Source organism: Eubalaena glacialis, chromosome 2, assembly GCF_028564815.1.
Source record: "Eubalaena glacialis isolate mEubGla1 chromosome 2, mEubGla1.1.hap2.+ XY, whole genome shotgun sequence".
NCBI lineage: Eukaryota > Metazoa > Chordata > Mammalia > Artiodactyla > Balaenidae > Eubalaena > Eubalaena glacialis.
Window position 1 is genome coordinate 110,633,514 of NC_083717.1, and position 143,270 is coordinate 110,776,783.

General features: G+C 46.3%; 4 protein-coding genes across 6 annotated transcripts in view; 2 read left to right on the forward strand and 2 right to left on the reverse strand.

Annotated features, from left to right (window-relative positions):
* Nucleotides 1-4,449: 4,449 nt before the first annotated feature.
* ANKRD63 (ankyrin repeat domain 63) lies at nt 4,450-5,598 on the forward strand. The gene has a single exon (XM_061182254.1). It carries the CDS (start codon nt 4,450-4,452, stop codon nt 5,596-5,598), a length of 1,149 nt encoding a protein of 382 aa, XP_061038237.1.
* Nucleotides 5,599-9,680: 4,082 nt separating this feature from the next.
* On the reverse strand, nt 9,681-34,231 carry PAK6 (p21 (RAC1) activated kinase 6). Of its 2 annotated transcripts, none has more exons than XM_061180523.1 (10): nt 34,093-34,231; nt 33,358-33,473; nt 22,090-22,298; nt 20,587-21,222; nt 14,182-14,679; nt 13,925-14,058; nt 13,432-13,558; nt 13,206-13,331; nt 12,590-12,724; nt 9,681-11,189 (listed from the first exon to the last, which is right to left on the reverse strand). In XM_061180523.1, the coding sequence occupies exons 3-10, from the start codon at nt 22,291-22,293 to the stop codon at nt 11,022-11,024; spliced, it is 2,028 nt and encodes a 675-aa protein (XP_061036506.1). In that variant the 5' UTR covers nt 22,294-22,298; nt 33,358-33,473; nt 34,093-34,231; the 3' UTR covers nt 9,681-11,021. The 2 variants fall into 2 exon arrangements, with proteins under 2 accessions (XP_061036506.1, XP_061036505.1); XM_061180522.1 differs by having other exon boundaries at nt 33,992-34,231.
* Nucleotides 34,232-58,560: 24,329 nt separating this feature from the next.
* Nucleotides 58,561-114,780, reverse strand: BUB1B (BUB1 mitotic checkpoint serine/threonine kinase B). The gene is made up of 23 exons (XM_061182255.1): nt 114,587-114,780; nt 112,125-112,271; nt 105,777-105,836; nt 105,248-105,392; nt 101,087-101,283; nt 93,151-93,320; nt 91,503-91,717; nt 91,239-91,330; nt 89,464-89,693; nt 83,423-83,535; nt 82,776-82,891; nt 82,140-82,189; nt 80,950-81,010; nt 80,710-80,815; nt 77,364-77,638; nt 69,281-69,414; nt 68,844-68,984; nt 68,387-68,487; nt 66,138-66,287; nt 64,374-64,516; nt 61,306-61,477; nt 60,410-60,516; nt 58,561-58,970 (listed from the first exon to the last, which is right to left on the reverse strand). Exons 1-23 carry the CDS (start codon nt 114,619-114,621, stop codon nt 58,739-58,741), a joined length of 3,192 nt encoding a protein of 1,063 aa, XP_061038238.1. The 5' UTR covers nt 114,622-114,780; the 3' UTR covers nt 58,561-58,738.
* Nucleotides 114,781-142,729: 27,949 nt separating this feature from the next.
* The window catches only part of BMF (Bcl2 modifying factor), a 21,113-nt gene continuing 20,572 nt past the window's right edge, over nt 142,730-143,270 (forward strand). The window contains exons 1-2 of one of the 2 annotated variants that reach the window (XM_061180525.1): nt 142,784-142,875; nt 143,258-143,270. The exon at nt 143,258-143,270 is cut by the window's right edge and continues 115 nt beyond it. Coding sequence is in view for 1 of the 2 variants with exons in the window: in XM_061180524.1 (XP_061036507.1) it covers nt 142,740-142,875 (136 nt within the window). In the remaining variant the exon portion in view is untranslated. Of the gene's footprint in view, nt 142,876-143,257 lie in introns of both variants that reach the window. The other variant, XM_061180524.1, reaches the window with a different exon arrangement.

Sequence of the window (143,270 nt, forward strand, 5' to 3'; positions counted from 1 at the left end):
CCATCCCTCTGGGGGCTTGATCTCTGGGATGCTAGCAGTCCCTGGCTGCAGGGTGAGACTAGGGGGCCTGCTCATTCACAGGAGTAAGGCCTGTCATTGGTCAGCCTGCATACACACTGGAGACAGCGGAGGGCGGGACACCTACACCCCAGGGTACACCCCAGGGCAGTGCCCTGTCTTCAGCACTCCAGCTGAGCACTCAGCTGCCCCATCTCCTCCCCAACCCAGGGGTAGAACCTCACAGGGATGAGGATCCAGGCCTAGAGGAACTCACTGACCTGGGCATGGGGCATAAGCCAGAGCCAGTGCCAAATAGGGCCCACTGGGAAGTCCCCAGCTTTGACCAATGACCGCTCAGGGGAAGAAGACTGCCTTCTCTTTGCCCCTCAGTCAGGCTGGGCAGAGTCTCTAGGCCTCCAGTCTGGGGCTGAAAAGCCCAGGAATGGGGAAGGGGATGCAATCCTCCCTCCTGGAGAGGCCTCTGCACAGCAGGCTGGGGGCTTCCCAGGAGGACAGGGCAAATACCCACCTCCCTGCTTTCCATCCTCTGGAAAAAGGGCAGGGTGCCCCTGGGAAAATGCCATAGTCCTTGGGCCCTGGATGTGAATTAATCTCTGGCCTCAGGGGATGTGCAGAGGAAGAACTGATGCCCTCCCTCAGGGCTCTAGAGCAAGGGAAGAGCACCTGGCCTCCATTCCTGCTGCAGATCTGTGGGGCTGGGGCCAGCTTCCCTGTCCACTTGGCATGCCTCAGTTTCACCTTTTGCATAAAAAGAAGGGTCCCTACCCCCTTCCCAATCCCACTGCTGACTCAGACGCCAGAGTCCCCTGCTGACTCACCCCCCCCCCCCACCAGCTCTCTGGATCTCCCAGCCACGTGCCACCAGGCCCAACCCTGCTGAGCTGGTGCAACGTGACAGGGTGAGGGGGCTGGTGACACTTGAGGAAGAAAGAAGGGGGCCTGGGAAGGGGGGCAGCTGCAGACAGAGTGACAGACTGCAGACCTGAGCCGCCTCTGGGAGGAAGCCCTTTTGCCAGCCTGGGGCCTGCAAGGGGGAGGCTCAGCAGGTGGGAGGGGAGGGGAGTGTGGCGTGCCTGCCTGCCCCCTGCCTGCCTCAGCTCCATCGCCTGTCAGCCTTCAGCTCCCTAAGCGACAGCTTCTAATTCCGGCTGTTGGTGCCTCTGTGCTCCGCAGCAGAGTCTCAGCTTTTTTTCATCGTTGCTATTTCTTTTCTGCTCAGAACATGCTGAGCCCACTGGGAAGTCAGAGCAAAGGCTTTAGGGCATGAGACATGGCACTGCCCCCCCCCATCCCACCACAGGCCTGGCTGGGTTGGTAGTACCAGCTGGGGCAATGGAACGGCCGCTCCTTCCAGAGAGTACCCAGCACAGCACACCCTGACGGGCCAGGGTGAGGCCCTGATTCAGCTCCTCTTCTTCCCTGGAACTCTCCATCCACCACAGAGAAAAAGGACAAAAATGAGGCTGAGCTGGCTCAGGGAGGAGGGGCAGGGCTCTTTGGGACCAGTGCCCCTTCTGTGTTCCTGCTGCTTCTCTCCTCCACCTGGGGTTATCACTGCCTGGCTTGTTGGGCTGGCCTGCCACACAGATTCCTGGGATACCCCCTCCCCTAACTCTGGAATCAGAGAAAGAAGAGAAGAAAGCAATTTCTTTCATGCTGCAGAAAAGGGAAATGGAGTCATGAAGAGAAGAAAACCTTTCTTCTGCTACCTGAGTAAACAGGGAGAGCATTCCTGCGTCCTTACTAGGGTTGGCGCGTCTATTCCTACTCCAGGTGATACCCCAGGTGGGGCCCGCAGGTCTGGGGGTGGGATTGGGCTTTCTGCACTCTGAATAACTGTGCAGCTCTTTCCCTGACACTCTCTAGCTTGCTGTTGCTTGCAGCAGGCAGGGTTGGTGTTCTTGGCTTCCTTTTGCAGATGAGAGTATGCAGGCCTGGAGCCACACTGCTAGTAAATGCCTTCAAGCTGGGACTTAACTCTGCTGTCAAATACTGTGCCCTTTCTGTGACACCATGAGAGAAAAGTGGCAGATCCCAGAGTAGGGGGATTAAAAAATGCAAAAAGTAAGAAGGGGGGGCTTCACGGTGTGCACAGGCATACATCACATGCTCTGCCCAGGAGAGAGGGAAGTGGGAGTCCCTGCTTCACGGCTGGCCCCGATGCCATGTGGGCATCCCTGAAGCCTGGGAGCTGGAGAGAGGTGAGAAGCTCAGGGTGCAGAGCCACGTGCCCACTTTGCCACTCCCCCGTCTGGGCCCAAGGACTTTTCCCAGAGGCAAATCCTCTCCTTGCCCATACCTTTCCCCAGGCAGAGCCTGCTGCAAAGCTTCTGGTCACTGCTTTGCCCAGGCTGAGGACACTTTTATTCTTCCCTTAATTTCCTGTCTTTCATATAAAGGGACCCCTTAAAGCAGCCCTCAACACTGTCCCCTAAAGGTGTTTTTCCTTACATGCCCTTGCTTCTTAGCAGCCAGATCCCACACATCCTTGAAGACCATCTCAGAAGCCCTATTCTCAGAAGACCCTAGAGTCCGCCTTTCCCCACAACTCCGTTTTCTCCTCCAGGGACTGTCTCCGTTTTGTATTTAACATACCCCCAGGCGATAAACTCGACTTTTTCTGTCCCGATCTTGTTTTCCCGCTTGAGAGGGGAGGTTTCTTCCATCCAGAACCGAATTTCCGCCTCTGTATTTCCCACGGCTGGGAACACACAATACCTGGCTCACAAAAAGTCTCAGTAAATTCTGTAGTCGATACCTGACTCACTCTTTCTTCACAAATATCCATTCCAACCCTACACACCCTCCCACCCTCTGCAGCTCTTAGGTGCTCTGACTCCCCTCCTCCGAGGCCTGCTCCCCCCGCCCCCCCAGGGCGGAGCAGCGGGCCGGAGGGAGAGGGGATGCGGTGGTTTTCTCACACTCTGTTGACTCGCGCTCTCTTCTTATCTCGGAAGGGCTCAGCTAGTGGTCAAGGTCAGAGCCCTGTGGTCTGGGGGTGGTTTTGTGCTCAAGAGGGAGACGGGGACCCTGGGGGACGTTTGCATGGCCCTCGCTCTTTCCGAGGTGGCGATGGGTCCTGAAACAGCGGGGAGGCGGCGCCGAGGAGTTGCTAACGCGGCTGCAGTACTCCCGGATCTTAAGGCGCCCGCTCCGGTCGCCGCGTCTCCGCACCGCCAGCTTCTCAGCCGCCGGGAGCTGGCAGGCGGGCGCGTTGTCTCGGTTGGAGACGTCCGAGATACGAGAGCGCACTCCCCCACCGCCACCCCCGCGCCGAATCAGTGTGTGCGGGAGGAACAATTGTGTGTGCGTGCGTGATTCGCTACACTTCCAGTGGCGGTTCCCAGCCAGACTGAGGGCCCCCAACCCCGCACAGCGTAGGTACCCCCCCTCCCCCGATTTGGGGAGTGATTTACTCCCCGCCCGCCTTTCGCCACCACCCCCAGCTCGCTTATGGTCCAGTTCTGCCCTCATGGGGTCCCATTTCCTTCCACCCGCACCGATGGGGGCAGCCGTCGTCTTCTCCGACGGGCTCAGGGTCCCGCCAGTTTCTAGGGAGACCCGGGCACCGACTCCGGCGGGGGCGGAGGGTGGGGAGAGAAGACTGTGACTTTGGGATTGGCCCGGTCGGGTGCATGTGGCCCCCTGCGAGCAGCCCCCGCCCCGCCCCCGCTGCCGCAGCCCCAGGGAAGCGCGGAGGAGAAGCTGCTCCCCGACGTCGTGGCCCACCGAGAGGTGGGTGAAGGTCAGGGGCGGTCTCCGCCGCCCCGTCAGTTTCGGCCCTGACGGCTCAGCCCGCTTCCTGAGTAGCCATTGCCATGCAGACCCCCGAGACTGTAAAACCAGGTATCTATGCGGGCGGCGACTCCCGCGCCGCCAAGCCCCCCAAGTAAGGAGCAAGCGCCCTGGCGTGGCCCGGCCCCCGCGAGAGGGGAGGAGGCGGAGGAGCGGCGCCAGCAGATTGAGGAGCGGCGCGCCCCGCCAGGGCTAGAGGCAGGCGCGCACGGCGGGCGCCACCGTCTCAGCAGGGGAGCGGTGCTGCCCCGGGTGCGGGTGAGTGGCGCGGCTCCCAGCCACTACGGACTGAGGGGCGCCGGACACTGGGAAAGCAGCGGGAGAGTCAGGAGGGGCCCGAGCTTCGGCTCCCGTCGTCTTGTGGCGGGCCAGGCGTGGAGCCCGGAGTAGCGAGCAACCTACACCTTCAGGCGGGAAGCCCAGGGAAGGAGCAGCGAGACGCCGGGCGTGCGGCCCAGGAGCGGCGGGGCAGCTGGAGGACAGAGTGGGAACCTCAGGACCCTCGGCCGCAGCCGCCCACGCGCGGAGGGAGCCATACCCGAGCGCCGGCGGGGGCCGGAGCCCGGCGGGGCTCAGGAACAGGGGCGCCCCCGTGCGGAGCTGCCGGGCCGCCTGGGCGCGGCGGCCGAGGCCATGCTCAAGCCCAAGGACCTGTGCCCCCGAGCGGGTACGCGTACCTTCCTGGAGGCCATGCAGGCGGGCAAAGTGCACCTGGCCCGCTTTGTGCTGGATGCGCTGGACCGCAGCATCATCGACTGCCGCGCGGAGCAGGGCCGCACGCCGCTCATGGTGGCCGTGGGCTTGCCAGACCCCGCGCTGCGCGCGCGCTTTGTGCGACTACTGCTGGAGCAGGGTGCAGCAGTGAACCTGCGGGACGAGCGCGGCCGCACGGCGCTCAGCCTGGCGTGCGAGCGCGGCCACCTGGACGCCGTGCAACTGCTGGTGCAGTTCAGCGGCGACCCCGAGGCGGCCGACTCGGCGGGCAATAGCCCGGTGATGTGGGCGGCAGCGTGCGGCCACGGGGCGGTGCTCGAGTTCCTGGTGCGCTCTTTCCGCCGCCTCGGCCTGCGCCTCGACCGCACAAACCGGGCGGGCCTCACGGCGCTGCAACTGGCCGCTGCCCGCGGCCACGGGACCTGTGTTCAGGCCCTCACCGGGCCCTGGGGCCGCGCAGCCGCTGCCGCCGCGGCCCGGGGCTCCAACTCCGACAGCCCCCCTGGCCGTCCGGCTCCCGCGCCCAGCCCGGAGCGCCGAAGACCCAGCCCCCGCCGCCTACCGCGGCCTCTCCTGGCGCGTTTTGCTCGAGCGGCCGGCGGCCATGGTCACGGCGGCGAGGCTGGCTCAGGGGGTAAGGGCTTCGGTCGGCACCGGGCGCAGGGCAGCGAGCGGCCGGAGCTGGGCCGGAGCATGAGCCTGGCGTTGGGTGCCGTGACCGAGGAGGAGGCGGCTCGACTGCGGGCGGGAGCCCTGATGGCCCAACCACACTCGCCCCAGTCTTCAGGGGCTGGGCGGTGGCGTTCGCAGGAGGTGCTGGAGGGAGCGCCCCCAACCTTAGTGCAAGTCCCCGTCGGCCTTAGCCCCCACCCCGAGGGCGCCCCCGGCTCTGGCCGCTTGGGTTTGCGCCGACGCTCCACAGCTCCAGACATCCCCAGCCTGGTCGGGGAGGCACCTGGGCCCGAGAGCGGCCCAGAATTAGAGCCCAACGCTCTGCCCCATTCGGTGCCTGGGCCTCAGCCTTGGCAGGCGGGCACGGAGGCCGTGGTGCTGCACGCTCAGCGGTAAACAGCCTCGAGGCCGAGCCCTGCTCCCCCCACCTTCCCCTCTCTGCTCCACTGGGATTTCTTTTTCCCAGGTCCCTCACTTTCCTGGCAGTTTCCCACCCCCAGATCCTAGAACCTGTCCCCACTGCCAAGGTGAGACCTCCCTCAGCCCTCTCTCTGAAAGACACCCCTATCTTATTTCTTTTTTGTGCTTGTTGGTATTCCCTGCCCGAGTCTCTCACCTTTTCTAAAGGCCTGCCGTTCCTGTCATGGAAGCGAGGAGTAGAAGACTGGATCCATAGGCTACAGCTTTCCAGCTGGACCCCCTTCCCTGGGCGCTAAGGCGCACTCCTGTGTCCTTCAGGCTCCTGCCGGGTTTCCTACCCCTTGCCGCGTTTTCCCACACCCTAGTCAGCCAGGCAGGCAGAAGAGTTGTCCTGTAGAACAAAGGCCTAGCCTCCCTAGCCCCCCCCACTCCCACTCCCCCACCCCCCAACCCCTGCCCCTCTACCCCAGTGATGCTGACAGTAATGCCCCACATGACCTAAGTATCCCTTCCCCTTGTGTTGGAGTGATGGAGAAGGGGAGCCTGGAGATGGGCCTCAGAGCTTTTCTGAACGGGAGGGAAGGAGTCTGGAGGTTAAATTTTTGGGGGGAGAAACTCCTGCCTCAAGACATTGAAAGCATCGTTTGGGGGTGGCAGGAATGCCAGTTGTACCTTGAACCAGCTTCTGGGTAATTCCAGCTCCTGCCTCAGCTGGAGGCTGACCCAAGATTCAACTTCATCGACAATGTGGGGTCATTTCCCCCCCGCCCCGCTCACGTGCCCCCCTCGCCCCCCTTACCCAGCCCAGCTCTGGGCTCTTGAGCCTATTTCCTCGCACTCTCAGAGGCCTGAAATGGAAAGGACTTAGCACTTCCCCCGCCCCACCGCCTCGCAGCTCCCGGTCTTGCACGTGGGTGCTCCCGCAGGGGGGAACGGTTGCGAAGGCTTTGATTAATTGTATTTCTTCCAATCCTCAAAGAACTCGTGTTTTGAGTCTTTGTATGTGAAGCAGAAAGCAGCGGGTCTGATCCGAGGCTTAAGAACCTGACAATGTCTCTTTAAATAGAAGCTCCGCGAGGGGGATAATTGACTGAAGTGTTTGCCACGTTAAACGGCGGCGGCGCGCGGGAGTCTGAAGCCCACACGAGCCGCAGGTCCGGGTTTAAATTATATCAAACTCCTTTGAGAGCTGGAAGAGGGCTGTTAAACGGTTCCTGCTTCTCGCTGGGCCGTTAATGGAGGGCAGGGTGGATGATGGATGCTAGAGCTCGAGACCAAGGACCCCTGCCTCTGCCCCAAAGCGTGGGACGCAGGCCCGGCTCAGCTTCAGTACTGGGCAGATTAGTGAGTCAGAGGCAGCTGCGGAGAGGTGGTTACAGCCCCTTTCCTAGCCTGGCCCTTCGTCCCCATCCCTCCCCGCCCCCGCCCTCATCTTTGTGCCGGCCAAGCGAGAGGGGTCTGGAGGGTCTGGCGAATCGCGTGCCCTAGGATCCTGCGGAAGCGCCAGCACACGAACCTGTGTGCCCAGCCCGTGGGGTGGCGGCGCGTGGGGAGTTTTTTGTGAACCCCGAAGGTTGAGCGTGCAGCCCCTCAGCTGCCGGCCGTGGGGTCTTTTCAAGACGTCGATCTATTCATCTTTGCAGAACGGACGTTTTCTCACCAATAACTCTAGGGGAACTGCCCAGAGCGACAACGACCTGTGATGAGAAATTGGGCCTGGGGTGAGGGATGGGTGATCAGGGGCCGGCCTCGTGTAAGTGTCAGACACCTCCCCAGTGCTTCCACCGCTCCAGGGTCCGCGAGGCCGCGAGGGCCCAGACACTGGACGTGATCTCTGGTGCCCCCTGGTGGCAAAGTTGCGTTCTCGCTGCGCCCAGGCTCGGAGTTCAGCCTTGTGGTTTTATTTGGAGCCACCGCTGTGTACTTCTCCCTCCCTGTGCACTTACCCATGGAATCCTCTTCCTCTTGTGTATTAAATCCGGATACTTGAAGTCATTTCACAGCAGTGAAGTGAGGGACAATGAACAAAAAACTCGCATTTGGAGTAGCAGGAGCCCAGACCCTTTACTTAGGACACCAAGATCTTCCAGGTTAAGGCTCCATATAGAGAGCTCCTGCTGTCTTCTGAGAAACTGGAGCTTCCAACCCATCCCTTACGATTTCTGAACCTTGAGACCTGCTGATTATGCACTGTTTTCTTCTGATGCGATTTGCTTTCATTTCTGGGGTGTTTTGCCCTTCCCCCATTTTTCTCTCCCCAAATATCTGCCTCTCCTCAGTCCCACTGTCTGGGTGGCGGCTGAACTGAAAAGTTCTGAAAAACGCCTGAAAAGCCAGAAGGAGAGGATCTGGGGTGGGACGGGTGGTAATTGGACGCCCCAAGTGCAAACTCCTTTTTTCTGATCCTTGCTTGCTCACTTTTCCAACTGTGTTTAATTTTTATGAAGTTTCATTTTAATGGTGTAAGAATACAAGTATTTTGGCTTCTTCAAAATACCACATTGAAGACGTGGGTCTGGGTTGCACGTTGTGTTGAAGGTGCTGTCATGTTTCAAGTGTTGCTGACATGGGGCTTTCTGGTTGAACGTCACCTTGGGCCCTCTTTATTGGATAAACAACCATGAGGGCTCCTCTCTGGAATTGCCAAGGGTTTGGTGGTTGAAAGTGATGTTTCTAAAAAACCACAGCAGATCTTTCCTGTCTGAACTGAATTGTGTGTTTGACTGCCTTGCTGTTCTTGCAGATTTCTTACCAGGCCCAGCTCTGTGCAGAACTTAGATGTTTCACCACATTTCGCTATCCTGAACTTCCTCTTATTGTCAGCCCCAAGGCATTGAGGCTGGGGTCCCCTCGAGCTCAATCTGATTTAGAAGAGACTTTTCTAAACATTTTGGTTTTCCAATTCTTGTTGCTTTCGTCACTGTGAAGTCACCTGTGCCACTGGAGCTGGTACTCTCGGGTCAAGCTCAGAACCGGTCTGTGTGTGAGGCTAAATGACATACGCACATGCTTTTGGAATGACACTGTGCAGTGGAAGGACTCTTAGAGCTCAAAGAATAGTTAATAAATCCAGTATTATTCAGTTGCAAGAACTGGCCTCTTTTTGCCTTGCCAACCACTCCTGACCGTGGGCTTCGGTTGGGAGGTGGAAGGTTCCGCCTTCCCTCAGCCTCCATCCCTGCCCAGCCCATTGTGGCTGCTTCCTGGAGGTAAGACTCAGGTGCTGCTTCTGGCTGAGCTGGTGGGACAGGGGCCCATAGACCAGGGCAGCTGTCTAGGTGGGGAGCTGTGGGGAGGAGGTCTGCAGGACTCCTTGCTCCTGGGTAGAAGGTTTCAGTGACCCTGACAGAGAGGGGGTAGAATGAGACCTCAGGAAGTAAGTGCTGGAATCAGTGTCAGAGCTAGAAGATTAAAGACCCAGGTTTCTTGGTTTCCAGTTGCGCTCTTTCACAGCTCCTCACGGTCGCCCTCTGTTCTGAGAACCGAAACAGAGACTGCTTTCTCACTGGAAGCAGTTCCAGGCCACTTCCTATGGACAGTTTGAGGAGAGCAGCCTCTGACTTCCCGGTGGCAGGGGGGAAGCAAACGGGGGAAGGGAGATGCTGCTGCAGAAAGTGGTCATCAGCCCTGGTGGCTGCCCCAGAGCCCCTGTGGAGCCAGCAAGCACAGCCCACGGCCCTGGCTTTCCGGGTTGGGTTCTTCTCCCCTGGGAAGGAGCCCTGTCTATTTCTCAGCTCTTTCAGTCCCAAGGGCCTTTCACTTCCTGTTTCTCTTCTTCTCTGCCCTCATTTCAGGCCCACATGCCACCAGGGAGTAGGATTTTCTGCGGATCAGAATGACCGTCGGGGGGCTCACAGCAGGGAGGAGGGAGGGCCACCCTGGACACCCACTACAGCGTGTCCAGTTTGAAGACAGCCTGGCTCCACTCCTAGGGACCACAGGAAGGCCAGAGGTTTTGAACACTCAGTTTAATTTAAAACAGGCACAAGTGCAAACAATTCACAAAAGGGACAATGCTTTTGTTTTTAAAACTCTGACCCTTAAAAAAAGTCCTTGCAATTTTTTTTTTTTTTTTTTTTTTTTGCCCCAAAGCAGGCCACCTAGGGATAGAGGAATCTAAAAATATTATCTAGATAGGGTCCAGACACCTGGAGTTCTTCCCTGGGATTCCCTGTCTCACAACAGCCCTGAAGGTGGGCAGGGGAGGAGGACAAGGAGACAGGTGTCTGAGGAGGCAGCTAGGGGCAGGTTCGCACAAATGGGTGCCCGTTCCAGTGACATGATGGAATCGGGAGCTGGTTCACCTCTCCCAGACCAGGATTTTGAAAAGAACAGGTCCCCCAAGCACACAAAAGAAGAGCGGGTCCCCGAGGACCTGGTTGTTGAGATGAAGCTCACAGGTGCAGCAAGTTTGTTCCCTCACCATTCTGGTCCCTGGCTCTCAGATTCCACAGTACAGGAGAAACTCGGAAACCGGCCAGGCCCCCAGGATGTGTTTGACTCAATACAGACCTCTTCACTGGTCAGGTAGAACCCCGGGACTTAAGAGGTGGGAAACCAGGCCAAGGAAGCAGGTCACCTTCAGAGCAGAGCTTAGTGGGAGAGAAGATGGAGAAGCCTAAGCAAAGACAGCCATGGGTGACCTTCCTCCACACCACACACACACACACACACACACACACACACACATGCGTGCGCGCACACGCATCCTGTAAAGTGAGACCACTTTACCACCAGCTGCCTTCTTCCTCTTTCACCCAGAAAATTCCCCTCCCCCTCCCGGCTTCTGAGCAGGCTGTTCACAGTTGGGCGCGGGCTGTGCAGGGAGTGTGTTGTCAGCACAGGTGGGTCGGGAAGCAGGTGCAGGTGGGACTGTGCCTTCAGGAAGTCAGACACAAGGGAGGGAGATGGAGTCAGGCAATAAACACCTTCCCTGTGGTCCTCTCAGACCCCAGGATTTGGAATTGGAGCTGAGAACAGCAAGCATCCTGATGAAGACAGGCAGTCTGCCTCTTGGGTGACCTGGGATGCTCGTGTACTACTACTTTAAAATAAAAAACCACAGCAGCCTTTTCTGCTGTGTTGGCCACAGTGGCCAGAAGCACTGGTCTCCATGTTTCATAGAAATATCCCTGTGCAAATAACAAAGGGTCATCCTGCAGAAGGGGTCTCCATCATCCCAAAGGCAACTGGGGACTGTTGGGAGGGAAAGTGACTGAGGGGCAGGTCCGGCCTGGCCCAGTGGGCTGAGGGGCAGGAGGGCAGGGTCGGGGCTTCACATTCAATCTTTGGAGAGAATACTGAGAGAATGAGGCAGGCAGCCAGGCCCTGTTGGCAAGTTGGTGGCCCAGTGTCCCCTGCCCGCGGGCACAGGTGGCAGGTGCATTCTGGGGCTGGGCTCAGCAGGTGGAGGCCTGCTTGTGGTAGAGCTGGATCAGGGGCACCAGGCACTCGGGCAGCCCTGTCTGCAGCAGGAAGGGGTGGTCCAGGAGCTCCTGGGCCGTGGCTCTCTCCTGGGGGTCTCGCACCAGCATCCGTTCCAGGAAGTCTCGCAGCACTGGGGAGACCTGTGGAGGCAGGGCAGTGAGAAGAAGCCACAGTTTGCAGCCACTTTGGGGTGACCCAATCTGCCTGGCCCCACTGTCATTTGAAAGTCTTAAATTCTCTTGTTTCTTACTTCCTGGTTCCTTCCAGGCTCAGTACTTTCTGGACTATCAGGTAGGTAAAGAAAGTCAGCATCAGTCCGGGAAAGGTGGCCACTTCACCTATAGGGGGTGCTGGTGAGCAATGGAATTAGGATACCAGGAGAGCTGGGGAGCTGGGCTCCAAATACAGCCCATGCACCACGCTGCTTCTCAGGGCTCTCAGTGTTCAGGCTCTGTGGAAAGGGGCACAGGATTGGTACCCAGTGATCCAGTCCTGGGTCTATCCCTAATCTCCAGCAAGTTGTACTTTTCTCTAGAGCTCAGTTTTCTCATCTGTAAAATGGGCTAATGATAAAATGTCTGCTGCATAGGGCTTTAGTGAAGATAAAAAAAGAGGTCAGGGAGGAAGGAGTGTTTTGAAAAATAGAAAAGGACAAAGTGGGACCTGAAAAAGGAAGATTCCTTTATTTCTCTAAGCCTTAGAGTCTAAGTCAAGGGCTTACCCTGGTTCATTTTGAGTCAATATTTTGGGATAAGGCTGAGTCTTGGGCTGTAACGGAAGGCTGCATCCTCTGGGGAATTAGCCAATTAGAAATATCTGCTAGTCTAGGGGGTCAGGAGTGCGGGTTCCAAGGACCAGCTGTCTCAGAAAGTGTTTCCTGTCTCTCCTCCCATCCAGCAGGGCTACAGAACTATCTTGCATTTAGAGACTGAGTGTCAACCCTCTGGGACATTTCTCACTCTGGCCACCAGATGGCAGTGCCATTCTGCAGCCCTGTGCTGAGTTGGCTACCAGCAGGGGGGGGCCCACAGGTAAGGACTGTGGGTTTGGGTGGATTTGGCAGAAAAGCGTTTTACACACACACACACACACACACACACACATTGGTTTTAAGGGAAAAACTGGCTCAGATGTGGTTAGGATGACATTGCTGGAGGGCAAGCCAATTCTCTGTGATGGACTGGGAACACTGTGCCTTGGTATGCCTCCCCTGACAGATGGGGTAGAGGCGTTACTGCTCAGTTAACTTCTCTAGATTCTTTCCCAGGACATCAGGGACTCCCGCCGGCCTTGCTTTCCCTTCTTTCAGGCTCCCGTCAGTTGTCTGCAGGTGGAAACTTGTTGGAGTGACCATGGGAGTTTGTGACTAGGCTCCACACCAAGGTGTGGGATTTGTGTGGAGAAAGAGGAGCCTTTTCTGGGAGCCCGGGCCCTCTGGTTTCTGTGGGAGGGAGAGGCTGGGCTTGACAGCCCAGACTCTGATCCTTGAAGCCTCAGGAAGAACGGGGCCTGCAGGGTCACACCTTGTGTACCGACTGACCTTGTGAGTGTTCTTCAGCTTGGGTGGGGGGCTGTCCCGGAGCCTCTTCATGGCTTGCACTGGGGAGTCACTGAAGTAGGGTGGCTCTCCATCTACCATCTCAATCACCATGATGCCCAGAGACCAGATATCCACCTGCAGGAGGAGAATGTCCCTGACTCCACTGGCCAGAGTCTGGCCCCTTGGTAGCAACATGCTGCAGCGGGAGGGGAGTAGCTGGTCCCAGGTTTCCTTGGTGAGTCGGCCTCCCTCCTGGTCACCTTCCCTGTGGTCAGTTACTACCTGCGTGAGTGACCACTGACTGCAGGGGCACAGCTGTCAGCCACTCTCTTAGAAAGGCTACCACACATGGGGAAGCCTGGCCATACCCCAACCTACCCTTGAGCTTGGGGGAGAGCATTTTGGGGACCAGTTTGTGGCAGCAAAGTCACAGGCCAGAGAAGACCCAACCAAGAGTGGGAAGGGGGCAGTGGACATTGGGGTAGGGTATTGCCTAAGTGGGAACCCGACAACCGGGGCTATTTTGGGTGGGGGGCTCTGGAGGAGACCACAAGTAGAAGAGCTATGTGTTCCCAAGCCTCTTCTGGGAGGACTGGGTGATGGAGGGAGCGGTTACCTCAGTCGCATACAGACACCTGGAGATCACTTCAGGAGCCATCCAGTAGGGGGTTCCCACCAGGGACTTCCTCTTAGGGACATCTTTGCTGATCTGTGCACAGAATCCAAAGTCCGAGAGTTTCACCTGGGGTTGGGGTGAGAGGGAGAAAGGGGAGTGAGTGGTGAACTAGGAGGAGGAGCCGTGAAGTGGGGTCGTGGGTGTGCCAGGTTGGGAAGGGCCCTACCCTGCCGTCGAGGGTCAGCAGGATGGAGTCGCTCTTGATGTCCCGGTGGATGACACCCTGGGCGTGCAGGTAAGCCAGGGCCTGCAGCACGGCCTCGCACACAGTGGCAATCTGCTCCTCATTCAGCCTGGACGGGGAAGGCAGGGCCACCAGCAGAAGAGCATGTTAGCTTTGGCGGGGCTGCAGGGCAGATGGGCTGGGCAGAGTAGGTGCCCCTGGTAGGGGGCCCCACAGCTCCTGGACGATGTGTGTGGGAGCGCAGTCAGGCCAGAGCCCTGGTGGAAACGGGCCTGGGCCTAGGCTGGAGACCTAGTGTCTTCCCCACTGCCCTGAGACCCCTGGGTCTGTTAACCCGAACAGAAGGGGGTGGGCAGGGTGGCTCAGGACCACGTGACGGGCACCCCAATCATCCGGGCCTGAGGCTGCCTAATATCCCTGCCAGGGCAGTGGCGGGAGCAGCCAGCGCTGGGTCCCAGCCCTCCCAGCTGCCCACCTGACTTGGGAGATGATGTCTGTGAGGGCCCCGCCCTGCAGGAACTCCATAAGCACCCACAGCTCCTCGCCCACCAGGTAGCTCTTGTACATCTCCACCACGTTGAGGTGCTGGTAGTCCCGCATGATCACCACCTGGGGGCAGGAGGGGACGCCTGAGTGCCGGGCACCCTCCCCACTGCCCCTGCTTGCAGACGTCCAGCCTGCCTCCGCCATCACTGCCCGTCCCACATGCCCCGCCACGCCCTCTCCTCCCACCTCATTAAAGAGCAGCTCCCTGCGCTGCTGCTTCCTGAGGTCCATCATCTTGACGGCCACCTGGCGGCCCGAGTGCTTCTCCCGGGCCAGGCAGACGATGCCCGTGGAGCCCTCGCCGATCTTCACGTAGCTGTCCAGCAGTAGCCGGGGGTCACCCTGGTCCACCACCATCCTGAGTGCAGCCTTGAACTGCTCGTGTGTCACAACGCCCGTTTCCTCACCAGCCAGGGCACCCTTGGCTACTGTGGGGTCCTGGGGCAGGTACAGGTTGCTGGTGCTGATCTGGGCATGCCGGGTGCGGGGGGAGCCTGCCGGGGAAGACCGTCCTGGAGGAGGGCCGGCAGCTGGGGCTGTGCGGAGGGACTTCTGGGGGCTGCTGGTATCCGAGGTGGCCAGAGGGCTGAAGGTCCCCACGGGCTGGTCTGAGGGCAAGGACTGGGCCTTGGCCACCAGGCTTGGGGGGCGGTCTTTCTGCAGTGGTCTGGAAGAGGAGTTGGGCTGCAGGGAGAAAGGAAGAAACAGAAAGGGGTTTGGCTGTGGGAGCATTTGGAGTACCCTTCCCAGAGGCAGGGGGTGGCTGCCGTGGCCTCTGGACACGGGCAGGGTTGGGCAGAGCCGGGCTGGGCATCAGACTAACGTGGGAGGTGCCGCAAGCAAAGATTTTCAAATGGAGCTGAAGCCAAACCATAGTCCTGCTTGAGAAGTCAACCCCCAGTGTTCCCAGGTGAGCAGACAAAACAACAGCTCTTTATATCCACACTGTCCTTCCTGCGAAGACAAAGCCGAGTCCCTGGGGTGTCCTGGGCTGGTATTTCTTCCTTGGGTGACTGACAGCCAGACCCCAGGGAGGCCACCAGGAGGCACTCTGGGTCAGAGGCGTCCACCACCGTGGCTACCCTACCCAAGGGCCCATGCGGGCAGAAGAGGCCCTGGGCATAGGGGCGGGGGCTGCAGCGAGGCAGCTGTGACTGACTCCCAGGACAGGACAGGGAAGCCACGGCTGCCGTCTGATAGTCCTGCTTTTTCCTGACAACGGGGAGTCTGCGCGTCTGTGCAGTGAGATTAGGTCCCCGACAGAGGACCACAGAGCCATGTTACCATCTTGGGGGGTCCTCAGGTGTCTCCTGGGCTGGGGATCTGGTGCTAGAGAGATCTGGAATCAGGAGGGTAGGTCCAGCCAAACCCAAGCCTTGGGGCCAGGGGTGAGGGGGTTTCCTCAGGGCTCCCCAGAGCAGCTCCTCCACTAGCCACATGGAACTCCTGGCTGATGACCCCCAAGAAGGAAGAGAAGGCAGGGGGCCTATCTTTCTGGTCTCTGGCAGGGAGGGAGGGAGGGAGGGAAGATGGAACTGAGCAGCAGGCTGGGCCCCCAGTGAGTCCTGCTCAGGCCCAGCCCTCCGAGCAGCCCCCAGCAGGAAAGGGTCCCAACCCTGGGTTTCCCCAAGGAGCTGGCGAAGTGCAGCAGGACCCTTTCCAGGGATTGTGTATGTTTAAAAGGGCCACCTGGAGAGGGCCATATGCGACCTAACGGGGGACACCTGAGGAGCTGCAGAGAGCCCTTCCCGGAACATCTCAGAGCCCATCTCATAGGCGGTTGTCTAGGTGCCCAGAGGGTGCTGGTCCTCATCCTCAAAACTGAATCAGCTTCCAGAGAATCTACTCAAGCACTCAGCTTGGGCTGGGCTGCTTGAATCTGCGCCTTGGGCGCTACCAGGCTCAGCCAGAGCCCTTTCAACCTCTTCAGCACCCCTTCCCCCCTAGACTTCAGGGCCCTCACCCCAGTCCCTGGCCTTGCCTAGGATCGGGCATGTGCACGGCGCCTCTTCTGGCAGAGAGCCATGCTGTGGCAGGCTCTGCCACCCCCAGCCCCGCAGGCCCACTGAGTGTGCTCCAGCCTCTGCCAGGCCATGCCTGGCTCGTGCTCAGCCCTCGAGGTGAAGGAGCCAGGAAAACCTCCCGGGACTGCCGTGACTACTCCATCCCCGCCCGGCAAGCACATCTGTGCAGTAAATGGATTGTCCCCGCCAGCAGCAGCACCCGACCGCACCCCCCTTTCCCTACTCTGTTGTGGTGGAGCAGTGGGAACTCCAGACTGGGGGGTCAGGACCGGGGTTCCAGTCCTGCTCCGCTCTGACTTGTCATGAATCTTAGGCCATTCCCCCTCTCTGAGCCCCAGTCTCTTCTATGAAGGCACAGTGATCTGGGGAGCTGGATAAAATGCAGATTCCCTGGCCTTGGAAATGGCTTCAGTAGGTCCCTAGAGGAGGGACTCTGCATTTTAACAAGGCCCCTGGCTTTTGATGTGAGAGGCACCTTGGACCACAATTTGAGCAGCTCTGTAATTCCATGGCCTTGGGGACCCTGTGGGAGGGCTGGGACTCGGGGTGGAGGGAGCATGGCCACTACCAAGGCTGTGAGGCCACAGCCAGGAGCAGAAGGACCATGAGATGTCACCCGGTAGCAGCCTCCAAGGCTGCCTGGGGCTTCCCTGGTGGCGCAGTGGTTGAGAGTCTGCCTGCCAATGCAGGGGACACGGGTTCGAGCCCTGGTCTGGGAGGATCCCACATGCCGCGGAGCAACTAGGCCCGTGAGCCACAATTACTGAGCCTGCGCGTCTGGAGCCTGTGCTCCGCAACAAGAGAGGCCGCGATGGTGAGAGGCCCGCGCACTGCGATGAAGCGTGGCCCCCGCTCGCCGCAACTGGAGAAAGCCCTCGCACAGAAACGAAGACCCAACACAGCCATAAATAAATAAACAAACCCAAAGTTTAAAAAAAAAATTTATAAAAAAAAAAAAAAAAAAAGGCTGCCTGCTGGCCTGCGAGGCATGGACCTAACACAGAAAATGTGCTCTCTGAGCATCTGTGTGGGGCTGGGCAGAGATTGGGGATCCGAAAAGCTCCTAAAGCTGCTCTTGAGATTGCTCTCACGGCCCTTGACCTCTCTCCATCCTGGATTTCTAAGGAAGGCGGTAAAACAGTTTCCCTCTCCTTCTGGCTTCCCGGCCTCCTGCATGAGCTCTCTGCTCTGAGGATAAGTGGACACGGGGAGGGTGGGGACAAGTCATGCGGAGGGGCTGAGGAGGTGGCTTTGCTCCCCCTCTGCTGTCGAGGCACCTGTGGAGACCCTGCCGCAGGTGCTGGCTGAGCTCAGGGGCCGAGGCTGCAGCAGGTGGATGGAAGCAGCAGACAGATCTGGGGGGGGGGTGGCCAGCACTGACGTGGCCTGGGACATGGGACATAGGACACAGGGGTGGTCGGGCCAGGCTTGGTCTTCACCTCAGCAGGGTCTGGTCCCAAGTGTCCCTTTGTGGGCCTTGCTGCCTGTCTCCACAAGGAGGGAGATTTTACTTAACGTAACCACAAGAAAGGACCAGATGAAACGTGTTAAACCACTCCAAGAAAGGGAAAGGGGGACAAAAGGTGGAATTAATTGTTAGGGGCTCTGGATTAATTCTGGAGTTACTTGTGTGACTGAGGCCTCTTCTTGGGCAGGAAGCCACTAGAAAGAAGAGTTGTACATGGAGTTACAATGATGCCTCATGTTCCCTTCCCAGGCTAAGAAGACAGGGCCAGGCTCTCCAGCTGTGGACTCGGGAGGCTGTTCTGTTAGTGCCGCCCAGGCAGAGGCCATTTCATAATATTTAAGAAATACTAAAGCCATTTTATTGAGGGCTTACCACTTTGACAAGGGCCTTAAATGCATTATCTCATTTAATTCTCATAGCCCTGTGGATTGTTTTATTAGCCCATGGGTAATATTATTATCTACATTGGTAGATGAGGAAACAGGCTCAGAGAGGTTAAGTAACTTGCCTAGAGTCACTAAGCAGTAAGGGACAAGGCCAGACTTCAGCCCTGGTCAGCTTAACCTCTGATCCCTATGCAGTGGTCCTACTGGGGATGCTTGGCATGTAACCGAGTACATGGTACACAGTAGGTGCTTAACCAAGGTTTGCTGATTGTTGAGGTCTTTCTGACATGGCCTTTCTGCCGCTAAGTGGGACCACTTCTAAATCTCCCAAGCTCCTAACTGTCTTACCTCTTTGGCCTCTCTGTCCCCACTTGAGGTCTCCTTTTGCTCTTTAGCCAAAGCGAGTGACTGCAGGCCAAGCTGCCTGGGGCTGAGTACAAGAGCTCTAGGGTCACAGACCCTCCTGCAGCCACGCCTGGCACGCTGTGGCCATTGGTGGCCTGCCCTCCCAGGGCACTAGTGCATGGACTGCTGCTTTAGGAGTTGCTGTGAGTGTCCAGAGCCAACCTCTGGGATGTGCTGAGTGCAGAGGGCTGGCTGCTGGCTTGGTCTGGGTTCCCAGGGCCCAGGCCTTGGGGGAGGAGGAGGAAACTGAATGCTTCCCAACCATAGGGTAATTTGCTGAGAGCAGTGGTTCTCAACTGGGGGTGATTTTTTTTCCCTCAAGGAACATTTGGCAATGTCTGGAGGGATCTGGGGTTGTCCCATCTGAGGGGTGCTACTAGCATCTAGTGCGTAGAGGCCAGAGATGCTTCTAAATATCCTTCAACACCCAGAAGAGCCCCTGCAACAAAGGACTATCTGATCCAAACGTCAATAGTACAGGGTTGAGAAGCCCTGGCCCAGAGCGGTTGTGGGGCAGTCTCGGCCCCGCCTTTCAGAGGCCTGGCTTGAGAACATCCATCTAGAAAGGTGTGCCCAGGGGGCCAAGAAGGAAACTACTCCCCTGGATTTGGAACTGTGGTGTTTCTGAGCCCCGGATGAGCACCACCTGCCTCCTCAGGTGCAGGGGAGACCTCGTACAGCCCACAGCAGTGGCCCACAGCAGGTGCTTTGTGGGTGTGCAGGGATGGGGGGTTGGCCTGCCCCCTGCTGTGGGGTGCTGGCAGGAGCCCAGGACCATGCATACCAGTTTCGACACCCCCTTTCTCCAAATCCCTGAAACCACCCCCCACCCCAGCAGGACTCTTGAAGTGCACTTCCTGGCAGGGTGCACTGTCCTGCTCCCACCTTAGTTTTCTGGGTAATGTCTCCCCAGGGGCACAGCCTTCCAGAGACCCCTCGGCTCACAGGCACTCATGTTTTCTCACGGGCATATCAAGCCACGTCTCATCTGTTCCTCCCTAAAGCCCCCGCCCCACAGGGGATCCCAGCCTACCGTCCTTTGTCCCAGTGGGGACTGGAGGGCACAAAGCCCAGAACCTTCCCTGGGTGCCTTGGGCTGGCAGTGACTTAGATGGGGTTGAGGGTCCAGGCCACCCCTCAACCCCCCACCGCCCCTCCACGATTGGGCTGGACACACTGGCGCCACCCCGGGAGGGGGGACTCCATTACTCATGCCACTGTCGGTGGCGGTTTCTTAGGTGTGACTTACAACCCTTGTGTTGCAGCCTAAGCTCATTTCTGCCCGACCCTCAGGGAGGAGCTAAAAGATGCCTTCATGGAAAAGCCTTCCCTCCCGCCTTCGGCTGACTCATTCGCGACACCAGGGGGTTGTCCCACGCTCTCTGAGTCAGTCTTCTCATCTGCCAAATGGGAAAGGATGTTACTGTCACCACGGACACGATGTCATAGGGCATGTAAGAAGCAAAAATGTTCTCCTCGGCCTGCCAAAAAATGTCACCATTAGGGCTCCCTTCACTGTTTCCTTTTCTACAAGAAAAATATGTGCATTTGAGGCTGTCACACATGCCAAAAGTCAGCTCTCCTGTTGCTCCCAGACCCAGGCAAATTCAATCCTCTAGCTTTTCATATGGCACACAGTATGAGAATAAATAATTACAGGAATGTCAAACAAAGCAAGAACTACTAGAAAAAGGGAAGGAAGGAAGAAAGGAAGAAAGGGAGGAAGGGAGGAAGGGAGGGAAGAATCCTCACTAGAGAAGGGGTAACATAGCCTATGGGAGAAGCAGCACAGAGAGGCTGTGCATGACCTCAGGAGAGCACTGGGACAAGCTGGGGGTCCAGGCAGAAAAAAGATCACAAAAGGGAGCCAGAGAGACCCTGCCCCCCCTCCCCCCCTCCCCGGGCTGGAGCACCTACCTCTGCTGGGGCCTGGGTGGGGTTGCTGGGCACTGGGGGCAAGGAGAGGGTCTGGGCTTGTGGTTAAAGGTGCTGCTTTTTCAGGGGTGCCTGCCTCCCCGTGTGGTCTGCCTAGACACACCCCAGAGGGCAGGAATGTCAGCTGAGGCGTACCAGAAGGCCCCCGGAAAACGACCTGGCTTGCAACATCTGACTCACACGTGCTAAGCCTTTGGAGCACAAGGGCTCAGCTGGTTCAGGGTAGCTGATGATCTGTTTACCTCACGCTTTCCCCAACCCGACCCTGTAAGTGGGGAAGGCCGGGCAGGGCCTGTGTCCCCAGTGGACACTGCCGGGCCAGGCTCCCTGCCCTGTCAAGAGTGGCCCCAGAGGGGGCCGCAGCCTGACCTACCTTGCTCTGTGGTGGAGGGCCTGGCTTGCTGCTGCTTGGAGGGGCGGCGGCAGGAGCAGACAGGAACATGCTTCGGAACAGCCTGCGCTTCAGGCTGCTCTCCGGGGCCTTAGGGCTGGGGCTGCCCTCCCCACCCGGCCTGCCTGCAGCCGAGCCCACCAGGCAGGACTGTGGCCGGGCCTCCTCAGAGCCATGCCCGGCAGTCTTGGGCCCCCACCTGCCCGCGGCCGTGGCGGCCGAGGTGCCGTTTGGGGAGCTCTGCAGGCAGCGCTGCGGGGCACCCTGGAACTCGGTGGGGCCCAGGGACTGTGCCTTGGTGGCCAGCCCACTGGGCAGGACCCGCGGGCTCTGTGGCTCGGGCCGTGGCACGTGCCTGCGCCCTGCTGGTGCGGCCCCATTGCAGCTGAGGTAGAGGCCGTGGGGGTCCCTGCGCTCAGACTGGGGGCTCTGCAAGTACATGTCCGGGTCGGCGGCCCACTGCTCATCCCCTAGCAGCCCCAGGGACTGTGCCCGCCGCCGGCTGGTGGGGCTGCGGCCGCGCAGGGTGTTGGAACTGATGACTGACAACTTCCGGATATCGTTGAGCAGCCCCGAGATGTAGCCGTCCGTAGGCGCCGCGCTGCCCCGCACCACTGTCTGCAGGGGAGGGGGAAGAGCGTGGTGAGCCTCCTGTCATGGCAGGGAGGGGGCGCTGGGCGGGGACCAGGTCAGAGAGCCTCCCCGGGGGGCCTCGGGGAGGAGCACCCATGGACCTCGCTTGCTGTGTCATCCATCTATTCTTAATTTTTCAGCCCCTTCCCAGGGCCCACAGCGGGCCAGGCCTGTGCTGGCGGACGGATACAGGGAGAAGCCTCATTTTCACGGGCCCACAGTCTAGCAGGGCAGACAGGTGAGTAGCCATGGCGTTGAATCCAGCGTGCCTGATGGTGCGGGCAGCTGAGCTTGGGGAGCTGGGGAGACTGCAGGCCCTGCCTGGGGCCCGCTGCCGTTCTCCAGCTCTATCTGTGTGTGGCCTTCCAGGTGACACGCACCAGTCCAGGGCTCTCCTCCACACGTACTGGCTTTGTGGCCTCCAAACCCTGACAGGGCCCTGACCCCAACCCCTATCAGGCTCTTGCATCAACCCCTCCTGACCCACACAACTTAATCCCCTGGGTCTGTGAGAGCCCGCAGCCCCACAGGAGCTGCAGGTCCAAATTTTGCATGGGACATACTTAAAGATTATTTGTTATCTGAAACTCACATTGTATTGGGCATCCTGTATTTTTATTTGCTAAATCTGGCAACCCTACCACCCTGTGGAGAGGGACTCCCCAGGATCCTCCTCCCTGGGTCACCAGGGAGAGAACGAGAGGCTGATTAGCAGGGAATGAAGACATCCTGGCTAATTGATAGCTGGTAATCAGGTGGTTCTTCAGGTGCCTGTGTGGTCTTGCCAGCAGCCCTCTGTGAAGGGGGATGGTCTGAATCCTCCCCCTCCGCCATCCCTGATGCCCGCCTCACCTTCATGGGCTGGAGCTGCACCCGGGTGATGCGTGAAGGGTCCACCACGGGCTTGGGTCGCCGCAGTGTGTCCAGGATGTTCTGCCATTGTGGGGGGAGGCCCACGAACTTGCCTTCTTTGGGGTCGAAGGAGGTGTGGACGCGGTGCTGGAAATTCTGTGGGGCCGAGATCTCAGGGCGTTTCTTTTTCTTCTTGCGGAACATGGTGCCTGCGTGGGGAGGGTCAGACTGAGTTCCAGAGGGGGCATCACAGGAGCCTGGCCCCGGGAAGGACAGGTGGCCGCAGCGGGTGCTGGGGCCCCAGGCTCCCTCCCCCGCTTCAACCCCCTGCACCGGCCCACCTCTCAGGCCTACTCCCTCAGGGAAATGGCTAGCTCCCCGCAGAGCGGTCCCAGAAGCAGCAAAAGCCCCATAAATAAGCCAACACAGACTACAAAGGAGGAAAAGAGGTGTCTGTCTTCTCATCTGCGCCAAGTCCCCTGCTGAGGAGGCAGACCCTGGGGGTGTATTTTTATAAGATCCAAAGCCCATGACAAATAACATTCCACCGTCGAAGAATTAAAAGGGGGGTGGGGAAGAGGGAGGAAAGCTGGCAAACTCATTTTATGAAGTATGATCTTGATTCTTAAACCAGATAAGAATAGTACAAGGAAGCCCCCTGGTGGCGCAGTGGTTAAGAATCTGCCTGCCAATGCAGGGGACACGGGTTCGATCCCTGGCCCGGGAAGATCCCACATGCCGCGGAGCAACTAAGCCTGTGCGCCACAATTACTGAGCCTGTGCTCTAGAGCCCGTGAGCAACAACTACTGAAGCCTGCGCACCTAGAGCCCGTGCTCTGCAACAAGAGAAGCCGCCGCAATGAGAAGCCCGCACACTGCAACAGAGTAGCCCCCGCTCGCTGCAACTAGAGAAAGCCCACGTGCAGCAACGAAGACCCAACGCAGCCAAAAATAAATAAATTTAATAAATTTTAAAAAAAATAGTGAAAGGAAAATTTGAACCAATTTCACTTCTGAACATAAATGAAAATCCTAAACAAAATTAGCAAATTGAATCCAATTGTTCGTTAAAGGGTTTTGTTTGTTTGTTTGTTTGTTTCTTTTATATCACAGTCAACTCGGGTTTGTCCCAGGATGGTTCAAAAACAAAAACTGTTAATGTGACATACAACTTCATAAAAAGTCAAGCTGCTGATTCAGAGACATGTTGCCCCATCAGGGACCAAACTAAAAGGGCCCTCATGGTCCCCAGGTGCTCGGCCCTAATTCTGGAAAGGCCCTGAGCTAAGGGCACTGCTGGGGTGGGTGAGGGCAGCTATCTTAGGGGAAAAGCTCTCCAGGAAGAGAGAGCCCACCTCCCTCTGGGTCCCCTTCTCTCTGGTCTCAGAACTCTGATTGTACAAAACATCACCTGCAGTCAAACCTCCATCCCTCGCCTTGCTGGTTTGGGTTTGCCTTAGGCCCTATTAAGCTCTAACAACAGCTCTGAGTGACACCAGCATGCAGATCTGAGAGAGGGAGACTGGAGACCCAGGAGGCAAAGTGACTCTTCCAAAGTGCTGCTCTGGCCTCACCTTCAGGGAGCCCTGGGCTGGGACCACATGGAAGACAGGGTTGGGGGTACCCACTAGAATGCTACTGTATTTGAAGTGGCTCAGAATAGCTCAGTGCATTTGTGTGGGGCGATGGGTGCTAAGGACGCTCAGTGGGCTCTTGTGTCAGCTGGAAAAGTCACTTCTAGGTTTGTTTCAACAAGACATGTTTGTTTCTTGAATTGAATGCTTGGATCATTCATCTATCTACAGAACTGGATAGATCTGTGCCATGGCACTCTCTTTTTGTTCCTGCTCCGGAGAGAGAATTTTCCCGGTCACTTTCACAGGTTCTGGAGCAGGTCACAGATCTGGGAGGCAGCTGGTGCCACTCGGGAAGGCAGGGGGCTCAAACAGCCAAATCTCTCCACTAGGCATTCACCAAGCATGAATCAATCTGAATCCATGTCATACCTCTTGGAATGGCAGCCACTTGGGACCTTGAGGTTCAGGAAATCTACCAAACATACCCACCAGGCAAAGCCACGTGTGCAGGAGCCCCAAGGACCAAGGACTTTGGAATGAAATATAACTGTTTGAGTTACAGGTGAGTTGCAGGGAGTCTTCCACTAATTTGGGGAGACTTTGAGCGAGCTATCTAAATGATTTGAGCCTCAGCGTTCTTCATCTATAGAATGGGGTTAATAAAAAATAACGCACAGAGTTTAGGGAGTGTTAAGTGAGCAAATTCCCAGGAAAAAGGGGCTGTTTCTCTTGCTATGTTACCTCTCCGTGCATCCTGTCTCTCAGCTCAGGTCCCTGCAGACATCAGAACGTGAGCAGATCCAAGTCTGGGAGTGATGCCCAACTCCTTTCCTCTTGGAGTCACCTGGCAGGGGTCATGCCTGATTTCTCGTTCTGGGGCCCTCGTCACCTCTCCATGACATAGACTCTTCATGGCTTGGTAAAGCTTGACCTCCTCCCTGTAGTCTTTGGCTACAGAAGAGTCTCAGTTCTGCAATTCTGTCCTGACAGACCCTCTATCTCTGGATTAGCTCAGCTGATGGTTTCACTCTCCTCCCCACTCTGTAAACCCTTCTGGAGGTGTAGGGACACAGCCCAGAGTTGCAAAAGAGGTGGCTAATACTTCCCTCTCCCCCCGCCAGAACATCCCTGGCCCCAACTCCCCGGCCGCACCCCAAGGCCCAGCGTTTGCTGCAGGAATGCACGCGGAAAGCATCTTGGTTTTTTTTTTCGGTTTTTTGTTTTTGGCTGCACCGCAGCATGCGGGATCTTAGTTCCCCCGACCAGGGATTGGTGGAACCCTCGCCCCCTGCAGTGGAAGCATGGAATCTTAACCATTGGATTGCCGGGGAAGTTCCTGGAAAGCATCTTTAGCAAATGGTCTACATGACTCTGGGATGCCCCTCCTGAGTCCACCCTAACAGCAATTCCAGAATAAGTTCGTCCCACAGGCAGCAGGAAGGGCCTGAGGAGAAAGGACAGTGCAGAGTCCTAGGATCCAGGGGTTACAGGGGAGGTGGGGGGCTGACAGAAGCAATGAACTGAGCTCAGGCTTTGGGGGAGGGGGAGTAGAGATTTAGAAATCAGAGCCAGCCACTTAGCTAGCGGGAAATCCACACCTAAAGGGAGGCTGCCAGGACTTGCCCAAAACCACGGTGAGGCCAACACTGCCTGGGACAATATGATTGTGTACATAGAAAAATCTACATACAAACTTTTGGGATTAAATGTGAATTTTAGACGTCCCCAAGTCAAGGTCAATATAAAAAAAAAATTGTATTTTTGCATACCAGCAACAAACAAATAGAAAATGAAATTGAAAAAAAGATCCTGTGGTACAATGGGAAATAGACGTTTGGTCTTTGTACACCCCACACCCTGCCCCCCATTCCCGGCACAGAGCTCTTAAAACTCTTGGAATCCCCAGAGTGACAAGAATGTTGGAACTTTCAGCCTCCCCATTCCCACCTCTGGGGAGGGAAGAGGGGCTGGAGATTGAGTTAATCATCAATAACCAATTGTGCCTACTTAATGAAACCTCCATAAAAACCCCTCAGAGACAGGATTCAGGGCTGGTGAATGCCTCAAGGTCCCGAGAGGGTGAGGCGTCTGGGGAAGGCACGGAAGCTCTGCACCCTTCCCCCATACCCTGCCCTATGCGATATGCATCTCCTCCATTTGGCTGTTCCTAAGTTGCATCTTAATGAACTGGTCAAAGTAAAGTGCCTTCCTGACTTCCACCAGCCATCCTAGCAAATTATCAAATGTGAGGAGGGGGTCGTGGGAACCTCAGTTATTAGCCAGCTGGTCAGAGGTACGGGGACCTGGGCCTTGGAACCCGAGTCCAAAGTGGGGGGCAGTGTGTGGGGCTGAGCCTGAGGAGTCTGTGCTAATCCAAGGTAGTTAGTATCAGAATCAGATTGAATTGTTGAACACCCAGTTGGTGTCAGAGAGTTGGAGAGATGATCTCAGGAGGAGAAAAACCCTCTCCTTTGCTGTCCAAAGTGTTATTAGGGAAAAACCCCTCAGACACCCTTTCCCACTTTACATTAAAAATATCAGATACCTAGGAATAAATCTAATCAAAGATGCGCAAGGTCTCTACATTGAAAAATATCAAACATTAAAGATAATAAAGGATGTTCATAGATTGGAAGCCTCAATATTATAAAGATATCCATTATTCCCAAATTAACCTACAGAGTTATTGCAATCTCAATCAAAATCCGAGCATACTTCTTTTGGTAGAAATTGACAAACTGATTCTAAAATGTACAGAGAAACATAAGGAATCAGGAGTAGTCAAAACAATCTTGAAGAACAAAGTTGGAGGGTTACACTACTAGATATCAAGATTTATTACAAAGCAACCACAATTAATATAGTGTGAAATTGGCACAAAGACTGATGAGTAGGCCAGTGGAACAGAAGAGAGAATCCAGAAATAGACCCACTCACATAAGGTCACTTAATTTATGACAAAGGTGACACTGCAATATGGTAGGGAACAGATGATCTTTTCCATAAATGTAGCTGAAGCAATTAGATATCCATATGAAAAAAAAAGGAGTCTGGAAAAATGAATTCATATCATATCCACAAACTAATTGGATCTAAATGTGAAAGGTAAAAATAATAAAGCTGGTGGGAGTGATGGTGTGGGGCAGAAGAGAGGGTAACCCCTAGTCTGGCCATCCCCTGTGCCAGGTCTGGTGTGAGCGACTATGGGGAGCCCGAATTTGATGGGCTCTCCTGGAGCCCCTGACCTGCTGGGGCCCAAACCTATCCACACCCATGGGTGCCGAGGACAAATTAAACTATCAAGGTTTTCTTTGTCCAAAGCAGGCCTAGGTTAGGAGTAGGAAATTCTTTCTAAAGATGTCACCTAGACTAATTTGTAAATGCAGTATGAATATAATGAATATTTGAAGGAAATACAGCAAAATATTCATTGTTGTTGTGTTTGACTGGTGGGGTTCCAGGTGACTTCCTCCTACCCCATCTTTCTACTCTTCTGAATTTTCCTTAAAGATGATGGGCTGCCTTTCTAAAGAAAACAAAATACTTTTAAATAAAGAAAAGAGTGATCCACGAGCACTGAGTTTCCTAAGAGATACTCACCCACTTAAGTATCCGATGTTGCCAGGTCACTGGGTGTCAATCACCTGAGACCCAAGCATCCCCTGCATCTCTCCAGCTCCATGTCCTGGACACACACACGAATGCCCAGACAGGGGCCCTCACTTGCCATTCCTAGGTCTCCATCTTCCACCCAGTTTCCCGCCTTCTGACAAGCCCAAGGACCTCGGGGCTGAGGGAGAGGGGGTGCTGAGTCAGCCGTGAGGTTAAATCAAATCAGGCCATGCCCGCCTTTAAAATTGACATCCGAGAAGCACCACCTCTTTGCATCCACACTCCACTCACCTAGTGGAAGAGCTTTCCCTAAAGAAGGTACTCTGGAGGAGGAAGGAGGATGCTGTTCCCTCAGCGAGCCAGTCCTGCCTTTCCTTCTGCCTAGCCTGACAGAAATGATGTGGGCCTCGGCCACTGAAGTAGAAATGGGCAGAGGCAGGGTGCCAGCTCTGGCTCAGGGTGACCTCCGCTGCCCGAGCCCCTCCCATCTGGTCTGACACCTCACCCCAACGCAGTGGGGGGAGGTGCTGAGGAGTCTTTCTCAGGCTGGGATGCACCTTTGAACATTCCTCTTCTGAGAATGGCCGAGGACATCACCTTCCAGCCAGCAGGCTGGCCCATGACTGGACCAGAGAAGGATGCCCATCACTGGGGAGGGGAGGGGAGGGGAGAGCCCTGCCCCAACCAGCTTTAGAAGGAAGCTCCCCCGGCACAGCTCCTGCTGAGGCTGCTTCCTCCAGCCAGAGCCTGGCAGATGGGGAGCAGGTCAGTTCCTGGCAGAGGCTTCTGGAGGAAATGCTGCCACACCCAGTAAAACTGAGGGTGGAGCTGGTGGGAGAGTTCAGGGAGCCACAGGCCTGGGGTCACTGAGGGGTGAGACTATCATGTCAGAGGAGCAGGAGACTCCAGAGAGAAAGGGAAGTAACTTTTCTTGAGCACCTACTACGTGCTAGGCCCTTTCTAAGCACTAACTAATTTAATCCTCACAACGAGCCTGGGAGGTAGAAGCTATTATTATTATCCACAAATCCAGATGAGGCTCAGGGAGGTTGAATAACTTGCCCAGGGTCACAGAACCAGGAAATGACCGAGTTGGTGTTTAAACCCAGATCTGGTTCCAAAGCCCTGCTCCGTCCACCATGCCCACTCAGAGGGACTCGGGCTGTTGTTAATCTCCTTCCCAGGGGTCTCTGTGAACAGGAAGGGGGCTGGGCAGTCCGTGTAGAAGGGGATGGGCCAGGGCCAGCTCCCTCAACCAAGATTACTAGGTTCTTTCCTGGGCTGATCTGTGAGTCAGAGGCCAAGGGAGACTGGCGCTGTCTTGACTTGCAGGCTGACCCTTACTTTGTTTGCAACCAGGGCTTGTTTGTCTGTTTTTTTTTTGCCCTGCAGTGGTGGTGGTGGGGTGTTCTAAACAGCTTGCCTTGGCAGCTGTGATGTCAGGGCCTGGCACACATGGAAAGAGCCGCAGAAACAGCAGGAGAGTATTTTCTCCAGCACAGGTCCACGTCCCCTCCGTAGGGTCTCAGCCTCAAGTCAGGCAACCAGCAGGCCTGGCTTGAGGAGTGGTGGGCAGAGCTTCGTGGCTGATGTTAGTGTTCCACCGTGCCATGGGGTCTGGGTGGTGAGGGCCCCCAGACCAGGCTCTGTGGCTCAGCTGGTCCAGGGTCTACAACAGGGACAGCAGACAGCTGTGCTGGGTGGGTCACCCCCTCAAACTGCTTTTCCTCTGGGGGAGGAGACAGCCGTCTGCCAGGGCCTGGGGCTCCAGGGCCACCAAGCTGTTGGTTCCCCAACCAGAACCATGGAGAAATGAGTCTGCACGTAAACCTCAAACCAGAGCACAGACTTTCCAACGAGCACTGCCATTTGAGGCAGACCCTTGGGAGTGAAACTGCCTGTTGCAGACGTGCTCCAGGACTTCCAGAAGTCCTCTTGGGAATCAACTTTGGGGCCCATCTTGGGCCAGCATCAAGTGTTTTCCTAACCTGTGGCCCCTGCTTTTCACCAGAAGAGCTGGTGTCCGACGTGGTTGCCTTGCCGCCCGGCTTCCAGTGAGTTTTGGCTGTTCCCACACATCGAATTCCTTTCAAGAAAAGGACACTCAGCCCACTGAAGGGATCCACAAGAACGCACTACAGGCTGGGAAGGTGGTTTCCAGAAAGCGAGTATGAAGGAGTTTGCAGCCACTCTGGGGGGAGCAGGATTTGGTTGGTTGTGTGAGTTCTGGGATGTAAACTGTCTGTTAGGATGAGGCTGGTGGAATTCCCCTCCATTTCCAGACGAGTGGGAAGAGAGAAGGCAGCTGCACCTGGGGCCCTGTTCCCTCTGAGGGCCAGAGAGTGAGAGTGGGGTGCACGCCTAGGCTCCCCTTGAGGGAGGCATGGTCGGCTTGTCAGGGCTGAGTGCGGGCTCAGCGTGGACCTGGGGCGTGGCGTTCCTAAGTTCCGCTTGTGATCCTGGCCCACTCTTCCTCTCTAAGCCTCAGCATTTCCGGGGCCAACAGGGGCATGGACTTATTCACTTCTGCCAGCTTCTCCAGGTACAGTGAGGAAAGAAACAGCATCTGTCCTAGTTGGAGGGGCTGTTTTGGGTATTTTTAGTAATTGTCACTCAGGGAGTGCCTAGTATAAGCACCAGGCTCTGGGCTGAGCATTTCACACACAGAATCCTCGCCACAAGCCGGTGAGGTGGGCCTATTATTGTACCCATTATGCAGATGAGGAAACCCTTGTTCAGAGAGATTAAGTGACTTGCCCAAGTGGAGCAGCAAAGAAGGGGAAGACCCCTGTTTATCTGATCCAGATGTGAACAAGGCTGCAGTTAGCTGTCACCTCCCACCACCCCAGCCTGTCATTCTCAGACCCACGCAAGACGCTCTGTGACATCGAGAGAGAGGTAAGCCCCTGAGTCCTAGAGCACTTACAAAGGTACCCCCACTACTGCCACCATCCAGTCACAGAGGGGCTGACGGAGGACCCTGCCACCTCCAGAGTTGGGCCCTTTCACCCCGAGGTCTGCTGCCCAACCTCTTCATAACGCCCTTCGGGAACTGTCATCCCACACCCTACCGTGAAGAGGAATATGCCTCGAAGGCCTCTGGTTGAGAATATCCTGGACAGAAGCCAGTCTTTCATTGGAGTATTCTCCATCAGCCAGGAAGATCTTTCTCAAATTTTAGTTTCTGGAGTTTGTTTAAATATGAAATTATACTATTCATTCACTTATTTGATAAATTCATTTGTTGTGCATCTGCTCTGCTCCAGGCTCTGGGGACCATGGTGAACAAAACAAAATCCTTGCTCTCGTGCAGTTTAGCTGGCTTTTCCAAATAGATGTTGCCAGACCCCACCCTGACCTGCGCCACCCACCTGTGGGACTTACTGATGGCGTCTGGCCTCCCCTTCGCCCCTGCCCAATTTGCAATCCCTCGGTGGCGTTCAGGAGCTGGTCCACGCCCTGCTCGCCTTGCTCCAACGAATTCAGTGATGGGGGGCTCCTCCCCCTTTCGGAGGCCCCTGCCCTCTGTCTCTCTGTCCCCTCACAGCTCATCCTTCGTGTGGGGCTGAGCTCTGTCCTCCCTCAGCTTCCACCAGGGGTCCAGGCCTGCCATCTGCCCTCTTCACGTGACATGAGAGGTGGCACCCCAGCACTCTTCCTGTCCCCTAGAAATACACCAGGGGAAGGGCCTGAAGAGAATTTCATTTGCTCTTCTGCCCAGTTGTCCCCTGTAGGGTGCATGGGTCCTAGACCCAGGCTGTGGCCCTTACTGCCACTGCCCACAGGCACTAGTTAAGATCTGCCCAGGGCCTCTGTGTGGAAGTCTGGAGCATCCCCGGGATGTAGAGCAGTACCCTGAGGTTCTTCTGACGCACTGGAGTGGCCCAGAGAGAAGCTGAGTGTGCAGGGAAGGGGGCACTGTGCACAGAACACGCCAAAATGTCTGGGCTCCCCACCCTTGTTGTCATTCCCACACTACTGGTCCCAGTGAATCCCCAGGGGAAAGATAATGGGGCTGTTGTTGAAAAGAATATGATAGTAAGTCTCATTCAATCACTTGTGTCAACACTCCAGCTGAATGAGAGGCCGAAGAGCTAAGCTGGCCAGCCAGGGAAGGTCAATGTTGACTCAGGCCTGCCTTTTGGGCCCAGCTCCAGCCTGCAAGTGCTGTGCTGCTGCCGCCGTCCAGCAGCGGCTCAAGCCAGAGCAGCCCTCTGACCTCTGTTCACTGCACTTGGAATCCTAACCGCTTCCCCAGTCCGCAGCACTGGGGTTTCCTGGGCATGGCATAATCTCCAAGGGAGGAGTGAGGACTGGGAGAGCTGCAGGCCAGGCACCTCTTCACTACCCCAGATTTTCAACAGCTTCCACATATAGAGGCTCGAGACCTCATCACAGAGTCCTCAGTGCCTAGCCAGAAAGAATCTCCAGCGTCCCCAAGTCACAGGATTAAGTCCCCTAGTCACAAAAAGATTATGTTTTTACAGCCCTTAACTTTCTGTATCACTATATTGTTCCCCTCCTCACTCCAAGTTCACAATACTGCAGTGACATGGGCCAAACCTGTTTTACTGGGTGCCTCTTAAGAATGGCAAGTGACTGGGGAGAGGAAGGAGGGGCCGAGAAAGGGAACCTACACATACACGTGTATAAAGTGCCTAGCACGTGTCAGACACTGTGCTAGGTGCTTTTCACTAGTGCATTTAATGGTCACGACTCTACGAGGTAGGTTTTATGAGCTTAATTTTACAGGTGAAGAAACTGAGGCTGAGAGAGAAGTAATTGTCTGATATGGTGAGTGTGTAGCTGGGAATCAAATCCAAGCTCCAAGCTCTTGCACCATGCCTAGTGCACCCAGAAAAGTCAAATGACCTGCCCCAGATCACACAACTACTCTGGGCAGAGATAGGACTGGAAGCCTCAAGCCAGAGACTCTCTCTCTGCCCCAGGCTGCGCAGGTGGTAACAGTGTGTCACCTATGGACAGGTGAAGCCGTGTGATGTGTACAGAGCATGCTGCTGTTTCTGCTTCCAAAGCGGGATTCCCTTCCAGAAATGGCCCCTTCTCTGGGGCCACCTTACTACCCACCCTGCACGGACCCTCTGCCATTACTTTATTCCCATTGCTTTGCTCTAATGTCCTCCACAATCTCTTGCCACACAGCCAGACCATTCTCAAAGTTCTCCAAGAGAGGAGGGCTCGGGGAGCTTAACCTTTCCCAAAACTGGAGGCTAGGCAGGTAGCCTCCTGCTGGGGCTGTTCTCCTTTATCAGTTATCATCGTGACTTCTCACAATTGCCCTGTGAGGAAGGCATGATCACCCCCATGTTATAGATAAGGACTTTATAGTTGGGAGAGAAGTAAAGCAACTTGCTTAAGGAATCAAAGGCAAAATGCGAGAATTCGAACCCAGCTCTTTCTGGTTCCAAAGGTGTTCTCTACCACTGTCCTATATATGGCCTGAGGAGAACTCACAGCAGAGCTCGCACCAGAATGGGGCAAGATACAGAAAACGCAGCCTGCACCCTGGGAACTCCTCATGTCTTAGCCCTTGGTGCTCCCAGCAGCATCTCCCTCCCAGGGTGGATGCCACTCACTGGGTGTGGGCAAAGCTGGAGAGATTTTAGCAGGTTGGAGAGCTGGGGAATGAGCGGGTGGCAGGCTGGGATCTGCCCAGCAGCACCTCTGGCTGGGGCTGCCTCCTGGCCTGCTCAGCACGGACGCTGGGCCTGCTTCTGCCCTTCCTGTTTGGGAGCCTCTTTCCCAAACAAGAATTTAAGTGCACTGGCCTTGGTGACATTGCCTCGCCCCTGACCGGCAGCAGACGGGAGGACAGGCGGAGGCTGGGCCAGGAGCCAGGGCGGGGCATTTGAAGCCGTGCGCGCCTCCAGCGGGCCGAGGCGGGTGAAGTAACAAGGCACATCCACTAAGGACTGAGAAATGGCACCTAGTAGGGACCACTGCCTAACAGTACCGAGAACGGGCCAGCCCAGGAGGGCCACCTGCCCGCCCACTGTCCCAGCCTGTCCCTCACGGAGGTCCCGAGAGGGCCCCTGGACACCCTCCCAGGGCTACTCACCTCCGGGCCGCCTTCCCTGCCTCCTCTTTCTCCGGACTCCTCACTCCTCCGTGGGCAGAGCTCTCAGGCACCGAGGAGAGGGAACTGGGGACCTTCGCGGGCCAGTCCTCCGAGGCCTGGGTGGAAACAGGTCAGAAATTCATTGTGACCGATGTAGTAAGTGTCCCCGCGGATTTCGCGACTGGCCGGAATCCAGAGCATTCGGAACCGCCGCCCCCCGCCCCCCCCCCCGCGGCCGCCCGCCTCCCGCTGAGACACCTTCTCAGGTGCAAGCGAGCGGAGGCGGCGGGCTCCCCGCAGGGCGCACGGGGACGAGGGGACAGCGCGCTCAGCGCTTCCGGCCCCTCTGCTCTCCTAGCTCCGACCCAGCGCGGCCACCGGCCCCGCCTCGGCCGCCCGAGTGAGGCGCCCTCTGGGACGAAGCCCCCCGCCAGCCTGGGCGCGAGGGCCGGGCGCCCACGCGGAGCGAGGTCCGCTGCCGGCGCCGCCGAGTCCCCTCGGCCCGCGCCGGCGGCCCCGCACTTCGGGGAATGAACACCCGAGAACCGGGAGCCGCGCGTGCGGGGAGGCCTGTCCCCCGTCCCGGTCCCTACCCGGGCAGGGCTCGCAGCACCCCGGTGGTCGGGGCACCCACCTGCCGAGCGGGAAGCCCCCGGAGCTCTGGGAGAGGCCGCGGGAGCCCGGCCCGCCCTCCGCCGGGAGGCGCCGGGAACGACGAGGGGAGGCCGCGCTTACATGTTTGTGCAGCGCCGGCTTCACCTGCCGCGAGTTTGATTTCGGGGTGTGGCCTCAGGTAGGACGCCGCGAACGCAGAGCCCGGGAAAAGCCGCCGAGGGGCGCAGGGGCCGCGGCCAGTAGCCTCTCTGCCCGAGGGGCGCCCCCTTTCTCAACCCTTTTCCCCCTACCCGCTCGGCTCCGGCTCCCGCCGGCCCTTTGCCTTCCGGTGCTGGCCCCGGCCGCCCGCTGTGACGTACACGTGGCCCCTCGGACCCTGGGCTGCGGCCTAGAGGCCTGACCTGGACTGTCCGCCGAGCGCCTCTGTGTAATTAGCTCCTTAATTTGCACTGCAGACGCACACTCGGGCGGCGCGTCCCACCCGCCCACCCTGCAGAGCCCGGCTGGAATCCTGAAACCTACCACCTTGGCCTGTCCCCTCCCATCGCGCGACAAGGCCCTACGGCTGTCTTGGGGTAGCCCCCTTGTGCAGGCAGGAAAGTGGGATTTAAAGAGATTCCAATTCCCTTGTCAGACCCTGCTCAGTTCTGAGAGCCCTCGGGCCTCAGGATTGTAAGGGACCTCTAGGGAAAGAAAACTTCCAGGAGCCCCGCACCCCCAAACAGAGGATAAGGCACGGTTCCAGAGTCAGCATCTCCTAGCTGTCCCCAGCAGTGTCCTGGCCTAGGATTAGGATGGCTGTCCCAAGTGGCTCACTGTGGGCTGCCCTTTGCCCTGCTGCTTCTGGATTGGAGGGTGGTTTCTCCTGTGTTTATATGTTGTGGAGGAGGGCAGGGGCCATCTGTCTCTTCCCCAAACAAGGAAGTGGGAAGACTTCCAGGTCCCCAGGGAGGGCTGTGTCCACCCGAGTGCTGAGGGGAGTCTGGCATGGAAATTCAGTATATCTAGACCCCAAATGGCTGCCCCGAAGGAGGAAGTGGAGGAATTTTTGTCATTGTTGGGCACCTCAAACTTTAGTTACTGAGGTCACTATTGCCATGTATTGTTTTTATTCACTGATTCTTTAGACATATCAGTGCAATTTATGGATAAAGAATTTGCATTATAGGCTCAATTGCTTATGCACAGTTTACTCTAGGCTCCCACCAAACAGAGCTGAGGTGGCCAGTGGGAATTCACTACCCCAAACAGGCCTGCACCCTGTCTGGCTGCATCCAAAGCCCTGATGTCCTCAGCCTCCCGGGGAAGGCGTGGTGATGCCAGGTGGAGCCGCTGGCTATGGGAAGGAGGTTGTGCTGGGTTGGGTGGTGGGTATAGGAATTGGTTGCTGAGGATTTGAAATGAACCAAGAACCAAAGCTAGAATGAAATGCATTACTTTATTGAACCTAGAATCAACACCCTAAATTATTTTTTACTGACACACATGAATTATTTCCTTTCGATACAAATACCTTATATACCAAAACCACGGCTCCAAGCAGTACTTTTGAACTGTTAAACTACAATAAAGTGTGAACATTAGAATATTATCAGAAATGAACTGGTATTTAATTTGGTTTAGTTCAGGCTTGGGTATCCCAAAAAGGCTACACACCCAGTCCCCTCCTTACCACAAAGGGAGAGATTCTAGGGTACCTTGGGGGGGCCTCTCACCTTTGAGAGCTGCAGTGGTGTTTGGCGCCTTGAGAGAGACAGGACTCCCAAATAAGACTGAGGAGGTAATGAATCCCCCATCACTGAACGTTTTCAAGAAGCAGATAACTATCAGTCAGATATGCTAGAGAAAAGGTTCCCATAGTGGATACCAGACTAGACTAGGGGGCCTCTTGGGCGCATCACAACCCCCCATTTCTGCCCTTCCAGGTGGGTCTACGGCGGGTCGGCTGCAGAGGGTTGGATGACCCTCTGCATATTGGAATGGCTGGGATGTGCAGAATGGGTCCTGAGTGATTAATTTCTGTGTGTGACTCTCCCCCCGTCTCCATCTTCCTCCAATCCACACCCAACTCGGCCCTTCCCAGGAGGAGGGGGCAGAACAACAGTTCAGGAAGTGGCAGGGACAGTCTAGAGACAGCTTCTCCTCCAGCATCCACATGCCTCTTTCTGGCCTATTCCCAGGTTGCTGTGCCAAGCACAGGGAGAGGGACCAGGCACACCCTCCTTTGAAGAGCCTTGGCAGCTGCCATAGGCCTTCTGGTCAAGGGCGTTGTCCCTGCACTGCCATTGCACAAATTGGGCAGGAGTGCTGGACAGGGGCACTGAGAAGTGGCGTTTCACGATGGGCAATGGCTCTTGGAGCTCTGCCAGCTCTGGGGCATTGGTCAACCAGCCTGGTCTGGGAGGGTGTCAGGGAGGGCACATGGGCAGGGCAGGCACTTCCTGGCTCTCAGCCTGTGGCTCTTGGGGCCTGTTGTAACATCTGAGTACCTACAGCCAGGGCTGAGAAGCCGGGTAAGGCCAAAGAGGAAAGATACAGATCAACTTGTGGTTTAGAAACACAAACACATTATCCTTTCCTGGCACCTTTCTGCTCTGTGACTTGAAAAGCTTCCTCAGGGTCCTTTCTCTGGATGACTGCCCTTCTCTAATAATAGTAATAATAATGCCTGCCGATTATTGAATGCTTCAGGTGGGCCAGGCCCCATGCTAAGCTATTTACACATGTCATCACTCAAGTCTTCACAACCACCCTGGGACAGAAGTACTATACTGTTATTATTCTCATTTTACAGATGAGGAAACAGATGGGCTCAGACTGCTTAAGGAATCAGCTCAGGGTCTTGTAGCTTTTGAGCGGTGGAGCCAGAATTTCAACCCAAGGGTATCTGTCCTCAGTCTGTTCTCTTAACTCTGTACTGCTCAGAGGTCCCTGGTGCCAGGGCCTGTCTGATATGACTTGACCGTGTGGGGTCAGGTCCCTGGGAGCAGCTGGTGGGGGAGGTGCTGGTAATTTGCCTCTTTGTGCCACCTCTGACTGCCACCCAGGGCGGGTATGTCATGTGACACAGAGAAGTCGGGGGGTTGAGTGGGGATATCCCTCCTCCATTTCTGACGAGGGCATGAGGACGCCCACATGGCACTGGGTATGAGGGGCAGAGGGGGGCCTCAGTTTCCACCACCCTCTCACTGAGTCATGAGCCAGCACCCTGCCTGAAGTCCCTGAATCAAGTCATCTGTCCTTCACAGACCCAGAATGGGCCAGGTGCCATCAGGCCCACCTGCAGGCACTGCTGGGGAAGTGGGGCTGTACACCTGCTTGCTACCTGCTTGGAGGAGCCCCTTGGGGCCTGGGCTCCAGGGGGGTAGCTGCCCACTCACCCTGAGCCCCCAGCCCTAGGAGAGAGGCACTCTTTGGAGAAGATCCCTTCCTCCCCCTCTCTTTTGGGCTGTCCCACACCTGTCCCTTCCTGCTCTTGGGGTGGCCTGGGCCAGTGCCCCTCACCCTGATGGGACCATCCATCTCTCTGCTGATGGGGCTGGGAGGCAGGTGTGAACCTCTGAGGGTCTGGGAGCGTGAATTGAGAAAGTTGAGGTTGCCAAGCCCTGGGGGTCCTTAGGCAGGAAGGAGGTGGAATCTAGCTGCAGAGACCATGGGTTCCTGCAGGACTGGAGCCCTTCTGCCTTTCTAGACTTCCAGCATGTCTCAGCCTTAGTTTCTTGATGTGTATAACGGGGGAGAGGGTGCCCCTCTCCCTTGGGAAGGTGGTGGAATGATGAGGTCTAGAGCACTGGGGTACAGGGGCCCCAAGGACCAGCACCCCCAAACAGGGTGAGAGTTCTTGGCCCTCGGCCCTCACAGCTGCCGAAGGGACCAAGGAGGAAACTCCCCTCCCCCACGCCATGTGTGCACACAGCTGCCACAGGGAGCAATGGAGTCCAGTTTAGCGTGCCATGGGGGCAGAATCCCAGGGTTCTTCCAGGAGAACTTGCTATTAAATCAACCCAACAGGTCTATCCACTCCAGATCCTGGAGAGAGAACCCCAGCTCCAGCTGGCAGCACCATCTGGGCCCAGTGGGAAAAGTCCACTAGACTGTCCTGCCTGGCCGCTGGACAGATGTGTCCCTCTGCCACCCTGAACTTCAGCAGAAGGAAATGACCACACCCAGAAGCCTCCAGCCTCTTTCTGCCTTTTTCTCAAGTGTATATATGTACTAGGCTTCCTGTGCCAATGAGAATATATAGGCCTGTCTCCCCTAAATGAAAACTGACACTGGCGGCTGAACTTGCCTGATAGTCCCAAAGGGACCTGGTGACCTTGGGTGAGCCACCCAGATGCAGAAGCCACTGTCCACCCACCTCAAGGAGCTAAAGCAGGGGCAGGGCAAGCTGTGGCACCCTTCCCGGGTGCATGGGGGCATGAGGTACGCTGGGGAGGGTGGCAACAGAAAGAGCTACCTCTGTGCTAAGGACACTCGTTTTAGAGACATGATGAATTCCTTTAATATCTTCTCACTATGATCACTTTGCAGCCCCTGCTCTTAATGGGCTCCAAAGTTCCATCCAACTGTCTGTTGCTGGCAATTTAGCTCTCTGGCTGGCATTTCTGCTGGCAGAACTGACAGCTGGGAAGCTTCCTGAATGGATACCCTTCATTGTCCTTTCCTCTCTGCTCTGAGCCTCCAGCAGCTGCCCACAGTCTAAGGCCAGGGCAGGGTTGTGACTGGCACCCACGCCCTGGAGCCCAGGTTCTGACTTTCAGGAAGGACAGGTGAGTTGGGGGAGTGGAAGGCTTGTGCCAGACCAGGTAAGAGCTCCAGCCAGAGTCCAGGGAAGGAAAGAGCCTCAGGAAGCAGGATGTTGGCTGCCCAAGCCCCATCCACAACCGTCCGGGAGGAACACCTTAGCTCTAAACGCACGAAGTTCACAGGCTCTGGGCCATGTGGCCTCTTGGGAACTTGCTGCAGAGCTTGTGGAACTCCACCTTCTGCATCTGCCCTGGGTTAGAAGGCATGACCTAAGTGCCACTTGGTTGGGCTGGGCTATGCTTAGAGGGTCCTAGGGTAGGGGGTGGGGCAGGCAGCTACTGCCATCCCTTCTCAGGGTCTTTCCTTCTTTAATCTCTGGACCACACCTTGACTGCCCTGGGGTGGGCCTGTGGGAACTTCATGTGAACACTGACGCAAAGGGTCCTGGTGTGCAGCCCCGCCCTCCCCAGTGGCTCTTGCTGGGATGATGGACCTCTGAGGCAGCCCCTCCTCCTGTCTGACCATCCTCTCCTCTACAGAAGCCCTGCATGCTTGCTAACTCCTGGCCTTGCATTCTTGTCCCTGGGTCTGGCTCCATCCCTCCCCAGGGTCCGAGACCTCTACCTTTCTCCACCTTGCCTGATCCTTGACACACCATCTTCCAGCAAAACCCACTATAGTGGAATATAAAAGACTTCTTGTCCAGCTCGTGCCTGGGGTCAGGGAGACAAATGACAGACAACAGGCCACCTGCTTCTGGGATCTGACCTCTGATGGTGGGTGTTTAAATTCCTGCCTGGGGTCATGGTATATAGCTGGTGAAAAGACCACCTGAGGTAAAGGGTCTCCTGCGTTCCTCCTGCTCACAGAGTCTGCCCCAGAATCTCTTTCATTCCTAGATACTATCATCATTACCCCCTCCTTTGGCTTAAGACATTAACAGGCTTATGTTTAAAATGTAAAATGCTTCCTGGGACAAGAAATTGAGTCTATCTATTTACAAATTAACTGGATCTGTTTATCAGAGAGTGGCCGGGTCCCAGGAGTGGGCCGAGCCTCTCCTTGGGGGGCGCTGGTGAATACGCGTGGGCTGAGCTGGGGCTCCAGGTCCATCGAGATGCAGGGGCTGGGGGTGGGCAGGAGGCACAGAGGAGTAAGGGGACCTGTCCTCCTACTGTGTTAGGCCAGGCCGCCTCTCTCAAGCCATCTTGTTACCTGGCAGCTCTCACCTGTCCCTGCTTGGGGGTGCGTTTGCTGATGCTGCCGAAGGAAAGGCAACCTAGACTGGGAGGCGAGGACCCCCAGGCCTGAAGCTGACTCTGTCACCAGTTAGTTCTGTGATCTTAGGACCCCACTTTCCTTCTCTGGGTTCTGTTTCCCTCTATGAAATTATGAAGGCTGCATTAAACATTCTTTGGGCCTCCCTTTGGCTTGAATGTACTACAGCAATCCAAGGCGGCTAGCTCCTTTCTGGGGCAGCCCTTTCCTCCTCTGCGCTCCTCCCCACTGACCCGAGACTGTGCTCTGGATGCACAGTTGGTCCCCGGCTCCCTGCACTCTCTGTGCCTTCTTGCACAATTCCATATGGCGCCTCATTCGAAGCTGGAAGAAAGAAAATGGAGGCTGGACGCTCCAGGCCAGGACTGAACCAGAGAACCAGTCCTCCCGGTTTTAATCCCGCTGCCACCGCTGCAGCACTCAGGAGCCACAGGAACCGGGTAGACAGGCAAGCAGCAGGGGCCTTGAGCAAGGTGACTGGTTCGTTGCTATTTGCCCTGGGGTGAGTGGGCTGGGTTCTGGGTGCACGGGGGGTCAGAGACCAGAACAACGAACCAGCTGACCTGAGCTTCCTGGGCCTGCTTCTCTGAGCATGCAGAGGCCGCCCCCAGGTCCTGGGCAGCCTGAGTGTGCAAGAGAACACAGCCCTGCCTTCACCCCGTTAGCCAGAGGCCCGGGGCCCAAGTGCTTGGCATACTCAGGCAAACCAGAGCCAGGCCGAAAGGTGCCAGTGTTTGCTGACTGAGGCAGCACTTCGAGGGGGAAAGCTTACCACAGAGAAACCACAGGTGTAAAAAAAGGTCATCACTGTCCCCCTGTAAAGTCTCTGCGCTGCCTGGTGGGTCATAGTGAGGTTTTATAGAAAATGCTGGCCAGTGTAAGTGTCCCTTTGCTGGGGCTGATGTGGCCCCTTGCAGTTGCGAGGGAACGGTCCCTGCCTCCACGCTAAATCCCCCCAGGGTATGAAAGTCTGTCCTGTTTAGCTTTCCTTTCCACTGCTCTGCTGAAGGCTGTAAGCTCCCCCGGGGCAAGGGCTCCAGCACTCCACCCCACCCCTGCCCCCATCCTGCCCCCAGTGTTTGGGACTCCGTAGTCAGGCCATAGCTCTTCCCTGCCTGCAAGCGAGTGAGCCAGAACAAGGTGCCAATGGCCACCGCCTAGTGCTGCCTAGAGCCCACACCCTGCCCAGAAAAGACAAGTCCCCCTTTATCCCACACCTCACACCTCTCACCTTAGCCCCCAGTGGGCCCTCGGGCTGAGCTCGGAAGGGGCAGCTTCCCAGGACCAGTCGGCCTGTTCACCCCGGGCAGGAGGGCCAGGCCCGCTTCAGGAAGTTGAGAGCTCTTCCGAAGCTACCATTTTCCATGCTCTACTCCAACCTGTTGGCTAGTCCACTTCTCTTAGGGACAGGCTGCAGAAGGCCTGCTAGTGAGGTTTGCTAGCACCCTTCCTACTGCCCGAGTCTCCCTCCCACTCAGGTGTGGAATGCATCCTACAGGAAGGGCTCCACTTCCAGCCACAGGTCAGCTTCCCATGAGTCCTTCCTGCCTTCTGCACCCAGGACACAGTGCGCAGAGGCGCCTCTGGGGCCCTTTGGGTGAGGAATGAGGTCTCTCAGCGTCTCCGCCTCCGCCCTGCCCGGCCCTCCCACCGAGGCGGTAGGTATAAGAAAGCCCTCGTCCTGAGCCCTCCCTGAGCTTTTCCTCTCCTCCTGGCCTCTACCTTCTGCTGCCTCCTGGCCCAGCCAGCTGCCACCCTGCTGGCCTGCTGTTTGTCCGGTGCTCCCCAGCCTCTGCCACTCTGCCCCCAGCTGGGCACCAGCTGCTGCTCAGCTCTGCATACACGGGGCACCACCAGGCTTGAGTGGCCTTTTTCCAGGAGTCGGGAATACGCCCACAGCTGGTAACCCCACGGCTAGTAAATACCCCCATTTTCCTCTTCCTGGAGCCAGGTATGGGGATTAATTGAGTGGGAGACACTTGGGTTCATCCTGACTCTGGTCCCATGGGCTCTTCCAGGACAGGAGGCATTCCTGGTCATTCTTGGGAATTATGCACAGAGTGGGTTTGCTGTGGCTGGAGGCCCCAGACCTGCCTGCACATTTCCCTGTGCCTGGCACATCCCAGGGGGCTCTGCTCACCAAGAATGTCTGTCCTTGGGGGACTGAACGGTCCATGCAGCCGCCATACTCTCCCCTTGTGGCCACTCTCAGGTGCACAGAGCTTTCCACCCAAATCATGGGCTCCCAGAAAGCTTGCTCCTGGTGCTGACCCCTCTTGACTAGGCACACTGGTCACCAGGGCTCCCAGGTTTGTCACTCCTGAGCTGCAGAGAGGAGCCCTTGCTTGGCCCAAAGGCCTTATTCTCAGCTAGATGAGCTTCTGTGAGGCTGAGTCCCAGGCCCACCGGGGCCCATGCAGCCCAGAGCTCATCCTCTACTTCAGGAACCCGGTTCCCACCAAAACCACTCAGGGCAAGACCCCAAGCAGGACCCTCGAACCTTGGTGTGTGATGCCAGGGAAAGAGCAAACTACGCTGTATGAGCCTTGCTTCTTGGTGGGGCCCCAGTGCTTTAGAAACCCGAGCTCACTGGGCCTGACGTCCCTGGAGCCACCCAGGTCATTAACGCTGCAGGGGAGTCTGAGGTCTGTGAGGAAACATGGTGCTCTCAGCCAGGCAGCCCCCTGAATCTGGCCTGAGGCTGAGTTTCAGAGTCAGAATCTGTGCCAAATCAAGCTCAGCATAGGGGCGTGACTTGGATCCCGGGACCCAGCGGATGCTCCATAAATATCTGAGGGATGTACACATGAGGGGAGTGTCCCAGAGGTGGTGGGGCCTCCTGGAGGGGCGTCCTGGTGGCACTGGCACTGCCCAGCAGGAAGGGGAGTTAAAGGCAGGAATAGCAGAAATAAGCATTTCTCTGGCCAGGGAGCCAGAGGCCAGCTTGGACAGGGGTGCTTCAAAATGCATCTGGGAAGGGAGTGGCAGTTTGGGCGGGGCATGGGGCTCCTTAGCCCGGGAACCCACAGCTGCCTGCCCTGTCCCAGATGGTGGGCAACCTGGACACCTTGGCACCCAACCCCGCCAGGGAGGCCCGTGCCGCCGTTGCAGCAGGGACCTTACCTTGGCCGTCCTCTGGGCCCCGAGCTCCCTGCTGCAGGCCGGTCCTTGCCTCTAGCCCAGGAAGCGGCACTCCCTTCGGGCAAAAAAGAAAAAAAAGGAACAGAAAAAGAAAACCTCAGTGCTTTTCTCGCCCAGCCGCTTCTCCCGAAGGCTCCTGGTTGGTGTTGTCTTGCCTCTGTGGGCACATAGCCTTCTCCCTCTAGCAGCTTACTCACTGGTGTGGAGGCGGGGCACCCACACCAGAGCACGTCCTGTGGGGTCAGGGGTCTGAGGCGCTGGCTTGAGCACCAGCCTGATCAGCGGCCCCGCTATGTCCTGAGTATGGGGGAGTGGAGCCCTGGGCAGCATCCTTCCCAGGGATGCACCCGTGAGAGCTCGGCGGAGGACACACGTAGGTGCTGACGGGCACTGCACCGAGAGGGACAGAATTCCTGGTAGGAAGCTGTTTCCTTAGTGCCTTAGTGATTAGGGCTGTCGGAAGAGGAGGCAGCCCAAGCACTGTCCGGTGTCCCTGGCGGGTTGGCTTCCATCCTTGGACCACCCCCTACCAGGGCACCCTGCCGTATCTCTGTCCCGTGGACTCAGTGGGGCCTGGGTCTGTCTGAGCTGGAGCTGTCCCTCACCTGCTCAGGCCAGGCACCTGGTGTCCTTTTCCACAGCACCCATCTCGGGGCCTGGGCGGGCCCAGCATCAGTCAGGATGAACTGCTGCCAAATCCCCCATCCCCAGCCTCTGCCAGCTCCCCTGCGGTCCGCTCTCACACACACACCTGCTCCTCTCACACACACATGGGGCCACACCCGGCGCAGAGCCACCTACCTGCCCAGGCCAGCCTAAGCCAATCCAGCCTCGTTCTCCAAATGCCACTCTGACCCTAGGAGCTGCTCATTTACAGAAATAGCCCGTAGGAGGTGAGTTCAAAGCCAGCCCAGGAGGACACCAGCCAGCATGGACCAGACTCCCCTTCTCCCGACACCTCCAGAGGACAGGCAGCCTCATCACCATATCTGCTGTTGTACTTTGCCGGCCGACATCTCTCCCTGGCCCCTCAGGCCCCCACAGCATCTTCCATATCCTTAGCGGGGGGCGGCAGACTCGTGGCAGGTCCCATCTTCCTTGGAGCCCCAGGTAGGGAGGGGAGAGCTAGAAGGGGCGGGACTCAGGTGCAGCTCCAAGTTTCCAGTTCCCAAAATAATCAGATGCAAAAGGGAAGGAAGAAACCTCCAGGCCAGTGGTGACTCAGTGCCCGTGGGCCGGCTTAGTCACCTGGATGGCTGCTCCTGGCTCCTGACACATCAGGCAGGGAGCGATGCCCTCCCCCCTGCTGCCGGCAGCAGGCTGTCAAAGGGAGCATGGCCAGGGAGCCCCAGCTGGCCCAGGGCTCCTGGCAGGCGGCGCTGGCGGGCTCTGGCCTCCACCCCAGCCGCGCCCCCCTCCTCCACGGAACACCTCGGCTCACTTTGGGATTTCTCCATTAAATCCTCAGGCATCAACCCGCTCTCGTTTGGGGTGCCGAGCTGCTCCAACGTTGCTTGGCAATTTTGATATCGTCGGAGGTTGCCATGGGGAGGAGGGTGATGTCACTGACACAAAAAACCCACTGAATTTACAAATCAGCTGGGGCTGGAGCTATTTATAAAAACACGTTTTTTTCCTGCCTGCCTTTACTGAGGGGGAGGTGGGGGGAAGGGCTGCCTGCCCAGCTCAGTGTAAGCCTCCCTCAACCCCTGGGAAGCCAGACCTCCCAGGTTCCCCACCCCCAGAGCTGCAGGATTCGGAATTTGGGGTTGGGACCTGGCTGCCCGGCCACAGCTGGCTGAGCTCGCCTTTAGGGGTCTCGGCTGGTTTTGCTGTGAAGGGTGAGAGAGCGGCACGCAGGGGGTGGCGGGCAGCATGGGCACCGGCTTCCCGGGTCGGCAGGGACCCTTTGTTTCCCAGACCCTGATCAGAAACGGGGGCCTTTGCAGGTGGGAACTTGAGCTCCCCAGGGGCCAGGCAGAGCTCAGCCTTCTACAGTGCCCTCCCGGTCCCTGGACCCACCCGTCCCCTCACTGGCTCCTTTTCTTCTCCCAGTGCCCAAGCCCAGTCTCAGCCCCCGCTCCTCTCTCCTACACTTGCCCACACTCCCGCTGGAACACCATCCTCTCCATGGCTTTGACCATCGACCTGGAAATGCTCACTCCAGAGCCCAAGTCACAGCTGCCCCAGTGTAGGCACCACCCTGACCTGCCAGTTCCCGCCCCAGTGCCCACTGCTGCTGAAGATGGAAACCCACCGTTCCCCTTGACGCTTCTCACCCCCAGCCCAAGGTGGCACTAAGCCGTTTGCGTTATTTTTGAAAACTCTTTCATGAATTTTCTTCCATAGGGAAACAACGTGGTGTTTGGTTAAAAGCCCAGGTTCTGAGTTTTTCCTCCTGAGTTCACATCCCAGCTTTACCGTTCATCAGCTGAGTGACCTTTAGCGTGTTATTTAACCACCTGGACCTCAATTTCCTCATCCATAAAATGGGGGATGATTTCACCTGACTACAGGGTGGTGGGAAATAAATGAACAAAGCTCCTAGCACAGGAACTGCTCATCCTGAGAGCTCAGAAAACATCAATGTTCTTCTCAGCTTTCAGCTTCATGGCTGGGCTGTTTGTGGCTCATTCTTATCCACACACCAAACAGCAGCAGGTCAATCTTCCAAACCATGACTCCAGTCACCTCCCATGTAACAGTCTCAGGCTGCACACATAGACATTTTGATTGAGCTGCACAGCACTGGACCATGTGGCATTAATCATAAAAACTCAGTTAGGTTTTCTAATGACCAGCCATCTTGAGCAGGAAAGGGACTTTTTGACAGCCATCAGGTAACTAACTCCCAGCACTGATGAGAAGTCTGGAGAATCAAGTCCAGGACAGAAGCCGGGCAGCCCTGCGGTCTCTAGACATTGGACCTAACTCCACAGTCTCCACGCTTCCCCCACCTGGACGGAAGGTACTCCCACCACGCGCTCCACCTGACGCACCTCGGCACCTGGTTCAAGAGCAGGGGGAGGGGGAGTCTGGTTGGAGGCTCAGGTCACGTGTCCACCTCTGGCCTGGCGGAGGGGAGGGTAGCCTGGTCAATTGTTCCCATTACGCACATGAGGTGGGGAAGAAGATTAGGGTGCTGGAGGCCAAAAACCAGCCAAGGGTCACCATGGGTCTTGGCTTTTTCTCATCCTTTAAAATTCCTGAGCATGATAATCCGTCATTGTCGGTTCTGTTTGTCTTGTCTTCAGGGACTTCTGAAAGCTGATGCCTGCACAGACTGGAACTCGTTCCTCTACCATCACGTTGCATGGCTTCTTGATTTGGTGAGGACACCTGCCAACCTAGATCCCTTTCCTCACAGGTTGTAGAAAAGGGGGATCTGCCAACCAATGGAAGAAATCCTGCAAAGGCTTGGCTGCCTGTTGTAGGAGGCAGTTGGCCAGATGCCTGTGTTCTTGGGCCAGTGGTATGCCCTGTGCCCTTCCTTATGCCAGCAGAGTCACCTCTGCTAACCCCAGCAGGCTGCGTTCTCGAGGGCAGGAAACCCAGCATGGTGCCCGGTACATAGTAGATGCCCTCGCAAACTTTGTTGAATGAGTGAATGCATGAAGCGGTTCTGTGCTCTGGTCACCCTTACTTGGAATACAGTGAATCACAGCTGAAAGGGACTCTAGAATCATCAGCCCTGCCCCGCCTTCTGCAGGTGAGAAAACTGCAGCCCCCAGAGATTAAGTGACTCAGCAAAGCCACAGAGGAAATTACAGGCAGAGTCGGGACTGCAGCTCTGCTTTCCTCCTCACAGGCCCGTTGTTCCCTTTGCGGCCCACGCAGCCCGTTCTAGGTCAAGCCCCGAGTGTGACGTATCTGTAATTGAGTCCAAGGCAGCAGTGGTGCTGTCACTGTGGGCATTTCTTCCTTTTACTCTTGGCTCCCAGGAAGTGGCGGCATGTGAATCAGCCAAAATGGTGTTTTTACAATTACTTAAAGTCTTTCACTTTACTCTCCATTTTGCTTTTGAAAATAGAGATATACTTAAAGCCTCAAAAGCAACTTGCCTCATCTGTACCATTTTGGTGAGTCAGGTTCCGTTGGATTGACTGCTTACACCGAAATGTCCCACTGCATGGCTTTAAACAAATTGTCTGGGGATGGGTTTGGAAAGGCCCTCTAACAGCGAAGTCCTCACATTTTCATAGACGAATGCTTCCCCGGCTTTCCTTAAGAATAACAAGTTTCAGAAACAAAGTCTAGGGTTCCAGCATGTGGGAAAAATGCCTTTTTACTGCCAACTTTTTCTCGATCTTTAGATTCTTCCCCACACTTCCCGCCCCCCTTGTGCTGTGTGTATAGAGGGTGCTTCACACGGGCCTTTCTGACGGCTGTGTGGGCCTGTCTCCACCTGCCTACACTCGTCAGCATCTCTCGCCGCAGGGCCAGGAAGGGAGGAACAGATCTGCCTGCCTTCACCCCCTACCATCCCAAGCTGGGGCAGGCTCCAGAAAGGAAGGGCTGGTATTAAGGAGCAGGTATTGTCACTGGGGCCTGTGACCTGCATTCCAGGGCTGGTATTCTCAGAGGTGCCCCTCAGCCCTGGGCCTCCAGGTAAGAGGCAGGCGCCCCACCTTCAAGAGGTTTTCCCAAATGGCTTCCCGCAGGGCAGGTGGGGTTCCCAGGGAGGAGATGCCTCCAGAGAACCCACCCACCCTTCAAGGTGTCAGTAGCAAAAGGGAGAGTGACCAGTCGAGTCCTGGGGGTGGTCCTCAGTGGGAAGGAAGCATCAGGGCCTTGTCAGACAGGGATGCTTGGGCCCCTTCTGTGCCTCTCCTCCTGCCCTGCTCCTTCTCCCTCCTGTGGGTGTGGAGGGGGGCAGGGAGGCCAGGGTAATGGGGTATTCTGGTAGCGGGGCAAGGTGTGTGCAAGACAGCTGGCAGAGGGCCGAGATTGTGACTGGCAGAATTCTCTCCACCACGCTCCATGGAGTAGGAGTGCCTGCCGGGCTGCGTATTAGGGAATTTCTCCAGGAACTCTTCTTCAACAAAAGCAAATTGGAAAAGCCCCGGAGGAGTTACTACTGCTGCCGGCCAACGGCCTTGCTGCCCTGCCACTGTCCCTCTGGCCTTGATCAGAAGGCCCAACGCTGGCCCTCTGCCTAGAAGCAAAGAGGGAATGACGAGGCCTTCCGGTAGCCCAGGCTGGGCTGCAGAACCTGCCTGCATGCTGATGGGCAGGGGAGGTGGGGAGGAAGCCAAGGGGCCGCGGCACAGACTGAGGGAAGACAGGGATTGTTCCCTGAGAAGCTGGTCTAGCGTCCCCCATGCTTCCACCCCACAGTGCCCCGGCTTCTGGGGCAACTGGGGGAAGCAAGAAGAAAGGGTAATAGGGTGACCAACGGGGAGACAGACCCAGAGAAGATGGCAGTGTTAGCAGATGGCCTGGGAAGCAGAAGGTGGGCACCGCTTCGTATGGTCTTCCCTTCTTGCCCCGTTTGTCACAACGCTGCTGGGGACGTGAGGGAGGGAAGCGTCGACCTGAATCTCATCAGGATTCAGAGTGACCCTGGCTAGGGTCTCTGCTTGTTAACCTCCAGGGTTTCCTCTCTGGAAAAACAGGATTTTTCAAGTAAGTGAATAGGGAATGGAATTCTTTTTCCAGAATCTGGTCTATGGAATTGTGAAAATTCCTGGTTTCGTGAGATGGAGGTGGCCGCAGAAGAAAACATTTTTATAAAGTATTCACCATGTTCCTGGCATAGGACGGCTAGGCTCTTTCCACCTGTTAGTTCACTGAATCCTCAAAACACCAAGGATTTTTTTTCTTTTATTATTATCCCAATTCGTACAGATGAGGAGTCTGAGGCTCAGAGTGTCTAAATAACTTTCCCCAGATCAGCTAGAAAGTGGCAAAGCCAGGATCTGTGCCGAGGCAGGAACTCCCTGGGGAGCTTTGGCATGACTGTTTCTGGGAGACACTGCACAGATGGCTAAAGGGAGCCACTCAGTTGGGGTCTGGCCACAACATGCTCTGACGGGGCTGAGTGCTGCCTCTGGCTGGCTTTCACTGCTGTGCCACAAGGACAAGGCCTTTAGACTTCAGGGGGGAGTCAGCCCTCAACGCCCAGTTCAGCTGCTGGCAGCAGGCCCAGCAGCGGCATTTCCCATAGATAAGCCTTCCTGGGAGCTGCCTCAATGGGAGGGGCTGGCCCCCCTCTGTCAGAGCAGGGAAAAGGAGGGACTAGCAGAAACTGGCTGGGACAGTTCTAACTTCACGTGAGACACAGTGAAAAAGAAAAGCCTTCTGTCAGGGAAATGGGTGCCCCCTCTTCACTGTGGCACATATAGCCTTAGAAGTGAATTAGGCTGGTCTCCGGGGGGCTTTAGGGGGTTGACCCTGAGGGGTTAATGGTAACATGAGGGCTGGCTCAGAAACCGGTCAGAGCAGAGTTACAAACTGCAGAGTCCCAAGTACACAGGCCTTTGCAAGTCCAGGCCCAGTCCCCCAGGAGCAGAGCCTTCCTGCCACACCTGAGCTTCAGCTGCAATGAGCAAGGGCTAGTGATAAATCTGGCAGCACAAGTGATGGCAAAGCAGCAAAAGGACATATATGGAGGATTCCCACTGTGTCAAAGACTGGCTAAAAACTCATTTTCTTGAGCACATATTATAGGCTGTGCACTGTGCTAAGCCTATGCCACACAATAACTCATTAAATCCTCACAACAATCCAATTAATGAATCCATTCAATAAATATCTACTGAGTGCTTGCTGGGTACGAAGCTCTGTGCTAGGTGCTGGGGATAACTTCATGAAAAAGACAAGTCTCTGTCCTCATGAAATTTACAATCTATGTGAGAATTATTACTATCCCATTTCAGAGGTGAAGAAACGAAGACCTGAAGTTAACTTACTTGCTCAGGTCACTAAGTGACAGGGCAGGGGTCTGAACCCAGGCAATCTGTTTCAGAGTCCAGGATGCTATTTTCCTATCAAGTCATGCCTTTTTCCTTCCCAGCACCACCCATGCAGCAGACACTATTGGTTGCCTCTCTAAATCCATCTCATGTCCCTTCTTACTTGCTGGAAGAAACCCAACTTATTTGGATGTGTACTCTTCTCCTTCCTGTATGCTCAGGGAAGGGCCCCTCCCCAGCAGCAGCCCTAGGGGTGAATCTTGATTAGTTTAAACCAGTCTTGCTAATTCCCTTCCTTTTGCCAGGGATTGGTTTAGGCCCTAGGCATGTGACAACCGAGACAGGAGTGCAAGTTTGCTGGGAGAGTTTTTGGGAAAAATTTCCTTGTGCTGCTCCAAGTTGTTGAGCTTGCTGTGGTAGCCAACTGGGTTCTAGAAGGGGACCAGCCTGAGGACAAAAGCCAACATGCGGAGGATGGCAGAATAGGTGGAAACAACGTGGGTCTTCCATGAATTGCTGGGTTCAGGCTGTTATGTGAGATAACAGATATTCTTACCCTTTACGCTAGTTTTGATTTTCTGATTTTTGCAGCTGAAAACTACCCGATACAGACCAGCTCCAATCCCTGCCATGCCCTGATGGCTCCCAGGACACCCTAACCCATGCTGACCCTCACTTCTTCAGTGTCCTAACACATCTGCTCCATCTGCTTTACCTTGAGATGTCCTTTGATTTATTTCTCTCTATATTCTCTTGGCTTTTAACCTGTAATATCCTGTTCTGCTAACTAAATTATAAACTCCCTGAAGGGAGAGAGCATGCCTTACATTTCTTTATATCCTTCATGGTGCCTGTCATTAAATGTGGAGCCCCAGTAGAGTTTAAAAACATTCATTGGCTAAACATCTTTGCCACATTCCAAGAGATTATTTGCTGTCCTGAAGGGGGTAAATGAACATGTATCAACAGAGTAAAACAGGAGTCAACAGGTTGCAGCTGGAGGCCTGAGTGAATAAGAATGTCAGGCATCTCCATTGTAGCTTAGATTCCACGATGGATTACACCAGCTCCGGCTGCCTCCTGTGCCCGGCTCTGGGTTGGCTGCTGGGCAGACAGAGACAAATCCACTGCTTGCCAGGAGCCATGAAATTTTCATGTTTAGCAAATATACTGTGTTATTAATTCTCACAACAGCCCTTTGGGGTAGAAGCCTCAGCACTAATTTATAGATGGCAGATTGACCTGCCCTGATCAAGAAGCCAGTATGGAGCAGAACTGGGGTTGGAGCCCAGGTTTTCCAGTTCATGAATCGAATTTATAGGGCTTCCTATGTTCTGTCTTTCCTTTTTCCTATTAAGCAAGTGGTCACTTTTTATCCACTGGCTCAGGAGAGGGATGTAGCAGAGGGTAATATAGAAATAGTTCTGAAAGCCTAAGCTCTAGCAGCAAGAATCTCAGGAAGAGACTAAATGTCTTGGCCTTAAATGGGGTGAGTAGACCCTGCACCCTAAGCCAGAAAGTGCTTCCCCTGGTGGGGGAGAGGAGTGAGATGCATCTGCAGGTGGCTAGAGGAAAGGGATCTGCATCTTGCTTCCCACTAATGTGGGCAGCAAGACCTGCCTGTTACGTACTGTCAGAGCAAACAGGACCAGAGGCAGCATTTAAGATTCCTGTGCTCTGAACATGGCACAGAAGCAGCAGAGAGCTGCGAGCCAGAGACCACCTTTGGACTGAAACAGCCTTGTGGGCTGAAGACAGGACTAGATGGACCTTCCTGATAGCTTGGTACCTGGCTTATCTTGAGACCGTCTTCTTGAAGTACAAATACTTGGTTCCCTGAAGGTCACTCCCAGTAGAAACTCATTTCCCCTTTAGATTAGAGAACACCATGTTTCTTTCACCTACCTTTATTATATTATAGATTTAGCCGTACTCTGTACTGTAAATTAATTCAAACGACAGTAAGGCTCCAATCTAGCTGGGATTCTAATCTACTCGAGAGGTTTCTAGAGAACTTCAGACCACATTAGAACTAAATCAATACAAACATCTACAAGCATTGTACTAAAAGCTTTATTTAGTTCTCAAAACTTTGTAAAGTAGGCACTCAGGTTATCCTCATTTCATAGAGGACAATACTGGCTCAGAGAGGATAAGTAACTTGTTCATTGTCACACAGCCAGGATTCAAACCCAGGCATTCTGGCTGTAGAGGCAGCATCTCTAACCATGTTATTAGCATTTGGTTTGGCACCATAGGCAAGGGGCCATCTCAATACTGAGGAGGTTCTAGCAGGCCCTGGGCCTGTGAAGTTGACCCCCTATAATGTGAGCACCACGTGCAAGATGTAACTAGAGTATAAAAAGACACAGTTCTGGGCTTCCCTGGTGGCGCAGTGGTTGAGAATCTGCCTGCCAATGCAGGGGACATGGGTTCGAGCCCTGGTCTGGGAAGATCCCACATGCCACGGAGCAACTAGGCCCGTGAGCCACAATTGCTGAGCCTGCGCTCCGCAACAAGAGAGGCCGCGATAGTGAGAGGCCCGTGCACCGCGATGAAGAGTGGCCCCCACTTGCCGCGGCTGGAGAAAGCCCTCGCACAGAAACGAAGACCCAACACAGCCATAAAATAAAAATAAACAAATAAATAAATAAGCAAATATGGTTAAGAAAAATATATTAAAATTCACTTTCTCTGGAAAACTTAAAAAAAAAAAAAAAAAAAAGACACAGTTCTTGTCCCAAAGAGCTCAACTGTATTAGAGAGGTAAGGCATGTACATGTACCTGTCCAAGGCAACTGATGATACAATGCAGGCAGGCGCTATGGGGCTGCCCCAGTGGCCTACACCACTGGTCCACAAGCTAGGTAGGGTTCTGGATGTGTCTGCTTGGGCGAGTCCTGAGCAAGTGGCTTCCTTACCTGTTCAGTGGCAGGGTAGTTGATCAGGAAGGTCTCTCCCAGCAATGCTAGTTAACGTCTGTCTGCTCTGCCTAGCTCCTATTTCTGTCTGCCTGATCCCCTAGATTCACTGGGACTCCTTGACTTGCTGTACCACACATGTACTCACCCTTAGCTGTCTCATTTCCTGGAATGAGCCAGTCTCACTGAACCTTCATGTGTCATCCTTGTCAATATTTTTATCACTTTATTCTAGCATTACCAGATTTCTTTTTCAATTTTATTTTAAAATGCAAAAGCAAATGTATGTTCGTCTTTTTGTTCACAGATTTTAATGGGTATTTGTTATTATGAAATGTCATCCTCACTTTGTTAATTGCAGGACTGAAGCAATTAAATAAAACGCATCACATGACCAGGCCAGTAAGATTAAACTACTTTGAAATTGCAGCATACACTGACTCACGTAACTGTTTCGAATGAATGAGAGGCTGAATTATACACACACGGAAAATAAAGTACACATTTTGATGGAATAAACATACCTGTGAAAATAACATTTAATTTTGAAAAGAGTAAACAGTACAATGAAGTGTATCGTGATGTAAGGTCAGCAGTCGATTACAAGAGAAGGTTAAAGAAACACACACAAAGTGACACACTAGAAATGAAAGTGAGATTATGATTCCAGGCATATCTACAGCCTAGGATAGATTTTTTCCCCCCATACCAAGACTCTAATATAGCTAGTTTTTGAACTTGTGGCCGCTATTTTCCAACATTTTAATTCACTACTTATTTTTTTTAACTCACTACATATTTAATTCACTACTAATTTCTAGGACTATATAAAATTAATAGACACACAGCCCTTTGCTCACAAGGGGTTTGAGAACTAGCAGTGTGACTGGGCAACCACTGCTCCCCATGGAGAAGCCAATTTGAATTTAGTGGACAACACTGCTAGGCAGCTGCAAGTCTGACGCAGGAGCCTCTAAAGCACAAGACTATTGGAAGTAGTATGCTTTGACAGGAAAAAAGTATGTCTATAGACATTTAGCCTGAGTTCATCATTGTTTGTTCCTTTCTTAATCATACAGTGTCAGTTTGTGGAAACTCAAGTTTTTATACGAAAGCCATAAAATGTATTTTGTTTTGAAAAAAGTCAAGTTTTATGTAATTCAATCCCTTGTTCCCAGACATCGGAACTTGTAACAGTAGGAAGATGATAATTTTAGAAAGCGTACCTTGAATAGAAACATTATAAAACATTTGAACATGTATGAATTTTTAGCGTACTAAAAACAGAAGTTTAGATATATTATCTTCAATAATTTAAAACTGTTTTCACGCTCTCATTTTAATTCCAAATTAATCTTGCTTTTATATTTGGATGATAAAGTCTCCCAAATTTCCCACTAAAAAAAAACCTAACACATATTATTAGGCTTTTTGTTTTTTTAATGTAGAGAAGGGAAAAGATGACAAAACCATAGCCCATAATTTCTTAGCCTAGATTATCCCATAGACATAACAAAAAGTAATCAGGATGTTCAAAATGCTCAGAAATGCACAAATTGAAAAGTAAAAGCCTTTATTTGTTCCTCTCTCCACCCTACTCTCCTCAAAGGCAACCACTTTTTCCCCTCAGCTTTTTTTTTTTTCCTAAACATAAGCTGAAATGTCTGGAATTCAACTTTCAAAGCCTAACTCAGGTTCTGCCATCTCTACAGGCTCATGCCAAATTGGAAGATTGGGCACCAATCTTCTTGGCACCAATGTCAAGGCATCCCTGCCATCTACAGAAATTGTCTGACTTCACCTCTGCATTAGTTCCAGGACTCTTTTCCCAGGGTCTGTCACATGGATTATCCCTCTGGGACTAATGAGCCTTGGAAGCAGGGAGGACAACTGTTACAAACAGTGCTTTATCTTTGAGCATCTGTGCCAATGCTTCTTTAAGATAAATTCTTAGGAAAAATTTCTCAGCTGAAGGGAATGAATATTTAAATTATATAAACATTGCCAAATCACCTCCTAATAGTGTGCCAATTTGCACTCCCACTAATAACATGAGTGCTTATTTCCCCTCACCCTCACAAACACAATTTTCAACCATTTACTATCTGAATGATGAAAATTTCAGGTTTATTTTGCATTTTATTTAAATAGGAATGACAGTGAACAACTCACATGCTGGCCATCAAAATGTTTTTAGTGGATTGTTCATGCCCTTTGTCTATTTCTACTGGTTTTCAATTTTTTAAGAAAGTTCTTTGTACCTTAGGTAAAATAGTGCTTTGACAGTGCTCTAGGCACTGGGGTTAAAACAAGACACAAAGTAAATCCCTGCCCTTAAGGAGCTTAAATTCTAGTAGTAGGATACAGGGGAGAAGAACAAAGTATATATATATATGCTATGGAAAAAATAGGTGATAGGTGCTATGGAAAACATAAAGCAGGGTAAGAGGGATAGAGAGCAACAGCAGAACAGCAGTGTGTGTGTGGGACGCTACTTGTACAGAATAGCCAGGGAAGGCCTCTGATAAGGTGGAGATCTGAGAAGACATCTGAAGGGGAGTAGGGGAGTAATCCATGTGAAGTTATGGGAAAGAACATTCCAGGCAGAAGAAACAAAGCAAAAAGTTCATAAAGAGGGAAACTAGTTGGCATGTTTAAGGAACAGAAAGGAGGCAGGCCGGCTACAGTGGAGTGAGCAAGGGAAAGAGGAGTCAGGGAAGAGGTGAGGGAATAGCAGGGTTAGACCTGGTAGGGTCTTGCAGGCTGTGAGAAGTCTTCCGATTTCGTGCTGTGTGAGATGGGAAGCCATTGGAGGGTTCTGATTTGACTGGAGGTGGGTAGGGGAAGCAGAGAGACTAGTTATGAGACCTTGAGATAATGCAAGTGAAAAATGATGCAAACGTGTGGCAAGTAATTTTTCCTAGTTTGCGTTTAGGGTTTTTTTTTGGGGGGGGAGGGGAGAGACAGGTGACTATGTCAGGTTTTATTTTTTATCTATTATAGTAATAAATAGCAATCTTCCTGGATAAATTTTGGTGTTATGTCACAGACAAAAAATTACAAAGTCATCTACTATTTTATATTTTCAGTTTTTTACATTAACATTTTTGATCTATCTAGAATTTTTTTTGCAGGTAAGCTGTGAAACGGGAAAGACCACTGCATATGGCTGTGCAATTTATTTACAAGGGTACCAGGTTGAGAGGGTAAGTGGGGACTGAAATCCAGTCAAGCTATGGTGCACAGGGAGGTACTGAACCTGCTAGAGGAAGGGGACTTTTTCTAATTTGCACAAAGGTGCTGTATGAACTAGTGGTGGCGCTGGTGATAGAGTTCAAACTCTAATCCATTATTTCAACACCAGTTTTCTGAAATGCCACCTTTATCCTATTAAATATTCATAGCTTCTTGTGTCTTTGGTGGAAACAAGAACCTCATTGAGGTCGAAGTTTGCCATATTAAAAATTTTTTTAAAAACGCATCTTCCTCACTAGGGAAATCTTACTTTTATGAGCCAGATTGGAAGTGAATTTGGTATGAGTTCGTGCAGCTGGAGGAAGAATTCCTCTTTTCCAAATGCAACAGACAAGAAGCATTTCTTTGCTGTCTTTGCTTAAAGATTTTAGCCTAACACAAGAGTCATTTCAAAGTGCTTTGTGCTAACCCTCTGAAAGGCTTTCTTATCTACCTTGAGATAATAGCCCAACTAATAGTCTAAAGTCCTAATGCTAAAGGAAATCTTTTTATTTCCAGATTCAGGTTTGGCATCAGTTAGAGCACTCTGACTTGGGTGGAAGGTTTCTTGTACAGCTGTCACAAGGGGATGAAGGTTCTAACAGTGGTAGAAGATTAGTGGATGTACACTTTGTGAATGGTGAGGCACTATATATTCCATGGTCTCTTTTCAAACAAAAGTGAAGATCCTGTCTTTTCAGTTATGTTTTTTTCCTCAGGTCTATCATTATATTTCTGCCTTAGTGAGACAAGAAATAAGAACCATTTGAAGCTTCAGCCAACAAATAGAGGCTTCCGCTTCCTTCTCCCAAGACAAACAACATAAAACATAAGGAAAGCGGAAATGTGCCTGCTTTGTGGTTTTATGCTCAAAGAGAAAACGAAGACATCATAGGTCCTAATTGGTCAGGTATTATTTTCTCCCCTCTACAAAGAAAGGTCAGGATTGGAGGGGATGGGGAAAGGAGGAAGAGGTAGCAAAATAGTTGCAAGTTCTCTAATAAATTAGCTTCCTCAGATTTTCCTCCCTCTCCTCAGAGTGGACTTTCAGAATCAAAGCTTTATCCATAAAGCAGTGGTTTGTCAGTCTTGCTGTCAAGGTTGCTGAAAAATTCACTAGATGGTAGCTAAGCCTATGTTGAGAAAGAATCTAAATTTACCATCCAGCCTCAAATGACTTTGTGTGTCAAAGAGGTGGATTGAGAAATGAGGAGAGCAGAGGGGTAGATGGGTTCGATTACATAAAAGATACAGATATATAATTTCATATCCTTAGTTGTACGAGAAGCAAACATGAAAATGTTTGAAAAATCATATTTTGGTTAAGAGCAAAAAATTTCTAAGTTGATTATCCTTCAGAGCCAAGTCATGTTTCAGTGCTTCAACTATATATGCTTAAATATTTTTAGCTGAGATATACTTAGAATCTTCTGCTTTCCAGCAATCTTAGAGCAGTAACAGTGACAACTAGAGTGAAAAAAAAAATCAGGCACCAGCATAGAGGCACATTTGATAATTTTGATATTTAGATATGAAATAGTTAATTTTCATTGCCCTTTTCTACCAATTTCCTTCCCTATACCCAAGACCTGGTGTAATTCATGCTTCTGTTTAGCAGTCTAATACTTCATTTAGACCTATTCTCTCCCAAATGATTCCATGCTTCAAAGTCATCTTTTTACTCTAAAATTCTGCCTCTTCAAATCTTCCAAACAACAAAATCTCCTTCTATTCCTTCATTAACCGTGCCCCCACCAAGTCATTTTGCATGTAACAGAATGGTAATTATTCCATTTCTGAAAGGTTGCTAAAGCCCATTCAAAACCTTTTCTTTCCTAGCTCGCACAGTCCTAATCAAGACACCAAGTAGCAGCAGCACTGCTAGATTATATAAGTAGACCAAGGGGCTTGGTGGATAAAAAATGAAAACATTAAAATATAATAAAAACAAACAATTTTGCCCCTTGAAATTTAAGAAAATTTGGCCTTGTGTAAACCATTTTATCTACTTTTCAATCTAGACCATTTAGTGGAAGGTCAGGAACACCTAAAGGAATGGTTGGCTATTCTGTCTCGTTACGATCCTATCATAACAGTTCCAAGTCTAGAATATATACATTTCCATGGTAAAGTAGCTCCTGTCTGCAAAATCAGGCCATTTATTACCTTAGTTAGCAAAAAGTAGATGAGATGTTAGAAGCACAAATTTAACAGATACTATTTTATTATTTACAAAATACATAGTGATCATTAAGGGTACAGGTCACAAATTACAAACGGGAAAAGCACAGGGAAAAGTTGAGACAAATGCGTTAAATGACAACAAGGTACCCATTAATATGGAATCCATTTATAATAAAACAGTTCTTTGTTAAAGTTAGACAAGGCCAAGAGGAGGTACCTTGTTGAGTAGAAAATGCCAGTTACCTAGAAATATACTTCTACCAAAAAGCAGAAAAGTGTTAGTAGTGTACCTAAATTAAATCATAGCATATACAGGTCCAGTGTTCCACAGTACCACCATTGGTTTTAGGCAGGAATCTGCGAGAGACTTGACTGCCTATCTTGCTGGAAGAGGAAAGCCCCAGGACTGATTAACTTCCCTACCTTCCATAAAGCTTTGTTCAGGTGACTTTGGAATGTGGTGTCAAACATCCCATTCATTTCTGCTGCAAGTTCCCTCAGAACAGACACTGTGGACTCGTCACTGGCATTCAGAATCCGCACAAAGAATTTGTTCCACAGTTCACCACCTTTTAGCCTAAAAATATATGAAACCATTTTCATCAAGATTAGGCATATAGGAGTTAGAATTCTTTCTGTGTTTAACTCAGTGGTACATTTATGCACCAACATGATTTAAGGTAATACCTAACTCTAGGGTTAGAGATCATTCAAGTAGTGTCATTTGAAAACCCAAGGTGAAACTACAAAAAAAAAAAAAAAAAAAAGAAAAAAGACTACCATAGTGGGAAAAGCCATAATATAATGCACATAAAGGGAAAGAAAATCTTTCATCTGAATCTATAAATTTCCTCCATGTACTAAGATGCAGCATTTCTCTTCTACAAATAGAAGAAAGACGAATTTTGTCTCTTCTCTTCTAACTTTCCTAAAGTCTAGGTCATTAGAAAGACTACAGCTTCCTCTCTCCCCCCGCCCAGTGGTTTATTATCTTCACAACCTTCTCAGAATCCTAAGCTCAACTGAAGTAACTACTGCTTAAATCTATGATGTTTGCACCTTTTTTTTAAAAAGATCAGAGAAGCTTCTATTATTGTATAAGGCAAGGCTGTTAGGAAACCCCACCTGACCCCACTTGCTTCTGTTTGTGTAAGACCCACCTAGGACCATAACCAACTGGAGATAACCTGAATCTATCCTATATGCCTTACATTATATTTCAAACCTATTTTGAAAGTACATGTTAGAGACAAATAAGACTGGCCAAATTCTGAATTAAATAAAGAAAAAAATACAATTCAATTGTTGGGAGGGGAAAATGGAGGTGAAGGGGTGTTAAATTTTCAACTCTGATTTTTCTTTTAACCAAAGAATGTATCAGTAAGTTTTAGATTGGTAAGCTTATTCTGCGAAGTTAATAGCTATGATAAGGTAAGGGAGAACATGGGATATTTAAAAAGTATTATAAGCAGGCTTGAGGGAATACTAAGGTTCTGAGACCAAGCAGCTGTTATTAAGAGAGCATTTACTTCCTCACCAAGGAGATTCAGTTCTCTGCTTTGGTTTCACCCATTCATTAAATAAATAATAGCCTAAAATTAGTAGGTAATTTAGAAATTTGTCTTTCTTCAAGAGATGCTTATTAACTTTTGACAAAAGCTATTAAAAAGGGCCATAAGACTAACACCAATTGGTTAGAAAATTATTCTCATAAAATGTTTCTATTAAGCCTTCTAAATTGAGAGGCTTCCATACTCTAGTCATGGTTTATATGTCTATGATACATCTAAGTCCAGAAAGATGTCCTGAAGTCCGAATAGCTTGATTCCCATTTTTAATTAACAATTCCTTTGTCCTGCACAAGGTGCTCCACTGATACTCTAATGAAAACTGGTTAAAATTAATGAAATCATGGCATTTGGACTAAGAAACCAAGGCTATTAAAGCAGAGAGAGCACCCAAGATAAACAGAACATTATTTGGACAGTCAAAGACCCTGAAATCACCAATACTTACTCAGAAATATTTTGGCTAAGTCTCCAGAGGGACCCATCCCAGAAGACCTGCAGGTGTTCCTTGAACAACAGTAAATGTGCTAAATCTGCTATACCAAACAGATCTACCTGAAATCACAAAAAGCACCATCAGCTAAAATCATTCTCTGCTACTGACATGGCAATTTATTTATGTAGGAAGTTGACAGGTATTATAGTGCTTAGCTAAGTTTATTTTATGACATACATTTTAGTAGACTGTTACTTATCCTTACAGTAAAGAGAGAAACTCCCCAAAGAAGTGATCAGTAGAGCCAACTCTAGTAATTATCCTAGAACAAAAGATGACAAATATATCTGGACTGTCAAATTCAAATTTGTACACCTACTAAATTTGCATGGACTCCAGCTGTGATCTAAATGTGTTCTACATGACTAGTTCAGGGCTATGCCACATATTCAATCAGCAAAATGCCATATATCCAGAGCTGAGTCAGAAGGGATTTCTGCATATAATGCCACCATATAAAACACTTTATATTTGTCCTAATGTCCTTTTTATATACATTATTTCATTTAATCCTCACAAGAATTCTGATGTAAACAGAGCTTATTATTATCTTTATTTTACAGAGAAGATCACAGAAAATGATTTACAAAAGACCACACAGATAAGTGGTAGAAATGGCCCTGACACTTAGGTTACTGAGTTAGTCATGTGTCTGCACGTGTATGTATAAATTCCTCAGTGTTGTGACAGAAAAATGGTACATTTTGCTTGACTTGGTGATATTTGAAAACTAGGTCATCTGTTCCAGGAGAGACAATATCATTAAACACTAGCTTTCATGGCTTATCTAGGTAAGAAAGAGATTAAGAAACCCTCTCCATATTTGCTCAAGCTTGTTTTACACTTACCTGGTAGGGAGAAGAACAGTTAGCCAGGATCTTTTGTCCTTCCAGGATCTGTACAGTCCGAAAGCCGCTGAGGTTAAAAACATCTAGCTGTGCCCTAAGGTCAACACTGTAGGAAAAGTCCACTATCTTCAAAGCTTGATTGTTCTTATTACAATCATAGGGATCGTGGATTCTAAGCCCAGATGTAAGAGAAGGAGATAATAAAAATAGGCCATGAAAGAAGCTGCATAGCTGGTCTTTAAAAAAAAAAAAGAAAGAAAAAAAAGGAGGTACTGCAGGTGTGCCTTAGCTATGCCAATAGCTCCCTCCAGTGGTTAGTTATGAAAATGCACCTGTAAGAGCAGTGGCAGTATCCACCCAACTGGGGATTGTTAAGATTAGTTTAGTGACCCAAGCTATATCTAAGCCATTGTGCATGGCCACCACAGAACATTTATCAAGTTTCCATATTATATAAACTAAATACTGGAAGTAGACTGCAGGCCTCTGTCTTGCACTGTACATATTAACATATATAACAGCAATGGTTTATACACTGACAAGAATTATGATGGAGTAAATTAAGCTTTTATAGATGTCACAGTCTTTCTTGTTTACTATTAGATTAGGCTTTGCGAGTGTCATTCAGATCCCTCCTTCCCAGAGTTTAACTGAAAACAACATAAGGCTGTTTTTTGGTAAAGTGATACCTTTACAAAATACTGTAAACCATCCTGTTTATATTAAATTAATACCATACTCTGTCTTCCTCTTATATGTAATTCCAATCCTGTTTCCTTATAAAAAAAAAAAAAGAGAAAAGAACTTTATAGCACTAATTCACTATTGATTTTCCTCAGGCGTATCTAGTCCATGTAATAAACCTATTCTCCAAAGAGATATAGGAACTATTTATGTGGGGAAAAAATGGATTATTTTTATGTGTTCCTTCTGTTTCTCTGCTTTCTCAGCTGGTTTTTTCAAATCCCTGATTGATGTCAGTGGCAGGTCTTATATTCCTAAATACAGGCTTTGATTAATCCTATCACATATACCTCCACAGCACAGAATGATCTATTTTACTTTAAAATTTATGATTCCTTACTACAACTTGTTTTTGGCCATCATAAAACTATAACTCCCAAATATTTTCAAAACTTGGGAGAGGTAGGAAAAATGTTTCTGAGAATAATAAAAAGAAGCAGGAAGGTCTCCTAGCTCTCTAATCATCCATTCACTGTTACCCTGGGCAAGACATTCCACTTTTTTGGATCTCATTTTACACACACACACACAATGTAGAAACTGCATTAAATGATTTCAAAAGGCTCTTTCACACAGACATAGAGAATAGACTTGAGAACACGGGGAGGGGGAAGGGTAAGCTGGGATGAAGTTAGAGAGTAACATTGACATATATACACTACCAAATGTAAAATAGATGGCTAGTGGGAAGCAGCCGCATAGCACAGGGAGATCAGCTCGCAGCTTTGCGACCACCTAGAGGGGTGGGATAAGGAGGGTGGGAGGGAGACGCAAGAGGGAGGGGATATGGGGATATATGTATACATGTAGCTGATTCACTTTGTTATACAGCAGAAACTAACACAACATTGTAAAGCAATTATACTCCAATAGAGATGTTAAAAAAAAAAGGCTCTTTCAATTCCTTGTGAATCTATATGAAATTTCCTATCAAATTTGAAAAGTTGTGACAAAATAAAAGGCAATGTCCCTTCAACACTATGTGGTTTCCTGGAGTCCTCTAGTGACTGAGAGAAGGATATCTGAATACACAGCATACAAATGCCTAAGCCCAAAAAGGCTTAGAAAATCTCTTTGCTTACAATTTCCATGAAAAGTCCTGAGAACTCTAGCACTATCCTCTGTAATTTCAGTGCTGTGAAATAGAACGAAAATAAAAACTATACCAGGGGTTCTCGCATTTGGAAACATATGGGGAGATTTTTGGTGATCACAATGGCTGGGGGATTGTAACTTGTATTTAATTGGGTGAGAGGTAGTTACAGGGAAATAGATATAAAACATCCTGGCATGCTTGGACCAGACCTGCACAAAGAATTATCTCATCCAAAGTACCTATGGTGCCCTGGATGAGAAATGCTGCTGTATTATGCCTGGGGAAGCCTTTAGGACTCTGCCATCTCAGGGAAGAAAGTAGGATGCTCTAATTCTTTTGGTTATAATTGCAGAAATACATTGAAGGTTCTTTTAATTTCCATGCCAACTATGATTTAGAGTCTAATTCAGTTTCTTCTTACAGAATAAGTAGTCAGGAGAAATGTAAAGAATGATTCCAGCTTTTAGGGTACACCAATGACCTCAGAGAGAAAGTTAACTGCTTACCCAAGTCACAGGCTTGGGGCAGACAAAGCATCTTTAAACCAGACTGCTTCACTCAAATACCATGAGATCAATGCCCATTATTAGAAGGGTGTGTTGGTCCTCTAGTCCTTTCCATAAAACAAAAATTGTTGAGCATCTTTGCCTTGTTTATGCCTCAATGTTGTCTATATTTTCTCAGTTCTTAGTATTTGGGCTTCATTTCTTATTTCCTGCTCTGTGCTCACCCCTTGAACCTGATGGCTAAACTGGATTTAATTTGAACACTAAGCCCCTTTCCTTGGCATGGTTTGCATTTGCACTCTGGTTTTACCTACTTCTCTTGGCAATTACCTCAATTTGGTGTGACTTAAGCTTTGGTCTTTGAAACTGAGCAGTGCCTCAGTTTTGCTAGCATCCTTGTTAGCTCTGCACTGGCCCCACACAAAGAAAGACTAGACAATCTACTTCACATATCCCCAAATATTCAGATTTTACATCTCTTCTTGACAGGAATCATCACAATAGAGTTGTTAATTCTTTTTTTCTGAGTTTTTTCCTCAACGTGTTGTTTTGTTTGAATTCTTTTAAACTATTCCCAGTGACTATTGACTTTTAGGTAGCAAATATTCTCTTATCATACTGTGTTCATTAATATGGCATTTATCAAAAGGCAAAAGAGAATGGTAACTACCCATGTTTTACGACAAAGCTGATAGAATTATAAGAGAATGAAAAGGACCAACCTGTTTCTAAGAATCAGACTCCTTGGACTCAAGTCACCATGGACTATTTCTGCTTTGTGTAGTTTCTCCATCATTGTCAAGAGGTTATAAATAATCAACACTGTCATTTCATGGGTAATAAATTCACTGTATTGAAGAAGATCCTGGAAATAGAAGGATAGAAAACTATCTCTTAATTTGGGGTGACTTATACTCAATACCTTGCTTACTGCTGCCCTGTACTCTTCCTTGTTGTTCTCTATTAGAATGTCGGCTCCTTTGTACGTTGGGTTTTTGTCCCATTTTTAATAATGCTGCTCTCCAATAAGATTGTTTATAAGGATTTAATGAAATAATGGATGAAGAGAATCAGGGGTGAGCCTGGCCCATAATAGGTGCTCTATAAACGGTAGTTTTAAAATACCATCATTCCAACCATTTTGGAGAATTTGTATTACCATCAAAATTGCAGCAAAACCATCACTATGTTGTACACCTGAAACTAATATAACATTGTCTATCAACTATACTTCAATTTAAAAAGAGAGATGAGAAATAAAAACCTCGGAAACACTAAACTAAAAAAAGGCAGTAAAACTTTCTTAAGAACATTCCAAAGAATAAAATGATATATTGTGGGGAGTTCCCTGTGGCCTAGTGGTTAGGATTCTGGGCTTTCACTGCCAAGGGCCTGGGTTCAATCCCTGGTTGGGGTACTGAGATCCCGCAAGCCGTGTGGTGTGGCCAAAAAAGATATATTGTGTTTGGGTTCCAAAAATGATCCAGGGGGATAGTATAGATAAAACAAGAGTGGCAAAAATAGACCTCTGGTTTCCATTCCTCACATAAGGAGCTTGGAAGTTGCCACTGTCCTAACATGTAAAAAGCTGAGCCAACTGAAAAATCAACGATTCTTTTAGGATCTGTAAGCACAGGGGGGCCCCACATTTTTGTGAACTTTACCTCTATGAGCCAGACCAGGTTCTCACGGTAAATATCATAGAAAAATTCCCCACTTCCAGTAGCGGGAGGGGAAAAAAGAACCATTTGAAACAGGCCACAGCACTCTGTTCTTTTTAACAAGGCCTGCCTTCAGGGGAAGCTAGTTAACCAGAGCCTAACCTGCTGGGGCATTATCAGAGCCTACCTGACCTGGGGAAGGGAAATACGCAATTCCAGCCCACTCCAGCCATCTGGTCCTACCTAAGCCGGGTGGTGGGGGATACGGGGGTAGGAAACTGAGAAACTTGTGAAGCTCACAGTCCAAAGGCATAGGCTCGCTGCAAAAGACAATGAATCATAGCACTGTACAACACCTTCCCTCCCCTCACACCTTATCATCATATTACTAAAGGCCTATTTACAGCAGTTCCTTTTACCCAGTATATCATGCCTGGCTATCAAGAAAAAATTACAAGGCATACCAAACAGCAAAAAATGCAATTTGAACAAGCATCAAAACCAGACATGGCAGGGATGTTGGAATTATCAGACCAGGAATTTAAAACAAAAGTGGACATGAGCTGGTGATGATCACAGTTAGATGACCAGGTCATTACACAATTCTGTGTACTTTTATACGTTTGAAAATTGACATAATAAAAAGTTAAAGGAAGTTCTTGGTCAAAATAACTTGGAAAAAGAAAACAATGCTTTTAACTCATTATTTAATTGGTCTATTTCTAGAAGATTAACAGGAATTCTGTACTAAATTCCTTTGCTAAATGGAGCACAAATCTCTCTACTTGAGGACTTTAAATGATATGTTTTCATATTATTGCAAACCTGAAGGGTGAAGCAGTTTATATATTGGTGCCAAACAATACAGCCATCTTGGTATTGATAACAGATACACAAATTATCACACTCCTCATTTAAACGTTCCTTTAACTTGAAGTTGATATAAAAGTCCCATGGGACAGGTTGAGAAGATACCTGTAAGAAAATATATTTTAAAAATAAGAGTCATTAGAATCTATGGTTATAGTTGGCAGAATGAAAACATTCCCTCCAGCTCTTCCTATATCCCAACAGAAATAACAGTAACGGGATATTTTAAAAGGTAGAAATCTATAATAAAGGACGGAGCAGCAGGAAATTCTGAAAGCCGGAAAGAAAATAGTAAGAGGTAACAATCCACTTAACAGACCCAAGAAAGCTGATTCTAGCAATGGAGAAAGCTGAGAGCAACCAAATTTATACAAGACCATCTCCCTATAATATAAAACTGGTGGTACTAATTACCTCTAGAAGTAAGGGTGAAGGTGGAGCTAAAACAGGAGTGGTTGAACTCTGTTAAAGAGAACATCAGTCCCCAGATTCCCCTCCTGCTCCTGTAGCCCAGCCTAGCAACTGCCTCTCTCTCATTCTTGAAGACCAGAAGTTTATTCCTAGAGAATATAAAACAGAAGGGCTCTGGACTAGAGGACACCATGCACTGTTGAGGGTGGGAATACCATATGGAGAAGAGGAAAAAGTTTATTATATGTCAAATGGAAAAAGTTTATTATATGTCAAATGTTAAGATGCACCTTCCTGCCCCTCTACTCTCCAGACTAACTTCCCCGTGCAACTTTCAGGAGGCTAGCAGCCAGGATTACATGCTTTAGGCAGGAAACCAGAATTTTTCTCTGAGGAATCTGATAAGCTCAAAAGACCCAAAGATTGGGGATTTTCCAACAAAATGGCCAAGTGAGATCATTGTACAGTGAAGCCTACAGCTGTCAAGGTCCCACCATATAACAGAACTTTCAACTGGCTTTCTAGCATCCCACACTTAAATACGAAGAGAGAGCCAAAGACTTGAAGAAAGCCTCTAATGTGAAAGACAGAGATCAAAACAAACAAAAGGAAACAGATGATGCAGGGAGAAAAAAGGAAAATTAAAGTATCATTAGTATACTCAGAGAGATAAGGAATATTTCATCTTTGAAATGAAGAACAGAATGCTACAAAGAAAGAACTCTTACACATTAAATACATGATAAAAGAAATGAAAAACCCAGTAAAAAGACTGAAAATAAAGTTGACAAAACATTCAGAAAGTAAAGCAAAAAGACAAAGAGAAAATAGGAGAAAAAAAGATACGGTTTTTAAAGAATCTGTCCAGGAGACCCCAAATCCTAATAAAAGGAATTCTAGAATAAGAGAACAGAAAAGACTGGGGGGAAGAAATAATTTTTTCTTTGAAGATAATTTCTCAGAACTGAAGGAGTTTCCAGATTGAAATGGCCATCAAGGGCCTAGCATATGGGTGAAAATACACTTTTACCAAAGCATGTAATTGTGAAATTTCAGAATGCTGGGGACAAACATAAGATCCTACAAGGATCCAGAGAGAGGGGGAAAAAAGAAAATCACACAGAGAATGGCAAAAGATTTTAAAAGCAAGGTTAGAAGCCAAAAGCTAATGGAGCTTATCTTCAAAATTCTAAAGAAAAAAAGTTTTGAACCTAGAATTCTAATATCCAGCCAACCTACCAATCAAACAAAGATGTGGAATAAGAAATTTTCTGACATGCAAGGTTTCAAAAAATTTACATCCTATGCATCCTTTCTCAGGAAGCTACTAAAATATGAGGACTTAAACCAAGAAAGAAGAAGAAAATGGGATCCAATGTAACTAGGCATTCAATATAAAAAAGAGATCATGTGAATCCCTGGGATGATGGTGAATGGAAATTTCAAGGTAATATAGTGTCTGTGTGTGTGTGTGTGTGTGTGTGTAAGTGTCAAGCTTAGAATGTAATTTGTCCAGATTGGAGCGAGCCAGAAAATTTCAGATGTCCTCAAAAAGATAAAATTGATGTAACACCTGACATGTTTGGACACATTGAGAGATTTACACAATACCCTCTCATTTTTGATATCTGATCTTGGCATATAATGGTGAGTGATTTCTTTATGCATCATTGACTTTCCTATAAGGAAGCTTATAGACTATGAAAAGGATCTGATGGTACCATGGGGCCACAGTTACTGCTTCAACCAACATTATTTACAAAGAAATTGAAATGACAAAGAATCAGTCCCACCTTTATTATGGTTAACTCTGCAGAGTTTCTTGGTGTCACCCAGAATAATTTGTAGTCTTCACATATCAGGTATTGTTGTTTAATGCAATAATCCTCATTATCTGTTGAGAAGGTTTGATTCCATTTCAAAATCACTGTGAATAGGTATAGGTCCCTAGCTTTTACTTCCTGGCTTAAGGGCTAAAGGCACTCACTTTATATTTGCCAGTTAGTAGCATCTAGAATACTTTTCAAAATCATTTTTTAAAAACTGAAAGAGGGGATAAAAAAATTGAAAGAGGGGAAGACAGAATTCCTATTGTTACTGGGACATGAACTTATCAATGTGTCAACTTCTATAATGTTGTTTCTTACATTCTAGAAATATTGATTGTACTTAAGCATCAAATTCAAGTACAAATAATCACTTATTTGTATACTGTCATACACAAAAGGACATGCATTCAACGACACTTACCTAATTCAATTTCCTTCTCTATTTCCAAATTAGGCATTGGTCTATCTTCTACAAAAAACTCTGTAGAGGTACTCAGCTCTGGTAGGGATTTTAGTAGTTGTCTGCGATACTGTGAACACCAGGGTGACTGAGTAGGGCTGTCTGGGGGAAAAAAAAAGTTGAAAAAAAATTATCCCAAAACTTAAAATGGGTATTATAACAGAGGAGGGGGAAAAAAAACCATGACTGCATGATCAATACTGCTAACCTAACAACACTCATCTATCTCAGGTCTTTATGATACCGAACTCAGTTAGTACTCACTTATTCTAGAGATTTCACAATTTATGACAACTTTTCTAGAGAAGAAATACTTATACCTCGGTTTGCTCTGATAAATAAGTGTTCACTGGACATGGATATAGATATTTGTTTACAAATGGTATATATGAACCTACCTGCAGTCTCACTAGTGAGCTCCAGTTTCTCAGGAATTTGAAGACATTTGATGGAGGAGGTGCTTGTAACCGAGGCAGAAGATCCAGAGAACCCAGAGGAGTGTGTGGCTTCACCGCTGTCTTCAATAATTGGGCTGAAAGAACCACAGATGAGTCAATCCTCAAGGGGGTAATTTATATCAACTTTATTATACTTTTATTTGCTATTCAATAGTCTCAATTTTAAAGTCCATTATTTTCCTGAAAAAAAAAAAAAAAGATTCATAATCAGAATCTAGGTAACTTTATCTACTCTGGTTGAAAAGCAATGCCAAGCATTAAATTTATGTTTTATTAACCTAATCTATAGGAAATGCCTTATTCTACATCTATTCTAAACTGACTGAGAAAAACTAAGACACTAACTTCCTTCCTCTTTATCCTTTCTTTGGACTTTATAACTCTTCAATAAGCAAAAGTCAAGAAAGAAAAAGGGAAATTATTCAAGGTGAATACATGCTAGAAAATGTGAAAAAAGTTTGAAAATACAGTTTTAAAAGCACAAAGTGGCAAATTAAAGAATATTCCTGGGCTTCCCTGGTGGCACAGTGGTTAAGAATCCGCCTGCCAATGCAGGGGACACAGGTTCGAGCCCTGGTCTGGGAAGATCCCACATGCCACAGAGCAACTAAGTCCGTGCGCCACAACTACTGTGCCTGCGCTCTAGAGCCCGCGAGCCACAACTACTGAGCCCACGTGCCACAACTACTGAAGCCCGCCCTAGAGCCCATGCTCCGCAACAAGAGAAGCCACTGCAATGAGAAGCCACGCACCGCAACGAAGAGTACCCCCACTCGCCACAACTAGAGAAAGCCCGCGCACAGCAACGAAGACCCAATGCAGCCAAAAATAAATTTAAAAAAATCAGGGGGAGGAAAAAAAAAAAAAAAAAAAAGAATATTCCTAAGACTGGAATAAGTTTGTTTAAATCAGGTGACTTTTAAATATGGAGAGATCACAAGGCTTAGTCCCTGGCTCTCTATGCCATTCCCCCCTCTTCTTTATTCATTTCCATCTCTCTATCAAAAGATACTTTAAAAAAACAAGTCTCCAGTGGAGTCAAGATGACTACCAGGAGGACGCGGAATTCGTGTCTCCTCACAACTAGGGCACCTACCAGGCACTGGTGGGGGACCACAGACATCTAAGGGGACGGGAGGAAGCCCCAGCCACCGGGTAGGACATGGGGCGTGGGGGGAGTGAAGGGGGAAGAGAAGTGGAGGGGGGACCGGAATGGCGCCCCTCAGGGGCGCCTGGGGGAGGGTAAGGGATCCCATGCCAAAAGGGGGAAATTGGGGAACCATTAGGAGGGCAGAGGATCAAAAGGGAGAGTGGCCAGGTTTCCACTGCCCACTTGGACCCCCAGGAACCTGCTGAGATCCTGGGCCTGATCCTCTGCCCACTGAGGCCCTCGCCAGACGTGCGGGTCCTGAGGGAGTGGGAGGGAGGGAAGGGGGAGCAAAAGTAAAGGTTGGACCTCAGGGACCAGCACTCCTGAGGGGTGTCTGGGGGAGGGAAGGAGTTCCTACACCCAGCGGGACCCACCCATGGTTAGGGGTCCAGTGGCCCAGTGGGGGGAAGGTGGGGGAGACCCTGCCGGAGACCGTCGGGAGGGGCATGAAGGAACGGAAGGTAACACGGCCAGTGCCTTCCGTGTCCAGTCAGGCACTGGGAAGCCTGTTGGGCTCCAGGGCCTAATCCTCTGCCCTCGGAGTCTCTCTCCTGCCCCGCAGAGCCCAAGCCCCGCCCCTAGAACCTCACTCAGGGCCCTACCTCCAAACTCCGAACGCCACACTCTAGAGGTCCTTCTTTCCATGTGCTGCCTCTCCCCTTCTGTGCAGGTCCTAAGCAGAGGCCCTGCCCTATGCTCAAACGGCACCCCCACGCCCTAGGTCCTGCCCCACCCTAAACCCCGCCCCCGCCTAAACTCCGCCCCCATAGTCAAGGCTTTTTTTCTTTTCTTTTCTCCTCTTTTAGATTGGGTTCTGTTTTACCTTGTTGATTCACTGCTGTTGATTGTTTTATATTTTTATTTTTCCTAATCTTTTATTATTCTAATTTTATTTTATTCTTTATACTTTGTTAGTAATCTCTCCTTTTGGCTTCTTCCCCACCCCACACTCCTTTTTTTCCCTTTTTTCTGCTGTGGTTTTATTTTACCTTGTTGCAGTTGCTTCAATTATAGTTTATTTTTCCTAATATACTTTTTATCTTTCTAATTTTATTTTGTTTTTTATTCTTTGATATTGTACTGCTCTTTTTCTTCTTTCTTTCTTCCTTTTTTTATTACCATGCCACAAAGCTTGCGGGATCTTGGTTCCCAGGCCGGATGTCGGGCCTGAGCTCCTGTGATGGGAGTTCTGAGTCCAAACCGCTGGACTAACAGAGAACCTCAGACCCCAGGGAATATCAATCAGAGTGAGGCCTCCCGGAGGTCCTCATCTCAGCACCAAGACCCGGCTCTATCCAACTGCCTGCAAACTCCAGTGCTGGACGCCTCAGGCCAAACGACCAGTAAGACAGGAATACAGCACCACTCATCAAAAAAAAAAGAAAAAGAAACGACAAAAAAACTTGTTACAGACGAAGGAGCAAGGTAAAAACCTACAAGACCAAATTAATGAAGATGAAATAGGCAACCTACCTCAAAAAGAATTCAGAGTAATGATAGTAAAGATGATCCAAAACCTCGGAAACAGAATGGAGAAAATACAAGAAACATTTAACAAGGATCTAGAAGAACTAAAGAGCAAACAAACAGTGATGAACAACACAATTACTGAAATTAAAAATACTCTAGAAGGAATCAATAACAGAATAACTGAGACAGAAGAACGGATAAGTGAGCTGGAAGATAAAATGGTGGAAATAACTGCCAGGGAGCAGAATAAAGAAAAAAGAATGAAAAGAATTGAGGACACTCTCAGAGACTCTAGGACAACATTAAATGCACCAACATTCGAATTATAGGGGTCCCAGAAAAAGAAGAGAAAAAGAAAGGGTCTGAGAAAATATTTGAAGAGATTATAGTCGAAAACTTCCCTATCATGGGAAAGGAAATAGTCAATCAAGTCCAGGAAGCACAGAGAGTACCATACAGGATAAACCCAAAGAGAAACACACCCAGACACATATTAATCAAACTATCAAAAATTAAATACAAAGAAAAAATATTGAAAGCAGCAAGGGAAAAGCAACAAATAACATACAAGGGACTCCCCACAAGGTTAACAGCTTATCTTTCAGCAGAAACTCTGCAAGCCAGAAGCGAGTGGCAGGACATATTTAAAGTGATGAAAGGGAAAAAGCTACAACCAAGATTACTCTACCCAGCAAGGACCTCATTCAGATTTGACGGAGAAATTAAAACCTTCACAGACAAGCAAAAGTTAAGAGAATTCAGCACCACCAAACCAGCTTTACAACAAATGCTAAAGGAACTTCTCTAGGCAGGAAACACAAGAGAAGGAAAAGACCTACAATAACAAACCCAAAACAATTAAGAAAATGGTAAAAGGAACATACATATCGATAATTACCTTAAATGTAAATGGGTTAAATGCTCCAACCAAAAGACATAGACTGGCTGAATGGATACAAAAACAAGACCCGTACATATGCTGCCTACAAGAGACCCACTTCAGACCTAGGGACACATACAGACTGAAAGTGAGGGGATGGAAAAAGATATTCCATGCAAATGGAAATCAAAAGAAAGCTGGAGTAGCAATTTTCATATCAGACAAAATAGACTTTAAAATAAAGACTATTACAAGAGACAAAGAAGGACACTACATAATGATCAAGGGATCAATCCAAGAAGAAGCTATAACAATTGTAAATATTTATGCACCCAACATAGGAGCACATCAATACAGAAGGCAAATGCTAACAGCCACAAAAGGGGAAATCAACAGTAACACAGTCATAGTAGGGGACTTAAACACCCCACTTTCACCCATGGACAGATCACCCCAAATGAAAATAAATAAGGAAACACAAGCTTTAAGTGACACATTAAACAAGATGGACTTAATTGATATTTATAGGGCATGCCATCCAAAAGCAACAGAATACACTTTCTTCTCAAGTGCTCATGGAACATTCTCCAGGATAGACCATATCTTGGGTCACAAATCAAGCCTCGGTAAATTTAAGAAAATTGAAATCATATCAAGTATCTTTTCTGACCACAACGCTATGAGACTAGATATCAATTACAGGAAAAAAACTGTACAAAATACAAACACAGGGCGGCTAAACAATATGCTACTAAATAACCAAGAGATCACTGAAGAAATCAGAGGAAATCAAAAAATACATAGAAACAAATGACAATGAAAACACGACGACCCAAAACCTATGGGATGCAGCAAAAGCAGTTCTAAGAGGGAAATTTATAGCAATACAATACTACCTCAAGAAACAAGAAAAATCTCAAATAAACAACCTAACGTTACACCTAAAGCAATTAGAGAAAGAAGAGCCAAAAAACCCCAAAGTTAGCAGAAGGAAAGAAATCATAACGACCAGATCAGAAATAAATGAAAAAGAAATGAAAGAAACAATAGCAAAGATTAATAAAACTAAAAGCCGGTTCTTTGAGAAGATAAACAAAATCGATAAACCATTAGCCAGACTCATCAAGAAAAAAAGGGAGAAGACTCAAATCAACAGAATTAGGAATGAAAAAGGAGAAGTAAAAACTGACACTGCAGAAATACAAAGGATCATGAGAGATTACTACAAGCAACTATACGCCAATAAAATGGACAACCTGGAAGAAATGGACAAATTCTTAGAAAAGCACAACCTCCTGAGACTGAACCAGGAAGAAATAGGAAATATAAACAGACCAATCACAAGCACTGAAATTGAAACTGTGATTTAAAATCTTCCAATAAACAAAAGCCCAGGACCAGATGGCTTCACAGGCGAATTCTATCAAACATTTAGAGAAGAGCTAACACCTATCCTTCTCAAACTCTTCCAAAATATAGCAGAGGGAGGAACACTCCCAAACTCATTCTATGAGGCCACCATCACCCTGATACCAAAACCAGACAAAGATGTCACAAAAAAAGGAAACTACAGGACAATATCTCTGATGAACATAGATGCAAAAATCCTCAACAAAACACTAGCAAACAGAATCCAACAGCACAGTAGAAGGATCATACACCAAGATCAAGTGGGGTTTATTCCAGGAATGCAAGGATTCTTCAATATACGCAAATCAATCAACGTGATACACCATATTAACAAACTGAAGGAGAAAAACCATATGATAATCTCAGCAGATGCAGAAAAAGCTTCTGACAAAATTCAACACCCATTTATGATAAAAACTCTCCAGAAAGTAGGCATAGAGGGAACCTTCCTCTACACAATAAAGGCCATATATGACAAACCCACAGCCAACATCGTCCTCAATGGTGAAAAACTGAAACCATTTCCACTAGGATCAGGAACAAGACAAGGTTGCCCACTCTCACCACTATTATTCAACATAGTTTTGGAAGTTTTTGCCACAGCAATCAGAGAAGAACAAGAAATAACAGGAATCCAAATTGAAAAAGAAGAAGTAATACTGTCACTGTTTGCAGATGACATGATACTATACATAGAGAATCCTAAAAATGCTACCAGAAAACGACTAGAGCTAATCAATGAATTTGGTAGAGTAGCAGGATACAAAATTAATGCACAGAAATCTCTTGCATTCTTACACACTAATGATGAAAAATCTGAAAGAGAAATTAAGGAAACACTCCCATTTACCATTGCAACAAAAAGAATAAAATACCTAGGAATAAACCTACCTAAGGAGACAAAGACCTGTACGCAGAAAACTATAAGACACTGATGAAAGAAATTAAAGATGATACAAACAGATGGAGAGATATACTATGTTCTTGGATTGGAAGAATCAACTTTGTGAAAATGACTATACTACCCAAAGCAATCTACAGATTCAATGTAATCCCTATCAAACTACCAATGGCAGTTTTCACAGAACTACAACAAAAAATCTCACAATTTGTATGCAAACACAAAAGACCCCGAATAGCCAAAACAATCTTGCGAAAGAAAAACGGAGCTGGAGGAATTAGGCTTCCGGACTTCAGACTATACTACAAAGCTACAGTAATCAAGACAGTATGGTACTGGCATAAAAACAGAAATATAGATCAATGAAACAGGATAGGAAGCCCAGAGATAAACCCACGCACATATGGTCACCTTATGTTTGATAAAGGAGGCAATAGTGTACAATGGAGAAAAGACAGCCTCTTCAATAAGTGGTGCTGGGAAAACTGGACAGCTACATGTAAAATAATGAAATTAGAACACTTCCTAACACCATACACAAAAATAAACTCAAAATGGATTAAAGACCTAAATGTAAGGCCAGACACTATCAAACTCTTAGAGGAAAACATCGGCAGAACACTCTATGACATACATCACAGCAAGATCCTTTTTGACCCACCTCCTAGAGAAATGGAAATAAAAACAAAAATAAATAAATGGGACCTAATGAAACTTAAAAGCTTTTGCACAGCAAAGGAAGCCATAAACAAGACGAAAAGACAACCCTCAGAATGGGAGAAAATATTTGCAAACAAAGCAACTGACAAAGGATTAATCTCCAAAATACACAAGCAGCTCATGCAACTTAATACCAAAAAAACAGACAACCCAATTCAAAAATGGGCAGAAGACCTAAATAGATATTTCTCCAAAGAAGATATACAGAATGCCCACAAACACATGAAAAGATGCTCAACATCACTAATCATTAGAGAAATGCAAACCAAAACTACAATGAGGTATCACCTCACACCGGTCAGAATGGCCATCATCAAAAAATCTACAAACAGTAAATGCTGGAGAGGGTATGGAGAAATGGGAACCCTCTTGCACTGTGGGTAGGAATGTAAATTGGTACAGCCTCTATGGAGAACAATACAGAGGTTCCTTAAAAAACTAAAAATAGAACTACCATATGACCCAGCAATCCCACTATTGGGCATATACCCTGAGAAAACCATAATTCAAAAAAAGTCATGTACCACAATGTTCACTGTAGCACTATTTACAATAGCCAGGACATGGAAGCAACCTAAGTGTCCATTGACAGATGAATGGATAAAGAAGACGTGGCACATACATACAATGGAATATTACTCAGCCATAAAAAGAAACGAAATTGAGTTATTTGTAGTGAGGTGGATGGACCTAGAGTCTGTCATACAGAGTGAAGCAAGTCAGAAAGAGAAAAATAGATACCGTACGCTAACACATATATATGGAATCTAAAAAAAAAAGTGGTTCTGATGAACTTAGGGGCAGGACAGGAACAAAGTCACAGATGTGGAGAGTGGACCTGGGGACATGGGGAGGGGGAAGGGTGGGCTGGGACGAGGTGAGAGAGTAGCACTGACAGGTATACACTACCAAATGTAAAATAGATAGCTAGTGGGAAGCAGCTTCATGGCACAGGGAGATCAGCTTGGTGCTTTGCGACCACCTGGAGTGGTGGGATGGGGAGGGTGGGAGGGAGACGCAGGAGGGAGGGGATATGGGGATATACGTGTGCATGTAGCTGAGTCACTTTGCTGTACAGCAGAAACTAACACAACACTGTAAAGCAATTATACTCCAATAAAGATGTTAAAAAAAGAACAAAAACATGTCTCTAATTGCCTATTTGAAATTAGCATCAACCTACTCTACCATTATTTTAATCTCAATATTAAAAGAAAAATAAATGCCTTGTCTCTACCAATCAGGTACACTTTGCTGAGTTTTCTCAAAGATACCATAACCAGAAAAATTTACTTTTAACCCTTAAAATCAAATCAGTTACTAAATCCCATTAACACTTTATCTGGAGGAGCCCAGCTGTCAGGTAAAGCACTTAGCACAGTACCCAGCAGGTAGTAAAAGCTTCATAATTGATTGTTATAACTGACAAGCACACACAGAATAAGAGAGCCTTCAAACAACCTGATTTGTACAACCTATAATCACCAGTCACCTCAGCTTCTTGATGCTGAGAGTTGGATTGTAGATAGTGCCACAAGCAGTTTGCTGGTCCTCAGAAGTCTTCACATCTAGGTCCTCTTCCTGCAACAGTCTCTCAGGATCAGAAGGGAGATCCTTCAAGGATATTACCTCATGAAAAGGAGTGGATGCAAAACGAGCTGCTCTAGCGAAGTCACAAGTGTCTTCTGGGTTAGGACAAATAGTTACATTCCTGAAACCTGTGATAATAGCATCCTCACTCAAGGGCTCAATTCCTGTAAATTCGTCCTGAAAAACCACAAAAAATTTAGCTCATACATTTCAGTGAGCATATGAACGGCCTATCTTTTTTAGTGAAAGAGATACATATTTAGATAAGTGATTTTTAACACAGGGTGCAAAAGTATCATATCAGAATCTCTAGAGAAAGACAAATTTAAAAAGCACATCATTACATTTGAGGAAAAAGGTTTTGTATTATGAAAACAGCAAATTATATTTCATCAAAAAATACACTGTGAGGATTCTCCATACAAAGGAAAAATACTGGACAATGTTTTTTTCCCAACCAATTTCACCTAGGAACTAGAGGACTAATACTATTTTTCTTCTGGCTTTGGCCTAGAATATGTTCCAATAATCTGCTGTCCTCCTAGCTTTTAAGTCTTTCTCTTTGACAAATGTTTAATTTCTATTTTATTTCTTAAAGGTAATTCATGATCATGGTAGAAAATATGGGAAAAAAAGTATAAAATAATGGAAAACATTTAAAATACGCCTTTGTCTTTAAAAGTAATACAGGTATATAGTTTTAAAAAGTCAACTAGTTTAAAAGGATATATAGTGAAAAAGTCTCCCTTCCACACTTGATTCCCCCTGACGTCTCCACTCCGGTTACTACTCCCCAGAGGCAACTGCTGTGACCATATCCATCTGGTAGGATACATGCACAAGCATATTCTATGCATTTAAAAAAGAGGTTTTAAAACAAGTGAAATTATAGCATCTATGCTAGTCTATATTATTCCTTCTCATTATATTTTTTAGTATATTTTCTGTGCTATTAAAAATTCTTTAGAAACATGATGGTAACATTGTGGGTCTATCAGAAGTTGACCAAATGTTTTAGGTTATCCCCTGTTTTTCACTGTCATAAAACTATTTTAAATATTCTTGTAGATTTAAATCTTTAAGAATATGTTAACTTTCTTAGGAATAATTCATAAAAGTAGAACTATCAGGTCAAAAAGGTAATTGAACACTAAGGGTCTTTATACATACCGCCTAACTGCCCTCGGAGGGATTGTACCATTTTATACATTTACCTGAAGTACACAAAAGTGCCTATTTCATTTAACCCTTATAGATACTAGATATTAATTTTCTAGATCATTACCAATATGATATATACTCTGAATTTCTGACTCAACGTTATTTAGTAGAGGTGAGATACATCTAGAAGAAACAATAAGTGAAACTAAAAAATTGTAAGATTAGAGTAAAATAGATGTCTGCATTCTAAGAATAAATTTTATGCAAATTCTACTTATGGTCCTATTAGTTTAGACACTTTAAATTTTTTTTTTTTTGTAGGGGAAAGAATCCTGGTAGGTACCTATTAACAAAATTCAAGTAAAAGGTTTAAGACAAAAAAACTAGATTGAGATTTACCCCTTTAATAATTTAGTCCATCCTTGAACAGCTGAACCTAGAACCACTACCTCCAAATCCAGCCTATCCATCTATTCTCTGGTGGTATTCTCCAGAACACAGTATGTAAAACTTATTCTTCCACATCATTATCTTTTCATAGCAGTCAGTGGATTACCTATATTAGAATTACCTGGGAAACTATTTAAAACCAATAAAAATACATGCTTGGGTTTTATCCCTGGAAATTCCAATTCAGTATAGTTGGAATGGGGCCTGAGCACCTTTAGTCATAAATGGCTCCCGAGGTTCCTCTGGGTTGCTGGAAATTTTCTGTATCTTGACATGGGTGAAGACCACATGGATATTCACATATATAAAAATTAATATTTGTCCAGTTTATGAATATAAAATATACCTCAATAAATAAGTAAATAAAAACATGTTTGAGTCATTCCCTAGGATGTGGAGAATATACTGTTTTAAATCACTATAGCTACTGATCATGTCTCCCTTTAAAAGTCTTTAGATTAAACATACTCAGTTCCCTTCAATCTCAAGACAAGTTTCCAGATGCTGGTTTGAGACTTCAATGAAATGTCACTGATAAAGTCTATTTACTTTGTCTTGAATGTCTACACAGGGTCTTTTTTTATCCTAAGTACTACTATGTCACTAGTCCACAGTGGTTAAAACAAAACATTACTACGAAAAAAAAAAAAGGTTGGTTCACATAACTCTTTCATTGCCAATGTTTCATAAATATTTTATATAAAAAGAACAAAGATCCTTGGCTTTCAAGGCAGTGATTTTTCCCCACTTTAAAAAATTGAGATATAATTAACATACCAAAAACTTCACCCTTTAAAAGTGTGCATTTCAGTGGTTTTTAGTATATTCATAGGGCTTTGCAACCATCACCACTATCTAACTCCAGAACATCTTTATCACCTCAAAAAGAAACACCATACCCATTTGTAGTCACTTTCCAACCCACTCTCTCCCTAATCCCCTGGAAATCCCTAATCTACTTTCTGTCTTTATGGATTTGCCTATTCTGGACATTTCACATAAATGGAATCATACAATATGTGTTCTTTTGTGTGTGGCTTCATTTTAGCAGTGTTTTCAAGGTTCATTCATGTTGTAAGATATATCAGTTCTTCATTCCTTCTTATGGCTGAATAATATTCCATCGCATGGATACACAACATTTTGTTTATCCATGCATCAGTTGATGAACACTGGGTTGTTTCCAGTTTTTGGCTATTATGAACAATGCTGCTATGAACATTCATGTAAAGTTTTTTGTGTGAAGATATGTTTTAAATTCTTTTGGATATATACCTAGGAGGGAATTGCTGGATCGTATGGTAACTCTATGTTCAACATTTTGAAGAACTGCCAAACTGTTTTCCAAAGAGGATGCATCATTTCACATTCTCACCAGCAAAGTATGAGGGTTCCAGTTACTTCCCATCCTCACCAACACTTGTTATTTTGTCTTTTTGATTATAGCCATCCTAGAGCACGTATGCAATATTTCACTGTGGTTTTGATTTTCATTCTCTGATAACGGATGGTGTTGAGTGTCTTTTCATGTGCTTATTTCAAGCCAGTGATTTTCATTTTAACCCTAAACTTTTGTGATAATTGAATGAAACTATCCACTAGTCCATTTATATAAACTTAGGGATATTGCTCCTTACACAAACATCTGGAGATACATCCTCATTTGAGGTGATGCTTTCTGAAGTTTTGAGAATTGCAAGGGGTCTTCGTTGGGCTAAAACCCGTGGGGGATCTGCAGAAGGACTGGAAAAAGACATATTTCATTTAGCAATTTTTCTCTTAACATAGATAACAGTAACCCCCTATTTCATCCTCATTTATGATAACAGAAAACTTTTAATTGTCAAAACAAAATAAAACCAAAAAACCCCTCAAACCTGATAGTCTTTTTTTCTGAAAGAAGAAATTCATCAAAAATGGAGAAAGGTACACTGGAACCTATAGAAAGAGAGACTAAATTTACACTCTTAAGAGTAAATGACCTACTCTTCAAGACAACTAGGTCAATTAACATTTTTGCTGTTTGAAAGCAGAAAGACAATTTTGTTTATCTTTTATAATAAATAATTTCAAATATATAAAAGTAGACATCATTTAATAACAATTACCTAAACATGGATGATCTTGTTTCATCTTTATTCCCCACCACTACTCCCCCAAACCTAACCCAATTCTGGATTATTTTGAAGCAAATACAAAACACCATATCATTGCATATGTAAATATTTTAGTACATATTTCTTAAAGAGATAGCCTCTTTTTAAAAAGCACAATCTCAAAATATGATCATACCTATAGAATTAAAAATTTCTGTATTCAAATATCCAGTCAGAGGTTTCACATTTTACCAAAACTTTTTAGAAAGTTTGAATTAGGAATGCAAAGTAGATTCATACACTGTGACTAGTTGAAATGCCTCTTAAATTGCTTTTATTTTATAGGGTTTTTGTTTTTGCTATTAATTTTTTATTTTAGAAACTGGGTTGTTTGCCCCATAATGCTGGATTTTTCGCCAATTATATTCTGTTTCACATGTTCTTCTATGCTTTGCATTTCCTATAAATTAATGGTTAGAATTAGAGGTTTAATCAGATTCTACTGAATTTTTTAACTATTTATAGATGGATATTCATGTTTCTACCACTTTTAACATGTTTCTGAAAATACAACAAATTTGAATATAAAATAGCTTTAGTTTTAAGCTTTCCCCCCTCATTCTTCCAAAAAACCACTTTCCACTCTTGGCTGCTGGGTACTACTGATATGCTTAGCTAGAGTACACTAACTAAAGTGGAAGATTATTTTGTAGTTAGTATAAATTTAAATTACATTTAAACCAAATATTTTAAAGCAATGAGTTATTTTATAAAAATATTCTTTCAAATGTCTAACCTATCTTGAATCATATGCTTATAACTGAATTCCATGATTCAAAGATAACAGTACCTTAGTCCCTCTCTCTGCTTTCTTTCAAATCCTTTTACCACAATCAAGAAAAGTATTTACACTTATTACATAATGCATTTGTATCAGTAAGTTCTTCAAGAGATTGTCAAATAAAACTCACTTTTAGAATGAGGCTGTTCTTGCCAAATGTTTTCTGCAAGTGAAGTTTCCCTGTGAAGAAATTTGTTTTAAAACATGTGCTTAGTACCCACAGAAAGAATTATTTAATTCTTAAATGTCCAAGAGGTCTTTTTATTAAATATAATCTTCTTCACTCTAAGATAAAGAAAATATTCTAGTACCATTAAACCAAATTCTTTAAGATAGAACCTTCAGTCATTAAAATTGTCATAGAATTATATTTGATAACAGATGTTAAGTTACATTAAGTTACATTAACAGTATAAGCAGATTACAAAATGGTAAGCTTTCATTTTTATAAAACAAAACCAAAACAACAAATAAGAAGAAATATACCAATGTTAATACTAGTCATCTCTTGGTAGTAGAAATGGGTGGTATTATCATTTAAAAAATTATTTGATTGTTTTTATAAGAAACATGTATTTTTTTTAATGGAAAAGAGCCAGCACCCAGACCTCTCTCATCAGCATCACAGCTTATGTTGTGACAAAGACTTGCAAAAACCATGTCTCAATACTATAAAAGTTAAGGAGACTTCAAGTCACTAGAGAGTCAAAGGTCGGTTCTAGATGCCCTCCTATAAGCATCATCCCTCCCACCAATGCGGTCCTACCTGGCACAAGAGTTTACTGGGCAAACAGAATTGCATAGAGCCATTCCTGGTATTTCCTGAGACTCTGAAACAATTCGCAGTTCAGCTGTCTCCTTTGTAGACATCTTCTCTTCTTGCTATTTGCATTAAATAAACAAAATCAATGTGTCCCTCCTATATAGAAAATGCTACCTATTCTCAAGTTTTAGTGCCAAAATTAACTTTACTATACTCTTCCCCTAGACATCTACTAACCATATAAAATGTCTGTACCACAAAAGTTCTTCCCAATAATTCATGTTCCCAGTATAAACTGGTACTGTTGTACTCAACTGAGTAGTGGCAAGGAAATACACACTAAATTTCTTTAGCTAATCTCATTTTAATGGAACATAACTAGAATAAAAATCTAAAGTCAGAAGTAACAGAGTAGTGCTTTGGAGTATAACTAAGAAGTCAATAGTCAATAAATTGCATCACTTATATGCCGCAAATTCCATTTGAAGTCACATGTTAAATTACTTTCATGCTCAACTTTACTGATATTAATAGCAAAGAAACTATCAGAAACTGAGTGGGTCTGACAGGACTTTTTACCTTCTATATTTTTATATTGTTTAAATTTGTTTCAATAAGCATTAATTGTACGTATTGAAAAAGAGAATGACCTGATCACTTGCTCTTTCTTGCTGAGTAGTTTGGATTTCTTTTAGCTTCTTCTCCATCTCTTCAATCTGCTTCTGCATTTCTGCTCTCTTCTCTGCACTGGTCAGTAGCTCAGCTAGAAACAGTGAAGTTGGCTGAGGCATTACTCCTCATAGCAATTTATCCTGTCAAAAACTGTCTTTGGGGCTCATGTCCTCAACATACGTTAATATTACAGATGAGAATGATACAAATGGAGCAAAGCCCTCAACTTGAGGTCTAGGTCTCTATTATTTATTCAGTCAATAAAAAATAGAATATCTATTATGTGCCAAGCACAACTTTAAGAATTTAGGTTTTAGTGGTACATAATACAAAGTCCTTGGTCATGTGATGCTAACATTCAATTTGGGAGAGACAAACACAGAAATTAACAAGAAAAATCAGTTTTAAAAATAAAACTAAATAGGTGATGTGAGAATGTGTCACTGGGTAGGGGGATGGAGGTCAGGGGCTACTTAAGACCAGAGATCAGGGAAGATCATCTAAGAAAGTTACATTAGAAAGCTGTAACCTGGATGACAAGGGGCCAGTCATATAAAGATCTGGGGAAAGATTTTAGGCCAAAGGACTAGCTGGCACAAAGGTCCTAATGCAGGAACAAGATTATTGTGTTCAAGGATCCAAAAGAAGGCCAACATGGTTGTAGCACAGATAGAGGGAGCAAAGTAAAAGATGAGGTTGGAGAGGTAGGCAACAGCTAAATCATGTAGGGGTAAAGACTCTGTACTGCATTCTAAGACAATGAAAAAACACTAGAGAATTTTAAATAAAGGAGTGACATGATCTGACTTTTTAAAAAAGATAATTTGCTGTGAATAAAATGGACTGTGTTAAGGCCAGAATGAGGGCAGAAAGTCTAAATGCAGTAGTCCAGCTAAAAGACTGTGGTTTCGATTGAGGTAATAATGGGAATGGTGATAAATGAAAGATTTATGAAATTTTTTGGTGGTAAAGTTGATAGGCTTATTCATTAGATGTGGGGGAACGGTAAAGAAAGAGGGATCAAAGATGACTTCTGGACTTTTTTTTTGGCTTGAACCAGTTGTGTGCATGGGGATGCCTTTTATTGAGATAGGGAAGCCTGTGGTACATTTGCATATCGGGGTGTGGTTTGTGACAGAAATCACTAACTTTGTTTTTCTTTAAAATATTTATTTATTTGGCTGCACCACGTCTTAGTTGCGGCATGCAGGATCTTCCTTGCGGCATGCGGGATCTTTTAGTTGAGGCATGTAGGATATTTAGTTGCAGCATGCAAACTCTTAGTTGCAGCACGTGGGATCTAGTTCCCTGACCAGAGATCGAACCAGGGCCCCCTGCATTGGGAGTGCAGAGTGTTAGTCACTGGATCACCAGGGAAGTCCCAGTAACTATTTTTGGTTAGGTTGAGTTTAAAATGTCTATTAGGATAGCCAATAGATGCAGGCAACTAAATGTGAGTCTGCGGTTCAGGTGAAATGTCAGGGATGGGGATATGAATTTGAGACTCCATGGGTTGCAAACAGTATTTAATCTATTACCTAAAGATAGCTGTTGAAAGAAAAGATAATTGGGATACTTCAGAATTCTCCCCTGGGCCTCAGGAAGAGGTCCTGAATGAGAAGAACAGTAGTAAAGGAAACTGAGTGGGAATACACATCAAGGAAGAAGCCAAGAGAAGCATTTCATAAAGTAGTACTTCATCAACTATGCCAAATGAAGCCAAGAGGTCAATAAAGATCAGGACTGAGAAAGAGCCATAAGATTTGGCAAAAAGGAGGTTTCTGGTCACCGTGATCACTGGAATAGAAGGGATGCTTGAGGAAATAACAGGCAGCAAAAGAAGATTACAATTCCCCCAAAATTTTGCTGTGAAAGAGAGTATAAAAATGGGGTAGTAGATGGAGAAGAATATGAGGATAATGGAGATTTTTTTTTTTTTTTTAAAGAATGGAGACATTAGAGTATATATGTATAAATTAGTGAGAATGGTTTAGTAAAAAGGGAAAATGCTGGAAGGGGAAGAAAAAAGGGCCACTCCTTTGATAGGAACAGAGAAACATTAATTTTTTTCTTAAATTTAACTAATTAATTTATTTATTGGCCATGTTGGGTCTTCATTGCTGCCCACGGGCTTTCTCTAGTTGTGAGCGGGGCTACTCTTCGTTGCGGTGCACAGACTTCTCATGCGGTGGCTTCTCTTGTTGCGGAGCATGGGCTCTAGGCGCGCAGGCTCAGTAGTTGTGGCAAACGAGCTTAGCTGCTCCGCGGCATGTGGGATCTTCCCAGACCGGGGCTCGAACCCGTGTCCCCTTCGTCGGCAGGTGGATTCTTAACCACTGCACCACCAGGGAAGCCCCAGAAACGTTAATTTTAACAGAAAGAATGAGTGTATAGGTACAGATTGCAGATATGGCAGATTTGGTGGAAGAAAATGGAGTTACCATTACATTCCTTCTATTTTCTCAATGAAATTAGAAACGAGATTATAGGTGAGGAGGGACAGGGATGCAGATTTGAAAATATGAAAGAAAATTAAATTAGTTGTTTAGCAGAAAGAAGAAATTCACCTTCCAGGAAACTAGAATGATTGTTAGGCACTGGTAAATGCTCATTTGAGATTTGTGGTCAAGAATTTAAAATGACTGGACAGCTACATGTAAAAGAATGAAATTAGAACACTCCCTAACACTATACACAAAAATAAACTCAAAATGGATTAGAGACCTAAATGTAAGACTGGACACTATAAAACTCTTAGAGGAAAACAAAGGAAGAACACTCTTTGACATAAATTACAGCAAGATCCTTTTTGACTCACCTCCTAGAGAAATGGAAATAAAAACAAAAATAAACAAATGGGACCTAAGGAAACTTAAAAGGTTTTGCACAGCAAAGGAAATCATAAGCAAGACGAAAAGACAACCCTCAGAATGGGAGAAAATATTTGCAAATGAAGCAATGGACAAAGGATTAATCTCCAAAATATACAAACAGCTCATGCAGCTCAGTATCAAAATAACAAACAACCCAATCAAAAAATGGGTGGAAGACCTAAATAGACATTTCTCCAAAGAAGACATACAGATGGCCAAGAGGCACATGAAAAGATGCTCAACATCAATAATTATTAGAGAAATGCAAATCAAAACTACAATGAGGTATCACTTCACACCGGTTAGAATAGGCATCATCAGAAAATCTACAAACAATAAATGCTGGAGAGGGTGCACTGTTGGTGGGAATGTAAATTGATAGAGCTGCTATGGAGAACAGTACGGAGGCTCCTTAAAAAACTAAAAATAGAACTACCATATGACCCAGCAATCCCACTACTGGGCATATACCCAGAAAAAACCATAATTCAAAAAGACACATGCACCCCAATGTTCATTGCAGCACTATTTACAATAGCCAGGTCATGGAAGCAACCTAAACGTCCATCAACAGATGAATGGATAAAGAAGATGTGGTACAGGCTTCCCTGGTGGCACAGTGATTAAGAATCCACCTGCCAATGCAGGGGACACAGGTTCAAGCCCTGGTCTGGGAAGATCTCACATGCCGCGGAGCAGCTAAGCCCGTGCGCCACAGCTACTGAGCCTGTGCTCTAGAGCCTGTGAGCCACAACTACTGAGCCTGCATGTCACAACTATTGAAGCCCGCAGGCCTAGAGCCTGTGCACCGCAACGAGAGAAGCCACAGCGATGAGAAGCCCGTGCACCACAACGAAGAGTAGCCCCTGCTCGCCGCAACTAGAGAAAGCCCGCGCACAGCAATGAAGACCCAATGCAGCCAAAAATAAATAAATTTATATATTAAAAAAAAAGATGTGGTACATATATACAATGGAATATTACTCAGCCATAAAAAGGAACGAAATTGGGTCATTTGTAGAGATGTGGATGGACCTAGAGACTGTCATACAGAGTGAAGTAAGTCAGAAAGAGAAAAACAAATATCGTATATTAACGCATATATGTGGAATCTGGGAAAATGGTACAGATGAACTGGTTTGCAAGGCAGAAATAGAGACACAGATGCAGAGAACAAACGTACGGCTACCAAGGGGGGAAAGTGTGGGGTGGGATGAATTGGGAGATTGGGATTGACATATATACACTAATATGTATAAAATAGATAACTAATGAGAACCTGCTGTATAGCACAGGGAACTCCACTTCGCTGTACAGTAGAAACCAATACAGCATTGTAAAACAACTATACCCCAATTAAAAAAAAAAAAAAAAAAGAATTTAAAATGAGACCGATACAGTTGCATTTTTCTCCGGCTACATTTAAACTATCAGTACTTGGATGCAGGTACAGAGTGTGAGCAGACAGCTGGATTTAACCAGGGTTGAGGTTCTGCCAGGTGAATACAATATAGTGGATGATGTAGGGAGTAGAAAGTAAGATATGAGCCAGGTGCTTAGTCAGTTAATGAGTGACAGGGAGTGACAAAAAAGTCTGAGGTGAGAACACTAAGGAGGCTCAAGAGGTAGAAAAAAAATATTGGAAGACATGAATCCGAAAGAAGCTTTTTGAAGGAGGAGGGGGAAAATGGTGTGGAAGTAGCAATGGGAAGAAAGGATAACAGCCTTGTCTTTAGGCCTAACCTGTGGCTTCCTCATTTCTCATATCCCTACCTGAGAGTGAAAGTCTGCAACAATCTTTGAAGCTAGTTTTCAATATAAGAAGAAACCTCTTTCTTATAGGCATAAGGATTTATAAGAGTACAAACTAGATTCAGAGACAAGGTTAGGAAACGAGTATTAAAATATCCTCAAAGGTCAATACTTCTTTTTATCGACTCAAATCCCAACTAACCCTAGCTCAGGTCCTTCTTTGGCTAGTTGAGAATAAAATGTACTATTTTACTTTTATATACTTGGTATAGCTAGAGCCTTCCCTTTAGGAAACAGTAGTTTTAATCTAAGTACCTAGTTCCTTTCCCAGCTCCTATTTGGCTACTCTGCTAGCCTACTTCTTTGTTGTGGTGGTTCCCACTTCTAAAAGCTTTACACAACCAGCTCCTTGCTTTTTAACCATTCCCTGTCTCCTACCTAGACACGTAGATTCCATTTTTCAATGTATTATTTGAGCCCAGAGCACTTCTGTCAACCTTGGAAGGCACCAGTTGATGTAAAAAATAAGGCAATTCCAAACGTACAGTCTGCTTTACAGACGTTTGCTTCTAACTTGTCACCTGGAACTCTGAAATATTTTTTTCTCTAACAAATTATAAGTGATGGTTAAGTTTCCCAGCTAGCCTTATGAATGCCACATCTCCTTAAGTGAGCTGAGCTGCAATAGTAGGTTACTCTGGATGCCTGTGTTTAAAAAAAAAAAAAATTTCTTCTTTCTTGGTATAGATCCTTGTCAAAACGTCTAAATGAATGAAATTTATTTTTGGACTCTCCCCTACCTCCTTTTCTGTACTCTCACACATCTTCTAATGCCTTAAGCTCCAAATGCTATACTTCCCTATTTTCAGCCTATTCTGCACACCTCTTGCCCCCAAGTACTTCTAGGCTTCAGAATCAGAACCACTTCCCACTTCCCCCAAATTCCCAGTTTTGCAATTTATAGTGAAGCTTCCCTTAACTTAGAAAGAACATAATGTCTTTAATAAACAGTACACATAACTATCATCTAAATGAGTGGGTATGTTAACCTAAATAAGCCCTGGGAGAAATTTCAGCCGAAGTATCAAAAGTAAAGTGAAATATTTAGGAAATGTAGGAAAAGCACTTTTCTGTCTGCCGATTGCAGGGAAATTATGAATTGGTCATGCAGTTCCTTTACTTTTGAACACAAACTTAGTTGCTTAATATTTTTCCTCAGGGGTTTCATGGAAAGCAACAATGGAAATTCAGCCTAAATGGAGAAACATAGAAACCATAGAAGCATCACATAAAGGTACACACAATGGGGTAATTTTCCTCAGACTTAACATATCAACTCAATCTTCCTACAACTAAGTTATTTTTACAAACTTGAACTAGATCAATACACATACCTTCTCTTTGCTCTTTTAATTTCTTCCGGAAAACCTCAGCCCGGATCTCTTCAAAGGAGAACTCCCCCACTCCTGCATAAATCTTCTCCTTACAATACATCATTTTCTCTTTCTTCTCCTCAGACTCTTGCTGAAGGCTTTGAACTCTTTGCAGGAGATCTCCTTCTTCCTTTCCAGGCTTTCTTGTGCTTAGAATGTGGTTTATACTGGGTTCAATTTTACATGGTGTCCTAAAAGAAGCAAGATAATTATTATTCACCATACAGATCAAATGAGTTATTTCTTACATTTTGACAGAACACAGGAACAATGTCAGTAGTGAGGCTATATGTGATCGATTCCAAAAAAACAAAAACAAAAAAGACTGAGAAAACAGGCTAAAAATAATTTACATGGTCCATCAACAATTATGTTCTGAGTACTACTATGATGAAGAAGGAAATTAGGTGTAAGTTAGGGTCATCATATAGCTTTTATTACTTATAAGTAAAAATAAATCTGAATACCATATCTTTTTTTTTTAAAAGGAGGTAATATTTTTATTTTTATTAAAAAAAATTTTTTATTGAAGTATAGTTGATTTGTGTGTTAGTTTCAGATGTACAGCAAAGTGATTCAGTTATACATATATATATTTATATATATATTCTTTTTCAGATTCTTTTCCCTTATAGGTTATTACAAAATATTGAGTATAGTTCCCTGTGCTATACAGTAGGTCCTTGTTGGTTATCTATTTTATATATAGTAGTGTGTATATGTTAATCCCAACCTCCTAACTTATCTCTCCCCCCATCTTTCCCCTTTGGTAACCATAAGTTTGTTTTCTATGTCTGTGGAAATATCTAAATCAAAGCCAGTGTATGAAATGAAGTTAACTTATGCAATACAGCCCATTTTCCATTGTTTAGCAGCCCAAAGAATTAGAGTTAGGAATATAGCATTTAGGGAACTAATGATGTGAAATCCAACGTTCTCAGCTGAGGGGGAAGAATGAGAGTGGTAATATAGGTTTGAAAAGAATGAAGCATAAAGTACCTCAATCGGGATAGGGTAGATGTTCTCAATCCGGACAATGGATCAGAATCACTTATATATCTTTTATTTTCTTATGTACCTTTTTACAACTAAAGATACCTGGTCTTCACCTCAGATACAATGGATCAGAACCTTTAATGGCCCAAGCATCTACATGCTTAAAAGCCTTCCTCAACTTGCTCAACTGATAAAAGACTCTATGAAAATCCCACGCAAACATCATACCTAGCATATACGAAGGGTTATAGCTTAGTTACGAGGAAACTCTTGCAATGGGGCGCAAAATACGACCTAATATTAGAACTCCACAATGTTACATATTAGACTGAATCTCAGACTGCCTGATTATTTAATCATCATCTATCATATTTTTTCTTATAAACAGAAATGCCAAGGGTTAGGAAGAAAAAGACATCCAGAAAGAAAAAGCAGGTTACGAGGAAAAACTGCCATAATTTCTCATTACTGTCAACAACAAAGGTAGAACACCTCATTTAAATCACAGAGGCTGTCTTTGACTACAGCAATGTAAATATAAACCTATTGAGTTTATTCCTTAATAATACTAACAAATAGTCTTTTAGCCCTAACATACTCAAAAAAATACAGATGTAAAGGAAATAAAACTTTGGTTTACCTTCATCCCCACAAAGAAGAAAATGCCTTTGGGAACTAGGATAGGTGCCCTGCCCACTCTTAATAATTCCCACCTCAAAATATCTGGAAACCAAACTTACATAACTGGCTGTTGTGCAGTCTCTTCCACATATGGAGTAAAACTGGGAAGCACAGAGGGTACAGCTGTCATAGAAGCTGTATTGCCACGAGGCTGGTGATGAAGAAGAAAATTAAAATTACCATGGTTTTACATTCTGACACAACATATGCAGACCATGCCTAATTATTCAAGAGGAATTAAAAGAGATGCTAAAAATACTCCTCTACTCTAACTCTGAAGTCTTTGTTATGTCAGCAAATAAACTGGATCTAAGAGTCCTTACCCTGTATTCCAAAGGCCTGCCTGTGTTCCAAGGGCCAGCTTGCAGCTCATTCTCTTTGGCCCTGGACACAGGAGGTGCTATCCACGGCTGTCCTGTAGGCCTAGATGACTCCGCTCTAGAAGGTTCATCAGCATTTTCATCAAAAACAGTAATTCTAGAATTACTTTGCATCTGTTGAGGAACTGGATTTTGGAGTCCTCTGTTCTGTCTTGGAGCTAAGAGAAAAATATTAAAACTTGATGTAAAATCTTTAATTATCAATTTAGATGCCCAAGAAGGTATACCTAATTCTTTCCCAAATCAAGGAGATTACTTCTACTACCATAGAATCAGAGATTTTTTAAAATAATAATTTTAAAAACCTTAATGGATCAAATTAGTAATTTTTAAGTCCATTCTGTATGTTACTTATACCCTACCTCTTTTCCCTCACCTGTAATCTTTTATGCATAGATATCCAAAAAACAAATTCTACATCTTCCTTCAGTCATCATTCTAACATTGCCTAATTTTACCAGATTAACCTAATCTTAATCTTCATTTTTCAGTTTAAAACTTTCTCTCAATGGAAATCAGCTGAAATGTACTGAATCTAGAAAAAACGAATTAGCCCACTTATTAGTGGTAGTCTGTTTAGTGGGGCTGCTTATTAGAATCAAGCTTCATCATGCTCTGGATGAAATATTCTTTAAGACTATATTCCTTATACCCTAATTCTCAGATCTCCAAGGAACATTCTGAGTATTAATTTTTATCTACTTTTGGCAGCGTTGGGTCTTTGTTGCTGCGCACGGACTTCTCATTGCAGTGGCTTCTCTTGCTGGGGAGCACGGGCTCTAGGGCGCACGGGCTTCAATGGTTGTGGCGCACAGGGTCTAGAGCGCAGGCTCAGTAGTTGTGGTGCATGGACTTAGCTGCTCTGCGGCATGTGGGATCTTCCCAGACCAGGGCTCAAACCCATGTCCCCTGCATTGGCAGGCAGATTCTTAACCACTGTGCCACCAGGGAAGTCCCCATTCTGAGTATTAAAAGTTGATATCAGGAAAGGGATAAGATTTTCTTTTAAAAATCTGGTCTACATGTCTAGCTGCTATAAATTTGGTTAATAATTATTTATCCTTGTACCTTCCACTCAATTTTGCTGTAAACCTAAATTTCCCTAAAAAATAGTGAATTTTAAAAAAAGCTATTACTGATCATCTTTAGGTATACAAAGAGAGCCCAATTTCTGACCCCCCAAAAGCTGAAGACCAGGTTAAAACATTCTTTGAGGATTTGGTACATGTAAGCTTTACTTTGATAATACTTGCTATATTATTGCATATATTCTTTCAACTAACAACTAAAACTGAGAAACTCTAGATGCTCCCTGTATATTAGGTTAGGTTTTTCTTTTCCTCTCTCTTTTTTTTTTTTTGCATTATAAGGGCCTCAGAATGGGTTTTTCTTAATTAAGACACAAAATGCTGACATGTTTTAGTGTTACTGCACACTGTGATCTCAGTTCTCCTTAGACTTTTCTTTTTTGCTACCTAGTACTCAGAACAGAAGGACAATGTCCACATATATATTTATACATGATCTCCTTACATAATTTGCCTACCACCTGAGACTAAGAGCTTCCCATAATAACACTTAACAAACTTACCCTTGAGAGCACCTCCTACACGGCTGATTGGAGCTCTTGCTGTCTTTTTCCCTTTGCTTTTTAGTTCAGCCAGTGTGCTTCGCTGTGGTACAGAAGATCCAAAAACTTCCTCCTCCTCTTCTTTCTCAAGTGCCAACAGAGTTTGCCGAGACACTCGAGCTTGGAATTGTCTAAAGTAAGAGAATGGACAATTAACATTTGGTGAGATGAACACTACTCACCAAATTCAAATTTCTTAATTTGTTAAACAAGGGCGAAAAGTGGGATAGGGGAAGAAATATATAGAAATAGCCAAAAGAAAGTGTTTATTCTCTCAGGAATAAAGAAAGCCACCTTGAAATCAGAAAAGGTTTTGGCTAGAATGATTTAGCTCCCCCTCTGTATGTCCAAATCTGACCAATTAAAAATACTCTGAAGAGCACCAGTAGGTTGATCTCAGGATCAGATCAGGGTGTCTAAGATTAAGATCATAGAATTTATTAAGATCAGAGTTTCCCATCAACTTTTTAAACTCAAAAAATAGTTGAAAGAGTAAATGAGCACCCATATACCCTTTACCTAGATTCACTAATTGTTAACATCTTGCCACGTCTATTTTTATCGCTGCGTGTCTTTCTCTCTCTACATAGAATCCCCACCCTACCCCCTACCCCACCGTTTTTCCTGAATCAGATGAAATGAAGTTGCATCCAACAGGACATTTTACTTTACCAAAGCTGGCAGAAGTTTGAAGACTAAACTTCCTGTGCTGCTGCCCAAGTTTTAAGCATTATCAAAAGGGTAAAAAAACTGAATAAACTGCAAATACTGGCCAAGATGGAACAAGCTCATGATAGCTTCTCTCTCTCTCACTGATTAGAATTAAAAACTCTAGACAAATACAAAAAAGCAACTGAGGTCTCTGAAACGTAAACAAAAGCAAGTGGACTGTGGAGAGGAGTCAAACTTGAAGAAACAACCCACACAGGGCTGCTTCCTGGTTTTTTTGTTTTTTTTTTTTTCCTTCATCTCTTTTCCTCACTTTGAATTGTTACACTGGTGGTGTGGGAAGCTAAAACTCCTAGAGAAACCTCATCTTCCTGGCCAGAGGACTGGGAAAACGGGACTCTGAGGGCCAATGAGTATGGAAGAAACACTGGAGAGGATGAGCTGAAGAAAGGGATCTCCTAATTCTATACATGAATGGGCACAAGCTCTGGACTCACCCCTGAGCTATGCATACACAGGGCAGACCCAAAGCAGCAGAGAAAAGGCTTTGAGAATTGAACTATAGTATAAACCACTGCCCAAGTCCTAGACTAACCCCAGAGCAACAGACACATGGGATAGACCCAAAGGTCTTTGAAAATTGAACTGACACTGGAACCACTACCCACATGAGATGAAAAAGAAATTATGATATCTGAAGGTTAGTTACCTAATAAGACAAAAACATCAATATTCTCCAGAGAACATCAACCAACAGGACCTAGAGTCGAATAATTCAGGATAAATGTCCAGGATATAATCCAAAATTACCTCACACACGAAGAACTGGGAAAATGTGACTGATTCTCAAAGGAAAAAAAATCAACAGATACAAACATCAAATGACCCAGGTGTTAGAGTTTTCAGACAGAGATTTTTAAAGCAGCTATTATAATGATGCTCCATAAAATAAAGGTAAAAACATTTGAAATGAATGGAAAGATAGTAGTTCTCAGCAGACACACAGAAAGTATGAAAAAGAATCAAATGGAAATTTTAGACCTGAAAAACACAGTATCTGAAATAAAAAATTTACTGGACATACTCATTATCAGAATGGAGAAGACTGAGAAAAGAGTAAATGAACCTGAAGACAAATCAATAAAAATCGGTCACCCTAAAGAACAGAAAGAATAAAGGTTAAAAATTTTTTTAAAATGAAGAGCTTCAGGGACCTGTGGGACAATATCAGAAAGTCTAACATATGTGTAACTGAAGTCCCAGAAGAAAAGGTATAGACATGTATTTTTAAAATAATGGCTGAAAACTTCTCAAATTTTGTGAAAGGCATGCATTTACAAATTCAAAAAGTGCAGTAATCCCCAAATGGATTAAACATAAAGGTAATCACACCTAGACACATCATGATCAAACTGCTGAAAAGCAATGTTAAAGAAAAAAATCTTAGACATACCCAGAGAAAATCAACACATTACAAAAAATGGGGAAGAACCATTCAAATGACTACAGATTTCCCATCAGAAATCATGGAGTCCAGAAGACAGAAACATGTTAAAAGAACTGTTACCCAGAATTCTACATCCAGTGAAAATATCCTTCAGGAATGAAGATGAGTAAAGACATTCTCAGATGAAAACAAAACTAAGATAATTTTTTGACAAAAGACTCACTCTAAATGAACGGCTAAAAAAAACCTCACTGGGCTGAAAGGAAATGATACCAGAGGAGAACTTGGAATTTCAGGAATAAAGAAAGAACAAAAATGGTAAATATAAAAGATTATTTTTCTCCTAAGTTCTTTAAAATATGTATGGCTGATGAAAGCAAAAATTATAACATTGTCTGATGGGGTTTTCTTTTTTTTTTAAATTTATTTATTTAATTTATTTATTTTTGGCTGTGTTGGGTCTTTGTTGCTGCACATGGGCTTTCTCTACTTGCAGCGAGCGGGGACTACTCTTCCTTGCGGTGCGCAGGCTTCTCATTGCGGTGGCTTCTCTTGTTGTGGAGCACAGGCTCTAGGTGCGCAGGCTTCAGTAGCTGTGGCACGTGGGCTCAGTAGTTGTGGCTCGCGGGCTCTAGAGCCCAGGCTCAGCAGCTGTTGCGCACGGGCTCAGTTGCTCCGGGGTATGTGGGATCTTCCCGGACCAGGGATTGAAACTGTGTCCTCTGCATTGGCAGGCAGATTCTTAACCACTGCGCCACCAGGGAAGTCCCTGATGGGGTTTTCAATGTATGTAAATATAATACATACAACCAGTGTATCAAAAAAGTAGGGAAGATAAAGAACCTATATGGTTATAAAGCTTCTATATTTTACTTGAAGTGGTAAAATATTAACTCTAAGTAGACTGTGAAAGGTTAGATACATAATATACCCTAGAGCAACCACTAAAAAAGTAACAGACAAAAAGCCAATAAAATAAATTAAAATGAAATAATAAAAAAAAAATTCAAATAATCCAAAAGAAGACAGGAAAGGGGCAAGAGAGGAACAAAAGACAGAGAACAAACTGAAAACAAATAATAACAGATCTAAATCCCCCAAAATTGATAATTCCATTAAAATGTTCTAAATATACCACATAAAAGATACTGCGAGAACTGAGAAAAACACAACACCCAACTCTTTAGTGTGTAAGAACCACTTTAAATATAAAGACATTGACAGGTTAAAAGCGAAAGGAGCAACCTGATTAAAAAATGGGCAGGGCTTCCCTGGTGGCGCAGTGGTTGAGAGTCTGCCTGCCAGTGCAGGGGACACGGGTTCGAGCCCTGGTCTGGGAAGATCCCACATGCCGCGGAGCGACTGGGCCCGTGAGCCACAACTACTGAGCCTGCGCATCTGGAGCCTGTGCTCTGCAACAAGAGAGGCCGTGATAGTGAGAGGCCTGCGTACCGCGATGAAGAGTGGCCCCCGCTTGCCACAACTAGAGAAAGCCCTCGCACAGAAACGAAGACCCAACACAGCTAAAGATAAGTAAATAAATAAATTAAAAAAAAAAAAAAATGGGCAGAAGACCTTAAAAGGCTTTTTTCCAAAGAGGAAATGCAGATGGCCAGAAGGCACATGAAAAGATGCTTAACATCGCTAATCGTCAGGGAAATGAAAACCAAAACCACAATGAGGTATCACCTCACACCTGTCAGAATGGCTATTATTAAAAAGAATAAAATCACAAATGTTGGCAAGGATGTGGAGAAAAGGGAAACCTTGTACACTGTTGTAGGAATGTAAATTGCTGCAGCCACTATGGAAAAGAGTATGGAGGTTTCTCAAAAAACTAAAAACAGAACTACCACATGACCCAGCAATTCCACCCCTGGGTATATATCCAAAAAAACCAAAAACACTAATTTGAAAAGATAAATGCACCCCAGTGTTCAGAATAGTGTTATTTTCAATTGCCAAGGTACGCTAACACATATATATGGAATCTAAGGGGGAAAAAAAAAAAAGGTCATGAAGAACCTAGTGGTAAGACGGGAATAAAGACACAGACCTACTAGAGAATGGACTTGAGCATATGCAGAGGGGGAAGCGTAAGCTGTGACAAAGTGAGAGAGTGGCATGGACATATATACACTACCAAATGTAAAATAGATAGCTAGTGGGAAGCAGCCGCCTAGCACAGGGACATCAGCTCGGTGCTTTGTGATCACCTAGAGGGGTGGGATAGGGAGGGTAGGAGGGAGGGAGATGCAAGAGGGAAGAGATATGGGAACATGTGTATATGTATAACTGATTCACTTAGTTATAAAGCAGAAACTAACACACCATTGTAAAGCAATTATACTCCAATAAAGATGTTAAAAAAAAACAAAAAACAAAACAAAACGAACAAAACAAAAAAACAAAACAAAACAAAAAAGATATGGAAGCAATCTAAGTGCCCACCAACAGATGAATGGATAAACAAGATGTGGTATATATATACAGTGGAATACTACTCAGTCATAAAAAAAGAATGAAATCTTGTTATTTGCAACAACATGGATGAACTTGGAGGGGATTATGCAAAGTGAAATAAGTCAGAGAGAGAGACAAATACTGTATGATATCACTTATATGTGGCATCTAAGAAATACAACAAACTAGTGAATAAAATAAAAAAGAAACAGACTCACAGATATAGAGAACAAACTAGTGGTTACCAGTGGGGAGAGGGAAGGGGGAGGGGCAACATAGGGGTAGGGAATTGGAAGGTACAAACTATTAGGTATAAAATAACCTACAAGGACATATTATACAACACAGGGAATACAGCCAATATTTTATAATAACTATAAATGGAGTATAACCTTTAAAAATTGTGGATCACTATATTGTACGCCTGTATCTTTTATAATACTGTACATCAACTATACTTCAATAAAAAAAAGAACTCCCTTTGTTAAAAAGAAAAATGTAAAAGGGAATCCACACAAAAACCTGTAATGTGAATGTTTATAGCAGCATTATTTCATAATTGCCAAAAAATAAAAACCTAAATGCCCAATAACTGATGAATGGATAAACAAAATGTGGTATGTCCATAGAATGACATATTATTCAGCAATAAACAGGAATGAAATACTGATATATGCCACAACTATGTTCACCTATGATGAACCTTGAAAACATGCTAAGTGAAAGAAGCCAGTCACAAAAGACCACATAATGTAGGATTCCATTTACGTGCAATGTCCAGAAGAGGCAAATGCAGAGAGAGAAAGCAGATTAGTGGTTGCCTGGAACTGGGGTGAGTGGGAATGGGGAGTGACTGCTAATAAGTATGGAATTCATTTTGGGGTGTTAAAAATGTTGTAAAATTAGATTGTGGCAATGGCTGCACAACTCTAAAACTGTTAAAAAAAAAAAAAAAAAAGTAAAGAAAGGAAAAAGATGTACCGTGCAAACTAAAGAAAGCTGGACTGGCTATATCAATATCAGATTAAGCTGACTTCAGAACGAGTATGATCAGGGATAAAGATGAACATTATATAATGATAAAGGGATCAATTCTAAATGTGTATATACCTAATAACAGAACTTCAAAATATATGTAGCAATATTGATATGAGCTCAAAGAAGAAACATAAATTCACAATAAAAGAGGGAATTCTCTGGTAGTCCAGTGGTTAGGATTCTGCAATCTCATTGGCGAGGGCCCAGGTTCAATCCCTGGTCGGGGAACTAAGATCTCACAAGCCATGCGGCAAGAAAAACGAACAAACAACCAAACAAACAAAACACAATAAAAGAAACTTCGAAATACCTCTCTCAGTAATTGATAGAACAAGTAGACAGAAAATCAGCAAGGATACAGAAGACCAGAACAGATTACCAATCAACTTGACCTAAATGACATTTACAGAACATTTTACTCCAAAACAGCAGAAAAGACATATTTTTCAGGTATACACAAAACATTCACCATGATAGACCATATTCTGGGCCATAAAATGAACCTTAATAAATTCAAAAGAATTGAAATCATACAAATTATGTTCTCTGATCATAATGGAATTAAACTAGAAATCAGTAACAGGGAGATATCTGAAAAATCTCCAAACATGTCCTAATTAAACAATACACTTCTATATGACCCATGGATCAAAAGGAAGACATAAAGAAAATTAAAAAATATTTTGAACTGAATGAAAATGAAAACTTAATATTATGTCAAAATTTGTGGGATATGGCTAAAGCAGTGCTTAGACAGAAATTTTTTATATTAGAAAAGAAAGTTCTAGAAATCAGTACTCTAAGTGTCACCTTAAATTAGAAAAAGGGCAAATTAAACCCAACGCAAGCACAGAGAAGGAAATAATGAAGAGCAGAAATTAATAAAATTAAGAGCAGAATATCAATTAAGAGAAAAATCAATGGAACCAAAAGCTGATTCCCTAAAAAGATCAAGAGAAATCAATAAACTTCTACCCAGACTGACAGAGGAAAAAGAGAAGACCAATATCAGGATTACCAATATGAAAAATGAAAGAAGGGGGGTTACTACATAACCTACAGACATTAAAAGGATAATAAAGGAATACTAGGAACAATTCTATGTCCATAAACTCATCACTTAGATGAAATGGACCAATTCCTTGAAAGACAAAAACTACCAAAGCCCACTAAGAGAAATCAAAGATCTAAATAAATGGAGAAATATACCTTGTTCATGCACAATATTCATCAAAATCCCAGGAAGCTGATTCTAGAGTTTATTATACACAAAGTCAAAGGAACTAGAAGACTTAAAAAGAACAGCTAGAAGACTCATATTACCTGATTTCCAGACTTACTATAAAACTCCAGCAATCTAGATAGTGTGATATATACCAATGATAGACACAGAGATCAATAGAACAAAAGAGAGTAACAGAGATAAACCTATACAAATATGATCACTTGTTTTTTGACAAAGATGCAAAGGTAATTCAATGGAGAAAATCTTTTCAACAAGTGGCACAGGAATAAATGGAGGCTCATATGCAAAATAAAAAAAAAACAGCCTCGATACCTTCTACAAAAATTAACTCAAAATGGATCACAGATTTAAATGTAAAAAGTAAACTATAAAACTTCAGGATAAAAACATAGGAGTGACCTCTGTGACCTTCAGCTAGATGGAATTCTCAGATATACCAAAAGCACGATCCGTATAAGAAATAATTGTAAGTTAAACTTCTTCAAAATTAAAAACTTTTGTTCTATAAAAAACACTCCCAGACTTAAGTTGGGAGAAAAGATTTACAAATCACTCATCTGACAAAAGACTTGTATTCAGAATATATAAAGAACTCTTACAACTCAAATGCATTATGCTAAATGAAAGCAGCCAGAATCAAGACTGTATACTGTATGACTCCATTTATATGACATTATGGAAAAGGCAAAACTATAGGGCTGGAGAATACATCAGTGGTTGCTAGAGGTTGGGATTGTGAGTAGGTGTTGACAACAAAGGGATAACATGAGGGAATTCTATGGAGTGATGAGATTATTCTATATCTTGATTATGGTAATGGTTACATGTCTCTACTCACTTGTGAAAATGGATAGAACTGTACACCAAAGAGTACATTTTACAGAATGTTAAATGGAAAATATTTAAATATGTCTTTTAAAAAACTGAATAGTAATGAAGTTAACTTGCCAATCCATAGAGAGCACTTTATTCAGATGCAAAACGACTGTTATTAGTTTTAACGAGTTAAGACAAGCTCCAGAGAAGCAGTTTACCGGTGCTGGGACTGCAGTTTTTCCAGTGGTTCAGCCTTCTGTTGAATCCCTTCCTGAAATATCACATCTGCTTTCTTAAAGTTTTCTCTAGCTTCATATTCTTCAGCCCATGAGATATAGAACTGAGCAAGTGAAATGCCAATTCCTTGGTTATGTAAATAACTGTACATATCCAAAGGTTCATTGCATAAATTTCCCTGTAACAAATGAAAAGCGTTAGCAGTTAACCAATTTCTCTTCACTTACTGAGTGTCTATTATGTGCCAAACAATCATTGGAGATACTATATGTAATTTCTGCACTGAAAAAAATATATCTATTATAATACAATGTTATAAGGAATATATTGGGAGGACCTAAAACATAGACAAAAGTAAGAGATTAATTTGTAAGAAAAAGAGATAGGGAGGAAAGACTTTAAGAAGGTATGACATTTGAGTGTGGCGCTTAAGGAAGAATAGACTTACATAAGGTAGAGAATGGAAAACGAAGGGCATTCTAGACAGAGAAAATAGTATAAGCAAAGACACTGAAGACTAGAAATTTGTAGGGGTGTAGGCAAGACAGGACTTTGGGAAAAAAAGGTCTGAACAGTCTTGAAAGTCAAGCTAATCAATTTTAAATATACTTGATAGTGAGTGTTATATGTGTTGGGGTAGGAGAGCTATAAGCAAAGAAATGACTTGGTCAAATCTATATTTTAGAAGGGACCTTATAAGACCAGATACAATGTAGATAATTCTAGTAGCAAGAAGGGGAGGAGAGAGGGATCACTAAAAATCCCACACCACTAACAGTTTTATGTATTTTCTTCAGTCTTTGTTTTTCCCTTAGGGAAAAAAAGGAACATATATCATTTTACCCAGGATAAAAGGATTTTTGTCATTTTACAGTTTTAATCATAATTAAATGTTTTTATTCCATTTGACAGTGCATCATTCATTTTTCCATGTGGCTACTTACTCTTCATTATTATTTTTAAATGGGTGAAAAATGTTCCATCTAGTAGATCTTCCATCATTTAATTATTCCCCTATTTTTTGGATAAACCACTTCTAATTTTGCCTAATGTAAATAACTGTATAATAAATATCTTTAGGCATACTGCCTTTCACAATTTACATTATTCCCTTAAGATAAATTCCTATAAGTAGAACTATGTTAAAAAGTAAATTGCTTTCTAAGATGGTTGTACAAATTTAAAATGTTAGCAGTTATTCCCAAATATAATTTCACAGATAATACTTATTTTTAAAAGTTTCTCCTTTCATATAGAAAGTAGCATTTCAGTGTTCTAGTTAGGAGTTCTTTTACTACTGCAGAGGATAACATTTTCTCCTGTTCATTTACCATCTGTCTTCCCCAAAAAAGTAAACTCCACGAAGGCAGAAAACATTGCTATCTACTATATTCAGGTCCCTACCCAGTGTCTGGTAGAAAAAGGCTGAAAAAATGAAATGCTCCATTTATATCTTTGACAAAAACAATTAGTATTTTATAGTTTAACTTTGCAGTAATTTAGTAAATGCAGTTTTTCTGCTTATCCAAATTAGAGATGTTTTCCCATATGTGATGGTGTTTCAAGCAAAGTTATAATTCTCAATGTGTTATCAGTATAAGATCCAGTCCTCGATATCTATTACTACATAAATAAAGCTTAAAATTGACTGCACTTTGTTAACAGCTTTCTGAATAGCTGTGGTACAGCATGGGATAGCCAATACAGATCAGGTTATTCCAGACTGCTGAATGAGATCACTTAAGAAATAACATAAATATCAATAAAAGGATAAGATGGTGAGATTAATAGATTCAAAAGTTAAACATGTTTTTGGTAACCTAAAAAAGCCAAATCAAAACAATTTTACACTCTTAACTAAAAATACTGGATATTTTCTAAGAACAAATTTTTCCTTAGCTAGATTGTAGTTATCCTTTATAAAAATAACTCTGGGGCTTCCCTGGTGGTCAATGAAGGAGACACGGGTTCGAGCCCTGGTCCGGGAAGATCCCACATGCCGCGGAGCAACTAAGCCCGTGCACCACAACTACTGAGCCTGCGTGCCACAACTACTGAAGCCCAAGCGCCTAGAGCCCGTGCTCCACAGCAAGAGAAGCCACCACAATGAGAAGCCAGATCGCTGCAACAAAGAGTAGTCCCCGCTGGCAGCAACTAGAGAAAGCCGGCGTGCAGCAACGAAGACCCAACACAGCCAAAAATAAAAATAAATTAAATAAAATGAATTTAAAAACAAAAACAAAAAAACCCTCTGACTGCAGAAATCTTTCTGCAAAGCAAAAGAGTAGTGTAAGAAACCCAACTTTACTCCTCTTGACTAAGAAAGACAGCAAAATAGTTTCATATGGACCTTATTTTCCAGGTGCAAAGTTTAAATTGCTGCTGATCACTCTAGGGCTGATAATTTGAATTTGACGGTTATCCAGACCAGTCCTTCTCAGATTACCTGTGGTGAAGGAGACAGTTTTGGGTGGGTGGGTGTGTGTGTGTGTGTGTGTGTGTTTAAAAGTTTCCATTCCATCGCTAATTTTTTTTTTCCCATTGCATTCATCTATTGGTGTATCATAAATTACCACAAATTTAGTAGCATAAAACAGTTCAAGTTTACTGTCTTACAGGTTTTTGAGTCAGATCAGTTGGGTTCCCTGTTCAAGGTTTCACCCCACTGAAATCAAGGTATTGACTGATATTTTTAAAAAATACAATAAAAAGAGAAGTTACCAGAAAAATGAGGATGTGCTTAGATGTTGTGCCAATGTTAAACTGTTAACAAAATTTCTAAACGCTTACTCTCAATTTTTGTACTTATCTTGAACAGTCTGCAGACCATTCTTTCAGGAGTACTGGTTTAGACTATGTCTTTTACTCTATGATAATCACTGCTTTTCAGTACAAGCACCAGGTTAACACAAGTGAACAGAGAAATTATTCCAATGGTTACTTTTAATAGCTCCAACTAAATATAGTCATAGAAACCTGGGATTAAAAGTCACTTTAGAGGTTTATTTAGTTCAACCTTCTAATAAATCACACATAAGAAAATTATATAGAATAGAATGAAGAACAAAATCCATTAGTATACCACCAGGAACCACAGTCTCCATACTAACAAATCTGTTTAGCATTCTTTGTGCACCATCCTTTGTTATAAATTCCCCTAACTACTATCCCTAAGGTAATTTCACCAACTTGTATAAGGATGCCAAGATATGTCAAATGTCCTGCAGAAATCAGATAATTATGTCTTCAGGATTCACCTAACTTCCTGTATTAGTAACTATTTGAAGTTTAAGTTAAGTCCTCCCCAAGAGATATATTTTAGCCAGAAATCTTATTAATTTCCAATGTCAGTATTTTATCATATTACAATGGTTGTAAATATTCTGTTATTTAGAATTATCTAATTACTTATTTTTAATAAATTTTTAATTTTTAAAAATGTATTTTTAATTTTTTAATATATTTTATTAAAAAATTTTTTATCCAATATCTAATTCTATCATCTAAAATTCTATTCTAAATATTTATCACTTGCTTTATTTCTAATCTCTTTTAGGATAAAAGCAATGAAATTAATGTCTAAGAAACCCTGGCCATAATTTTTACAAAGACATTTTCATAAAAAAATCCTCAAGAGTGTTCCTAAAAGAACTACATGTCAAGTAAGATAGTACAAAGTGGTCAGGTCAATATTTTTAATTGTAGCAACATACTAGGTAAAAGAAACCCAAAGACAGATGAAAAATAAACATCACTTTTTTTTTATGGTGAAGATTCAAAAAATGGGAGAAAGGGATACCAGAATCACCTACAAAAGCTTTTCCCCAAACAATCGTACTACTGCCATGTGTTGGCTCCTACACATCCTCCCCCAGTACAGTTGCATGGCCCAATGATGTTTAAAATCAATAAATAACCCACTCCTACAGAGAAATAGACAGGCCTTATGATCACTTTTAAAGGGATAAAAAAACCTTATAGTAAAATCCACCTCTAAAGTAGAAACAATTTAACAAATATTGAATATTTATTAAATGTTTAGTATCTACTGAACGGCTCAGTTTTTTGGTGTACAAGATACCTCTAGAGAAAACCTCTTGGTTTAATATTTTAAACTCAGATGGCACTTGAGAAAGACTTACCAGCTTAAGCCAGAGACTGAGAAATCGAGGATCATTATAATATCGTTTTTCTCCTTGTAGTGCTTCTACAGCTCTTTCTAATAATGTTGACATATTACTCTCCTTCCCGCCCTGAGGATAGTTCTGCTCTGTCCAGTTAATATACCTGAATGAGAAGAGAGGAAAAGAATATTTTTCAAGTTTAACATTATCTTGCTCCAAGACCCATTCTGGACTTTTTAAAGCAGAAATATCTAATATACTGAAAATGTTTATTTAGAGGTCCTCAATGACATGCCCTAAACCTGTATACCTCAAACTTTTCCAAATATTGCTAACATGTACCTGTGGGAAATAATGGGGATGGTGACAGACAGGTATAGCTCAGTCACACCTCAGAAAGATATACTATGATTATTCTGCTTATCTGTGTCTGCAAAACACTACTCTCTACTCTAATACACTGCTCCACACACCCCAGTATGAGATGCATGGCCATAAGGACTCACCTGTTAAGTTTCTATGGCCCTTGTTAAATAAAAAGACTCACCTATCCCAAACATCCAGAGGGTCATTTCCAGCATAAAATCGAATTTCAGATTCAAATGCCCTGAAATTTAAACAGAAAATGTGAGCATAAGCAATAGTGATAAGAGCCAAATGAACAAGTATCACCTTCATTTTTATTCACTATTAAGTGTTTAATATCAACCTAGATAACTGCACTGGAGTTTGAGGGTTTATTAAACAGAAAGAAAAAGAATAGAAACAATCAGGATTCTGCCGATAATATAACAGGAGAGATAAAATATACAGAAATTAGAGAAATTCCAAGACAACATATAGAAAAGAAGTATTACATAGCAGTTTAAATCTCTGGAACAAGACTCCCTAGGTTCCAATGCAGCTCCAGTAATCACTAGCTGAGTAACATTAGAAAAGCTATTAAAACTGTTTTCAGTTTCCTCATCTATAAAATGGGGATAATAATACTATCTATCTTGTTAGGTTGACTAGTCTTAAGTGTAGTGTTTAGACATAGTAAGTACTCAATAAATGACATCTATTATTTTATATGTATCTGACAGTACTGAAGAAAAACTAAACACACACACATACAGATATATATAGAAATCAGAATCTTAAAGTTAAAGAAAAATTCCATGGGTAACATTAGTCAGAGAAGAATTAGACCATATATAAATTGGAGGAATGCTTCAGAGAAAGTGTGAAATATGACTTTGTAAAGAGCTGGGAAAGCAGAGGGCTAAGACTAAGTTAAGACTGACCAGTTAGAATAGAGGGGAAATATTGGGTAGTAAACCACAATTTAGATAAATGCTTAATCAATAAAAACTGTATAAGGGGTTATGTTTGACATAAAGAATAGTCCCTGACACAAAGGAATTTATGCCCTAATAAGAAAGACAATACATAAATGAAAAATTAATAATACAGAGCAGTATATTACAATTGCCAAGAATGGATAGTAAAGACTTTATGAAGTCAAAAGGAGGTATCATAGAAGCAATCTTAGAAGGTGGGACTCTGAAGGAACCATAAGATTTGAAAGAAAAAGGGAATTTTCCAAGAGAGAGGGAAATCAGTATTGAATAAAGTTGTCAAAATGGGAGAGTTAACCCAGAGGGAATTAAGCTATAACATAAAGTCAGTATTGGGAATAAATGGAGATATCTGGAGAGGTAAGAAGGGAATGCTTTAAATGTAAATTTAAAGAGTTTGGATTCTACCTGTTAAAGCCAGTAGTGGTTCTTCAATTGGAGAGTATCTTGAATATGGTAAGCAAAGATATCAAAAAGACTAATCAGGTAACACTGAGACAGGCTGGGACCTGGGACCCTTTGTTGCAGTGCTGGCACCTGGACAAAAGTCTCCTTGTGCAACAGAATACAAAGAAACTATAAGGGACTAAAAATAACTGTGTACATTTGCAGTTGGGGCAAATTATGAACAACAAGATCCAAAAAGACCAAAAACCCACCACTTCTGAGGTTTCAGGAACAAAAGCAGAGTACTGCTAATGATCGCTGCACACAGCACCACCAACGGGGTGGGCAGATCACCCAAGTCACCCCTCTGGCCCAACCCTTGGACCCGGTCCTACCCTCACCCCATTTAAGAAACCAGCTCGCCCCAGCTCAGGGGAACCTGTTATTTGTTTTTGCTCCCTGCAGCACGAGTCCCAGTAAAGCCTTGCCTGAATTTCTGGTCTGGCCCCTTATCAATTTCTATTGATTAAAGAGTCCAAGAACCCTGGGTGGTAACAACACTATAAGAAAAGGAAAAATTAGAAAAGGGGACATAATTATGTAACTAAGGGGACACAATTATGTACATTATTGATAAAAATCAGCAATCCTCCAAATTTATCTACGGATTCAATGCAATCTAACCCAAATCCCAGCAGTCTCTTTTCTAGAAACTGACAAGATGATTTTAAAATTTGGAAAGGCAAAGGACCAAGAATAGCCAAAACAATTTTGAAAAAGAACAAGAGTTGGAGAACTCACGCTACCTGACTTCTAGTCTTTACTATATAAAGCTAATCAAAACAATATATAATTGGTGAAAAGAAAGACAATTAGATCAATGGAACAGAATAGAGAGCTCAGAAATGATCCACACATATACAATCAAATGATTTTTGACGAGAGTCCCAAAGCAATTCAATGGGGAAAGAAAAAAAAAATCTCTTCAACAAATGGAGGCAGAACAACTAGATATTCACGTGGGGGTGGGGGTGGATGTGGAAGACCTTTTACTCCAACCTCACACCATACTCAAGGATAAATTTAAACATAAAAGCTAAAACAATAAAGTTAGAAGAAATCACAGGAGAATATCTTTGCACCTTTGGGGCAGGAAAAGATTTCCTAGAGAAGATAAAAGAAGCACTAAAAGAAAGACACTAATTAATTAAACTTCATCAAAACTAAAAACTTCTGGACTTCCCTGGTGGCACAGTGGTTAAGAATCCACCTGCCAATGCAGGGGACACGGGTTCAAGCCCTGCTCTGGGAAGATCCCACTTGTTGTGGAGCAACAAAGCCCCTGCACCACAACTACTGAGCCTGTGCTCTAGAGCTCACGAGCCACAACTACTGAGCCCGCGTGCCTAGAGCCCGTGCTCTGCAACAAGAGAAGCCACTGCAATGAGAAGCCTGTGCACCACAACGCAGAGTAGTCCCCGCTCTCCGCAACTAGAGAAAGTCCGCGCATAGCAACAAAGACCAAATGCAGCCAAAAAAAAAAAAAATTAAAAACTTCTGCTTGTCATATGGTACTGACACAAAAACAGAAATATAGATCAATGGAACAGGATAGAAAGCCCAGAGATAAACTCACGCACCTATGGTCAACTAATCTATGACAAAGGAGGCAAGGATATACAATGGAGAAAAGACAGTCTCTTCAATAAGTGGTGCTGGGAAAACTGGACAGCTACATGTAAAAGAATGAAATTAGAACACTCCCTAACACCATACACAAAAATAAACTCAAAATGGATTAGAGACCTAAATGTAAGACTGGACACTATAAAACTCTTAGAGGAAAACATAGGAAGAACACTCTTTGACATAAATCACAGCAAGATCTTTTTTGATCCACCTCCTAGAGTAATGGAAATAAAAACAAAAATAAACAAATGGGACCTAAGGAAACTTAAAAGCTTTTGCAAAGCAAAGGAAACTACAAACAAGACGAAAAGACAACCCTCAGAATGGTAGAAAATATTTGCAAACGAATCAACGGACAAAGGATTAGTCTCCAAAATATATAAACAGCTCATGCAGCTCAATATTAAAAAAACAAACAACCCAATCCAAAAATGGGCAGAAGACCTAAATAGACATTTCTCCAAAGAAGATATACAGACGGCCAAGAAGCACATGAAAAGCTGCTCAACATCACTAATTATTAGAGAAATGCAAACCAAAACTACAATGAGGTATCACCTCACACCAGTTAGAATGGGCTTCATCAGAAAATCTACAAACAACATATGCTGGAGAGGGTGTGGAGAAAAGGGAACCCTCCTGCACTGTTGGTGGGAATGTAAATTGATACAGCCACTAAGGAGAACAGTATGGAGGTTCCTTAAAAAACTAAAAATAGAACTACCATATGACCCAGCAATCCCACTACTGGGCATATACTCAGAGAAAACCATAATTCAAAAAGACACATGCACCCCAATGTTCATTGCAGCACTATTTACAACAGTCAGGTCATGGAAGCAACCTAAATGCCCATAGACAGACGAATGGATAAAGAAGATGTGGTACATATATACAATGGAATATTACTCAGCAATAAAAAGGAACAAAATTGGGTCATTTGTAGAGGTGTGGATGGATCTAGACACTGTCATACAGAGTGAAGTAAGTCAGAAAAAGAAAAACAAATATCGTATATTAACACATATATGTGGAACCTAGAAAAATGGTACAGATGAACCGGTTTGCAAGGCAGAAATAGAGACACAGGTATAGAGAACAAACGTATGGACACCAAGGGGGGAAAGTGGTGGTGGGGGTGGTGGTGGTGGGATGAGATTGGGATGGACATATATACACTAATATGTATAAAATGGATAACTAATAAGAACCTGTTGTATAAAAAAATAAATAAAATTCAAAAATAAAACAAAAACAAAAAACTTTTGCTTGTCAAAAAATACGACCAAGAAAATAGATAGCCATGGACTGGGAGAAAATATTTGTAACACATATATTTGATAAGGGATTTGTATACAGACCATATAAAGAACTCCTGCAATCCAATTTTAAAACTAGGCCAAATGTCTAAACAAATGTACCACAAAAGAAGATATATAAAATGCCAACAAGCAAGCAAAAAAGTGCTCACCATCATTAGTCACCTGGGAGATGGGACGCAAAACCATAATGAGATACTATTATACACCCACCAGAATGGTTAAAATGAAAAAAAATGACCACATCAAATATGGGAGTGGATTTGGAGCAAATAGATTCTCATACATGGCTGACAGGAGTGTAAAATGTTACAACCTCCTTGGAAAACCAGCAGTTTCTTAAAAAATTAAACATACATTTATTCTATGACCTAGCAATTCTATTCCGAGAGAAATGAAAATCTATGTCCACAGAAAGCCTTATGCAAGAATGTCCATAGCAGCTTTATTCATAAAGCACATAATTGGAAAGAATCTACTTGTCCATCAACTGATGAATGGATAAACAAATGGAATACTACTCAGTAATAAAAAGGAAAAATCTACTGATACATGCAACATGAAAAAGGCTAAAAAACATATTGAAAGAACTGTAGGATTCCATTTATATAAAATTCTAGAATAAACAAAAGTAACCTATGGTGACAGAAATCTAATCACTGGTTGCTTCATGAGGGAGAGGAAGATTGACTGGGAAGGGGCATGAGAGAACTTTCTGAGGTAATAAAAACGTTCCGTGTCTTGAAATGTCTTAAAACTAACTAAAAATCTGAGCATTTCACTGCATGTAAATTATACGTTAAAAATAAAAATCACAAATCCTTAGTAATTGACTAAATAAAATTAGAGTGAGAGGGCAGTGAGGTAAGATCATTCAGATGAGTTTTGGTACCATTAATCAAAATGGGGTAGAAAAAGGTAGGTCATTTATAAGAGAAGAGATTCAGTATTTAATACATTAGTGAAACATTTATCTAATTATATGTTACAGGTAGATAAAAAGACATTTATCGACAGAAGGCAAGTAAGAGATGTAAACAGTAGTTAAACAATCCTGGAAAATGTGAATATGGAGTGAGAACGGAGGACAAAGAACAGAGACTTAGGTAAAATGCAGTAGGAAGCCAACAAGAAAAAAGGAAGAGTAGTTAGTGAAGTGGAAAAACTAGTACAACGTCACAGAACCAAGAAGATTTAAGAATAGAACACCATCTGTGAAACAAAACCATAAAATTCAATGCTTTTAAAGATCCAAAGAGATGAACAAGGATATTCATCACATTCTATCAAAGTTATGATAATTTGGGAACTTCCCTGGCCATCCCGTGGTTAAGACTCCGCGCTTACACTGCAGGGGGTGTGGGGTGGATCCCTGGTCGGGGAACTAACATCCCGCATGCCGCGTGGCGTGTCCAAAAAATTAATAAAATAAATAAAGTATGTATTAAAAAATTATGATAATTTGCCTATAATATCAGAATTTTGTTACGAGATTGAAGGTAGAAACTGATACTTTACTTTTTTGAAAAAAGTATATTTATCAAAACATTTGTCAGAGGAAAGCAAGTTCCATAGGTCCATTTGAATAATGTAGTGGTATTTTTCAGCTTTTCATTATCCTGAGTTTGTTAAATTCGGTTTCTCTGAGGTTTACATTTTCTTTGGAGACCACTATTTCATTTTGGCACATTCTCGAAAATACTTTCCTACAAAGTTAATAATTGAGTACACATAAAAGATAGCAGATTCACTCTCCCTCAGTACTCAGAATCCAAAGAAGCAATTTCATTAACTGATTACTCTCAAAGAGTTCATTCTGTTTAGGGATCCAGAATGACATAATACTTTTGTGAAATATTGTAAAATGATACTTGCTTCACTTATCAGTTCCCCCTGTATGAGAAATATTTCTATTGATACAAGAGTTTGGCTGCTCCACAATGAAATGAAATCCTATAGCTCTTGTTCTTAAGTGCACTTGAGGAGATCTTTAGATAGCTGTTGTGTGATGAGAAAGCAGGAGGAGAACAGATTCGCATCCTACCAGCTTTTGAAGAGTAGTTTAGTACTCCTCATGCCATACTGCACGGGTCCACACCCACATTACCTACCAAACTGGGGATGAATGATGACAGGTTGAGCCCCAACCATTCTACATACCGTTTCTGTTGCTGAAGAGTAGTGTTACAGGCAGATTCTTGCTGTGCCAGTGCTCCCTGAAGTGTGGACATGATCCGCCCCTGCCTTAAAGGTTGGACATTTTCTTTACTCAGCTCCCATTCATCTCCCTCCAAGGACATGACTTCACTGCGAAGAGGGAAACAAAAGTAAATCTCATACCAACACTGAGTTATTATAATACTAGATTATTGTAAATGTTTTCAGAAAAGTGATCGTCATCTTTGGGTCGAATATAGTGGGTTGGCACATTAGTAGTGTTATTATACTCCTAAGCTTCTGAGCCTTTCTGTGACCTGGTTTCCAAGTTTACGGCTGTAGTATTACCTAATGGAAGAGAGACTATGGCTAGGGTATTGTGAACAATATTATAAGAAGAAAGTTTATGGCAGGAAGAAAAAAAGGGAAAAAAGTATTATAAATTTGGCAAAGTAGACAAAAAGCAGTTCGATGCCTACCACTGAATGCATCATCTAGTTTAATTTAAAATTAGCAACGTGTTTATCAGACTAACACCCAATGTTTCAACTGATGACTTAAAACTGAAGTTTATGTATACGGGTAGCCAAGAGCAGAAGCAGACAAAAGTACAGTTTACTGGTCACAAATGGCTCCCCCAATTCTATCAATTCTATGGGAGGAATCCCCAAAAGTTTTCTGGAGGTAGTCACCACAAAGGGTATGTACTCTGAACTTCCGAGCTCTGCAATGGTCGAAGAGAAGCTTACTTCTGGCTGAGAGACACTATTTCTGGGTTTAAAACAGATAGGCACTATTCTTCAAAACAAAGTGAAAGTTATGTGAGACCTCAGTCTAGATGAGAGCTGAAAACTTCCTTCAAGAAAGTAAACTGTAAGTGATTAATAATAATTTAGGTTGTAACTACTCATATCTTTTTAACTATTTTGTGTGAATCCTGTAAATGTAAGGGCCATGTCATTTATTTTTATTTTCTCATGCTCTAATATAGGATCTAACACTAGTAAGCACTGAATAAATATTTCTTGAGTTCATCTAAATTTCTTCTCCTGCTCTTAAAATAGCAATTAAACTATCTCTACTAAATAGTATCCAAAACTGAGCTGGGATTGCTTCCTCCATCCCTCCTCCTCCTCCTCTTGCCTCCTCAAAGACCTGGTCCTTCCCTCATCTCAAATAAATGGCAATTTCATTTTTCCAGTTGCTCAAGTCAAAATTCTTAATGCTAACCTTGACACTCCACTCACCCACCCCCTACCCCGCCAGTCACTCAGCAAGTCCTGTGGGTTCTACCTTCAAAACATATCCAGAAATTAATCTCTTCTCACCATCTCCACTGTTTCCAGCCTGGCTCAAGCCACCATCTTCTCTTGCCTGGAATATTTCAATAACCTCTAAACTGGTCTCCCTGCTTCCAGCCTTTTCTACCTTTAGTCTTTTCAACACTGCAGCCAAAGTGATCCCATTTAAACACATGTCAGATCATGTCTTTCCTCTGCTCAAAGCCTTCCAATAACTTTCAACTACAGAGTAAAAGCCAAGTCCTTACAATGCCTGCATCATCACCTTTTTTACTTCACTTCCTTTTACTCTCTGGTTCATTCTGCTCCAGCTACTGGCCCAGTGCGCCTCCCTCCCGCAACTCTCACCCTCCAGCCTTTGTACTTCCCCGCCCCCGCCCCCAGATCTATGCAGGACTAGCTCTTGAGTTTCCTTCAAGTCTTGACCCAAATGACACCTTCTCAGTGAGGCTCTCTGTTCAAAACTATCGAAAATTGCACCCCCCAACTGTTTTATTTATTTATTTTTTTAGTACCGACCACCATCTAACTTTTAGTTTATTTATCTTGTTTATTGTCCGTTGCCCCTACCCTCATCCCACCCCAGAACTTAAGCTTCAGGAGGGTAGAAGTAAGAGCTTATATATGTATAAATAAGGAAGAGCAGCCAGCATGCAGACAAGGGCTTTTTAGATTTCTAACTATGCTACTAGCTTAATGCTAGCACCTACCATGTGCTGAGCACTTATTTGGAGGCAGTTACTTTACAGATACTCTGAATTCTCCTAGAACCCGGCATGGTAGCGTTAATAGCAGCGTTTTCCATATTAAGACGTGTCCAAGGTCAAAGAGCTAGCAAACGTCTGGGCTGAGACACCAACACAGACTACACGACAAATTCCAAGCTCTTTGGACCCCTGGCGTCCCACAGCCTCCTTGGCTTTGAAGCTGGATGCAGCATGATTCTCACGCGCCCTCACCCCGAGGTCGGTGCTAACCCTGCTCTGGGCCTTCACCTCCACCATTTGCGTCCGACGCCAGCAGGGAGGAGGATCCGGCCGGGCCTGCTCTTCTCCTGACCGTGCCGGTCCTCTCCTGGGCTACTCTGAGCGAAGCCTCTGTCACCTGCCAGGCACCCTCGGGGCTCGCAGGCCCAGCTCCCGGCCGCCCTTCTCCGGTACCTACCTTGGAACACCCCTTTCCTTCTGCATCGCCGCCATCCTGCATTCCCGGCTCAGGGCCTCGTCCTGCCGCGGGCCTTTCTTCAGGGCCGCAGACCGCCTGGGCCTCCTTCTGCAACCTGCCCTTCGAGGTACCGAAGCGACCGGAGGGCGCTCCCGAAAAAACCACGCACCTGACTCCCTCGCGAACCAGCCACCTCAAACCCTCACGCCCAGCCGCCAAGTTTCAAATTTAACGGTCCCGCGCCGACAACGTGCTACGCCCCTCCGCTCCTCCACGCTCGCGCCTCCCACCCAAGGAATTCTGGGACTTGTAGTTTATCCCAGGTTTAGTCCACGCTGTCGCGGGGCATAGTGGGAGTGGTAGTTTCCGGAGGACTGTGGCTGTCCAGGTGCTGCAGATTTAGGCGGTGTAAATTCTCTCCAGGTGCTCTCTGCGTCCAGGCTCTAGAGCTAATCTTTGAGCCTAGCGAGGGACATTTTGAGCACCAGCATTCTCTGATATCATGAGCATAGTGAGATATCTTTGAGTGCTTGCGCTTGGCCTCTTTTCTGGGGTGGCTGGCCTGGCTATGACCACCCCTCTGCCCCAAGTCTCACGCATGTCCTGAGCTCTTAGGCGGCTCTGACCCAGCTGTTTCCTGCCCCACGCTTGAACTGTGAAAAGCCGGATTCTAGTTCTGTAAGAATGGTACCAAATGTGCAACCTTAGGCAAGCCGCATAATCTCTCTGACCTTCGATTTTCTTCGTCTATAATGCGGTGATATTGCGTTGCTTTCTCTGCTGCACAGTCCCAGACAGAAAATGCAGCTATTCCACAGCTCCCTAGGTTTTACCTCTTTTCCCCTTCAGCAGACCAGCCTCCACTGTTCTGATTTCCTAAGGAAGAAACTATGGTAGCCTCAGATGTGGCTGGGAAGCTGAACAAGCCCAGCTACACTGGAGTCCTGAAAGGCTCTCTATAGCCCTTAATAGCTGAAGCACACCATGAATCTCTGAGGGAGGGGGTGTACTCCAACTTCTAATGCTGCTCTAACAAACTACCATAAACTTAGCAGCTTAAAACATCACAAATTTATTACTTTGCAATTTGCTGAGTCAGAAATTAGACTGGAGTTTCACACTAAACAGGGTGTTGGCAGGACTTTGTTTCTGGAAGCCCTTCAGGAGAATTTGTTTCTTTTTTTTCCAGTTTTTAGAGACATTCATGGGTATTCCTTAGCTTGTGGCCCCCATCCTCCATCTTCAAAGCCAACAGCATAGCATCTCTCTGACCCAGTGCCTGTCATCACATCTCTTCCCCTGACCACAGTCAGGAAAATCTCTCTGCTTTGAAGGGCTCATGTAATTACATGAGGCCCATGCATATAAACTGTCTCAGGGTCCTGAACCTTAATCACATCTGCTAAGTTTCTTTTGTCATGTAAGTTGACATATTCACAGGTTCCATGGATTAGGAATGCACGTCTTTGGGGGCCATCATTCTGCCTGCCACAGGGTGTGCTAAAATATGTTGGCATCTCTAAACTTATTTGACCATAAACCTTTTCACACATCTTTCAGAACAGATTTTGGGCCCTTTGTGTTTTAACAGTAGGTCCCAGGAGAAGAAAATTCATAACGGAATAAATCTTAATGGTGGAATTTCAGGTATAGTGGGAACTGGTAGCAGTTGGGGACTAACAAGCCTCTCATTTTCACCCATTTATATGCAAAGCCATACCTATGTGCATCAGTGGCTGTTAGAGGGATTTAGGTGTCAGAAAATCTATGATCTCTTGCTTGGTCTTGTGGAGATGTGTGTGTTCTTGATTGTCAAAGGCTGATTTTCCCCAACTTTGCCTTCATGTGTTATGCAAAGTCCTACTTTAGCAGGCTAAACGCTACAAAGATGAAAACCTCTGGGTCTCCAGGGAACCCTTGGATGAACTGCTTGTTTACTGTGCAACCACGGGAAGAGAGAGGGACTATCTGGGGGTGGGAGGAAGGTCAAGAGAGACCAAATGAGGGTATGTGTGTTCAGGGCCTGAAGGAGACCACATCTGGCAAAGCAGCATCACCAAGCTGGCCTTTACCCCAGCAACAGATCAGCCAATCGGAGCAGCAGCTGAGTCTTTTATTTACCAGTGATGAGGTAGAAGAACCAATGAGAAGGAGGCATAATAATCCAAACCATCTTGTGTTGCCAGGAGGAAGGGAGGTGAAGGGTGAAAAGATGCATTAGCCCCAAGGCTGGAGGCTACTGGCTGCTGCCTAGTTGCATCTCACAGTAGCTGTTATTACAGGGTATTAGGGAATCTCCTAGGAGCTGGGTCTCTCCAGTTCCATGGAAACTTCTTTCTGAACTCTGTTTTTGCTTTTCTGCAGAACCACCCTACTTTTCATGGGTCTTCCCAAATCATTGGAAATTGCCTGACCCAGAATTTCCACACTGATATGTGTAAAAAATATACATACTGAACAAGAAGATATCAGTTATCAACTTTTCTGCATCTGGCAGAAAAGGACCAAAAGGTCAGAATGGACCACAAGCTGAGAACAGAAGCAGTCATATGGCAGGGCTGTTAAGATACAAGTTAAGATGTAGAGCTAAATAAGCTATGTTGCTAATAAGAAGTACAAAATTAGGCTGTTTTGCCCTGGAATTAGCCCAACCAGAGTTTTGTGCTCCAGGAAGGTCTTGGAGAATCTAGAGTGTTCCCAAATATTCATCATTGTGCTCAATTTGCACATGAGCTGATTCAACCTCAAGGAAATAAAGTGTCGATGAGAGTCAGCTATTAAGGAAGAACAGAGTAGGATCTGAATGCTGCCAGCTTCTTACTTCAAGCCCAGTACTCTGGGCGCCACAAACCTAAGCTCTAAATTAAGGGATTCAACCTTAATTTATGTTTAATTCATTCAACCCAAGTTTATGTTTAATAAACGTCAGCTTCTGGGTGCCAAATTCTGGGGGAGGAAACCAGCATCATACGGAGTGGGAGCCTCCACTTACCCTAACATGTTAGATATTTCCAAAAAACTATGGGTGGGGCCCCTGGCAGGCAATTTTGTGTGCTTTTGAGGAAGAAGAACGGTGGAACCGCACACTTGGGGAGAACTGGAATGGGGAGGGCCACTTGATATCTGTCTTGAGCAGCGACCCTTCCTTGGCCTGGCCCCTAGGACCCCTGGCCTTGTAGAGAGAGGGCTGGTAGGCAGAGGCTGTAGAAGTTGGTACTGTGTGATGCTGGGCTCCACCAGCACTGTCTTCATGCCCAGGTGCCAAGGGTACAGCCCAGCTCCAGCATCTCAAGTTCTGGCCATTCTGAGAGCACTGGGAGGCCACTCCTGGACCGGGTCATCAGCACCCTCACAGCAGGATACAGCAGAGGGGAGATACCCTCCAGTGGCCTCAGAGGTAGAGGCCATCAGCAAGGAAGCTAGAGCAGGAAAGGAAGAGCATGGCAGAGACTGGGTGGTGACAGTGGGGAATGGACTGGTTTGTGAGCACCAGAGCTCTGGAAAACACCCAGATGACCTGGAGGAGGCTTTGAAAGGGAGGCTGATTCAGGGCTGCATGTATAGTTGTTCAAATTGTGCCACACCCAAGAGTGCCCGGCCAGAGGCATGAATGGAGACACTTTTTCCTGCTTCATTCACTGAGAGTAGGCACTTTAAAAAATTCATCTGCCCAGAGGGGCCTCCTTTTCCTAATTCACACAAAGCACTGTGTGTGCTAACCATGACCCTGGGCCAGGAGATCCTATGGAAGAGCCAGTGGAATTTTCATTACTCATGTTCATGTGGCTCCATAACATTGAGGCTTGAGGAACGAGTTACGTACTGGTCTGTCTTTATTTGAGGAGGTACTGATGCCACGACAGGGGGACAACAACTGGGATGGCACTTGGCAGAGCCAACCAATATGGGAAACTGACAGGAGGATGGAGTGTGTAGGCGTGGGTACCCCACCTCCCATTGCTTGTCCACCTGGCAAGCTTCCTGGCTCCCTCTCTCAGATGTTGCCTCCTGGGGCCTGGTGCAGACCATGGAAAGTTTGCTTCTGACATTCTGAGGGGCCCAGCTGTGGGAGACATTCTGCGGATCTGGGCTCTGTGCTGCTTTTCCAAGAAATGGTCAGAGGTCAGAGGCCCCCAGGCTGAGACAGGATGAGATGAGTGGAAACAACTTAGTTTGGCTGAAAGTGGGAGCCCAGCATGGAAATGTTTGGACTGTACAGTGAGAAGTGGCCATGGCTAGATGTGAGGTGATTCAGAGAATTAAGTGAGGTGACAAGCTATCTGGCCTCTGCTCCCACCTCCACCTTTTCCCCTGAAGGCTGTCCTTTTTTGGTCCTTGCTTGGAGGTGTGGGTCCTTGCAGGACTGGTCAACATTCTTCCTTTATTAGAACAATTCTGAGACTGAGGGCCAGTGGGAAACCTGAATTTGGGCCACTTCTAGAGCAACGTTAGAGGAACTCTTCACATTTCAGAATCCCAGGCTCACTCCTGGGCTTGAACATGCCAGTGATAAGAACCCCAGGCTCTTGAGCCAGATCAAAACCACACAAGCTTCCTTGCTCCACAGAGGTCTTCAGGACGTGTTGCCTCTGGGAAGTTTCAATGTCTTTCTTGCAACACAGGCTCCCAAACTGAAGGAGGGAGAAGAGAATCCAGGGACAGGCAGAGTTAGAAAAACATCATCTCTTAACAGCTAAAGACAAAAGTGACAGCTAAAGACAATCTGATCCTGTTTCTGATTTTCTAACCAGCCCCTTTGTAAGGAGTTAGAGAAGGCAGTGGGCATGCCAAGAAAAGTGACAGGGACGTTTGCCAGCTGTGGTCCTTGTGATTTCACCAGGGGAGCTGTGATATTCGAAAGGCTGGCTTCTGCCAATTGGGAGACGTGTGTCTGGAACAGACAGACCCTGGGCATATACTACCTATGGCGGCTGTCATGGGGAGGACCCCGCCTCACAGTCAGGTATGAGAGAGGCTCAGGCCTCCCATCTGTGGGCGGCAGTTTCTTCCGTAACGGCCAACAGATATTGGACCTGCTGGCTCCTCCGAGCAGCCAAAGGCTCTGCGTTCCTCCGTGTGCCCCTCATTGGAGTGTAAGAGCCATGAGGCAGGGTGTGGCAGTTCTGGCTCTTCACTGAATTCCCAGGACCTGGCCCAAGGCAGGTGCTCGATCAACACTGGTTAACTGACCGACTGACAGAAGCGAACAAAAGAGAAGAGCTTTTTTTTGTTTGTATGTTTGAACATCTTTATTGGAGTATAATTGCTTTACAATGGTGTGTTAGTTTCTGCTGTATAACAAGGTGAATCAGCTGTACATATACATATATCTCCATATCCCCTCCCTCTTGCATCTCCCTCCCACCCTCCCTATCCCACCCCTCTAGGTGGTCACAAAGCACCGAGCTGATCTCCCTGTGCTATGCGGCTGCTTCCCACTAGCTATCTATTTTACATTTGGTGGTGTATATATGTCCATGCCACTCTCTCACTTCCTCTCAGCTTACCCTTCCCCCTCCCCGCGTCCTCAAGTCCATTCTCTACTTCTTCGGCATGACCTTGGTAGACCAAGTACTCCAGGATGTCCTTCATTCACTCAACAAACACTTTATAAATATTTCCTGACAGGTATGGACACATTTTCATATAAATATGAAAAATAGCACAAGTCCTATGCTTGAAAAAACAATCTATAACATGGCAGCTTATGAGCTAAAACCCGGCGTGTGCCTAGAGTTAGGGGAACTCAAAAGAGGATGCAGTTCCTTCCTCTGCTTGGGGGCTGGGAGAAGGGGAGGTCAGAAAGAACTCCCCGAGAGGGGTGTTGGAAAATGAGTAGGAGATACTGGAAGGAGAGGAAGTGCCTTCTAGGCAGAAGGAACAGCACAGCTAACGTGCCTCCCTAAGAAAGAGAGAGTGTGGGGGTGTCTGGGGGGCCCACAGGTAGTCATAATGGCACGAGCTTAGGAGGGGTGTGCGGACCTGGCTGAGGATGCCCCCACTCACTGCACCTGGCAAATGGCAAGGTTGGAGGGCAAACCCAGCCCTTTCTGCTCCAGTCTAGGGCAGGCGTCCAGCTGCAGTCTGGAAGCTGGATCTCTTCCACAGAGCTCTCAGGTTTCCCACCTACTGAGCCGCCTATTCCTCCCGGCTCTGGGAAGGGCCTGAGGATCCCTCTCCCCCATCCCAGGTGAGAAGGAGGCAGGGCAGGGCACAGAATGGGCACCTCGCCCACCTGGATGCATTTCCTTCCTCACCTCAGACAGCTCAGACGGGCCTTTCGGATACCCACCTGTTGTCATTTATTTGCTTTATCTCGACTAGGCCACTGAGGCTGCCAGGACCAGGGGGGACTGCCCCAGCTGGTCTGACTGGTTGGGCTGCAGTCGCAGCTCTGTCTCTTGCAGAGAGCTTCTGTGTCTCCCCTGCTCCCCTCCTCTGCTCCGCCCCCCAGCTCTGCCGTGTTCCCATTGGCTGGGGTGGCTCCTCCAGGGCCAGCGCTCCTCAGCTGGTACCCTCCACCCCTTGGGGATGTGGTGAAAAGCACTGCGATGTTTTAACTTCTGCATCTTTCCTTGCCTCCTGGACCCATCTGTAGACTGAGGCAGCCCGCAGTCGGGCAAACTGTCCACAGTGCAAGAAACACTCCCCTCCAGGGGTTTGTACCCTGAGGTGGTTCTGCTCCTCAGAGGGCATCTGGAGGGTGAGGTTAGCTCTGATTGCCTTGGAGACCAAGGAGCACTGTGTGGGCATTTAATGGGGATGGGGCAGGGATGGCCTGTAAAGCAGGGGACAACCCAACAGAACAATGGATTGTCCCCCCCAAAGGCAGTAACTTCCCTTGTTGGGAGACACCGCATCGGGGCCCACCTTATTCACAGGGTGCAGTTTGTGTAATCTCTGCAGCAGGGCTCGTCACACTTCATAGCGCATGAATCACCTGCGGATCTTGTTACAGTGCAGATCCTGACTCAGTAGGCCTGGGTCGGGGCCTGAGAATCTGTAATTCATATGAGCTCCCAGGTGTTTTTCACGCTGCTGGTTCAAGACCACACTTTTCAAAGCAAGGCTTTACAGCACAAATGTGCATGTCTTTTCTTTTAAGGGGGGCATTTTATCTGCAGAATTTGTTGAACTGGATATTGCCAAATGTTTGTTTAGATTAGTGGTTTTCAATGGGGAGTGATTTTTGCCTCCTCCCTGAGGGGACATTTTTGACTGTCACAACTAGAGGAGCGGGGGCACAGGTGCTACTGGCATCTAGTTGGTGGAGGCCAGGTATACTGCTGAACATCCAACAGTGGACAGGACAGTTCTGCACAACAAAGAATGATCCAGCCCAAAATGTCAGTATTGCCAAGGCTGAGAAACCCTGGCTTAGATAAAATGTTAAAACAATGGGAAATATACTTTTGGGTGATCTGACTTCATAGCAAGTTGGTGACTCCAGCCACAATGCTGTGAATACGTGTCATCCACTGAGTCTGGGGCCCCTCTGAGCATAAGCACATCCAGCCAGTTGGAAATCAGAAGCACTGGGTTGTGGTCCTGGTGAGTAAACTCTGGTAGTAGGTGTAATAATTCATCAGCCTTGGAGAGCCAATTTTTATTTTTTTAAATAAATTTATTTATTTTATTATTTATTTTTATTTTTGGCTGCGTTGGGTCTTCATTGCTGCGTGCGGGCTTTCTCTGGTTGCGGTGAGCGGGGGCTACTCGTCATTGCATTGCGTGGGCTTCTCACTGCGGTGGCTTCTCTTGTTGCGGAGCATGGGCTCTAGGCGCGTGGGCTTCAGTAGTTGTGGCTCGCGGGCTCAGTAGTTGTGGCGCCCGGGCTTAGTTGCTCCGTGGCATGTGGGATCTTCCCGGACCAGGGCTCGAACTCCTGTCGCCTGCATTGGCAGGCAGATTCTTAACCACTGTGCCACCAGGGAAGCCCTGGAGAGCAAATTTTTAAAAAAATCTATGGAGGGAGCTTCCCTGGTGGCGCAGTGGTTGAGAGTCTGCCTGCTAATGCAGGGGACACGGGTTCGAGCCCTGGTCTGGGAGGATCCCACATGCCGCGGAGCAACTAGGCCCGTGAGCCACAATTACTGAGCCTGCGCGTCTGGAGCCTGTGCTCCGCAACGAGAGAGGCCGCGATAGTGAGAGGCCCGCGCACCGCGATGAAGATTGGCCCCCAGTTGCTGCAACTAGAGAAAGCCCTCGCACAGAAACGAAGACCCAACACAGCCATAAATAAATAAATAAATAAATAAATAAATGCCTTTAGAGACTATATTACTAAAAAAAAAAAAAAATCTATGGAGGGTAGTAGGTGGTGGGGAGAGGGATAGGATGAAGGAGGAGCACATATGTAGAGGTGGCTGTGGTCCATATTTTAGTTCTAGCACTGGGTGTTCATGGGTGTTTTTTATATTATTTTGAAATAAACAATTTATTAAACAGAAATAAACACAAAGGTGGGCCACGCCTGGATCGGTGAAGAAAGAGAGCTATAGACAAAGGATTGTGATTAATCCAATGTACCTGGGGTTAAAAAAAAAAAGGTGAACTTGCAGGGTCAGTGACTAATAATAAAGTGATACCATTATATTCATGGCAAAAATATCTGCGAGGGGGAGAGAATGTGACAGGTTAAGCAAAAAGACAAAAGTAGGCACCCTGGGAAGATGCCGCTTGCCTTGGATCTGACTCTTTCGCTGCACGGGCAGAGCGGAGGGGGGTCTGGAAGGCGCAGGAGACAGGCTCTTCCCTCTTCTGCTCAGTTTTAGCCATGCAAGGACTGTCCCATGGGGTATTACAGTGGAAGGTCAATGCCTCCAGGCCACATCCTGACAACCTGCTGCCCAGAGGTGCCTTCCATCAGGTGCCCTGGTCTGCCCTCCGGGAGCAAGGTATCCGCCCCTGCCCCAACCCGACTCTGAGATCCACAGCCTGGCTGGTCATGCTCAGCTATTCTGCTAGTCAGACATAGGCAGCTGATGGTGTTTTCTCTGGCAACTTTCTGTGCCCCGCAATTCCCCAGTGTCTTTATGTCCCCTGTGTTCCAGTTATCCAGACTCCTAACTTCCTTTCTATTTCTTGCAGAAACTCAATTAGTCCCAGAATACACAATTCACCTTGCTTCAAACTTTCTTTCCTGTCCACGTCAACACTGACCTCTCCTTTGCCCCCTTCCTCCAGATACCTGTCTCTGAGGCCCGCTATTTATAAACACCAGAGAATTTTCCTCAGTGATGCTGATGGATTTTTTATTATGATAACCTCCCCATGTAGTTGTATGCACATTCTCACAGGAGATATCTGAATAGCTAACACCTCAATCCAAAAAACAACTCCAGAAGTGGGAGTTCTTTGGTCTGTGATGGGAGTTAAAAATCACGGAGTGTCAGAATGAGAAGAGGTCTTGGAGATCTTCTAGTGCAACTCTCTCAATTGACGGACGAGGGAACAAAGGTTCAGAGAAGTTATTTGCTAGAAGGTTACACAGTATAATGGAGGCAAAAGTGAGAGCACAACCCAACTCGCATTCCTTTATTCAGTCACTCGCTTAGTCACTCAGTCAGCAAATCCTTATTGAGCATTCGCTACTACGTGCCAGGCACCAACTGCGCAATGGGGTCACAAATAAGATGCGATCCTTGTCCCAAGTCACCCCGAGCCTAGCAGGTGACGACAGCCTAGGGGGAAAGAAAATTGCAATACAGTGGGGTCAGTGATTCAGCAGAAGTATCATATTCGGCTTGGACACCTGGAGGAGGGAGAGAGTAATTCTGAGGAAGACTTGGCAGGGCAATCTTCTGACCTTGTCTAGGGTTTCTCTCCATAACTCTCACCAAAGGGGGGAACCTGGACACCAGACAGAAACTTGGAGCTACTCCACGGTGACCAGAGAAATGATTGTCTAAAATAATAGTAGTGATGTGTAGTGAAAGAGGGCACTTTTAATAATTATGCTTGGGTAGCAGTTGTATATTATGTGTTGGGATTGTCCTAGGCAAACCCGGACACAAGGCCTTCCTAACTCTGGGCTGGTACCCATTGGACCCCACTCCTGCCGGCCCTCCATCATGCTGGGGGATTGCAGTCTAGGATAACTTCTACCGTTCTCAGCAGCCAAGTGGTTCTGCTTCTTGAGACTGAATCACCAGGCACACAGTCCTGCTTACTGGCCTCTGAGGATGGCCCAAAAGCTGATAAGCCAATCCTTCTCGCCCCTCACCTTCCACCCCAGGCAGAGGATTTGCCTCTCTTCTCTTTGTCCCTCATACCTTGCAGAGGGGGTACAGGGATGATTCTATGAGGACTGTGGAGATGTCCTTGTTCAGGATCTCAGCTCCAGGTAAAGGGAAGCACCGTGGGCTCTTCCAGAGAACACTGGGCCTGGGTTTGAGTCTGGTGTTTTCTTACCTTAAAGGGAAGGTGTTTGGATCCTCTACAACCTTGCTAATCAAAGTGTGGTTTACATTGTAATTAGATCTCCAGGTGATTCAGTAAGGTTTGAGCACACTGTCCTAGGCATTCAGCATAACACTCTGTAAATGTTGGCTTGAGCCAGGAAGTGGGTATACAGTATGGATGGTTAGAGGCAATGCACTTTTGAAATGGCATGTTTTGTGAGTCTGTTTTACTGTCCCCATTAAACCATAAGCTCTTCAGGGTAGGGATTATGTAGATTTCACACATTCTTCCCCAGCTCATATTCCATTGCCATTGCCCAGGAAGGACAGAGCCTGGTGTGTTGCCTTGGGAACCTGTTTCCAGTCACCTTCTCTTCTGCCTCTGATGAGTAGATGCCAGCAGAGGAGGAGAGAGATCAGGTGATATGGAGGGTTAGCAGCCACCAGCGGTAGGGGGGCCTCGGCACAGAAAGAGTGTTTATGATAATAACTTATGGCAATGGTAGCTCTTTCTCCTCCCCTTCCTAGCCCCTGTCCATCAGCTGCCTCCTCCTCTTGCACCTTCCAGCCCTCCTGGCTGCATGGTCAAGTCCTCAGGGACACCTTGAGCCCCTTATTACACATTCTACATCAGCTGTGAATTTTTAGTAATAGAAAGAGCCATGATAAGGCATCTGGTGCCTGGTTTTGTTACTGCTCAAGACAAGCTGCAGTGTTTGGGCAATGCCCTTTCAGAGGTCTCAGGCCTTAGGCTCAAGCCAGGGAAGAGTGAGCATATCCCAGATCTGGCACTCCATGGATAGCCATCAATCGTCTTTAAACAATCGTCTTTAAACAATCGTCTTTTTAAATAAATTAAAATAATTTTTACATTTACCCACATATTTACCATTTCCAGTGCTCTTCATTCCTTTTGGTAGATCTAAGCTTCCCACTCATACCATTTCTTTTCAGCCTGAAGAACTTCCTTTAGTATTTCTTGGAGTGCAGGTCTGCTGGCAAGGACTTCTCTCAGCTGCTGCTTATCTGAAAATGTCTTTATTTCTTTTTCACTTTTAGAAGCTATTTTTCTTGTGCTTCTAAAAGTGAAAAAGAAATAATTCTAGGTTTTCTATTTTTTTTTCCCAATATGTCATTCCACTGTCTCTTGTCTTGCATTACTTCTAAAGAGAAGTTAGTCATCATTCTTATCATTATAATATTCCTTTTTTTCTCTAGCTGGTTTTTATCTTTGGTTTTCAACAATTTGACTATGACATTCCTATGTGTATTTTATCCTACTTGGGATTTGATGAGCTTTTTGAATCTGTAGGTTGCTGCTTTTCATCAAATTTGTAATTTTGGGGCTATTATTTCTTTTTCTTTTTTAAAAAAAATAAAGTTATTTATTTATTTTTGGCTGTGTTGGGTCTTTGCTGCTGTGTGGGCTTTCTCTAGTTGCAGCAAGTGGGGGCTACTCTTCGTTGCAGTGTGCAGGCTTCTCATTGTGGTGGCTTCTCTTGTTGCGGAGCATGGGCTCTAGGCACACGGGCTTCAGTAGTTATGGCACGTAGGCTCAGTAGATGTGGCTCGTGGGCTCTAGAGTGCAGGCTCAGTAGTTGTGGCACACAGGCTTAGTTGCTCTGTGGCATGTGGGATCTTCCTGGAACAGGGCTTGAACCTATGTCCCCTGCATTGGCAGGCAGATTCTTAACCACTGTGCCACCAGGGAAGTCCCTGGCTATTATGTTTTCAGAAATATTGTTGAAACTATTTGTCCTCCTCTCTTTTCTGGGACACCAATTACAGATGTTAGACTACTAGATATTATCCTATAGGTCATTGATATTCTGTTCACTAATTTTTTCTCCCTTTGTTTCAATTTAGATTAATTTTGATAATTTCATCTTCAGGTTTGTTGATATTTTGTTCTCTAGTGTCCAATATGCTATTAAGCCAATCCAATGAATTTTTTTTTAATTTATTTTTTTAATTTTTATTTTTGGCTGCATTGGGTCTTTGTTGCTGTGCGTGGGCTTTCTCTGGTTGCGGTGAGAGGGGGCTACTCTTCGTTGCGGTGTGCAGGCTTCTCATTGCAGTGGCTTCTCTTGTTGTGGAGCACAGGCTCTAGGTGCACGGGCTTCAGTAGTTGTGGCACATGAGCTCTAGAGCTCAGGCTCAGTAGTTGTGGCACACAGAGCTTAGTTGCTCCGTGGCATGTGGGATCTTCCCAGACCAGGGATCGAACCCGTGTCCCCTGCATTGTCAGGCAGATTCTTAACCACTGCACCACCAGGGAAGCCCCCAATCCAATGAATTTTTGATATCATATATCATATTTTTCAGTTCTAGAACTTCCGGTATTTTTTTTTTTTTGAGTTTACATTTCTCTCTTTTTTTAAAAAATAAATTTATTTATTTATTTATTTTTGGCTGTGTTGGGTCTTCGTTTCTGTGTGAGGGCTTTCTCTATTTGTGGCAAGCGGGGACCACTCTTCATCACGGTGCGCGGGCCTCTCACTATCGTGGCCTCTCTTGTTGCGGAGCACAGGCTCCAGACGCGCAGGCTCAGTAGTTGTGGCACATGGGTTTAGTTGCTCCGCGGCATGTGGGATCTTCCCAGACCAGGGCTCGAACCCGTGTCTCCTGCATTATCAGGCAGATTCTCAACCACTGCGCCACCAGGGAAGCCCTACATTTCTCTCTTGAAATAACCCTTCTATCCACCCATTACAGTCATCTTTTCCTGTGAACGCTTTCACATATTTATAATAATTGTTTTAAAGCTCTTATCTGCTAACTCCAATAACTGGATCATCTGTGGATCTGCTTCTCTTGATTATGTGTCACATGTTTCTGCTTCTTTAATCACTTCATGTTTTTTTAAAATATAGTATTCCAGAAATTTTGTATAAAAGAACACTACAGGCTAATATATATATGTGTATGTGTGTGTGTGTGTGTGTGTGTGTGTGTGTGTATTTCTCAGAAAGTGCAATACTTTTCTTCTGTCTAGTGTTTGGGCTGAGAAGCAGACCATTCAGATTTCTTCTAGGGTAGAATTGAGCTGGGGTTGAACTGCTTTTTAATTATATTGCATTCTAATTAGTTCTGATTAGCCCAGCCCCCAAACCTCTGCCTCATTTTTATGTGTTAGTATTTGAGGTGAGGGTGGGTAGGCTACAGTTTCAGATATTTTTGAATCATCTTTGGACTCAACTCTGGCAGGACCCTGGAATCTAAGCACTGTGAAAATGTGCAGGGCTATGCTATTCTCTCCAGTGCCTCATCTGCTGCCACTTTTGTGGCAAAATTCAGGAGGGGTGTGTGTGTGGGGGGGGGTGTTTGTGGAGAATTACTAGGCCAAATGATCTGTTTTTACATTGGGGCTCTTCCAGATTCCAATATGTCATGCCAGCCCACGATACAGCTCAGCTGATTTCTTCTCATCCCTACAAAGTCTCTGTCTATGGCTTGCTCCTCCACATGATTGTAGCCAAACTGGGTACACCCCCAGGTAAGTGAGCTACTGTGACTTTCTGCGCATTTGTGAAAGACTTGTTTCCTCCTGGAATTCAATTCATCGAGGCTTCCATGCACCCACTGCTCTTTACTAGCCCAGTAGAAAAGTATGATTTTAATTTTGTCTGTTTTTTCTTGTTGGGACCATGGTAAGCAAAAGCTTTCCATATCTTTCTACATCCTAACTGGAAGTGGAACTCTTCTAGATGTTAGAGGAACAGCAAGAAGATCAACATGACTGGAACAGAATGAAAGAGTAGAGGAGGAGGAGAGGAAGTCTGAGAGGTAACCAGGAGTCAGTCTGTGCTCAACTTTGTAGGCCACTGGAAAGACTGGCTTTTACTCTGAGTGAGATGGGAAGCAGTTGGATGGTTTTGAGCAGAGCATGACACAATCTGGTATGGGTTTTAACAGGATCCACTCTGGATGCTGGGATGAGAACAGACTATAAGGGGCAAGAGAAGCACTAGGGAGGCTAGTTATTGCAACAGTCCACACAAAGGATAATGGTGGCTTGGAAGAGTGGTAAGATGGTGAGAAGTGTTAAAATCTGAATACATTTTGAAGACAGAGCCAACAGGGTTTACTGACAGATTACATGTGAAGTAAGAGGAGCTGATGACTCCAGAGTGTCAGCCTGAGTGACCAGAAGGATGAAGTTGCTGGTTGCCATGGGGAAGTTTGAAGAAGAGCAGGTTTGTTGGAAGTATCTTTAGCCATCTAAGTACAGATGTTGAGGAGGCCCTTGATCTGCAGTTCAGGGAAGAGAAAAGGGCTGTGTTTATACACTTTTTTTTTTCATAAGTGAGTGTGTGAGTGAAATAAATCCCATCACTCTGGTTTAACATATTAGTAGCTAACATTTATTGTTTACTCTGCCAGGCATTGTACTATGTTCTTACAAATGTTAACTTATTCAGTCCTCACAACAACCCTAAGAGTTAGGTTCTATCATTATTATCCACGAAAGGGAGGTATGTTAGTTTGCTAGGGGTGCCATAACAAAATGCCAGAGACTGAGTGGCTTAAACAACAGAAATTTATTTTCTCCCAGTTTTGGAGGCTGTAAGTCCACGATTAAGGTGTCAGTCAGGCAGTTTGCTTTCTCCTGAGGGCTCTCTCCTTGGTTTGCAGACGGCCTTTCCTCTATAGGCATGCTTCCCCAGGGTCTTCTGTGTGTCCTACTCTCCTCTTTTTACAAGGATGCCAGTCAGATTGGATTAGGGTCCACTCATATGACCTTATTTTAACTTAATTACCTTCTTCCAAATATAGTCCCATTCTGAGGTGCTGGGAGTAAGAGCTTCAACATATGAATTTTGGGGTAGAAACAATTCAATCCATAAAGGAGGTATAGAGAGATCACGCAAAGTTCACAAGGTCACACAGCTAATAAATGGTAAAATTAGGATTTGAATTCAGCAGGTCTCAGTCACAGCCTACTTTCTTCACATAGTCTATATAGTCTCCTAGTAATGATACTCACATCTTGGTATAGTTTCTTCTCCACCTGTAATAGCTTTTCATACATGTTTACAATCCCTTATCTGAACACTTGGGGCCAGACAATATGGTGCATGTGCCATGTGTTTTGTTACCACCTCCAGCAGGGTCTGGGCCAGCTCTCCATTAGTAAATGCTTTGCTAATTTGGCAGAAAAAATGTAGTATTAATCACCCTAAATGGGATAGGAATTATGAATAGTTTCACACCATTTTAATAGGCTTTGATGCCAAATGATTCTTTGTTTGTTTAAGATTTTGGAGCACTGGGCTTTCAGAATTTTGGATGAGGGATTGTGGACATGCACCTGGCATTCTCCTCACTGTGGCTGTAACTATCCTCCTTTGTAAGTTTTATACCCCACTTGCGGATTCTGCTTAATCGCTTATGAGGCACACTGCACTAAAGCAGTTTGTCCCATGATGACCAACTGAACACGTGAGGTGTGAAGCCCCTGTGGGAGAGGGGAGCGGAGGGAAGTAAAAAGGGAGGTTTTGGCCCATGGCTTTGGTCAAAGGAGGAAAAATCCCCTGGTCCTCGGGTGGAGGTTGTGGCTGAATTTTACCCCAGAGAAGCTAGAGCACCTCCTATAGGGGAGGCGACGGCTCCTTTTTCTAAGACTTTCTTCTAGCAACTGCTGCATCTTTTTTTTTTTTTTTTTTAAGGTAGGAAAAGATATTTTTAATACATTAAGCACAAATATTCCACTGTTTTAAAATAGACTACAAATATTTATGCAAGGAAAAAGACTGGGAGAAATACATTATAGTGTTAACTGCAACTGCTGCATCTTAACAGGACCTTCTGGATACTCCAAAAGAAGGATTCCAATCGTGGGATCTGCAGGCCTCAGAGAAGGCTGTGGGAACCCAGAGTTTTGGGGACACTTCTCACGTCATTCCACATTGACAACTGCCATCTTGGTCTAAGTGTGGACAATCCTGTGAAGAGAGAAGGTAACTTTAGCAATGCCATGTGGGTGGCTCTGGCCTAAGGGTCATGCAGGATCTAGAGACCTTACACACGGTTGGGCTCTGACCTCAGGAGACCAGGTAACTCAATGGCTTAAGGGCACAGAGCTCCTTGAGAGTGGAATATGAGGCCAGAGGTCAGACTTCCTCCTAACCCTGAGAGGCTCAGGCCCAGCTGTGGATGCTGCCATACATGCTGTCCCCTCCCACTTCCTCCAGGCACTGCCAGACTTCTAGGGCAGAGTTCTGAGTGACGGCTCATTAGATGCAGAGAGCCAGTGGAAATCCAAACTTCAGAACAATCTGTCTGGCTTTGTCTGGAGCCAGGCTGGTCAGCAATGGCCAGAGAACAAAGGGCTCTGCAGAAGAAAACAGCATGAAACTTTAATGGTGTACTTTAAAGGCAGGTGTAATGGATCAGGGCCAAACTCCACCCCACCCCCCAAACCCCCGGCTCCTAGGTTTGCTCCTCTGCTTGCCTTCCTGGAGATTTCCTTACAAGGCTCCATGTTGCTGGCATGCTCCTACATGTCTGTCCCACTGTAGGTGCTGTGCATATTCTCTTGGGGGTGTGGGCACTGCCAAAGGGATACGTGCCTGGCAGGTCCCCTCTTCCCAGACTGGGGAGCTCCCTGCAGCCTGAGGATCCAGTGGGGCTCAGGCCTGTCTTAACTCAGTGCTGTCAGGGGAGCCATGGCCTCCCCTGGATCTGGAGGGAGAAGAGGGGAGGGCAGATGGATCTGGATCTGGAGGGGGAAGAAGAGGGAAGTTAAGAGGGTAGAGAGGTCAAGGGAGAACACTAGGTCTCTGTGGCACTGGGCTTCTGGCCTCACTTCAGGGAGTCCCCAGAGCAGTAGCTCTTTCTGGGCTGTAGCACTGTCCTGCCCTGCCCTGTGGTCATGCCACCTGCTTCACAAGCCAGCTTGTAATATTAGGGTTGATTGCAATCATCACTGGGCACCCGAATTAATTCACTGTGCACATTTGCTTAAAAGTGTATGCAAATGTATGCAAATAAGCACAACATCTGTGGCTATCCCAAGAGGCTTGGTGTTATTTTTGTTCAGGTTCCCTGGCTGGGAATGTGGGGTTCATGTGGGCTGGGGGCATTTAAAAGACGGGACTATTTCCTTTTTAAAACAGCCCATTTTCCCTCTACTTCCTTTTCGTCTTTCTTTTAGAAATTCAGCCCTAGACTCTGTGAGAGAATGGAGAAATGTGAACCCAAACCCAAAATTGAAAGCCTAGAAAAAAGCCCCAAGTCCTCATGGGAATAGGTACAGCTTGTAAGGCACTGGTCTCCCCTGTGAAGAAATAGGGTCACAAGATTGTCATATTATTTTTTACAATAATCATTTTGGAATTAAAATAAAATTTTTGTTCTGCAGTTTGAGTTTCTAAATTATGTACTGAGAATGTAGGTTGTCACTGAAAGTGGATTAAACCACAAGTTTGCTGCAGCCCTAGCTGGAGAATTACCAGAGCGGTATTTAACACGTAAATCTTACTCTGTTTTTAACGAGTAATATCTCTGAAAGACACAGACACTGAGTTGCAGAGACACTGGTGGCTCTGGGAGGTCACAGAGGAGATTCAGGCAGCTGACCTATCATACCCCTCCTGCTCCTTCCCTTTTCTGGGAAAGGGAAGGGAAACTAACATTTCCTGAGCATCCATGTAATCGGTACCAGGCTAAGGACGTGCACGTATGTCATCTCATTTTTAATCGCCAGTTTTTATAAACAGATGAAGAAGCTAGGACACAAAAAAGTTAAGTAACTTATAAGGGGCACAGCAAGATTTCTTCGTATCTGAGATTCCAAACCACACCCTTCTTTCACTACTAGCTACTTCCCTAAAACAGCCTGTGGCAGAGGAAGCTTCTGCTTTACTGGCAGGAGACTGGTGGTTATTCTTGATAATTGCAGGCAAGGCTAAGGACAAATATCTGCTGCTTCCAGAGGCCATATCTTGCACAACCACTTATATAGGATGACACATGGGCTCTAGGCTACCCTGGCTTCCATTTCACTTCCATACTCGGCTGAGCTCCACACCAGGTTCTCTTTCTGTCTGAGAAGGAGTCTTGGACTTTGAAGGCACCAAAGATACACCAGGTCAGGCAGGGTGTGGCCAGCATACTTGTGGTGAACAGGCTGCATCTTGGGACAATCTGGATCAGGCTCCTCTGGTGCACGATTGGGGCTGATGAAGGATCTTTCTTGTTTCATGAATAAGTTAAGGATTTGGGTGACATGAGACCCTCTGTGTTCAAGGCAGACCTAGTCCTCCAGAGGGAATTTAACACGAGTGATTAAAAATGAACATCAGGGGACTTCCCTCGTGGTGCAGTGGTTAAGAATCTGCCGCCAATGCAGGGGACGCGGGTTCGATCCCTGGTGCGGGAAGATCCCACATGCTGCGGAGCAACTAAGCCCGTGCGCCATAACTACTGAGCCTGCGCTCTAGAGCCCGTAAGCCACAACTACTGAGCCCGCGTGCCACAACTACTGAAGCCTGCATGCCTAGAGCCTGTGCTCCGCAACAAGAGAAGCCACCACAATGAGAAGCCTGCGCACTGCTACAAAGAGTAGCCCCCGCTCGCCGCAACTAGAGAAAGCCCGCACACAGCAACAAAGACCCAATGCAGCCATAAATAAACAAACAAACAAATAAATAAATAAATATATATTTTTAAAAAATGAAACATCAGGCTCGAGCTTTCAGTGTTTGTTCCCCAGGATGGCAGTCCACCTAAGGGGAGGGGAACAGACAGGATGCATTGTTCCACACCCCCCAGCTCAAGCTCAGGTTAGGGAAGAGGCTCTGTTTTCTCTTGTTTTTCTCTTCTTGTAAGGCAGATTTGGGAGGAGGGGGCATAAGACGGAAAAGGGGTATTTTAGGGCCTCTTCCACAACCTGCATTAGTAAGTTTATTAATTTTAAAGGTTGAATCTTCATCTCTTCTCCTTTTTAATGCAAGGCTCTATCTAGAGGTATAGTCCTAAACTCCAGATGTACATTTGAATAATCTGGGGAACTTGGGCTAGGTAATGGTTTCTTAGATATGACACCAAAAGCATAAGTGACATAAGAAAGAACAGACAAATTGAATTACATCAAAATTAAAAATGTTTTGTGCTGTAAATGACATCATCAAGGCAAGAAGTAAAAAGATAACTAATAGAACAGGAGAAAACACATGCAAATCTTATATCTGATAAGGGACTTGTATCCAAAATATATAAAGAATTCTTACAACTCAGCAGAAAAAGACACATAACCCAATTTAAAAATGGGCAAAAGATTTGAATAGACATTACTTTAAGGAAGATATACAAATGGCCAATAAACCCATGAAAACATCCTTAACAGCATTAGTCATTACTTAAACGCAAATCAAATGCACAACGATTCTCCAAAAGATTAAACATAAAGTTACCACTCAACCCAGCAATTGCACTCCAGATGTACACTCAAAAGAATGGAAAACATGTATTCAAACAAAAACTTGTGCATGAATGTTTGTAATATCAAAAGGTGGAAACAACTCAAATGTCCATTAACTGATGAACAAATGGACAAAATGTGATATATCCATGCAATGGAATATTATTCAGCCATCAAAAGGAATGAAGTACTGATACGTGCTACAACATGGATGAATCTTGAAAAGATTATGTTAAGTGAAAGAAGCCAGTTACAAAAGACAACACGGTATATGATTCCATTTATATGAAATGTCCAGAATAGGCAAATCTATAGAGACAGAAAGTGGATTAGTGATTACTTGGTTATTTGGGCTGGGGAGTGACTGCTAATGGGTATGGGATTTCTTTTTGGGGTGATGAAAATGTTCTAAAATTGTGAATATTTTAAAAACCATTAGATTGTACACTTTAAATGGATGAATTTTAGGGTAGGTAGATTATAACTCAATTATATCTCAATAAAGACTATAAGGGCAGGCAATGAGAAGGCAGGCAGGAAATGTGTCTTATACCTCATGGCCTCTCTAACACTCCTCAGATAGTTTGAGGCACGTAGTACGTGCTCAATAAATACTCAATGTAAAGGAGACAGTTTCTTTGCAGAGAAGAAGCAATAGTGATTCCAGTTAAACCTGTTGGGGATGTGTAGAAATAGGAAAAGACCCTCCCCCCGCTGGCCCCATTGCCAAAGAATCAAAAGAGATCAAATAAAACAAGGTCCCCAAAACATAAGACTAATTTTTTTAAAAAATCACATTTCAAAGATAATGACACAAACTTTATTTCAAGTACAAAGAAACAGAATACAGAAGCTCTCTGCCTACAGGGAATATTTGAACAATAAACATTTAAGCAAAAACTTCCTTCCTGCAGACAAGGAAACTGGTAAACTCCAGGAATGCTTTCGTAGGGACTACATTCTAAACCCAAGATTGTTTTGTTCTCCTCCCCTTTGAGAGCTTACCTAATCCAAAGGCACAGTGAAGGTCATAGTCTGTGACCCTGTCTTGGAGCTGAATTAAGCTGGGAAGTAGTTTCTCCCTAAAGTCAGTAAGAATTTATGCCAGGGGCTCTATATAGAGGTCAGTTTTGTTTATTTTATTGTGAGAGGGATCAGGATTGAAAAAATGATTCTACTCTGAAGCATCCGGGAATTTTTCTCCAGTTGTGAAAACCAGGAATGATCCCGATACTTAGTTTCTTCATTACAAGTTACATAGTCTCAGATGATGCTTAGGAGTTTATGAAACCTGGAATAGGCTCCATAACCTGGACTGATCTGGGGGAAGAGTTGAGAGTCCTTGGGTTCCCCCTTCATTCCATAGAGGTTATCACATCTAGAACAGGTTTAATGACCCTGAATCCTTAGGAGAGAGCCTGAAATGGTGCTATTGTTACCTAATTTCATGTTGCAGTTTGACATTTCTTTAAACAAAGTAAACCAGTATTGGTAATTTAAGGCTGGGCTGGTCCTCAAAGAACAACTTGATATTTATTCAAATCACTGATTTTGGTGTCCTAACCCCTGCCAAGAAGTACGTCAGGTTTGTGGTACAAAGAGCATTGGGAGAGATCCATATAGGGTCACTGGTTTAGCATAGCTATCTCTCTGGGTGAAGAGACAGTAATAACCTCACTCGTAGAGCTGTTTAAAACGTCACTCAGACTCAGGCAAACCACCTTCAAATGGGGATGATAACGTTAAAAGAAGCAGCCTCTCGATTTTTCCATTCCTTCTCTGAGAGGCACCAGCATCTTCGAACTGGAGACATCTCAGTGGTCTACATGAGGACTTTGGATGGATGCAGCTTAGATATATGGTGAAGAGTATCTTGAAGTGAATAAACAGATTCATTTTCATTAATTTGTATTTCAACATTGCTGTATTTTCTGCTTCTTTGTCTTTAATGACCAGTTATGAACGTAATTAAATAATCCATGACTAAAACTAAAACAACGTAAAGTAAAATAAAAATAAATTTTTAAAAAGCAGCACACGCAACCTCCACACGGGATGACTTCCACTAAAATGTTGAGCATTTTATGAGCCCATGAAGGGCTGACTGCTGTTGCTGTGGCCCAAGGCGAGGCCACAGAGAGGTGACAAATGCAGGAGGAAAGCAGAGTAGGAAGAGAGATTAAGGAGACAGATGCTGCATGGGGGAGAGGGAGAAGGAAGTTGGCAGAGAGGGAAAGGAAGTCCAGGATGGGCAGAAGAGGAACTGCAGGGGCGAGGATCTATCCTCAGTTCCAGAAGATTCCATGACAATGTAGGGAGGGCAGCACAGCCCAGTGCAGTGTGTCTGCCTGTCTAATGGGCCTGAGACACCACACCAGAGACATCCTGGCTGTGTTGGCAGGCTCTTCAGCCCCTTCCTCTTGCTGGCCCACCTGACAGCCCACGTGGCCCAGACGTGGGCACTCATCCTTGAAAGGCAGATGCGAGGTAATGGTGGCTTCTGGGACTTGTCTCCTGCATCCAAGAGGACTTTTTCTTTGAGCCCACGGGATCTCTGATTGGTCCTTGGCTGGGAAAGCCCCTTCAGCCTGACCTCCCCTCCCCCATCCAGCAGCGTTCAGAAAAAGGATGAGTGCCCCGATTGGTCCCGTACAAATCCCGTCCAAGCAACAAACCACAGTCCTTTGCCCGGACATGCACGTTTGCTTGAACCCACGGAGCCAGCGCAGGAGTAGAAGATAAGGTAGTGTGCTCAACGTATGCAAGGAGAGAAGCAGGAACTGAAAATGTGCCCCAGAGCCGGGGCTGGGCTGCTGGACCGCTTCCTGCGGGTGATGCAATCGCTTCTGCTGCAGGTGGTGGCAGTGGTGGGAGTGTTTGCGACTAAGAGAGGCTGGAATTCACCTCGCTAGGCTTGGCCTTCCTGTTCTGGGGGCACTGGGGACAGTGTGTTATTGAGGGGGAAGGGGAGTGAATCCTGCCTGTGGGGAGGGGTTAGGTGTGTCTTTAAGGCCGTAGCTATAGGGGGTGTGAGCACTGGCTTCCATGCCAGACAGATGTGACCTTAAATCAGGGTTCTGTTGCCTGTCTTTGGAGAAGGGACCTTAGCTTCCTTGAATGTAAAATGGCACTGATGGTGATAGATCCGTCTTGGCATTGTTTAGGATTAAATGAACTGTCTTTTGCCATGTGTCTGGCATTCAGTAGATGCTCAATAGGTGAGAGTTGTTTTGATTATAGCCCAGGGACCTAAGGCAGGATTGGGATAAGAGGCTGGTGTTGCCCCTCCTGAGCCAGTGTGTTTACCCAAGTTATGCCACCTCTGAATCTGTAGGGGCAAGGATGTAAATGTGAGTGTTGGAGGGTCACTTGTTGATGGCAGAGCTGGGAACTGAACATCTAGTCTAGAGCTCTTTCTACTCAACCTGATGACAGGTGGGCTTTAGGAACAGGGAAGTGGGGCATCAGGCATTTCCAGGATGCTCTGTGCAAGGAAAGGCAAGACCACTTCCAGGGATGCTCAGCCTCCCCGGGAAGGCGGGTTTCCCTTAGCTCGTGCGGTTGCAGCTCTTCCTGCCATACCCTCCTCCTGCCCCCAGTTTCTCTTTGAGCTTGTGTGTAGGTGTGCTGATGAAGGTTCATGTATGGGAAGAAAGGGTGCAGATATGCTCAAGGATCCCCCCCAGGGATTGTATCTGCACCTTTAGCCCTTGGTGTGGAGCCTAGCACATGACAGGTGCTTGGTAAATGTTTGGTGAACTCACATCTGGGTGAGTGAGCCCCTCGTTCATTGTCAGATAGTGGCCCTCTCCCACTCCAGGACAGCAGGGGCGGAGGGGTTGGCTGGGAAACAGCTGATCCAACTCACTTCTCAGCCCAGAGCCTCTTGAACACCAGATTCAAAACCTGAGAGGCTCTAAGCCCAGAAAGAACGGGTCCCCAGCTCCTCCGGTGGCAGGTTTCCTTGATAGCAATTGATTGTTCTCTGGCCTCAGCTGGAAATTTCTGAGATGTCCTTGCCAGTCCCAAGGAGAAGTATGTACTAACATACTAATGTAACTTTGCCCAGGAAAGAGGCTGCATCCTGGGGGATGTAGACTAAAAGGAAGAGTATTTTGATTGGATTTCTTCATTCCTTGGCAGGATAAAGCCAACTTCTTTTCCATGGGCTGGGCAGGCTGAGTCCTGGACTGGGCAAGAGTTGAGGACACTTCCCGAGGGCCATGCTTGTAGTTTTTCTGGACATTTGTCTCCACAGACTTAGTAAATTCCGTCATGTGGCAAGCCTGGAAAAGGGCGGTCCGAGGGTACCAAGATGTTGATGGCATCACCTTTGCCTCCTGAGAGGAGCCTCTGCTGGTGAGAAGAAACTCAGGTAAGGCCAGCCATGCTAAGTGGCCAAGACAATGTAGATAGGACATTTATGGAAAATCTTCCACTGCAGCTTTTTCCCCACTCCCCAAACACAGAATTATTTATATTTTCTAAATGTGGAGATGTACATTCATTCACTCATTCAGCAAATATTTTTTGAGTATTCCCCAAAACAAAACTATGTGTTGCCTGTCATAAGCATGTGATCCCGGACTTCACCTAATCTTTTATGTTCCACTGGGCTTTCGCATGGTAGCCTCAGTCTCTGCATTTCCCTTTACATCCAGGTCTCTGAATTCCCAAATATTTTCTCTTTAGTGCCTGCTTTTTTGATTTGAATCCCACTCTCAAGTGATTGGTAAGGAGTGAGTTCACTGACTAGGAAATCGAGTCTCTCCACTTACTCAATTAGCAGAAGCCAATCTGTCTGTTCTGGTAGATTCCACCCCACCCCCGCTCCCCCCTACGCCACACATGCGCGCATGCACACACACACACACACCCCTCTGCAACTCAGAAGAGAGGGTCTATTCCTTTGCAGACAGATGGAATGATGCACAGAGAGATAAATTCACTCTGTTAGAGCAAGTCCAGCAAGGGAGGACACCAAGCCTTCCAGGTTCCTGGCCTTTCTTACACACATGATCCCTCCCAGAGGGAGTTAAGAGGCAAGAGGGTCGAGCACTCTGGGTTCCTCCACCAAGACGCCCACCTTACCCATAAATCAGTTTCCAATCTAACCCCTCCCTGGGGGTTGAGTTACAAACCTCAGTAACCCCAGGGCGGCCTGCCTGGTAATTCCTATTATTCAGCTGTCAGCTGGTTTTTTAAAAACCTCCCTTCCCAGTGATCCCGTTACCAGAGTTTTAGAGCCCATTCCTTGTCTCAGAGAGAAACCCTATAGCCAGGTGAAACAATGGAGGGGGCTCCTGCTTGCTTTCTACAGGGAGCTGGGTTTTCTCTTCTGCTGAAAGCAGCCTCCCCTTAACTCTTTGCATTCCCTCCCCGATTGTCGATTGTCGGGAGAGGTGTGCCTCCCTCTCAGGCCTCCAGCCAATGCCTTTGCCTTTCGGAGTAACTTTGCTTTTCTCTGGGCAAAGTTTTGCCTCCTAGAGCCAGCATCAGTTAGCAGAGAAGAAAAACAAGCTGGGGCAAGGAGTGGGAAGAGAGAGAGAGAGAAGAGATTCTTCAAAACAACTGCTGCTATGGCTGCAAGGTACATTTGCTCTGAGCCCAGTCACAAGTCCAGGGTTCTTCTGTTCCTAGGATGCTGCTCTCGGTAGGGGGTTCCGAGCCCAGATCTCCAGCCCAGCAGGTCCTGACATTGCGGAGTCTGCCCTGTGCTGGAAGGGGAGAAAGGGCACAGAGGGAGGGGTCTGCTTTGACAGTGATGAGAAGTGGGGAGTGAGGCTTCTGACCTCCCTGACCCCTTTATCCCTGACAGTGTTTTCTGGTCCCTCCGGCTCAGAAGGCTGGGCCCCTGCTGCTTGACCTTAGAGGCTGAGAGCACAGGAGGCCGAGCCACGGGGTGTCCTTCAGAAGGAACCCGAGGGAGCAGGCTGGGAAGGCCTGGGAGAGAGGCCTGAGAAGAAATGTCACTAGAGGGTGTGACCCTTCTATCTTTGCAACCTGCCCAGACCCACTAAGGTGATCCCCTCTGCTCCCCAGCCTCGTTCCCCTACAATGGTGGATTTAAACCTTTTATAGAGTCACAGACCCCTTTGGGAAACTTTTGTAAGCTACAGAGCCACCCCCCACACACAAAAATGTCTGTGTGAACCCACAAACACAATTTAGCCAGTTTCAGGGGTTCACAAACCCTAAAGCTGAGGAGACCCTGGTGAGTCCGGCAAATACATGGATCCCAGGTTAAAACGTTTCTCTATCAGCTTCCTTGCCTCGTGAACCCAATTCCACCTTGCAGGGCTATGGTGAAGCAGACAGAGCTTTTGCAGCGCAGGTGGGTCGGGAGAATCAGGATGACCCGTGCCCCCTGGGGCCTGTGCTGCCCCAGAAGGCAGACTCAGAGCTGGTTTGTCCTTCAGGTCTACCCTTGACCCTCAGTAATGCCCATAGGCCCAACTGGCCTGCCTGAGATACTGGCCCAGGAGGAGAGCCACTAAGAAGAGTAGGAGGCACGGAAGGAGGTGTGTGTGTGGCAAACATGGTGAGGGCTCCTCAGTGCCCTGCATGGAGGCTGGGCTTGGTCTTCTCATCTGCCCACATATGGCATGAGCGCTAGGTCACCCTGACCAGCTCTGACACTCCTTGGCCAAGCCTCCTGGTAAAATAACATACCTCCTTTTGGCTCCGGCACCTCTTTCCGGACATCTGTCAACTTCTGTGGGGACTGGGCTGATGGCCAAGCTTGACTTTCCCCCTTTTCCCTTTTCTCCATCCTTTTGGGGACAGTTTTTCCTGTTCTAGCAACCACAGCCCTCATTATGCCTTGCCCACTCTCTTTCAGGTACCCTTTGAGGGAGCTAGGGAAAGAATGGGTAGGAAAAAAGTACAAGGAGACTTCAGACTCCACTGGGCTAAGAGTCCCAGCTCCACTTAGCTTAAATCTGTCTGAGTTTACAACCCAGAGAGAGCATCTTGGTGGTCAGAGCACTGCCAGTCCCCACTGTCCCCTGGGTCAGGTCCCATCATTGATCACCTAATCTGTTGCAGGGACTGCTCCCTCTCACTGATTTCTGGGCTCTTCGTTTATCTTTTCTAAAGTCCAGGCTTAGTCAAGTGAGTCATCTTCTATAGAATCTTTGCTGGCTCCCCTTTGCCTCCAGAATAAAGTGCAGACTCCTCAGCCTGCCATTCCAGGGACACTTCTGTAATCTGATCTGAACCTCCCTGCCCATGCCCACCCTTCCTCAATCCGATCATTGTACCCAATGATCCTGTCCTCCAGCCTGCCCTTGCTCCCTGGACAAGTTTTCCAGTTCAGCTCTTTATCCTGCTCAAGCTAGGTCTTGGCTATTTTATCTGGCTTTCCTGATTGAAAAATTGCCCCATCCTTCGAGGTCCAACTCAAAAGCCACCTCCCTGAAGCCTTCCCCAGTCTTTACACTCTGAATTTTTCTGCATTCCCAGCAGTCGTTATCCCTGGCATTAACACATTTCATGTTGCTTTCCATTATTTTCTGGTCTACTTCTCTAGGTAGGTTATAAGCTCCCTGAGGGCAGGCACCAGGTTTTTGGCACCTAGCCCAGTAGCTGGCACAATGTAGGTGCTCAATAAATGTTTGTGAAATAGCCCAGAGACTCCCTTGCCGATAGTTTGCGGTCTGCAGGACACGTTGCTTTCCTTGCAGCCCCAGAACCATCTCTGGGTGCTGCCATGAACAGGACGCGTGTCAACTGCCCAAGCAGCCCCTGCATTCTTGATCTCTCCTCTCCTCGGCCAGATGTTAATTTTGTTTATGTTGACTATCCACGCCCAGTCAAGAAGAGGACATGAGGGTCCCTTTGGATGTGTTTGATCTGAATGTTACTCGATAACAGTGTCGGACACACGTGTTCTCAACCTTCCTACAGCTTTGGTACTGGAGTTTTCTTCTGACCTGCCCAGCAGCCGGGAGGATGCTTTGCCATTCCCCGCTTCCTCCTCTTCCACTCCCTTTCTGGACGCGCCAAAATTATTCGGCCCCTTGAAAGAGAAGACAAAAGTCACTTTGGCGCCCCCTATCTCCCTCCTAATAGGGAGGATTCAAGAGCTCTCGAGTGCTTCCCGAGCCGGCTTTAGGAACCGAACCTGCGTGGACGACAGCGCTCCAATTGCGTTTCTGGAGGAGGTCGGAATTTGGCTTGGCCCCTTGCAGTGTTTCCAAGGGAAGGTTCGTACATTCGTGACCGTCCCTGGCAGCCGCCCAGCCCGGGACTTGGGGTTCCACTCGCCATTGGCCAGCCGTCGGTGTGACGCGCCAGGGGCGGGGCCTCATCAGCTGTTTGCGGGATGCCCCGAGCGGGCGTATTTTGGAAACAATACCGCGCGGTGCAGAGTGGCCTCCACCCGCGCCAGCCCGCCTGCTGCCGCCGCCGCCCCTGCCTGCGCCTCCCGCCTCCCGCCTCCCGCCTTCCGCCGCAGCCCGGTGAGCGCCCGGGCGGCAGGGGGCCGGGCGGTGTTGGATCGCACCTCCTTGGGGAAGTGGGGAGAGGATCGCGCTGCGCGTGGGGGCCCGGGAAGGGTTGGGCTGCGGGCGTCTAGAGTGACCATGGACTGGGGCGCTGGGGTATGGGAACGGGGTACAAAACCCACATCTAAGTGCGCTGCTCCACGAAGGAACGTGGGGGTAGTAGCATTTGAGACTCCAAGGAGTTGGGTCCAGGTGGGCAGGGGAACCTGCGGTGCACTGCTGAGCAGACCTGGGCGCTCGAGAATGGCCCGGCCTCTGGATCTGACTTTGGGGTAGGGCAGGGAGTTGTGGGACGTCTTGCATCCCTGCGGAGTCTGAAGGCTCCTCTCCTTAACAGCCGGGCTTTTTCC

What these genes read in the sequence shown, in the direction of transcription:
- ANKRD63 (XM_061182254.1), top strand. Translation starts at nt 4,450, where the DNA reads ATGCTCAAGCCCAAGGACCTGTGCCCCCGAGCGGGTACGCGTACCTTC.
- PAK6 (XM_061180523.1), bottom strand. Translation starts at nt 22,293, where the DNA reads ATGTTCCGCAAGAAGAAAAAGAAACGCCCTGAGATCTCGGCCCCACAG. An exon ending in TGCAGCTCCAGCCCATGAAG is followed by an intron (nt 21,223 to 22,089) that starts GTGAGGCGGGCA and finishes CCTCCCCTGCAG; the next exon opens with ACAGTGGTGCGGGGCAGCGC. An exon ending in GGGAGCTGCTCTTTAATGAG is followed by an intron (nt 14,059 to 14,181) that starts GTGGGAGGAGAG and finishes TCCTGCCCCCAG; the next exon opens with GTGGTGATCATGCGGGACTA.
- BUB1B (XM_061182255.1), bottom strand. Translation starts at nt 114,621, where the DNA reads ATGGCGGCGATGCAGAAGGAAAGGGGTGTTCCAAG. An exon ending in ATGTATCTCCAGATGTTTGT is followed by an intron (nt 77,639 to 80,709) that starts GTAAGGAGCAAT and finishes GTGGTTTTTCAG; the next exon opens with GACGAATTTACAGGAATTGA. An exon ending in AGAGAAGGAAATTGAATTAG is followed by an intron (nt 68,488 to 68,843) that starts GTAAGTGTCGTT and finishes CCTTCTCAACAG; the next exon opens with ATAATGAGGATTATTGCATT.